Raw genomic sequence first — 116,195 nt, 5'->3', positions numbered from 1 at the left:
CTGTTTCCTTCTCCCTTTCATCTACAGATTTTCCCAATTGCCAGATATCCTGCTTTCCATGAATACTTTATTGAATATAAAAAGTTTGCACTTTTAAAAAGAGTTTGGGAAATACAATAATTACATTTGAATATTATTCCTAATAAATTTGCAACAATGAGTAACAAATGCTATGCTTCATGTAGAAATATATATAATTTAGCTCAATATCCATGAGCCATGTCCTTAGGACTGTGCTGTTAAATACTTTGACTTTGTGCAATGGTGCAAAGGAGTTAGTATTGCCCCTGCAACCCATCTTACATTTCTTCCTTCCAGCCTTCAGTGAAGTTTTTCCAACCACTAACCACCACAGATGTGCACAGCATCTTCCACTGGAGGGTCAGCAGTTATAATTAGAAACTCTTGGATACAGTAAAACTTCAATAAACCATTATCCCATTGTTTAGAATTCCTGAGTGCTCAACATCTGGCTCCAGGGTCCTATTCCTATGCTCCATTTAAACTCACTTGTTCACTGGAAGATTTATGATCTTACTGTGCAACATCTAACAAGGGGGAATGAAAAGTGTGTTGGTATTTTAATAGGAATAATATCCAATAGTCTGGAAATCTGCCAATCCAGCATCACTAAGGCCACATGGGTGCTGGATTATCAGAATTTTACTCAAATATGAGTTGCAGATGCAATCAGTGTGACATGTTATTGCCTGACACATCAATTGAGCAAGATTAACATCAGGCGCAAGCTGTGATTATTTGTCTTATCTTTTTGCTGCTCTAATATTCCTACAATGCATTTTCCCAGTGGATTCAGTGTTGGATATAGGAAATGAATAAGTCATTAAAACCTTCAAAGTCTACTCTTCCATTCAATAAGATATTGATTGATTTGTAATCTAACTTCAAATATTTATGGACCATATTTTCCTTGCCAATAAATTTCAATCATCATAACTTTGATTAACCCTAGGTCTGATAACTTTTTGAGGAAGAAAGTTGCTGGCTTTAATTATCCTTTGTGTGAAAATAGCTCCTAATTTAACTGCTAATTAGCTAGTTCTACATTTAAGGTAATGCCCTCTTTCAATGAATTCTCAGCCAGCAGTAGTAGTTTGTCCATACTTGCCTCTGTGAATTCGTAAAATCCTCAATTAGATCAACCCTTAATCTTATAAATTTGAGGCAGGTCAAGTTTTTGTAATATGCCCTCATAAATCTTTCAATCTTACTGGGATTTTGATGAACTTGTGCTGCATTCTCTTAATGGCCACTATATCCTACCTGAGGTGCAATATCCAAATTTGAACACAATCCACCAGATGGGGTCTTTTCAACATTGTGAATTGGAAACACAGCTTCCTCACTTTTGAATTGCAGCTCCCTTGAGATAAAGGTGAATGTGCCATTTGGGACTTTGGCAAAGTATATGATAAATCAGGAGGTTTTGAAGGCCTTGAGATAAAGGGAACTATTGGAACCACGAGGCAGAAAATACGGTTGTGATGAATAGCAATTTATCCAGCTGCAGTAAGTGGAATTCTCCATAGTTGAGAATGAAGATTGTTATTATTTTTATGTATACAAGTTTGACTTGGGGATAAATTTAACAATATCAAAAATTGTAGTTCATACACAACCTGGAGCTGCAGTGAGGAAAATTGTAAAAGATTTCAAGAGTGTCAAAGAAAGTCTAATTGAATAAGTTGACAAACACTGAAGAAATTCAAAATAGAAACTTGTAAAGTGATGCATTTCAGTAGGAAGATAATACTTGCTGGGTTCTATTTAATGACAATACAAGAAGAGGAAATCATTGAGCTGCTCGAGTACAAACCACTGAAAGCTGTAGGTCAGGATAACAAAGCAATTCATTGTGTGTTAGGGTTCCTGGGCTGTACAATTGAAGGTTTAATTGAAATTTGTCCTGGGCTGCTTGCACTAAGTTTGCAATATTGTAGCAGCTGTGTTGCAATATTGTAGCACCTTCCAAAATTCAGTTCCATTGATTTCAGTGGAGGCTGCTTCCTCTGTTTTAATTGCAATTTTACTTTTGGGTACTCACGGCAGGCAAAAGACAACTTGAAGCATTGGAACTGATGAGACAAGTGTCTTCATTGCACAGTGAATATGGCAAATTTCCTTGCAATGGCCAACACCCCTGGTAAGATGCCCTCTTTACTCCATCCCACTACTCCTGCCCAAATACCCTGTGGTAATGTCCCTCATCCCTGGTTTGTATGTACTGCTTTCAGTTTAGTAAACTTTGGTCACAACATGGGGTCCTCTACAATGGGGAGACCAAATGCAAACCAGGTGAGCTACTTTGTGGAATACTGTAGCTAATGTGCAAGCTTAATCTTGAGCTTTCAGTCTGCCAGTCTAGTTCTCTGTATCACTCCCACTGTAGTCTTTCCATCCTTGGCATATTACACCATTGCAACATAGACTCTCATCTTCCAGCCAGATACATTGTAGTCTTCTGGATTTGATGTCAAGTTCAACAGTTTTTGGATGATGAGCATTCCCAGCCTTTTGTTCTCCAGGTTTCCAGTAGTCCTTCTAATTCTCAAATTTATTTTCAGGTAAGCTTTGCATGCACGCCTCCTCCAGGCATTTGCTCTCTTGCATCACTGGACTTTTAAATCCTTCCTGTCCTCTCTCTACCCCCCCTCCCCCCACCCCCACCCCCACCCTCCTCCCCCTCCCCCTCCCATTGTCATTGTCCAATAGTTCCTGTGTGCTTTCCCATCCTTCATTAGCCTCTTTATCCATTCGGTCATGGCCTTGGTATTTCATAATGTTCTCAGGGGAATTTATTCTTCCAAGGACCTTGTTCTGTACAGCTGCACACTATTTTAACTCTTGCTATGCTATGACTTCCACATCACTAATTTTCCCTTTCATTCATACCTCCCCAAACCACTTTTCTCTATAGAATCAGAGGGTAATACAACACAGAAACTGGCTTTTAAGTCCAACTCGTCCATTGCCAACAAAGGTGTCCATCTAAACCCGTCCCATTTGCCTGTATTTGGCCCATATCCCTCTAAACCTTTCCTAGCCATGTACCTGTTCAAGAGTCTTATTGTTATTGTACCTGCCTCACCCCTTTGTCTGGCAATTCATTCCAATATGTGCATCACCCTCTGCATGAAGAAGTTGCCTCTCTGGTCCCTTTTAAATCTTTCCCATCTCACCTCAATCCTATGCCCCCTAATTTTTTGATTCCCCTTCCCTGGGAAAAAGACCATATTCACTGTATCTATGGCCCTCATGATTTTATACACCTCTATAAGGTCACCTCTTAGTCTCCTATACTCCCATGAATAAAGTCCTAGCCTGCATATCCTCCCCCTATAACACAGGCCCTTGAGTTCTGGCAACATTCCCATAAATCTTCTTTGCATACTTTCTAGCTTAATGACATTTTTAACCTTGATTATCATTAACTAATTTGAGTTCTGATGAAAAATCATCCCAAAACGTTAACTCGGTTTCTCTCAACAAAGATACCGACTGACCTGCTGAGTATTTCCTGAATGTTGAATTTTTATTTCAGTTAGACTTCTACTCTTTACGGATGGATGTTAAACATTTAATTTGCTACTGAAACTGTACATCAGGGGTAAGAAATAGAGATCAACAAGCCACACAAAGGTTTTCATCCATTAAATTTAATGCTGATTGGCTCCCCTAGAATTCTTCGTATGTCCTTTGATAGTTGTACCCCTCCATACATTATACTCTTTGGTGTCAATCAGCAGGTGCTTGTTGTGAAATAATAGACAAATATATTATAATGTTGTTCAAGAACTAATTTGTTTATTGACTAGGTAGGCGATAAACTGAGGAAGCTAAAAATATTGTTAGAACCTGACTTAATATTCCTAAAGTTTCAATTCCTCCATCACGAAGACAACCATTATTTTGATTTGACTCTATATATTGGATCAATGATAAACCAGATACATTTTAAAAAATGAAATGTTCTTGTCGGTAATGCTGGAAGCCAATATTAGTTATACATTTTGAGTTACCTGAGTCAACTCCACAGTGTTAAGTAGGAGTTGCTTGGAGGCCTGACTGAACAGGGAATACAAGTTCCCTCCTCTGATGGATATTGGTGAAACTTTTGCTAAATCATAGCTGTCTTCTGATGCCAGTCCACAAACTTGCAAATTTACTGAATTATGTTATGGTGGGAATTGTTCTGGAACCTTAACCATTAAGCTACTGGATACATGTAATAGAACTACTGGTTAAGAGGTTTGAAGTCAGAAAAGTAGGAAGGAGTTGGGCCTCCAATAATTTTAGGGTTATACAACATTCTGCATTATAGAGGGAAAGATCTGGGGCTGATGTGCTTGCTGATAGTCAGGGCCAAAAGTTGTCAAGATTGTTTCCTAATAGACCCAGTGGAAGAATGAAAATTGTGGTCTAAGAATGTATGACTTCAGTGCACATTATGGAGAAATGGCCTTCTGGAGCTGTAGCACTAGACTCAGTAATTCTAATGCAAAAACAAAAAAAGAATATAGTCAGAAATAGTTACCAAAGCTACTTGTCTGGGCTTTACAGGTACCAAATCCATATGTGCACATTTTTAGCTGGTCACCTTAGTTGCCATATTGGGGTGGATATTCCCATATCTTCTATTATTGGCTCTCAATAGATAGGTCATGACATCAATCAGCATAAAATGTTGATTTGAAGCCAACACTACACCTCACAGAATGTGTTAACCTCACAAAAATGAACACATTCAAGAGTGAGAAGAGTTTCACCCCACTCCCTCATCCAGCGTCATTTAGAGGGATTGTCAACTACTTGTAAGTTAATTGATAATCGAATTTTACTGGCTGTTGCTTTGCGTCAACTTGTATTTCCTAGCTCTGGACTGCTTTAAATAAAGGTGGTCCTCAGCAGGAACAATACACCTAAAAGCACTTTATCGTGCTTCAAGTATTTTGTATTAACCAGGAGATCCCAAACATGGGTTCATTAATTGGGCATTTCTCTTGGAGTGTACCATGAGAGGGAGAGTGAGCAGAGCATATGCAAAGCAAGACAAATTGCTAGAAGTGGCGAGGGAAGAAGAGGCTGCTAAATGTGCTGCTCTGTCCATCCTGTGTCTTTAGGGAGCGATTCTTCAGTGGTGGACAAAGGATGCCATTGAAATTTTCCCTTCAGCAAAGGATGCCCTCATTGAAATTTGCCACCTGCTCCAGCCAACAGTTCAGCCCACAGTGCAGGGCGATGATAGTTTTTTCAGCGGCTGTCAAATTCTCTGAACCCATAAACTTTGGTCTCTCCAGGTTGAGGTGGGAGATGTATGGAAGATTTGACAGTTTACTGCCCACTTTTATAGAAGGCCCTCTCTCCAAGGAGAGCTGAGTGTATTCCCTTCCTTCTTGCTAGCCAGCATCTGGAACGGTGAGGCATAGCTTCATAAGGATCATGGGCTTCCCAGTGGTGCACAGGGCCATTAATGGTGGGCAATTTACAGTTACACATGGGAGATTTTCAACCAGAAGGGATTCCACTCTCTTAGTGGCCTTGTTGAGTGTGGCCATATACAACACATTATTCAGACTTGGAATCACAGAGTACTACAGCACAGAAACAGGCCTTTCGGCCCATCTAATACATGCCACCTGATCTTCTGCCTAGTTCCATCTACCTGCACCTGGACCATATCCATCCAAACCCCTCCTGTCCATGTACCTATCCAAACTTCTCTTAAATTGTGGTGTATGTTTGATAGATAGATTTAAATAGACTCAGTAATTCTATTGCAAAAACATTTGAATATAGTCAGAAATAGTTACCTAAGCTACTGGCCATAATAGACTTGTGGTGTGTTTGTATGTAAATAAAGTACATGTTATGCTACCTAATGATGTAATTGTAAGTATGCTGAGGTAAATGTGGTAGTTAATTATTGGTCTTTTATTCAGAGTTGGCATGGTTTTTAAAGCTTCTGCTGTCTCCTGGGAGCAAGGAGGGTGGATGCGAACTGTTTGTGGGGGCAGGTGTGTGCAGACTGTTTGTGGGGGCAGGGGAAGGGAGGTGGGTTGAGTTCAGACTGAAAGCAGGACAGCTGGATATACACAGAACGCAAGTGGTGGGATTCAGATGGGAAATGGTGCAATGCCTATCCACTCTATAATAACTGCACAGAATGCACTCTGATCACTATGGATGTCAGTGCAACATGGCAACAGTTGTAGAATCATAAGAAGTCACAGCATGGAAATGGCTATTTGGCCAAAACAAGAATTGCCTGTTGTCTTGTAGCTTACTGCTTTTTACATGGAAAAGAACAAGGAGAAGAGGAGGAGAATGAATTGGACAAGGATGAGGAGAAAGACAAGAAAGAGGAGGAAGAGGTTGAAGTGATTGAGGGGCTAAAGGATAGTGAATAAGCTTCAGGCTGGTCTGTGTGTGGTAAACCCAACCAACAGTGCCACCAAAGACACAGTCGTCCTTCCCCATTCACCCATCTTCCCTCATTTGTAAACATACAGCATTACTAAGTAAAATCTTAAATAAAATCAAAATTGCACACTAAATCGAAGTATGTGAAATACCACGTGTGCTTCCCTTACCTGCTCTCTTCCAGTGTGCGCCTGTTGCAGGGTTGCCAACATTGTACCTCAAACATAAGGGATAGGTTGTGGGTGGAGCTTGTGGTTGGGGATGGAGCTTGCTGTCATGGGTGTGGCTTGCTCTGCCTTACTGGGAAGGATTCTGGTAGTTCTCCAAATTGTCAGTTGGAAGGATTTCTCCTAGGATGATTCAATTTGAAATTAAGCGCCAATCTGGCAAAGCTCACTGCTGAATGCAAATCCCTGGGCTCTTCTACCTATCTGCAACAAACAGTGTATAGGACACCCTTGGCTCAGGACACGTCTAGGATTGGATAGATTGGACATGCAGGTCAGGAGCATAATACAGGGAAATGGTTGTTTCTTGATGATATTGTGTAGGAAGCATAGTTCCCGTACAAATATAGGGCCCACCATCTAACACAGCGTCATTGGCAATCCAACTCCTCCAATCTCATCCCTCCCTTCCTCTCCTCTCCATTCCTTCACCAGTCCCCTTCCTTCTTCTGTTACCCTCCCTTCATCTACCTTCCTCCATCAAACTCCCTCTCTCCTTTGTCCTCCCTCCCTGCTTCTCTCCCTCTCCTGCCATGTCCTTCTCCCTCCCTCTACCTGCTTCCAGCAGTTCAATATTATTCATAGACTGCTGGTAAGGCCACAACCCCCACAGGACCACATGTAATTGGTTTCCCCTGCTGTTCCTGCTCCACTATGAGGCACTCATTTCCTGGTGAATTTCTGCTTATTTTGGATTCAGTCAGGAACCGTCAGTTCTTTCTGCAGAATGCAAAATCCTGGGGACTTGCCTAGAAATTGGATTTCTGGTGTGCTAAACAAGTGTTGTATATAGAGCTAATTGTCAATTTTTCCCAGCAATTTTGAAATCATTATTTGTGTAATGATTTCTAGGAAAAGTCAACCACTTTAGAGAAAATCAAGGATTGAAATGCCTGAGGCAACTTCCTGATTGTTGCTAACTGACCGCAAGCTCAGTCTAATATGACCAAAACAGCTTTTACATATGATTGGCAAATGAGTTGAATTTGTCAGCTACTGTGTCTTTCTTTTGGGGCTCAGGATGCACCTTTCATAGGTCTGGTGCCTGCGCTGCAGAAATCACAAGGTGCATCCTGTATCAAGTTTCTATGGGATAAACTGTTTCCCATTGAAATAAAGGAGGCCCTTACAACCAGGGACAGTTCATGACTCTGAACTATCCTTGCGTTCCTCTGCAATCCCATGGTAGTAGCTGCAATACAGCTGGTAAAAGGCCACTAACTTGGTGTGTAGATTGCAGATGGCCTTCAGTAGTTCTGGGTCTAGAAGCTTTGGCTTCCTTCTCAGCTTGGTCACCAGCCACAGTGCTGGCTGACCTCAGGTTATAGTAAGGGCAATGGTAGTGGTGGAAACAGGAATGCTGTCATCCTGAGCGGGGAATATGAGTTTGTGTAGCATGGATCTATTGCTATTACCTAGGGGCATCATCTCAGAAATCCTTGCAGTCTTTTGGAGGGTCGGTTGTTGGGCTTCTCTGAGATAATGAAAGAAATGATGATGGCAATGTGAGCGTGCATGGCAGCAGTCTGAGTGTGCACAATGGTATTCTGATGTACGCAACACCATTTGGAGCATGTGTAACAGCATTCAGAGTGTGACATCCACTGTGGCATTCTGATCATGCACTGGGGCAATCTGAGTGTGTATGATGACTGTCCACGTATGAATGGTGGTAGTCTGAGTTCCGCTGTGGCAACCTGACCTTTAGTGGCCTCTGCTCGTATTGTAATCAAAGCCGAGAAATTGTCCATTACGGCCACAGGGGTGTTTGTAGAGTTGGCCACCACTTCCATTGCTTGAAAAGATGGACTCTAAGCTCTGTGCAAATGCCTGTTCAAGTTGATGCTGCATGACATTGTGCACAGACTTTCTGGTGAGCCCATCATGGATTTCAGGGAACATACCATCCACCTTGTCCTGTAGGCTGCCCCACCAAAGTTCTCATCAGAAAATCAATAAAGACTACAGATGCTGGAAATCTGGAATAAAAACAGAAATTGTTGGAAACACTCAGTAGGTCAGGCAGCATCTATGAAAAGGAAATAGCATTAAATTTTCAAGTCAAATGCCTTTGGTCTGGGTCTTTGACCTGAAAAGTTAATTCTGTTCCTCTTTCCACAGATGCTTCCCAACCTGCTGAATGTTTCCAAAGTGCTCCTCCGAGTTGTCTACGGCAGAACTCATCCTTGGTTGGCTCTGCCCTGCCTATCCTTTTCCTTCCCTGGCTGCGGAACATCCTGATACTTGGTGACTCACCATGTGCAGATCCTGTCTCTGAGATAACCTCTACAGTTTGTGAAGAGTCAGTAATTGAGCTGGTGTCTGCAGATGTTTAAGTAAACAACTCTTGTACCGTTGCCTGGCCAGATTGTAGTTCCCGACTCTCTGGATGTTACAAGTGCAAGGGGAGTTGTCACGGATTGGTGGAGGAACTGTTGAGGGGTTGGTGGCAGGGGTGAGAGGAGGCCAGGGAAAGCTTACCCATTCTTTAGTTTGTGTGCAACAGGAGCCTGAATTGAGAGGGAAATTAGATGACAAAAGAATAATTAGGTATGAAGGTACTATCATCTTCAAGGATTTCTTGCTTGCACAATCTTTGGACTCCATCAAGGCCACACCACGATTGCAAGCATCACTCATCCATGGACAGAGCAAGGTGTTGCAGCCACACTTGTTCCCCACTGTTTAACTGCTGCTACCCTGTATGGGATAAGGAAATGCTTTTGTGATTATTGCACAATGATTTTATCTGATAGGCCTGCCATAGCTGAATAGCTAATAGTGCATAGAAGTTGTGCAATGAAGTTGTGAGACTTGTAGAAGTGCTGTGTGTGAGGGAGTGGTGGAGTATTTGAATGATTGAGATTGTCAGTAGGCAATGACAGAGCTGTGTTGGTGTATCAACTGAAAGATGAAGCTTAGTGGAGACATAGTATTTGAAGATCATTCACTGAGCTTGACTGCTCGTGTAAGGTTATTGAACCTCTTGCAGTGCTGCATCAACGTGTTCAAGGCAAGACTCCTGAAACAGGCCTCCAAAGTGTCTCCTCCCCCTGCCTTTTCAATGAGTCTTTGGAATGTCTCTCAACTCCCTGTGGACGGAGAATACTCCTCCTCTCAGGTCTCCAGTGCAGCAACAGAATGCCTTTTGAGCCTGCCCCCTCCATGAGGTGTCAAGTCTTTGGTTTTCACCCTACAATGTCAACCCCCCCGCTGGAGATAAGATGCACCTCTCCCATATGATTGCAGGCTGAGATTAGTTGGTGCAGGCCAACTTGAAGTGACTCATTCACTTATGAAAACAGGCTCCATTCAGGGCAATAGGGAAGCAACAGTGCATTTGGTGCCAGTTTACATTGAAATCATTGTATTGAGAAAGCAGTATGAATTTGCAGCCAATGGATTGAACAGATACAGGTTAACTTTGCATAGACATCTATGCACCTCTTCTTGAGGACTTCCGCTATCACTCTTCCTGCTTGGGAGTTAAGGTTCATGATTTTGTTTCTTGTTGCACACTAAAACACATGAAAGCTGTTCTATAGTTTATAAGTGAAATAAGTATTGTTCAAGCTCTTAATAGGTAAGAGATCCGAGATTATTATCAATCATACACTTGTTCTGCGCTTTGTATGTTCTTCCACATATATCTTTCATTTCAAGTAATTGAATGTTTTGCCTGAGACAAATATTTGTCAAAAATGCCTACAAGTTAATGATAATTGAGACTATAATCCAAGCAAGCAGTTGGTGTTAGTGGAACTTGAAAAGAATGGTCTGATAATGTTTGCACCATGTAGCAACTACAGTGTAAACAGTCACAATGCAAATAATCATGATTTTTGCCTCAATGTCAAAAGCTCCAGCATCACAATTTTATACTTATACAGCTGTATGTAAGTATGTACAGGCTTGCAACTATGCATACATAGAAGATGGGAATTTCCCCTTTCAGAATTGATGTGAGCAGACAATATAGCTCTGAAACCAGTTCAACAGTGTCTGTTACAACTGAACATGCTTCTCTACTAACAACTCACACAAAAGATTTTAATTAACCTGATGCAATGTTTCACCACATCTTATGGTCAGACACACCTTAATATATTCTGGTGCATTTTACAATAGGGAATGTTTTACACATGCGGTTTCACAGTCCTGTCGTGTGTCAAATCTGTTTGCATTTCCTCCGCAGCCACCATACCAGAATCGTCTGCAGCCCTTTTTGTTGTCAAAGAACCACTTTATGGTGTAATTATGACAAAGCCCTTCCTCCTGCTTCAGTACACACAGATCTGCAAAGAAAATAAACGGGTCATGCTGATGAACAACACAAAATAGGAAAAGCTACAGGGAATCCCTGCCTTAAAGTTCTTTAATGCTGCTTCATCATACAGCAACATATTAACCTGAACCACCTTAAATCACCTAAGAATTACCCCTTACTGCTGAACATGCACTTCAAATATATTTTGAAACTTGCTCCTTTTTGATGAACAAATGGAGCATCTTCACTGATTTAATGCATGGTAATATATTTTACTTTGTGATACTTATGGAGAACTCAATTACTAGATAATTATAGTGAACAATTTAAGGAATGTTAGGTTTTTACACCAGGTGATGCTGAACAAAGAATGACCGATTGTATCCTTCTTCCTGGTGGTGGGGACGTTAATAGTACATCAAATGTTGACCTGGATGTGACGAGATCAATCTTCCAAGACTGAATTGAAGGGGAAGTGGAATCTGATGTTGCAGAACTAGCAGAGGCTGGGTTTAAGGAGTGTGATGGCAGAGGAAGGAATCAGCTCATTTGACCACTACTTAAAAGTGGTTGCCATTTGGTTGAAATGCAAACAGTAGGCTAGAAACTCTCCAGCAAAGTAGCAGTTAAGTGATTGGTCCTGACACTCGAATAATATCAAGGGCATCCATTATTAGGGACACTCACCATCCAAGACATGTCCTCTTTGTGTTACTACCATCTAGGGGCAGGTACAGAGGCCTGAAGACCCACACTCAATGTTTTAGGAACAGCTTCTTCCCCTCCACTATCAGATTTCCGAACGGTCGCTGAACCCATGTACATTACCTTGTCATTCCTCTTTTTGCACTATTTATTTATTTTTGTAACTTATAGTAATTTTTGCCTTGCACTGTACTGCTGCTGCAAAACAACAAATTTCACTGCATATGTCAGTGATAATAAACCTGATTTTGAGGTTCAATAGAACAAACCGTGCATGCTTTGTGCAAAGAGAGGTCTTTACTTGGCTCATTGTGCCATGGAGGAACTAGTGAAGGAAAACAGGTGGTTGATGCAGAAAGGATGCAACCTCATGATTGTACTGTGGCAGGCCTTAGCTTTCCAACTATGAGCTGCCTCAGTGTTCCTGCAGGCCTTTATACACAGTGGAATTTTGCAGCAGCATTGTCAAGTCAACAATGCAGCAGTGTCTGTCCATTAACTGGTAACAATTTCTGCCCCTGGTCTTCTGTTTTCCCCTGAAAATTGCCCTCCAGTCCCAAAAATCTGGGCACCTGAGTTCTATGCCTTACTTTGCTTTCAAATAATGTGTACAGCGCTGGCCAGCAAATGTAGTGGAATAAGCAAGGGGCTCCAACCAGGTCTCGATAAAGCTCAGGTTTTGCCAGCTTTAAAACCTTGTTACAAGTGCTTTGCAAACGCTTGGTGTTACGTTGCTTTTGTTTCTTTATCTTCTTCTACTTTGTATGTTTTATTATTTACTTCAAATGTTTATAGAAACATGTAGGCAATTTATCATTGCTTTATTTAAATGATCAAATCAGAACTGTTTCAGAATCATGCTGAAAGTGTAACTAATCAGATAGACGTGAAAGAGCCAGCAGGGGCAGGAATGGAGGCAGAATCAATGTCAGCGTACTGCATTTTTGTTTAAAGGTATGGTAAAAATATGAAGGAAAATTTACTCCAAAAAAAAGCAGGAAGAAATTTAATACAAAAGTAAAATTCCACAGATAGTGGAAATTTGAATATTATTATGGAACTGAACCACATTGCTGGTAACTAAAGACAAACCTTGTGTTGGCAAGTGAGGCAAATATTGTATGCCACCTTAAGGCAAAGTGCAATTAAACACTCAAGTGATATGCATGATTAAATAATGTCACTAATCTGCAAGTAAAATGAATAACTACAGCTATAGCATGTCTGAAGACATCATTCATTCAAATGTATGCGACAAACAAAGGAAATATGGACACAAGGTACATAAGATATGATACATAGATTTTCCCCTCCCATTTGTTATCTTGATTGATAATAGTGTAATGGAAAGATGATGTCTAAGGATTTGAACCTCGAATGAACATTAATTGTCCAGTCACGCACTTGATGACTTAAAAGTATTAAGTTTCATTTTTATTGTGTGTATCAGTGGTAAATCTCTGTAAGAGATGTTACTGTCAAGGCAGTTTCAGGTCTAGCACACCACTGTGCAAGATATCAAAGTCATAAACTGTTCCTACAGATGTTAAAAGGCATGTAGCCTTTGAATGCTGTGGGCATCACTTGCATGTTTATCACAAACCTGAAGTGTGCCACCTACCAGCTGCTGAAGAAATTATCAACCTGCCATAAACTATAACCTTGGGTTACACAGAATATTTTTGGGAGGTACAGTTACACAGCAACATCTATATAGCTCCAAACTAACTTCTGCTTGGGAATATAATTCCGGAGCTACAACGGTTAAAAACAACCTCAGGTGTTCCAAGCCCTAGCATGGTATGAAGTTTCACCTTTAAAAATCCTTGGGGAGGGGCTGGGGGAAAATAGAAGTCTTTGGTTTTCTGGATTCTATGCAAGTTCATTCAGAATCCAGTTTTAATATTTTGAAGTTGCAATTGCTTCACTCAAGCATGGGGTGGCACTGTGGTGCAGCTAATAGAGCTACTGACTTGCAGCTCCACCAACCCAGTTTCAATCTTGTCCTGTGATGCTGTCTATGTGGACTTTACACATTTCTCCCTGTGAGAGTCTGGGTTTCCTCTGGCAACCCCAATTTCCTCTCACATTACAAAAATGTGCAGATTGGTAGGTTGTTGCCATTTTAATTTGCCCCTACTATTTAGCTGGGTGGTGCAATTTAGTGGGAAAATAAGTTTGGATTAGGGTAGGGTTACTATAAAAGTGGGTTCTTGATGCTCAGTGTGGGTTGCAGGGCCCACTTTTATGCTGTATCTCTCTATGACACTAAAACATCACAGTCTGACATAAAGCCCTCTGCAAATTCATATGAATATGAAGAACTCTCTCAGTAGACAGTGCGCCTTTCCGTATTCATAATTTAGTGCTAGTGTTTGAGAAATACTGATTATACACAAGCTTTTCTTTCTCTTCACCTACCATTATTGTTGATGTAACTTTGGGGATTCTCCGAATCATCCATAACAACCAACCTGGAATGAAGAGCCAATAATTTAGCCACAAAAAAAAAGTTTCCATTAATATTGTTCAACAACTATAAACATCACAGATGTCAGTGAAACATACAGCTGTAAATTAATAGATGGCTCTTCTTGTGCATCTTTTTCTGTCTCCTGAGGCTTTATTCCTTTGCATTCCATTGCAACATCTGGAGGGGGATAGCTGTTGATTCCAGCTGTAAAATAAATAAAAGCTTTAAGTGGACTGCACTATCTCAGTCAAAGAAAAACAACTGGACTATCCATAGTGGTTCCTCCAAATAGACTGTCAAAACCTTGTAGGAAGATAGCACTTCTCCAGGGCTTTCACTGTAGTTAGTTGGGACAATGAGGAACCTCCAGAGAAATTATCCATAAAATATTTTTAAATTTGTTATTGCATCTTTCAAGGATTAAATTAGCCATTAAAGGATAGCACCCATTTGTAATTAATGATTAATTAAATAATCTTGAGAGGCCTTTTGTTTTGCATTAGATAGAATTCTTTTCTGCCATTTTGAAAATGTTAAGCCATTGACTTTTCCAAATTTTTCATGGTATTTTTAAAAAAATTGCAGCGTGATCAATCATGGTGCAACATAGGCAAGGGGATTGAAAGTGAACTTTACTGTGCTTGTGTTAAAGATGCCCAAAGTTTTTCCGGTTTTACATAGGATTGGGTCATTTTACAGACTGGGTGGCTACCTGCAGTAGTCAGGACTTTCATTTTTCATCCTGAAAGACTCTTGGATAATTGGGGCTGACAGGCGACCTTAATTGTCAATGGCAAATGAGAGATATTTAATGGTTTGTCAGAGAAGGTACTTATTTATTCAGAGATGGGTGTAGAACAAGGGAAGGTTGACATTCAATGAGAAGTGACAGCAGAGAATACATTGAAACTTCTTAGAAATTACTGGTTTAATATCTGACAATTCTGGAGGAAGCCAGAGAAGAATCAGCAAAGGAGTAAACTACAAGTTTTCCAAATTTATGAAGGAAAGGGAATTGAGGTAGATGATTGGAGAGACTCTCTGTTTTGAACCAGGAAATGCAAGAGCATTTAATCTCCCTGTTCTTAAATCACTAGTTCTGTGCCTACAGCTAGTCAATAATACCATGACAGGATGGCAGACTGAGACATCCACCAGGTCCAAGGTTGTGACCCACACCAGGCACCAATGCTGTGCCACTTAACTAACTTTGGTGATGCACTGGAACATCTGGATAGGTTAGTTTTATTTTTGTACCACAACCATTGAATGAGGGAAACCTAACTGCCACTATCAGGTAAATTTAGCACCACTTCAAGACCTTTTAAAGACACTTTATTCCACACAAAAACTATAAAGCTGAGTATTGCTTTGGAGTCTGAGTCTGCTAATTTTCAATTATGCCAAGTGCATGAATCTTGTCTATACTTCTGTTCACTAGAGTGGATTGATTTTTGAGTAAGCTATGCCTTCTATCTCCCTGTTCTCCACTCCTTAAGTTTTGATAATTCCATAAAATAAGTAGGAATGTCCAGTGCACTTACTCTGCGTGGGTGAAAAATCTTTGATTACTTGTTGCATTGGGGCTAATTTTATCCATAGAACCATACAGCACAAAACAGGCCCTTTGGCCCACCATGTTGTGCCGTCCATCAAACCACCCTCACACTACCTAACCCCTTCCTCCCGCATATCCTCCCATCCCACACTCCTCCCTATGCCTATCCAACAAGCTCTTGAACCTGTCCAATGTATCTGCCTCCACCACCACCCCAGGCAGTGCATTCCATGCACCAACCACTCTCTGGGTGAAAAACCTCCCCCTGACATCTCCACTGAACCTCCCACCCATAACCTTAAAGCCATGCCCTCTCGTCTTGAGCATTGGTGCCCTGGGAAGGAGGCGCTGACTGTCTATCTATTCCTCTCAATATTTTATATACCTCTATCATGTCTCCTCTCATCCTCCTCCTTTCCAGTGAATAAAGCCCTAGCACCTTAAGCCTCTCCTCATATTCAATACGCTCTAATCCAGGCAGCATCCTGGTAAATCTCCTCTGCACCCTCTCCAACGCCTCCACATCCTTCCTATAATGAGGCGACCAGAACTGAACACAGTACTCTAAGTGTGGCCTAACTAGAGTTTTGTAAAGCTGCATCATCACCTCGCGGCTCTTAAACTCAATCCCGTGATTTATGAAAGCCAACATCCCATTGGCCTTCTTAACTGCTCTTTCCACCTGTGAAGCAACTTTCAATGAACTGTGAATATGAATCTCCAGATCCCTCTGCTCCTCCACACTGCCAAGTACCTTGCCATTTACCCAGTACTCTGCCCTGGAATTTGTCCTTCCAAAGTGTACCACCTCACACTTGTCCGGATTGAACTCCGTCTGCCACTTGTCAGCCCAGCTCTGCATCCTATCAATATCCCTCTGTAAACTCCGACAGCCCTCCACACTATCCACAACACCGCCGATCTTAGTGTCGTCCGCAAACTTACTAACCCAGCCCTCCACCCCCTCATCTAAGTCATCTATAAATATCACAAAAAGTAGAGGTCCCAGAACCGATCCCTGCGAGACACCACTAGTCACTGCCTTCCAATCCGAGGGCACTCCTTCCACCACAACCCTCTGCTTTCTACATGCAAGCCAATTCCTAATCCACACAGTTAAGCTTCCTTGGATCCCTTGGCCTCTGACCTTCTGAAGAAGCCTACCATGAGGAACCTTATCAAACGCCTTACTAAAATCCATGTAAACCACATCCACTGCACTGCCCTCATCAACCTTCCTGGTCACCTCCTCAAAAAAACTCTATCAGGCTTGTGAGGAAAGATCTTCCCTTCACAAAGCCATGCTGGCTGTCCCTAATCAGTCCATGATTCTCTAGGTGTTCATAAATCCTATCCCTTAGAATCCTTTCTAACAGCTTACCCACCACAGACATGAGACTCACCGGTCTATAATTCCCTGGCCTATCCCTATTAACTTTTTTGAACAAGGGGACAACATTCGCCACCCTCCAATCCTCTGGCACCATCCCCGTGGACAACGAGGACTCAAAGATCCTTACCAGCGGTTCAACAATCCTGTCCCTAGCCTCTCGAAGCAGCCTGGGGAAAATCCCATCAGGTCCCGGAGATTTATCTGTCTTAATATTATTTAACAACTTCAACACATCCTCTCTCTTGATATCTACAACCTCGAGAACATTACCCCTACCAGCACTCTCTTCCGCGTCATCAAGACCCCTCTCCCTGGTGAATACCGAAGAGAAGTACTCATTGAGAACTTCTCCCACTTCCGCCGCCTCCAGGCAAATTCTCCCACCTTCGTCCTTAATCGGACCTACCTTTACCCTAGCCATCCTCCTACCCTTCACGTACTTGAAAAAGGCCTTGGGATTTTCCTTAACCCTACTAGCCAACGCCTTTTCATGTCCCCTTCTAGCTCTCCTCAGCCCTTTCTTAAGTTCCTTCTTTTCTTTTAAATTTCTTTTAAATTTTCTTTTAAATAACAAGCTCCTGCTTCACCCAAATATTTTTGAGTTCTCTTCTGCAAGTTAATGGTCTTATTACTAGAGCACACTTCTAAACAAAACATTTTGACTTACTTAGGAGGCTCTACGTAACATGCAAGATCATTGTATTTTCTTGTTGATTTTGGTTGCTTGTTTAGTTTGACTTATTTTCCCTGTAATAACTTCAAAGGATTTATTTTTATTCTCTTAACATTAGAATGAAACAATACTGAATTATCTCTTGTATTAATGCTCAGTTAGTGCAAGGTATAAGCATTCCAAAATATCTAATTTTCATTTTTTTCTGCAAACTTCCTCCAAGGTTACTACTTACTTGCCAGGCTTTTCAGAAAAGCCACTGCAAACTTCTGTGCATATTCTATTTCAGCCTCCAGGCCTTTGTCCAGGTAAACTAAATGTTGCTCAAAAGGGAAACTGACAAACTCTTCCAGAATTGTAGTGTTCGCTACCTCTCCAAGGACCAATGCAAATACTGCAAAGCCTTTACACTTAGCTTCATGTGATACTTCCAGTAACTTCCAATTATCCATATTAGTTTCACCCGAAAATATTGTAAAGATAACCTTGTGAGTCTGCTGATTGGTGATATTCAAGAAGAAATTCTTCAGGCTCCATTCAATAGTGCTGCCAATGCCAGAAGAACCCTTTGGCTGACTGACTATGTCTTGGATGTGTCTCTTCTTTAGTGTTTTTGTATTATAATCCAAAATTGCAAATTCCATTCTGTGTTGGTCTTTCCCATATCTCGGTGTGTAATTTGGAGTGTGTTGTACAATAGCCACACTGGGATGAAGTTCAGAAGCTTTTGGTTCTGCGGACTTTAGAAATGTGTTAAGCATGGAATTTAAGAAATTCTGCACAGTTTCTGAATACATGGATTCCATTTGTTCTGAATCATCAACAACAAAAGCTAAATCCAGGTTCACAGGTAGAGGAGATGGCTGTACGTCTGCCAGACACGTGATGTTTGGTTCACATTCATCTGTAAAAGAAAAATAAATCTCTCAGTTTTGTTTCACTACTTTTCCTTCATGAATTTGTTTAATTTACTTCACTGAAACATTACAAATGATTTAGCTTCACGTTGTGATGTAAATGTTGAGTCATGGCTCAAATTCACCTCTGGAATAAAAAACAAAGTGAAACTCAGAAAGAAAGAGAAACAAGCTACTTCACTTTGGAATCAAGCTGGCCACTAACTTGGTTTCTCAGTGTTGGGTAAAACAATCTACTTCACAACAACATTATGGCTGCCCACTGAATTAATAACTACAATTGGTTACTTTAGTCACACAATTTACATATGACATTATTTTCCTATGCTTTACACACCAAGATCTTGAAGCACTTTACACTGTCACAAACCAGCAACAAAAGAAACACACTGAGCATGATTCAGCGTTAAAAACTATTTTATTAATCACTACTTATGATAATACGTAAAATAAAAGTAAAAATGTTAGTATGTTAGAATTCAAAAATGTTAAACCTCGAACGTTAACCCCAAAACTAAACTCGTCGTGTGTGTGTGACAAAGTCCAAAAATGGTTCTTAAAGTTCAGTTCCGCAAGCCATAAGGTGAAACATGAGCAAGGGCTTCTTCAACAACCACCGTTGTCTGAAGATAAGATGTAGATGTAGAAAAACATAGAGAGAGTACATACGAAATCCAAATGTTCCACGATGGAACCCAAACGACACTTCAGTGTTTACTCGGTAGTGACTTCCTCACCCCGAAAAGCATCCGAACCGTGGTCGTCCACATACAAATACCTGTTTCCTTCTACAGGTCAGCAACAAAGTGAACTCCACCGGATTACTTCCAACTTCCATACATGGATTTCAGTGGCAAACACAGTTATTGTTTCTCATCCATCGATAGAGAAAACAAGCAGGCTGGTGTCTCTCTCCCTTCTCTCTCTCTCCTTCTTCTTCTTCTGACTTCTTCAACAACGTCATTACGTCCTTTATCTTCTATTGACGTAAGCACACCCCACACACACATACACACACACTCTCTATCTTAAAGGGACTTTCACTGAGTCCATAACACCTCCCACCTAAAAAAAAAAATTTTCCCAAGAAAATTTTAACCGCGCATTCAGTTAGTAATGTTAATAATTATCACGCTACACAACTACAGACTATCAGATTAGTATAGATACATGTTTCCCATTTAACATCGGGAAAGACAATCAGCAATCACATTATCTTTGCCTTTAATGTGAGTTATCATGAGATCAAACTCTTGCAAAATTAAACTCCAGTTTAACAGCCTTCTGTTCTTGTTTTTGACTCGGCTCAGAAACACCAATGGGTTATGATCTGTATACACAGTCAATGGTTTCTGAGCGGTGCAAACATATACACTGAAATGTTGCAAGGCTAAAACAAGCGACAGTAATTCTTTCTCTATGGTGGAATAATTCTTTTGATGCTCATTAAATTTCTTTGAAAAGTAAGCTACAGGATGGTCAATATCATCAAGGTCACCCTTCTGCAACAACACAGCTCCTGCAGCTTCATCACTGGCATCTACTGCTAATGAAAATGGCTTTTCAAAGTCAGGTGTTCTGAGCACAGGATGGTAGCATAAAATGGCTTTCAGCTTCTCAAATGCTTCTTGACAAGAATCTGTCCAAACAAACTTTACTCCCTTCTTCTGAAGATTAGTTAGGGGAAGAGCAATATCAGCAAAATTTTTACAAAATTTTCGATAATATCCAACCATTCCCAAAAATCTTCTAACAGTCCTCGTACCTGTGGGAATAGGGAACTCAGATATTGCTTGAACTTTTGCCTGAACAGGAGCTTGCTTGCCTTGACCTACAACATAACCAAGATACGTCACAGTGGCATGGCCAAATTCACTTTTAGCCAAGTTAACTGTAAGGTTAGCCTTGGAAAGTCTTTCAAACAACCTTTCTAATGCAGAGATGTGATCTTCCCAAGTATCATTCCCAGTCACTAAGTCGTCAATGTAGGCATCTGTATGTTTTAACCCATGAATCACTGAATTAATCATTCTTTGAAATGTTGCCGGAGCATTTTTCATTCCAAATGGCAAAACATTGTATTCATACAATCCAGAAGGGGTTACAAAGGCAGAAATCTCCCTTCCTCTATCTGTTAATGGAACACACCAGTACCCTTTTAATAGGTCAATCTTTGTAAGAAATTTTGCCTTTCCCACTCTGTCTATGCAATCATCCACCCTAGGAATAGGGTAAGCATCTGACTTTGTTACAGCATTCACTTTCCTGTAATCTGTGCAAAATCTAACAGTTCCATCAGGTTTAGGTACAATAACACAGGGCGAACTCCAATTTGAAGTAGAATGTCTAATAATATCATTTTCCAACATGTATTTTATTTCCTGATCAACAAGTTTACTTTTTTCCACATTCATTCGATATGGGTGTTGTTTGATTGGTTTTGCATCCCCAACATCAACATCATGGGTAATTATCGATGTTCTGTTTGGAACATCTGGGAACAGATTTTTAAATTTTAAAATTAATTCTCTCATCTGTTGTTTTTGTGAAACTTGTAAATGGTCCAACTTCGTTTCAAGGTTCTCCAGGATATTTTGGTTTTTTAGTTTCGATGGAACAATATTTGGTCTAAATTGGCCTTCCTCAACATCAACATCAGGCATTCTAGAAACAACCTTTTCACCATCCACCAAGGCCACCACTGAATCCCTCTCATAATAAGGTTTTAGCATGTTTACGTGACAGAGTTGTGTTTTCTTGCGTCTATCTGGTGTTTTGATTATATATGTTAGATCAGTCACTCGAGATTCAATAACATAGGGTCCAGAAAAACGAGCTTGCAAGGGATTATTTTGGCTAGGGAAAAATACCAACACCTTTTGCCCCACTGCGAATGTCCTAGGCCGAGCACGTCTATCAAAATATGTCTTCATTCTTATCTGGCTTGTTTTCAGATTCTCTCTCGCTAGCTGGCAGACTCTCTCCAACCGAGTTTTAAATTTTTGGACATAGTCCAACAGACTCAAGTGAACTTCCTCATTAACCCATTGCTCTCTTAACAACTCCAAAGGTCCTCTCACCCTATGTCCAAACACAAGCTCAAACGGACTAAATCCGATTGACTCCTGGATCGATTCTCTAACGGCAAACAAAAGTAAATGGATACCTTCGTCCCAATCCTTGGTGTTTTCAAAGCAATAAGTCTTCAGCATATTTTTGAGAGTAGAATGAAATCTCTCCAGAGCTCCTTGAGATTCTGGGTGATATGCAGATGATACAATCTGCTTTGCTCCCAGCTCATAGACTATTTGTTGAAAAATTTTTGACATAAAATTACTACCTTGATCAGATTGGATTTCTTTTGGCAAACCAAACAAGGTAAAAAATTTTACAAGAGCCTTTGACACCGTCTTGGCCTTAATATTTCTAAGGGGTATTGCCTCTGGAAATCTAGAAGTGGCACACATGATGGTTAACAAATACTGATTTCCAGTCTTAGACTTTGGTAAGGGGCCAACACAGTCCACAATCACCTTCGAAAAGGGTTCACCAAAAGCAGGAATTGGTTTCAAAGGAGCCACAGGGGGTTTTTGATTTGGTTTACCTACCATCTGACATGTGTGGCAGGTTCGACAAAACATCACCACATCTTTTCTCAAACCAGGCCAATAGAATTGTTTCAAGATCTTCCCTACAGTTTTATTCACCCCAAAATGACCACCCAAAGGCATACTGTGGGCCAGGTTTAAAATTTCATTCCTATAAACTTTTGGAACAACAACCTGATGAATAACTTCCCATTCCTCATTAACAGGAACATGAGGAGGTCTCCACTTCCTCATTAACACTCCATTTTTGACATAGTATCCAGTTGGCACTTTTTCAATCTCCTCACATGAGAGTGCTTTTTCGTTCAATTCTGTCAACTCAGGATCCTTTGTCTGTTCCACCATAAAATCCTTCCTCGACAAAGACAAATCTTTAAATTCAGGCTCACTATAAGGATGTTGATCCTCCAGTGAAGACAGAAAAGTCTCAGATAAGGCATCATAATTTTCTTCCTGTTTAGGACTGTCACAAGGAACCACATCAGACTGCACCGGACTGTCTGTCTTGGCTAATTCTCTAGCTCTAGCTCGAGTCACCGCACATGATGGGTAAACATCTGAATCATCCTCAGACTCATCAATCCTTGGTTTGGTTGTTAACCGTACCACAGGATCACTTTCTCCATTTGCAAGGTCATTTCCCAATAACAAAGAAACTCCTTCCACTGGCAAACTAGGTCTTATCCCTATCTCGACTGGTCCTTCTACGAACTTTGACTTTAAAATCACCCTGTGAAAAGGGACAGACATGGTCTCACCTGTAACGCCTCGTACTAGATTTACTTCACCAGTGTCACTTTCTTCACCAAAATTTAAAACACTGTCCAGCAAGAGAGATTGACTAGCCCCAGTATCTCTAAGAATTTTCACTGGCACCTGGGGTGACTCATCATTCAGTGAAACAAAACCCTCTGATACATACGAACGGAATTCTTTTCTCACCTCCTCCAACTTTTCCGCTTTTCCCTCTTGCAAGGACTGATCTTTAACAGCATCTCCTGAACCTTTTTGATTTTTAATTGCCTGAAAACAAGCATTGGGCCCAGCTTCCTTCTTTTTCTTCAAAAGGGCACAATTAGATATCACGTGGCCAGGTTTCCTACAGTAATAACAAGTACGCTCAACAGGTTTCTCCAGCCCTGGCTTCTTTTCATCCTTTCCTTTTTGATTACCTCCTAATTTAATCTCTGGTTTCCCTGGATTGTCTTTGTAACTCTTTTGAAAGGTTTTAGGTTGTCCCCATTTGGATTTATGGGTTAAAGCATAATCATCTGCCAACCTAGCAGTTTCTTGTAAAGTTTCCACTGCCTTTTCATTTAAATATGTTGTTAATTCAGCTGGAACACATCTTTTAAAGTCTTCCACTAGTATCAATTCTGTCAATTTATCAAAATCCCCATCTACATTTTTAGCCAGGCACCATCGTTCAAAACATATTCTCTTTCCATTGGCAAATTCCATATAAGTCTGATCTGCAGATTTCCTCAAGTCTCTGAATTTTTGTCTATAAGCCTCAGGGACCAATTCATAGGCCTTCAAAATAGCTTGTTTTACCTTGGTATAATCAGCTGCATCCTCAACAGACAAAGCAGAATAAGCTTTTTGAGCTTTACCTTTAATCACACTCTGTACCATAAGAGCCCATCCTTTCCTTGGCCAGTTTGAACTCACAGCAACCTTTTCAAAATGTTGGAAATACTGATCAACCTGATCTTCTTCAAACGGAGGGACTAATCGAACCTCCCTGCTGGCTGAAAAACCATCATCAGAATCAGATTCCGAACTCCTACGCTTCATTTGTAACTCATGCTGCCTCTGTTTCTCCTTCTCCTCACTATCCAGCTCCATCCTCTTCAATTCCATCTGCTTCATTGCTAGATCAGCCTCTATCTTCATCTGAGTTAGCTTTTGTTCAGTCTCTAATTTCTTTTGTTCAGCCTCTAATTTCTTTTCCTCTTGTTCGGCCTCTAATTTCTTTTGTTCTCGTTCAGCCTCTATCTTTAACTGGGTTTGTTCTCGTTCAGCCTCTATCTTTAACTGGGTTTGCTCTCGTTCAGCCTCTAATCTCTTTTGTTCTCGTTCAGCTTCTAATTTATTTTGCTCTCGTTCAGCCTCTATCTTTAACTGGGTTTGCTCTCGTTCAGCTTCTATCTTTGCCAGCTGCACCTGTGCCTCAGAAATTGCTATTTCACTGCCAGGAAACTGTTTTAACACTTCCTTCTCAAACACCTTCTTTTCCACATAATGGCCAGCTATCAATCTCTGAATATCTGCCTTTCTCATAGACTGCTTTACTTCTGTAAGGTTTAGCCTTGTAGCAATCTTTATCAAATCATCCTTTTTCGCCACCTCCAATCCCTTTTGGGTTGGTGACTCCAAAAATGCCTTAATATCCATTGCTGCTGGTTTCCACACACACAAGCCAATTAAAAAGAATTTATCAGACCTCCCTCAAAAATCTTTGGATTGAATCTCGAACAAATTTCGTCAATCTGGGGTACAATCCCAGACGACACTCGTTAACCTTGGGAACTATCCCGGACGAGCCCCCAATTTTGTCACAAACCAGCAACAAAAGAAACACACTGAGCATGATTCAGCGTTAAAAACTATTTTATTAATCACTACTTATGATAATACGTAAAATAAAAGTAAAAATGTTAGTATGTTAGAATTCAAAAATGTTAAACCTCGAACGTTAACCCCAAAACTAAACTCGTCGTGTGTGTGTGACAAAGTCCAAAAATGGTTCTTAAAGTTCAGTTCCGCAAGCCATAAGGTGAAACATGAGCAAGGGCTTCTTCAACAACCACCGTTGTCTGAAGATAAGATGTAGATGTAGAAAAACATAGAGAGAGTACATACGAAATCCAAATGTTCCACGATGGAACCCAAACGACACTTCAGTGTTTACTCGGTAGTGACTTCCTCACCCCGAAAAGCATCCGAACCGTGGTCGTCCACATACAAATACCTGTTTCCTTCTACAGGTCAGCAACAAAGTGAACTCCACCGGATTACTTCCAACTTCCATACATGGATTTCAGTGGCAAACACAGTTATTGTTTCTCATCCATCGATAGAGAAAACAAGCAGGCTGGTGTCTCTCTCCCTTCTCTCTCTCTCCTTCTTCTTCTTCTGACTTCTTCAACAACGTCATTACGTCCTTTATCTTCTATTGACGTAAGCACACCCCACACACACATACACACACACTCTCTATCTTAAAGGGACTTTCACTGAGTCCATAACAACACATCCATCCTTTTTGAAAGTTACCAATTATTTATAATGTTTAAACACTTCCTCCATAAACAGCCTTCAAGTAGTTACATTTTAATGGACTGCTTTCCATGGTATTGATTGTTAGCCTGAATACCAGCTTCTCCATGCATGGGACTTCTAATACACATTTAAAGAGGTGGATTGGATTTTTGTTTAACATCATTTCTGAAGGGCAGCATATCCAATTTTGTGGTGCTGCCCTCAATGCGCCATGGGAACACTGTCCTACTTTTAGTTCCTCATCCTTTCGTTGGGTCTGAACGTTTTATATTAACTGATATAAGCAAATTTGGTCAATTGCTGAAACATTGAAACCAGGAGATTCTACCAGATGTTGATTTAGTCGATTTTAACTAAGATAATGGTGGAGATACAACTGCTGATCCAAGAACCCTTAGAATAGTGAGGAGGAAATCATTCAGATTGCTTGCATAGAAGAGGTCGTGTGTGTGGACCAGTTAAGTGAGGCTTCCAATAGGTTCCCATTATTGGGCAGAGTTCCAGAGGGTGAAGAAGAGCTTAAGGAAAAAAAACTAATCCATGGACTTCAAAGAAGATAATGTGCTTATTTCCTTTAGATTTCAGTCTAATGTGAGAATATTATAATCAATCTTTAATCGTGACAGAGACACAAGAAATTCTGCAGATGCTGGAATCTAGAGCAACAGACACAAAGTGTTGGAGGAGCTCAGCAGGTCAGGCAGCATCTATGGAGAGAAATAAACAGTCCATGTTTTGGATTGAGACCCTTCATCAGGACTGGAAAGGAAGAGGGCAGAAGCCAGAATGAAAAGGTGGGGGAGGGGAAGGAGCACAAGCTGGCGGGTGATAGGTGAGATCAGGTGAGGGGGGGGTGGTGGGTGGGTGAGGAGGGGGGAATGAAATGAAATAAAATGATGTGAGAAGCTATGAGGTGATAGGTGGAAGAGGCAATGGATTAGAGAAGAAGGAATCCGATAGGAGGGGACAGTAGACAATGAAATAAAGGGAAGGAAATGGGGAACAAGATGGAGCTGATGGGCAGGTTATGAGGGCGGGGGAGGGGAAAGAGAAGGGTGAGGGGGCCACGGGAATGAGGGAAAACAGAGGGAGGGAGGGGGAAAACAGAGGGGAAGGGTTATTGGAAGTTGGAGAAATTGATGTTGATGCCGTCAGGTTGGAGACTCCCAAGATGGAATAAGAGGTGTTCTTGATAGATGCTGATTGAAACAAACAGTGTTTACAGAATCTCAGCTTATCTTTCACAATTCTAACAATGGCAGTTTCCATTTACTTTTGAACACATTACAACCTTGAGTGAAAGTGATCTCAAATACTCCAACTCTTTGAAGCAATGTACAGTCATTTTAAAATCATACCAAGGCAAAGTGTGCACTGGATGACTCTGCGTAACAATTTCTTGGATTCTTGTTGCTGCCTTGGCAATACAATCACCTTAGCTGATGCTTCAATGTCAACCTTGGTTAAGTGAATGGAAAGAAATGCAAAATTCAGAAGGAAAATATTCATCATTTTGTCGATAGTATACATAAGCAAATTTCATTTACTCCATTAATAGAATGTTAGAGCAGAAGATCATAACTTCCAAGTTACTATGACTAATTATTTAATGCATCAGGTACATACAGTATTCATCTAAACTAAAATAATTACTTAGTAAAGCACACAGAATACTTAGTAAACTAATTAATAAACAATTATACATCAATGCAAGATAATATTTCAGGAAAAACGGATTCTTTGCAGAATGCTAATTCTCTACAGCGATTCCACCATAAACACTGGATGGAGGTCTTAATGCATGCCAAGAAATTGGTTAGTGATTTTAAAGACTTATCAGTCATGAATCATAAACCCACTGCAGCATCTGCCCAGCAAAACAGAAGGTTTATCTTCTGCGCCCTTCATCAGTGGGCTGTGTGTAAAGGATTGTGGAGATGGGGCAGGAATTGGGACCAGAGTGGGGAATTGCAGTGACGTTTATAAGGGAGAGAAGTTGGGAGCTGGGTGGCAGAGTTGGAGATCAGAAAGCGAGGCATGAAAACTGATCTGCAAGTTGAGAGTTCCAGGGGAGAGACGACATTGCAGAATGGTCTGACAAGGAGGAGGAGGTTAGTTGGGAGGGGTCCTATAGGCGAATTTGGGAATGGAGGTCTATAGCTGGTGAGGGAGTATTGTTGGCAGATTGATGTTTAGTCAAAATTCACAAGCTTGAGAAAAGAGGTCACAGAGTGGGATGGTGGCTGGTGGGGGAAGGGGTTTAGTAGCCAGAGGAAGAGCTGGATAAGTAAATTACTTAAAAGGACCCTACTTAAGGTGGGTTCCAAGGTTGCCTTTAAGTTGCACTGAAATCGGACTTTGCCTTTACTTTGGTATCCCATGCAAGTGTGCGGTGTTCTTGTAAGGGTGTCAATCAACATCACTGGGTTTGGCAAGGAACAGAGAAGGTTGAGGGGGTGATTTTTCAGAGGAGCTTAGAGCTTTAAAAGGTTTTGGTTGAGCAAGTATTAGTAAGCTGTCTGAGTAGCAACAAACAGTAACCAGAGGATGCAGAGTTAAAATAATTGACAAATGGGGTATACAGTAAAACGATGATAATCTGCCATCCGATTTGGCATCTAGCTCACCAGGACCCATATTCCTGTGCTCCCCCTAACACACCGGGACCCCGATTTCCACGCTTACTCTAATGCACCAGGGCCTCAATTCCCGCACTCCCTTTTAACTCACTGAGTTCCTGGAGAAACATCTTAAACAAAGTGAATTAAATTTGTTGGAGTGTTAACTTTAATAATATCCAATCGTCTGGAAAATCTGCCAGTTTGGCACAAGTACTGAGCGTATCAGGGTAATGGAGTTTTATTGTAATTGGAAACATTCATTTCTTTCTGCATGTTATGACCTGGAATGCACCACCTGAGAAGGTGATGGGTCTTTGAAGCAGCTTCAATAATAATTTTCAAAAATGAGATTAAAACATGAGAATTCCAAGAGAAGCAGAATGGACTAAAGAAAAAGAAGAATATAAAAGCAAAGAACACAGGGTAAGGGCTCCCTAAGTTACTGTCACCAACATGAAAGACATTAACTCTGATGTTCCAGTTCTTAGTGAAGAGATGGCAATGATTCTAAAAAAATCTGCCATATAGGTTCAGTGGGTCTTGCATCATGGATTTCTTCATTCATGTGGCTTACAGTGTGATACTTTCTATAATGGATTGGTGACATTGGCTTCTCAGCTTGCTCATTCAGTTTAATGACATTAAACACAGCAAAAGGAGTAAGCTACTCAGTCCCTTGGGTGTCCTCTAACATTCAGTTAGCTCCAGTCTGATCTGTCACATAACTCCACAAAACCACCTTCCCTTTTATCCCTTAATACTTTAATTGTTAAAAATATACCTTGGCTTAATGTTAATAATTGAACCAGAATGAATTGTTGTTTACAGCAGTGATTTCCAAAGTCTACCACTAGAATCGTTTACTTGCTACTCTGCTGAAAGGCCTGGCTCTAACTTTAGGCTACACCCTCTACAGTAAAACTCCAATTATCTACTGTCTGACCATTTGCAGATCCCAACGGGTCAGCGTCTGGCTCACCAGGAAGTGTTTGCCATGCTCCCTTCCGATATACCAGGGCCTAGCTCTCACATTCCTTTCCACTCACCTGGGCCCCATTTCCATGTTCCCTTCTGACTTAACGTGACCCTGTTTCCTGCACTTCCTTCCAATTTGCTGGGGCTCTGTTTCCCACTCTCCTATTCAGTTTGCTGGGCCCCCAGTTTCTGTGCTCTCTTTCAACTGGCCAGAGTACCATTTCACACACTCCCTATACATTTACCTGGTTCATTGTGAAAGTTATTGTAATACAATGTAACATCTAAAAAAGTGAAGTAAAAATGGGTTGGGGTATTAATATGGAATAACATCCAATAGTTTAGAACATTTTCTAATCTGGTACCACAAAGTCCTGAGATTGCTGGATTATAGGAGTTCTACCATCATCCTAGACTCCCCAAGCAAACAAGGAAGCAAAAGAGTACTTTCTTCAAATGACATTTTCACATTTTACTGAAAGTAAAAAAAAGATTGGAAGGTATGCAATGGATTGAGTGAAAAGCTGAAACCTCAAACTTATAAAAAATGAAACAATTTATATGTTACATTAAAAATAATGTTTTCAAATATTATTCTGAGGGACTTGCACTTCACATAAAATTAGTTTTTCAGGGCTAGAGGGATCGTTCAGAAGTAATTAACATGGCGCAATATTTAAAAACTCATTCAAAAATGTTTAACATTTTCAACAGATTTTAAACTGAGAATCGACATTAAAAAGTTAAAGTTCACATCAAGTCACTGCTCAAAGACTACTGTGACAAGATTTCTGGATTTCCATAAGTAGTGATGCCAGAAGGCCATAATGGCTATATTAAATATTGACAATGGAGTCTGACATCATTGCAACTGGGAATTCCAGGCCAATGCATTAAGATTTTATATAATTTTCCTTTTAACTATATTTTGATCATGGCATTAATGTCTATTTTACACAAATTAATCCATTTTAGAAAAAGAGGACTGAGGAATTCCATATAAAGCAATTAAAATATAAATGCCAACAACTAAATGTAAGGCAGGTACTGCTAAATCCTATCTACTACATGGAAAGATTGGTCTTTTACATTCCTTCAAGTGTCAAGACTAATTACTGATTCTACACACTATTGAGGAAAGCTACAAATAAGGAAGTAATTTTCTTACCTTAAAAGCCCGCTTCACTTCAGGGATGTCTTTGAATGAAATGATAACTGGCATGATATTTGAAGCACTGAAATGTGTGGCAGCTACAGAAATGGCCTTTGTGTCTTTGGATGCTCCATTAGCGAGAAACACGGCTATTTTCTTCACAAGGACACCATTACGAACTCGCTTAAAAGTATTTCTGGCCACAAACTGCATACTGTTCCCCATATTCCGTTTCTTGCTGGATCGTTCACGACCTATTTCTTCAATTTTTTTCAGAAGTAACTGTTTTTTCCTGAAGTCTGAAAATCGAATGAAAGGCTTTGCTTCATTATGGTAAGTAAGAACAGCTACGCGGGCACCTGTGGGACAGTTGTTTTCAGCGATGTTAATATCCTGCAGGAAATTAATTACAATTTTCTTCATCCTTTCAAATAAAGGAGGAGTGACATCTGAAGATGTGTCCAGAGCGAAGGCCAGCTCCGTGGGATAGGCTGGGCATGCTCCACTTCCTGCAAGAATGAACAAGCAATGAGTCCACAAGAACATCATTTAAATAATACATTTAATCCATGGTTGCGATAATAATCAATGAAGTTTACTTACTTGCTGAACAACAAGCTAGAGGGAACAAAGTAATGAAAAAAATTAATAGAACAGAGGAAGCAAAATTAAAGGCACATGATTAAACTTTCATTCATCTTCATTCATTAACTAATATGAGAGACAGAGTTACACAGCATGGAAAGGGGCCCTTCAGCCCAACTCATCTATGCCGACCAAGGTGTCTTCCTGAGTTAGTCCCATTCGCCTGCATTTGGCCCATATCCCTCTAAACCTTTCCTATCCATGAACCTGCACAAATGTCTTTTAAATGTTGTAATTGTATCTGTCTCTACCACTTCCTCTGGCAGCTCATTCCATATACCCACCACCCTCGGTGTGATAAACCAGCCTCTCAGCTTCCCATTTAAATCTTTCCCCTCATCTTAAACCTATGCCCTCAAGTTTTAGACTCATAGAAATCCAAAAACTGTAAGTTAACTAAACCTTGCCTCTCCATTCACATGAAATGGGCATATAATTCCTGTTCTGGGTTGAACCTGGTGCAAGCTGTTAAGGTTCTTTCCTCAGCACGAGTGCCTGGAAATTGTTCCATCTCCAGAACTGCAGGCTTCCTGCACTTTGAGAGAGCAGGACTCCTGATGCTGAACTTACCCGCAGGGCTTTTGAAGAACAGGGCATCTTCTCCTAGATCTGATGTGCTTCAGTTACTCTGATTGCTGTATAACCAGTGCAGTGAATTCCAGCAATGGTTAAAAGCAGAAAGCACCTCCTCTTTAGGAAGCACAGGCTTGACTTCAGCCAGTGGTCATTTTCAGTGGGAACATAGGGTTCCTGAAATCACTCCCTGTGAGTGTGGGCTGCTGTCAAACTCAGCATGATTGACACTAATTAAATGCACAAATCATTGCATGAGTTGTGCACACGATATCTGTGTGCATGAGGTTCTGCGACAAACTGATGGAGGTCCTCCATGAACCCTAAATTAGTGCATGTTTTCCAAAGCATTTGAAATTCCATCCCATTGCTTCAAGATAGCCTCCACATTGCAACATTTCCACAAAATCTGTTGGTTGGATAGCCAACTGCTCTTAAGAGCATATGTAACTGGACCAACATGTTTGTAGCTTTTAAAAAAGATACTTACGGCAGCTTGCTCGCACGGTCTTTATGAGATCACATGGCTGTAAGGAAATCATGAAATTTAATACACTATAAAAATATTAAGCAAAATATATCAATTAATGTCAACACAACTGTTTATACATATGGTTACCAACCGTGATTGTTCCACCTGGTGGTCCTTTGGGGCCCTAGAATGAATAAAAAGAAAGAGTTTTAGTGTAATACCTGATAATCCACCTATATTTTACAGAACTACAACGTGGAGATCTAATTAATATCAGTCATCTGTGAAAATTTAAAATTTCTGAACAACTAAAGCAAAATTCATGGTATTTAGATTGTTTCATTAGAAAGGCAACCTGGGTGTTCATCCGTGAGAAAAATATTATGTGCTGTAACTTTTAATGATTCTATGAAAAGAGCTGGACTGATGCAAGATACAAATGCAGATTTATGCAGGTAACTAGGCAGACAGATATCTAAGGAAAACTCTGGATTTTGTGTTTTTATGACCAAGGAAATGAAACATAAAAAAGCAACCATAATTCAACAGTGAAAATATGGAAATGGAAATGGATATTCTGTGTTCTTATTTGTTGCTTTTGGGGACCAGTGATAAAGTTTCCTAAGATTTCTCTGAGCTGATGAAGTAATTGAGGCAATGCCTATGTTGGTTCAGATTGCTTTTGCCCTATGCTTTCCAATTATTTTATATACTATATGTGCATTAACTCTGTACAGCTCCTGGGTGACAACTGTGCCTGGGACATCTCTAAATATGTAATGGATACTTTCCCTATAAATACCTCTTATTTCTAGGTAGTGAGGAACAGACAGGCATTATTAGATGAAATAACTCTGTTTTCCTTTAAATTGACCACATATTGTTGATTATATTTTTTTCCTGTTTTCCCCACTCTGTGCTGGAGATGGTATCTGATACCCTAAATTCCAGCAACCCTTTGATAACTGGAGGAATGTCTTCACCGTTGACAATGTCACAGTCAGAGTCACCTGACCACTATTTATATCTCCATCAGGATCACTGTATCACAATCTGAATATAATATATATCCTAGGATATATATTATGGTTGCCATTGGTATAGCTTTGCTGTAACTCTAGCCTATTACAGTGCTTTCATGATTCACAGATAGTGGGAAAAAATGGAGAACAAACTAAGGCAAGGATTAGAAAAAGGAATGAGCAAAAGCTTATTAAATTGGTGGTTGTAAGGAAGCTCTTAAGCAGAGGACTAAGATAGACAAATTTAGTAAGGGAAATGGATATTATGGGACCTGGGCAGCTGAAGGCACCAAATTTTAAAATTTAATTGTTCACTGATTGCTGTTAACTGATTATTTGAAATGTCATTGTAAAGCACATAACTGACGTGCAGGTAATTCAGCTGCATAATCCTTGAGAAAAATAGTATGAACTTTGTACCAACTGACTGCAGAAGACACCATATCAATTGTGTGAAATTTTGGATTGTGTGAATATCTGTCCATTGAGAACTAGTATATTGATAACTTGAAATTAAATTATCAAATATCTCACCACCTTACCTTTTGTCCAGGAATTCCCATCCCTCCTGGCTCACCAAGATCACCAGGATCACCAGCATGACCCTAAAAAGAATGAGCACATCACAGTATTTTAGGGGTAATCTTATCAATGGTTGATTAGCACCAGTTTCATACTTCACACCCTGGATAACAATTCACAAAGGAAATACCTCCAGTTGCTCAAAGCCTACCTCAGGGTTTGTGAGCTTGAGCTGTAACTGGATTCACTGTGGGAACCTGAATGTTCCATAGTGTCCATATTGCAGGAATTGGCTGCATTCCAGGGATCAGGAGAATGATGAGCATCCATCATAGGAGGAAGAAGCAGGCAAGTGCAGGAATACTATGGGGGTGGGGGGGGGGCTGCTAATATTACTGATGGTGTCAATTCCTTAGGTGAAGGCAGTGTTTTGCACATTTTCAGGCAAAAGTGAGGAAAGGAGTGGTCAAAGGGGATTCAGTAGTTAGGGAATTTAGTGATATGAGTGTCACATGTATTGCTTTCATTACTCTAGAGGAAAGGATGTCACTAAACAGTTTTGTGAGGGGTTGAGGTTCTTTGCATAATATTTTAGCAGCCAGTGAGGAAGTGGAAGAATTCTTAAGTAGTAATCTCCGCATTATCCCAATCTTACACACTAATTGACACTGGATCAGCAAAATAAAACAGTGGGATGCCTGGCTGGAGAAATGGTTCAGAAAATATAGCTCCATTCCTGGGCATTGGTAAAAATTCCAGGATGGGTGGGACAAGGTAAACAGGATGGATGACTTGCATTTCAAAAGGGCTTTGACCAAGGTCCCCAATATGTTCTGGATGAGATTTAAGCAAATTTGGCAAGTGAATGTGCAACAGGAAGCAGCATTAGAAAATAAAGATAATGTGCACTGGGACTGGGAGAGGTGAATGGCATTAAAATGAAGAGTAGTGTTGAAATAAGGAAGTTCAGTCCAAGGGGAAGGACCGCTGGCTTGGATTTGTTTGGAAACAATTGGCCTTAGAAATTCAGCCACATTCAGCTGTTCCTCAGTGCTACATATCTGAAAATTGCTTATTTCCCAAGTGAAAAGAGGTTGTAGCCATTTCTGGCTTGAACCTTGCCATTCCAGAAAATGGACTGGTGGCTTCAGTTACAGATTGCCCTTGTGCATCTGATGATATTTCCTTTGGGGAGCTGCTTGGGTAATTAGGTCACCTTGTTCTGAAGAGTGCCTTCTGTTGAGCATTTCCAGAACAACTATGTTTCATAGAGCTGCTGGAACCTGACCCAGGTAGATCCTCTTTGACTCCTTTAAGTATTTACATGCTGTTCTCAGAACCTTACTACATATTTCTTCTTCCCATCTCCAGTCTGACCCTCGAAAATCCCTCACCCTGTCCCCAAACCCATACTCCCAATGAACTACCCACTAAGCAGGGACTTGAACCCCAGTTTCCATCCTTGCAACCCTCATCCCACCTTCAACAATGAGGGGCATAGACAGAATGCACTCAGTCATTTCTCAGGGCTAGGGAATCAAGAACTAGAGGGCATAGGTTTAAGATGAGAGGGGAAAGTTTTAATAGGAACTTGAGGGGCAACTTTTTTTTTACGCAAAAGGGTGGTATCTGTGTGGATTGAGCTGCCAGAGGAAGTGCTTGAGGCAGGTACAGTAACAACTTTTAAAAGACAGTTGGACAGGTACATGGATTGGAAAGATTTAGAAGGTTATGGGCCAAATGCTGGTAAATGGGACTAGCTTGAATGGGGTATCTTGGTCAGCATGGACCAGTTTCCATGCTGTATAACAATGACTTTATAACCTACTGCTTCCGTCACTCAGCTGCACATCTACCACATGTTATCTCAGTTCCATCCAGTGACCTGTCACATGGCCATCAACATCCACTTCTCACAGTTGAATCCAACATCTGCCTCTGTCAACCCACACCATATACCTACCCTCCCCGTCAGCAATCTTTGTTGTATTGCCCAACAACATGTTAGTGTTCCAGGCCACCAAACAAAGTCAATGTAACATGCTCAAAACACCGTATTGCATTATGCTGTCTCCAGTAGCTGTTCCACTTTAAATAATGTATTCCTCACTGATAATGTATTCTATAGGCTCCTGATGAGTCATGTGAAACGTTAACTTAGAATTATTTACTAATTTGCATGTGGTTCCACTATCCCAGGAGGGGCCCCAGATTTGAAAATGCTTGATGCTATAATTTTTGTATTATCATAAGAAACTGCAGAGAGTTGTAGACACAGCCCCCAGCACATCACGGAAACCTGCCTCCCCTATATGGACTCTGTCTATACCTCGCTGCCTTGGTGGAGCAGCCAGCATAATCAAAGACCCCACGCACCCAAGTCATTCTCCCTTCTCCCATCAGGCAGAAGATACAGGAGCCTGAGGGCACATATCACCAGGCTCAAGGACAACTTCTATCCCACTGTGATAAGACTATTGAATGGTTCCCTTATACGATGAGATCAACTCTTGACCTCACAATCTATCTTGTTTGACCTTGCACCTTACTGTCTACCTGCAATACACTTCCCTGTAGCTGTGACACTTTACTCCGTATTCTGTTATTGTTTTTACCCTGTACTACCTCAATGCACTCTGTACTACCTCAATGCACTGTGTAATGAATTGATCTATATGAATGGTATGCAAGACAAGTTTTTCACTGTATCTCAGTGCAAGTGACAATGATAAACCAATACCAATACCAAGATGGTGCATATCCCTTATACCATGCTGTTATCCTATGTAGAATGAAATCATTTCAGAAGTGCCTGCCTGACTAGGACATTGGAGCATAGGCAAAAGAGGCTGGAGCAGGACATGCATTGCTCTGGCCAAAGATGCTGTGGTCATTCTTCATGCCTGGTAAGTAAGGCTATGTCAATGAGTTAGAAAGGATGAACAGAGAGGAGCTGAACAGTTGGTGGCTGCAATGTGTGGCTAGTAAGTATATTTCACTTCTTATGCAGCAGAGATGAGGGAAAGAATGTTACTGATTTCTGCTAATTGTATGTGACAGTGGTACAGCTCCAGGCTACACAGTACCACAGCAAGTACAGCTGCTGACTCACAGTGCCAGAGGCCTGGGTTCAATCCTGATCTCTGGTGCTGGGTGTGTGAAATTTATATGTTCTCTCTGTGACCACCTGGGTTTCCTCTGGGTGCTCTAGTTTCCTCCCACATCCCAAAGATGTGTGGGTCGGTAGGTTAATTGACCACTGTATATGTATGCAAGTGAGTGGTAGAATCTGGGGGGCAGCTGATGGAAATGAGGGGAGAATAAAAATGGAATTAGCATATAATTAGTGTAACTGGGTGCTTGATGGTCAGCATGGTCTCATTGGGGCAAAGGGCCTGTTTTCATGCTGTATAACTCTATGGGTATGGAGTCGGGCACAAGGTATTTGATATAAGGCTCATCAAGGCATGAAGTTGGCTGGTTGCCAGTTTATTGTGCCACTGAAAGGTCCATTAAGAGACACGGTATTCTGTGACTGGATAACTAATCTAGCCTGCTTGCTTGGTCGGTAAGTTATTCTCTTTTATCTTGTTTTTAAATACAGCCGCCTGCTGATGAGATTATAACCTAAAGTTCAATCAGGGTGACCGCAAGATTAACTGGGAGGGTTTAGATTTTGAGAGGTTGATCATTTGTTAATATAATCCCAAAGTGGTGTCCAGGTGACTCACCATTGCCCATCTTATCACCCTTCTTAATGTAGAGCCAGTAGAGTGGAGATCTCATGTGAATCTGCAATGAGGCACACCTTGGCCATACATACAGAGAGGGGGAAGGGGTGTAATGGGGTTTATCTTTAATGCAGACATGCACCTCCTCTGCCCTTTCCGCTTGGTGTTGCTCCTGGAAGGCTTCAAGCAAGGCTTTCTAGAGCATCAATTGTCCAGACACCAAAATCTTCGAGACTTCTGGAGGTCCCATGGCTAAAGCAAGATTTCTACAATGCCACACAACCAGGAGCCCAGAGAAGAATGAGGAGCCAAGGAAAGAGAGAATAACCTTTCAATCAGACAGTTACAATGAGCTGGATAGCCAAAGTCTGGATCATTTTCATAACTGATTTCCTTCTGAGCATTTTTAATAACACCCCATATGTTTCAGTTTGCTTAGATTTCATTGTTACCTCCAATTAAACTGTAATAATCTAATAAATTTTACATTAATAGGTTATCAACCATAAATAGCAATCTTTTTATTAAACACAGCAATAATTCATAAGTTAAAACATCAAATATGGTTTAAGAATTTAATGTTTTTCAGTGAAGTTCCTACCCTGTTCCCTTTCATTCCTTTAGGTCCTTGTTCTCCATTTTCACCTGTTTTTCCACTTTCTCCCTAAAACAACGATAAATGTGGCACAAAGAAGTCATCTTCAGTAATAAATAATCGAAAGGTAAGAAATAAAAGTACATTTGCTCCAAGCAATATAAAAAATATTAAATATACCTTACTGCCAATGATTCCCTGGGGCCCTCTTTCTCCCTACAGGATAATAAAATAATAAGTTTATATTATATTCATATTTCTGTATAGAAATATGGCAATACAGGGCTAGAGAATGGAACATATTTTTGTATTTATATTAAGCAGATCAACCACAATTACAAGCTGGGTTAATGCAGTTTTTCCTCTGTTGTTCTAAAACATTCTGGTGAAGCAGGAGTGGAAGTTAAAGTAGTCCTTAAGGTCAATTGTTTTCCTTTGTGTCTAATGGTTCAGGTGTATACTTCCCATCTAGAAATCTTCAGACTTACCCATCCCACACTTCCCACCCTAGAAAGACCTTCTCCAAACTTACTGAATGCAAACGAATAACTGCTGTTCCAGACGCTTGCCTACTTCCAAACCAAGATGTCTGTCAGAGGCATGCTAATGAAGCCCAACAATTAAAGTCACTGCATCCTGCAGTTAGGTAGGAAACTGACCAAAACCATCTCAGAGATAGTTTCCATGCCTCTTGAAAAGAAGGGATTACTGGAATCACATTAATATTTTCTCCATTCAAAGTAGCTAGAAAATCTATTGCCGGAAATCAGAATAAGGGTAAAATATAAGGGACATTTTGCCTATATTTCACATTTACAGTATATAATAAAGACATGGGGAAAATCCCAGAACGGTTAAAATTGTAATCATCTAGCATCAAATATTTGACAAAAACCTATGTCATGACCTTTCTGATTGAAATAATGGAATTATCAGTTAAAATTAGTGGATACCATTGTTACATTAAAATTCTAGGCAACCAAATTTGCAAATTCTTTTCATGGATGAAGAAGGAAATATATTGAGCTATTTTGTGTGGTTCTGGTTATGAGCATAAAATCTTTGCAGAAAAGAAAATGCATTTGTTATTGATAGATCTTTTATCATCTTTAATCTCATGTATATAATAATGTGTTAATTAGTAATGTGTTAGTTATGTGATTGCTGCCACCATTATTTTGTGAGTGGATTTCTAATGTAGATTTGGTATTATTGTAGCGACTCACCGTTCGAGAAAGCGAACCGGCTCGGCGGTCGGGTCGCGCGTTGTCGGAGAGGCGAGGCCCAAGATGGCGCTGGGCCTTCGTCTTCCCCGAGCGACGGGGAGAACGCGCGCGGGAAAAGTTTGATGACGTAGCGCATATGTCATTTCCGTTTTCGGTGGGCGGGAACCGTTCCTCTTAAAAGGCCCGTGCAAGGTGGGAAAATAAATCAGTTTTTGTTCTGCAACTCATTGACTAGTGTCTTACTTTCACATCGCGGTAGCAGCCGCTATATTGGTGACCCTGAGGGTCCAAATGGATTTTGGACCCACACAATGGATGACAATGCAGCAGCCAACGCAGTGGCACTCAAGCTGCCCACCTTTTGGACACCGGCTCAGCATCTGGTTCGACCAGGCTGAAGCACAATTCCAACTTCGACAGATCACCTCTGACTCCACAAAGTACTACCATGTGGTCAGCTCTCTGGACCAGGAGACAGCCACCCAGGTCGGAAACTTCATCCAGTCTCCTCCGGAGGAAGGCAAGTACCCGGCTTTCAAAGACCTCCTTGTTCGGACCTTCGGCCTCTCCCGCCGTGAGCGCGCCACCTGCCTGCTTCATCTCGACAGCCTGAGGGACAGATCCCCATGGGCCCTGATGAACGAGATGCTGGCCTTGCCTGAGGGACACAAGACCTGCCTGATGTTCGAACAGGCCTTCCTCGAACAACTAGCCGACGACATTCACCTGCTGTTGGCCGACACCAAGTTCAGCAACCCACGTGAGGTAGCCACCCGGGCTGATGTCATGTGGAAGGCCAAATGCGAGAGCGGGTTGTCTGTCGGTCAAATTGCCAGACCATGGACCCAACGCCTACCTAAACCAGTCCCAGCAACCAAGCGACCACACCCCAGAAACACAGACGACTACACTGGCGACCAGCTGTGTTTCTACCATCAGAGGTGGGGCGTGGAGGCCCGTCGATGCCACCCACCCTGCAAGTTTCGGGGAAACGCCAGGGCCAGTCACCACTGATGGCTACGGCGGCTGGCTACCAACACAGCCTCCTATTCGTTTGGGACAAGCAGTCTGGGCGTCGTTTCCTTGTCGATGCTGGAGCAGAGGTCAGTGTTTTGCCCCTGACCAGCTGCGACACTTGTAGCAGGCAACAGGTCCCGCACTCAAAGCCGCAAACAGCACAACGATACGGACTTTCGGTACCCATACAGTTCAATTACAACTCAGCGACAGCCATTTTACCTGGAACTTTACCCTTGCCGCCGTCGCCCAGCCACTCCTGGGAGCCGATTTCCTTCAGGCCCACAGCCTGTTAACTGACCTGCGAGGGAAGCAGCTAGTGCACTCCAGAACTTTCCAAACCTACTCCCTGGGAGAAGCCAGCCTACCAGCCCTGCGCCTGGACTCCATTTCCCTGGCTGGCAACGAGTTCACCAATCTCCTAGCCGAGTTCCCATCAGTTTTGGCACCTGTTTACAAATTCGATGCCCAAACATGGGGTGCGGCATCACATCATTATCACAGGGCCACCCCTTCATTCCCAAGCATGACGACCACCTCCAGACAAGCTCCGCCTGGCAAAGGAAGAGTTCTGCCGCATGGAGGAGCTGGGGATCGTTTGCAGGTCAGACAACCCCTGGGCCTCCCCCTGTACATGGTCCCCAAAGCCACCGGTGGGTGGAGGCCCTGCGGCGACTACCGCAGGCTGAATGATGCCACCACCCCAGACCGCTACCCCATCCCTCACATCCAGGACTTCGCGGCCAACCTACACGGGGCCCACATCTTCTCCAAGGTGGACTTCATCCGGAGATACCACCAAATGACGGTCCACCCTGACGACGTCCCCAAAATTGCGCTTATCATTCCATTCGGCCTCTTTGAATTCCTTTGAATGCCATTCTGCCTTAAGAACGCCGCGCAGACCTTCCAGCGGCTGATGGACGCGGTAGGCTGCGACCTGGACTTCGTGTTCATTTACTTAGATAACATACTAATCCCCAGCCGTGACTGCCAAGAACACCTTTCCCACCTCCGCCAACTGTACTCCCGTCTCAGTGATTTCGGCCTCACGATCAACCTGGCCAAGTGCCAATTCGGCCTCGACCCTATTGACTTCCTCGGCCACAGAATCACCAGCGAGGGAGCAACACCCCTACCCGCCAAGGTAGACACTATCCTCCATTTTGCCCGTCCCAACATGGTCAAAGGCCTGCAAGAATTCCTGGGGATTGTCAACTTTTACCATCGGTTCATCCCTGCAGCAGCCCGTATCCTGCGCCCTTTGTTCTCGCTGATGTCTGGCAAGGGCAAGGATGTCGCCTGGAACAACGAGGCCGCGGTTGCCTTCGTTAAGGCCAAGGACGCCCTGGCAGATGCCGCGAAGCTAGTACACCCTAGGACAGACGTCCCAACCGCCCTCACGGTGGACGCATCCAACACCGCGGTTGGTGGAGTACTGGAACAACTAATCAAAGGCCGTTGGCAATACTTGGCATTTTTCAGCAGGCACCTTAGATCACCTAAGCTGAAATACAGTGCTTTTGATCGGGAACTTCTAGTGCTGTACCTGGTGGTCCGGCATTTCCGGTACTTTTTAGAAGGCTGGTCAGCTCGTCAGCAGTGACATTTGTCCTACATTTCTGAATTCACAATGGATATCCAACATGTCTCCGGAAAGGACAATGTTGTTGCTGATGCGCTTTCCAGACAGACTATCCACAGCCTGTCCCTGGGTGTTGACTACACGGCCCTGGCTGACGCACAGCAAGCCGACGACGAGCTGCCCAGCTACAGAACCGCAGTCTTGGGCCTGCAGCTCCAAGATTTCTTAGTCGGTCCAGGTCAGCAGACCCTCCTTTGCGATGTTGCAACAGGTCAACCACGCCCTATAGTTCCTGCAGCCTTGCAGAAACGCGTTTTCGACTCGGTACACTGGTTGGCGCACCCGTCCATCAGATCAACTGTCCAACTGGTCGCCAGCAAGTTCGTCTGGCACGGCCTGTGCAAACAGGTCAGTGAGTGGGCCAGGATTTGTCCGCACTGCCAGACATCAAAAATCCAACGACACACCAAGGTCCCACCACAGCATTTCGAGTCGACCCATAGAAGGTTCGACCACATCCACGTCGACCTCGTTGGTCCTCTGGTCCTCTGCCAGTTTCAAGAGGAGCCCGGTACCTCCTTACCATGGTGGACCGGTTCACGAGGTGGCCAGAGGCAACCCCTCTATCTGACATCAGGACTGATTCCTGCGCCCGGGCACTGCTCACAACTTGGATCTCACGTTTTGGTGTTCCAGCCCACATCACTTCAGACAGGGGCGCCCAGTTTACCTCCAGCCTATGGTCTGCATTAGCGCACATGCTAGGGACACAGCTGCACACCACCACGGCCTACCACCCTCAATCAAACAGGTTGGTGGAACGTTTCCACCGCCATCTGAAATCAGCCTTGTTTGCCCTCCTGACCCTCCTGATAGGTCCTAACTGGGTGGACGAACTACCTTGGGTCCTGCTCGGCATACGCACTGCCCCCATCAGCTGAACTTGTGTACAGTGCGCCCCAGTCGTCCCAGGGGAGTTCATACCCACCCTTCGGGGCCAAGAGGAACAACCTGTGGCAGTCCTGGAAAGACTGCGCGAGAGGCTCGGCAGCTTGGCACTGATTTCCACTTCGTGGCATGGTCAAGCCCCATCCTGTGAGCCCAAGGAACTACGAGACTGTAAGTTCATTTTCGTTCACAGGGGCACTCCCCAGGCACCGTTGCAACAACCATACGAGGGCCCATTCCAGGTCATCAGGAATAATGGGTCCACCTTTATTTTGGACATTGGGGGCAAGGAAGAAGTCTTCACGACGGACCGCCTCAAACTGGCCCATTTAGATCTACAACAACCGGTCGAGGTCCCAACACCGCGACGCAGAGGCCGACCTCCTAAGCAATGACTCACACAGCCCGCGAACCTTGGGGACCGTATCACTGGTTCTGGGGGGGGAGGGGTTGGTGTAGTGACTCACCATCCGAGCAAGCAAAATGGCTCAGCGGTCGGGTCGCACGTTGTCGGAGCGGCAAGGCCCAAGATGGCGCTGGGTCTTCGTCTTCCCCGAGCAACGGGGAGAACCCATGCACGGGAAAAGTTTGATGACGTAGTGCATACGTCATTTCTGTTTTGAGTGGGCGGGAACCGTTCCTCTTAAAAGGCCAGCGCAAGGCGGGAAAATAAATCAATTTTTGTTCTGCAGCTCATCGACTAGTGTCTTACTTTCGCATCGAGGTAGCAGCTGCTACATTATTGCATTTTTATTAATTTTGGAGCAAAACGTTTATGCACTAATAATATTTCTCACTTCACCATGACTACAGAAGTTAAATTGGAAAAATGGCCGAAACTACATGCAAGATTGTTGGTGGGAACTAATACAGTAGATAAAAATCATGTCCCATCTTTCACAATAATAATTCACAAGTTACAGCCATGGATGCTAAGACACGATGGCAGAAAAAGAAAGATTCATTTCCTTGTTACAAGACTAATGTCCATCAGCAAGACAAATTTATATTGTTACCTTTCTTCCTTTTGAGCCTTGAGGACCAAATCCATCACTGCCATCTTGACCCTGTGTAGTCAGCAAGATAGTGTACATACGCAGTCAAATATTGCTTCATGTTGTGATTTCTTGTAGGAATTTAACATTAACAGAATGAATTCTTTAAGGTTTCTAGAAGTGCCTCACTGCTGATCAATGATGGTTGAAAAATCATCAACAACAGCATTTATATTGTGCTCCTACCATAGAAAAAACATTCAAAGGAACTTCACAGATTCATACTGGCAAGACTTGATAACAAGTCTAAGAAGGAGATCTCACTGCAGATGGCCAAATGTGGCAGGTTTCAATGGACATCTCAGAGAAGGAATGGAAGGTAGAGCAATGCAGAAGTCTGGGGAGGAAATTCCAGAGCTTAAAAATAAAATCAGAAAATGCTGGAAATACTTAATGGGTCAGGCAGCATCTGTGGCAAGAGAAATAGTTAATGTTTTAGGTCTAAGAACTTTGTCAGAATTAGGAGAATGAAAAGCAAAATTATTTTCAGTATCAGAAAAGGTGGAGAGGGATGGGTAAAACAAAGAGAACATCTTTGATAGGGTGAAACCAAATTCTGGCGAAGTTCTGATGCTGCAGTTCTGATGAAGGGCTTTGGACTTGAAATATGAACTATTTCTCTTTCCATCTTTGTTTTTATTTGATATTTCCAGTATCGATGTTTATTTTAAATTTTCATTCAGAGTTTTAGGATCTTGGCAGCTAAAGATGCAACTGTCAGTACTGGAGACACCTGTATTAGATATTTCAGCTGAAGGAATTATAAAGATTGGAAGGGGACAGCACATGCAGAAGAGTTGGAAATAATGAGAATTTTAAAAAGAGACACTAAAGAACCAGAAGCCTGTGAAATACAGGTTTTTACAAGATGTTATGCTTATGGAAACTAGAATGAGAGAAGCCAACCCATCATGTACTGGAATATGTAGATCAAGACATAACATTAGGGATGAGAAAAGATTTGACTGAGGAGGGATAGATCATGACGGGTTTAAATAAGGTAAATAGAGAGAAACTGATCCTTTTAGGAGAGGAGCCAAAGACTAGAAGGTGATCTAGCCCAAAGCAACAAATGAATGGAGTGGTTTTAAGATTTTGTATATGTCAATATCTCAAAAGACTCCAAATGTCTCATATTGATGAGTAAAGTTTATTCCATTGGTTTACACATGGACCTACAGTTTTAAATAATGCCATTTTATAGCACCAAAAAGGATCTGGTTGCCGTTGCAGAATTTGGAATTGTCATACCATAGCTAAAAACAGCTACACCCTGTGATGGATATAAAAATGTGATGGATAAGTACAAAACCTATATGATCATGTCCTTTATATTGTTTTATGGTTATCCTGATTACTCGATTTCTGATTCTTCTCCAAACTCTGCTGGTTCCTTTGGCATTTTCTCTTGAGCCCTAAAATGTTTTTGTCAAACTTTGTCCTTTCTATAACGGAAATTTGACACTTGGTATCTTTTCAACTAAATTTTCTTTTTTTAATCAGAGTTCTTGTTCTATCCATCAGATAATTCAAGTATGTAAATCCTTCATGAATCAGGGACCAAGAAATCATCTTGCTTTGTAATTTGGCGATATTACTGTTGGGCATGAACACAGACTAGGTAATTGGAAAAAGAGTTTATCTTATCACAGATGCTTCCTAACCTGCTGAGTTTTTCCAGTATTTTCAGATTTCCAAAACCTGCAGTTTTTTTAATATTCATTTACTGGAGAATTGGATGTGGATGTCAGCACTCCAAATTTGTATTGCTTTTGATTAGTTTTAACATGGGGATGTTTGTAGTTCAGTACTCAGCAAATGAGCTAGAGAACATGGAAACATTATGACCAGCCAAATATAGTCTGAAAGTGTCAGAATGAGAAAGGACCATAAAGGGGTTGGTGACACCTTTATGCATTGGTCTAAATTGGAATTATGCAATTCAGACCCATGCAATAAGATCTAGGCAGTTGAACACAGATCTTTAACATATGAAACAGAAAAGGATATTTTATGTAAGTTAATTCCTATTAATGGTCACAAGAGTAAAGCAAGCCATCAATTGTTTTCTCATCTTGTTTACAAATTCTTTATTATTTCCACACAGCAAAAATATAATTCAACATGATACCTTGAATATTTACCAAACACAGTAACTAAATTATTCATTAAACTCAGAAAATTAACTGATTAGATGGGTCTCACAGCGGTGGGCACAGCAGATTGGGACCACTGGTTAAGAGAATGGGTTTGTGGGCCACATAGATCTTTAGTCCATGGGCCACTGGTTCGGAAACTATTGCCTAGACATTGCATTTCACCAAGAACACAAGAAAATAGGAGTAAGACCTCAAGCCTGCCCTGCCATTCAATATGATCATGGCTGATCCATGCCAATTCCCTATAACTCTCAATACCTCAATCTTTGAAATATTTATCTAATTCCACCTTAAGTTCATCAGGCTAATTCCTGGGATGAGAGGGTTGTTCTATTAAAAGAGGTTGGAAGCTTTGATGTGAATTCCTTGAAGTTTAGAACAATGAAGTTTACTATTTAAGGCACAGCTTAAGTGTGTCACATAGATCAGCAATACCAAAAGTGCAGTTCTTCTATTCAGAGCAAGTTCATTGGTTTAGACACAGTGCAAGTGAGAGATACTGACCAGGCTCACAATTTTAATGCTGTAAATAAATTAGACATCCAGATCAGGTTTGTTGGTAACCATGCAACCATTTGTGCTGCTGGCTGATTCAAACCAGAGCAGTGATTAGGAATAACTGGCCTTATTGCTCAGGAAGTGGGAAAAGCAAAATCAGTTGAAGCTCTTGCTTATGTCTTTTCAGAGCCTGTTGACACAAAGTGCTCAGAATCATGCAATGGTTTTCATCTCTTCTATGGGACTACATGGCTGCTGGTTGCAGGTGGATGAAAGCATCGTAGGGTTTGGAGAGAAGATGGGAGTCATGATACTTAACATCTTGTATTGAATAGGGTTTCAACTGGTCTTTTCCCAGTCCATCATTTTCATAGGTTCACATATCTGTTTGACATGTCAAAGACTGATAAACACCTGCAGAACTGTGTGTCTCTCCACAGCAACAATTTATGAGATGGAAGAAGCAAGGGCAAACTGGCGGGGGGTGGGTGGGGGGCTGGTGGCGGTGCAGGTGTATGATGAACCTTTTAAAATAGACGGTGAATTTGTAACCTTTCATTTGTGCACTGATAGCTTAAATCCTCTGTGTGAATTGTGAGGCTGTGATATCCAATGAGCCCAATTTGCCTTCCTTTGATTTTAAATAAACAGAAATTCAGAAGGCTACTTACTAAAGCTGGTTATCACCACTCTGGGCCTTCTGACCAACAATCCCACTGAGGGAATCTTCATGCTGGAGCTCAGCCTGACAAAATTTGCTGTGGCTGATTGTGAGACTGGGAGTTTTCCATACCTAATGACTTGTGTCATCTCCCGTTATGAAAGGTAATCAAGTTGCCAAGAAATGGTGGTGGTGGGTGGGGAGGGAATGGATCTGCACTATAACTTAGCCATTCTCAGAGAAATGATGCAAGCTGCAGTCTATAGCTTCTGCTGAAGTTACATTAAAAAATCAGGATAACCACTGTTGACATTCCAGGCGATAAAACTTAATGGAGAGAAATCCTGCCACTTTCATTCTGACTTCTTGCTTGTTTACTGCACCTTTTCATCAGAGAATGAGTATTTTTTGTTTTAAAAAAAAGCACAAACTCACCATTGAGCCACGATGTCCGGGTGGTCCACTTACACCTTTCTCCCCAGGGTTTCCAGGTTCACCCTGTTAAATAATTCCCACTGGTTAATTATGAATATAAAAGAGCCTAATTGCAAATGGCATCTTTCCACTAACTGCAATGTGTTGCTGACTGGATAATCTGTTTAAGTCAAATTAGTGTGGGGTAATAATTGGGTACTGGGATGGAGTTTCTTGCTCTTTGTCAAAAGTAATATTGGAGATATGTTATATTCACCATTAAGGCAAAGCATTTTTAAGTGATGGGTGATTGAAAGCTGTTAATGTTCAGACGGACCCCAGTATCCTTGCAAACAAATCATTGAAAATTAACAGGCAGGTATGCCAAGAAAATAGAAAGACAAAAGGTATGTTTTGTCTGTTCATAGCTGTGCAGCGCAGATATCAAGGCAGAGTCAGGATCTGACCTGCTGGTGGTGTGGAGCCGGGGACAGAATCAGAATCAGACATTATTACTGACTTATATGATGTGGCAGAGACGGATAGTGTAATCTGTTACATTAACTAAATGATGATGAATTTAACACTTGTATTTGAGAATGATTTCTCTGTATACAGGTATGCCTGGGAATACACCAATACAGAAAGTGAAGTAGGTTTAAGGAGGAGGAAGTGTAGGTACTTTTTATGTAAAGCACTCCTGCCTTCCACTTTAAGCCATTTAATTCTCCTTATTTTTTTTGGAACATTCTCACAGATACATTAAAATAAATATTATGAAGTCATTCCACCCAAGTTGAGATATCACACACTGAATTATTTTTTAATCCTGCAGTAATTTTAAGTAACTTTCAGATCAAGCAAAATGCAGAGTTTCCATAAAAGTGTATTTTAAATCTACCACAGATAACATTCACCAAAAGTAAAGCATTCCATTCCATGATACCTTTTTTTGCTGTAATGATAAATAACAGAAAATGCTACTTACGTTTCGTCCTGTAAGTCCCAGGATCCCCTCAATTCCCTGCTCACCTTCGCTTCCAGGTAGACCCTATTGTATGATTGATATGCATAAATTTTGATTAATTAAAGCTGTATGACCAATCCCCTTGTTTCAACCTTCCTTATAATTTGAGAGTCTGGTCACCAGAGTAACAAAGTCCTGAGAAATTATTTGAAAAAAAGAAGTAACATTGATCTGACTACAGTGTTCCTTGCTTGCATTACAAAGCCTAATTTAACATGGATGTTAAATTAATGGAATAGAATTGATAAGGGATCATTACCTGATACAAATTCATAAGGACAGCACAGGCAGCAGTTAGTAGAGCTGCTGCCTTACAGCCCCAGTAACCCAGGTTCAATCCCAACCTTGGGTGCTGTCTTTGTGCAATTTGCACATTCTGCCCGAAACTTGGTTTCTTCTGGGTGCTCCAGATTCCATCCACATCCCAAAGACATGCGAGTTGAAAGGTTAATTGAACACTGTAAATTGGCCCTAATGTGTAGGTGAATCTAGGGGGAGTTGGTTGGAATGTGGGGAGACTAAAATGGGTCTAATGTAAATGGGTGCTTGATAGCTGGCAGGGCCTGTTTCTGTGCTATATGACTTTATGAATGAATTATCATTGGATCTATGGAAAGTGCAATTTCCTCTATGCACAAACAGTCTAGAGGACTTTATGTTGAAAGATGTTTGTGCACCTTTATTGGAAGGATGTGATTGCACTAGAGAGAATGCAGAGGAGATTCACCAGGAAGTTGCCAGGATTGGATGATTTTAGTTAAGGGAAAAGATTGGATAGGCTGGGCTTGTTTTCCCTGGCGCAAAGGAAACTGAGGGGGTCACCTGATAGAAGTATATAAGATTATGCAAAACATAGATAGAGTAGATAGTCAAAATATTATTCCCCCATGGTATCAAAAAGGAGGCAGCATAGGTTTAAGCTGAGAGGAAGGAGTTTTAAAGTGGACCTGAGTGGCTGATATCTGGAACGCACTGTCAGAGGAGGTGGTAAAATCAGATACAATTACTACTTTTAAGTGACATTTGGGCAGACACTTAAGTAGACATAGATGCAGTCCTAATGCAGGCCCATGGGATTAGTGTAGATGGGCAAAAAGGTCGGCATGGACATGGTGGGCTGGTGATCCTGTCTCTGTGCTGCACAGTTCTATGACTCTATGAGTCTATGCGATAAGTTCTCAATCCCAAGGCAACTGGATCCTACTGACACATGCAATACTCTAACTTTCACAACTATACTGTTTCTAACTTGGCCCATAATCTCGCTTGCAATGAGTCAGATAAACAACTACACTTTACAAACCTGACCTAAATCGCATGCATCAAATAGATGCACCGAAATCTACAAACCTGCTGACCTCGGGCTCCTTGTTCTCGTTTTTGCCCCTGTGGCCCAGGGGGACCTGGTTTTCCCTGTAAAAAGAAAGGACACTTTTTGGCAACAGATGTTGATGAGGACAGGTCAATGTTACAATGTAACAGATAATAATTGATTCCTTTATTGTTTATCTGTGGATGTAGAAATAAAATCTTCACCGTTCTAAAAATTATGTTGTCAATTTATTTGCTGATGCTGTCTAGAAATGGTTCCATGGCTCAAAAGATAGTGTAAAGTGGTTATACGCCAAAGCACATTTTCTCCCGCTGCAAAATTCCAAAGCACACGAGGCCTGAGGCCCTAGGCTGGATGAGGGCAGAGGGTTGTGATGGGTAGTGTGGTGGGGACTGGCCATTGCTGGGAACTGGGAAGGTCACTCTTCAATCTGTGATATCAAGTGGGATGCATTGGGTAATATCAGGGCTGATGAGAATATGATTGGGTTCAGTCCAGTGGTGGGGGCCTGAAGTGCATTTACAGCAAAGGAAGGTGATGGGATTGGACTGAGGGGTAAAAGTAAAATTCTAAAAGGCACAATAAGCACAGGAAGATCCATTTACTGGACTCCATAGTCATGGACCCAGGCCTGTTCCCTTTCAGAGTCCCATGTTTAGGCCAAACCTGCCTTCTGAAGGTTTGTTTCTGCTCACTAGACACGCCTATGCAAATGAACCTCATGTGAGTGAAGTCCAAGTGTGCCGCACTCCATTTGAAAACCGTTCCCCTTGTCCAGATGTTTCTGAGCTTAAGTGCACCATGGACTCAGAGGTCCCAGACCAAATATATCCTTCTACATGACTCACACATTGAGCTTTGTGTGCTACACAAAGGAATTTAATCAAAAACATTCTTCATATATATCCTGGTTTAGATTAAATTCTTCCACGTACACACAAGAACATTGTTTTGTGTGAAAACATTTCTAATTCATTATTTTTGCCATCAGGTTGGAACCAAGTTAAATTAAAACCAAGCTTCTCTGAGTTTATGGATGAATGCAGGAAAGAAATGTTTGAACTGTCCAAAATAATTCCTCGCAAGCCAGCAATAACTCTTCAAAAGGAAATTTGAAGAAAAGGTTGCCTCTGTTAGAGCCAACTTTTGAGTGGTTCAGCTAATACCAGTGGGCAGCTAGCCTTTTACATAGAGTTCATCAAGCCATGCGTGCTACAAGCAGTCAAGGAAATTCACCCAGGAAGTGAGACCTCTTTGAAATAAGTCTGTCAGCTAGCATAGTTCCTAGTTCCTAGTAATGACCTATTGACAAGGTTTGCCCCAGGTTCTGATGTTTTTTTTTCTCTTGTTTTGAATGAGAGTAATGACATTGACACTGGACAGTAATGTACACTGGGCGATAACAAATTTGAAGCCCATCATGTATCCTGTCCAAACTTATCTCCTATTGAAATATGTTGAGCTTTTGACTTGCTTTCATGTGTTTGCCCTCCTACCCAATGTCTCTAACAGTTTACTTTGTGGTGTTGACAAAGTACAGGGGTTAGGTTTGACTGTAACAACCTTGATGGTCGAATTGGTTGTTTCGTGAAGAAACAGAATTTTGTCAAATGGGAAAGAATATCCTTGAAGGCAGGACAGCAATAAAACAAGATGAACATGCACGAATCAAAATAATAAAAGAGATTAAATCAAATTAGAGCAGTCATACTGTCAATTTCCATACCACTAAGATTCTTATTAAATGCTCATTGTTACTTGTGCCTACCTGTGGGCCTTGGAATCCTCGATTTCCATTGCGACCTCTCTTACCAGGCTTTCCATTTTGACCCTATACAGAAACAGACAAGTATTATTTGTTGATACAGATCTCTAATTTGGAATAATTTGACCATGCTTTTGAAAAACTGCACTTGATTTTAAGTTTCAATATACTGTAAAACTCTGATAATCCAGCACACACAGAACTTTGGTGGTGCCGGATTAGCAAAATTCCTGGTCTATTTTGTTTTGTATCTTTTAAGATGTTAAGCAGTATGATAATACAAATTCCATTGAACCAGGTAATTTTAAACGAAGCACAGGAAACTGGACCTAGGTCATTTGATAGAGTGTCTTGGAACCAGAGCCCTATTGAAATGAATAGAAGCATGGAAAACTAGGGACATGGTGAGTTGGAAGGGAAAGTGGGAATTGGAGCTCCAGGTTAATGGGAAAGGAATTTGGTAACTGGGGCCTAAGTGAGGGGGAAGGGAGGATGGGAACCTAGACCCAGTGAGTGGAAGAGAACATAGGAACTAGGGCCCTGGTGTTTTGGAAGAGAGTCAGAAAAACATTACCTGGTAAACCAGATGCTGAACCATTAGGATTTCCAAATGATTGGGTAATGGATTAACAGAGCTTTTGGGTAATAGTTATCCTGAAACTTTAAAGCTGAACATTGTACTATCATACTGGTAACAGTTGTTTCAAACTGAGCCCAAACTCACATTAAAGCCTAATGGAATGTCTCTACCAACACTCCCAGCCAGTGAATGTTTTAACAGCTATCAACCAGATTGCAAATTGGAGCATTTTTTGTCAACCAAGCAGTGTATGAAAGGTCAAGCAGATTTTATATCATTAATATTAACATCCATCCATGATGAGTTTCTTGTAATCAATTGGATGTCAGTAAAATACTTGCAAATTTTATGCTCCTGACCTATGTCTGTTTCTCATTCCATTTTTAAGATTACTTTTCATTTGGAACAAAGTGTGATGTTTGGAATGAGACAGTTGGAGTGTGAAAGTGTGCATTACATGGTACAACATGTTTTACAGTATGAGCACCATCCTGAGAGTTCTGCCTGTGAAATTGTTAATAGTTGAGATAAGGGGAAAACTGGACCTCATTATGTGAGACCACACAGTTTTTGCCAAATGGAAAATGTTAAATTGCTGTTTGTAGTACAAACGCCAGGAGGCTGCTAAAGCATTCTCACAGAATGCATGAGGGAAGAAATGATCAATGATTTTCTCATACAAATATTTAACATATTCATAAAACACTGCTATAAGACAGGTGGATCCAAATAAAATAAATAGGCTAACATCTCCTAAAAGCTTACTGGAAGTATATATTTTGGATGTCAGGCTAAACGGGCTGGTGTTTCATTTTTGAGTACGTTGTTATCACTTACATGTGAAAAGTGGTTCATTGGTAATGTACTTAAAGCTTCCACTGTAATCAACTTCCATTAAGAATAACAGAATTTGTTTTTAAGTCTATTATTCTATCACGTATTATGTTTTGTTATCCACTGCTGAAAGAATATGGGATTTTGGATTATCTTATTCAAAATATGACTGATATGCATTAATTATTTCTTAATTAGATATCTAATTAACAATAAACTATAAGATTATATGCAAGTCTAAATTCTTAGTTTATGAGGTTGCCGAGTTCATAGAGATCTACAGCATGGAAGCAGGTCGTTGGCCTACCAGGTCCATGCCAACTTTTTACCCATCTACGTTAATCTCATTTGACTGCATTAGGTTCCTATTCTTCTATGCCTTACCTATTTAAGTACCTGTCTAAATGTCTCTTAACTGTAATGGTTATATCTCATTTCACCACCTCCTCTGACAACATGTTCTAGATATCAACCACTCTCTATGTAAAAAAAACTTACTACTCAATCCCCTTTAAAACATTTTCCTTGTACCTTAAACCTCTGCCCTCATTTTTATCATGGGGGAAAGATTCTAATTATCTACCCCATCTATGTCTATTCTAATTTTATATACCTCAATCAGATCACCCCTCAGCCTCCTTCAATTCAAGGAAAACAAGCCCACTGTAACCAGTCTCTCCCCATAACTAAAGTCCTCCAATCCATGCAACTTCCTGGTGAATTTCCTCTGCACTTTCTCCAGTGCAACCATATCCTTCCTATGGTGTGGCACACAGAACTGCACACAATACTCCAAGTACGGTCTAACCAGTGTTTTCTACAACTGCAACATAATGTCCCAACTTTTATTTTCTATGCTCTGACCTATGGAGGTCAGCATGCCAAATGCATTCTTCACTACCCTATCTAACTATGTTGCCATTTTCTGGGAACTATGTAATTGAACCTTAAGGTCCCTCTGTTCATCAACATCCCTTAGCACCCTACCATTTACTGTACATGTCCTAGCCCTATTTGAGTTCCCAAAATGCATCACTTCGCACTTATTGAGATTCTTATTCAACAAAGTCATAAAGTTATAAGACAAAGACATGGAAATTACTCCATGCATTTACTTGGAATTAAATCAACATTGTAGGTCACCCTTACACTGTTCGCAAAGGTCACACGAATAGTTAGAACTTTAGCTATGTGGTTCACAGAACAGTGCTGCCTAATTTCCCTGTGTGATGCTATTCTGAAGTTATACTAGTTTCTGCTTGGTGTTCCTTATTGGTGTGCTGCAACTTCTTACAACTCTCAGCATGTAAAACAGGATGTACAGTCTGCCTTCACTGCTCTTATAGGGATCCATCTGCCAATGCTCTGCTCAGCTTTCCTACTGATCTATATCCTACTGCGGCCATAGGTAATCTTCCCCACTATCCACACCACCACTGATTTTTGTGTCATCTGCATACTTACTAATTATACCTCCTATATTCACATCCAGGTTGTTAAGAAGGCTCCGGGAAGGCTACGCCTGCACCAGGTGTGTTGAGCTGCAGCTCTTGAGGGTCCGTGTTAGGGAACTGGAGATGCAGCTCGATGACCTTCGTCTGGTCAGGGAGAATGAGGAGGTGATAGAAAGGAGTTATAGGCAGGTGGTCACACCAGGACCACGGGAGTCAGGCAAGTGGGTCACAGGCAGGAGGGGGAAGAGGAAGAGTCAGGTACCTGTGGCTGTACCCCCTGACAATAAGTACTCTTGCTTGAGTACTGTTGGGAGAGACAGCCTACCTGGGAGAAGCAACAGTGGCAGTGTCTCTGGCACAGAGTCCGGCCCTGTGGCTCAGAAGGGTAGGGAAGGAGAGAGGAGGGCACTTGCGATAGGGGACTCTATAGTTAGGTGGGCAGACAAGTGATTCTGTGGACACAGGAAAGAAACTCGGAAGGTAGTTTGCCTCCCAGGTGCCAGGGTCTGGGATGTTTCAGATCGCGTCCAAGATATCCTGAAGGGGGAGGGAGAACAGCCAGAGGTCGTGATACATATTGGTACCAACGACATAGGTAGGGAAAGGAATGAGGTCCTGAAAAAAGACTATAGGAAATTAAGAAGGAAGTTGATAAGCAGGACCTCAAAGGTAGTAATTTCCGGATTACTGCCTGTGCTAAGTGACAGTGGGTATAGGAACAGAATGAGGATGAGGTTAAATGCATGGCTGAGGGATTGGAGTAAGGAGCAGGGATTCAGATTTCTGGATCACTGGGGCCTCTTTTGGGGCAGGTATGACCTGTTCAAAGAGGACGGGTTTCACTTGAATCCCAGGGGGACCAATATCCTGGCAGGGAGGTTTGCTAAGGCTGCTGGGGACAGTTTAAACTAGAATTGTTGGGGGGTGGGATCTGAACTGGAGAGACTGGGGAAGAGGTGTTTGGCTCTCAAATAGAGAAAGCTAGTAGTAGGTACGATAGGCAGGTGATAGAGAAGGGATGTGCTCAGACAGGTTTGAGATGTTTCTATTTTAATGCAAGGAGTATTATGAACAAGGCTGATGAGCTTAGATCAATACTTGCAGCTATGATGTGGTGGCCATTACGGAGACTTGGATGGCTCAGGGACTGGAATGGTTGCTTCAAGTGCCGGGTTTTAGATGTTTCAGAAAGGACAGGGAGGGAGGCAAAAGAGGTGGGGGAGTGGCACTGTTGATCAGAGATAGTGGCTGCGGAAAAGGTGGACTTCATGGAGGGACAGTCTGTGGAGTCTCTGTGGGTGGAGGTTAGGAAGAGGAAGGGGTCAATAACTTTACTGGGTGTTTTTTATAGGCCGCCCAATAGTAACAGGGATATTGAGGAGCAGATAGGGAAGCAGATCCTAGAAAGGTGTGAGAATAACAGAGTTGTTATGATAGGGGATTTTAATTTCCCAAATATCAATTGGCATCTCCAGACAGTGAGGGGTTTAGATGGGGTGGAGTTTGTTAAGTGTGTTCAGGAAGGATTCTTGACACAATATGTAGATAGGCCTACAAGAGGAAAGGCAGTGCTGGATTTGGTATTGGGAAATGAACCTGGTCAGGTGTCAGATCTCTCAGTGGGTGAACATTTTGGTGATAGTGATCATAGTTCTATCTCCTTTACGTTAGCACTGGAGAGAGATAGGAACAGACAGACTAGAAAGGTGTTTACTCGGAGTAAAGGGAATTATGAGGCTCTCAGGCAGGAAATTGGAAGATTAAATTGGGAATAGATGTTCTCAGGGAAAAGTACAGAAGAAATGTGGTAAATATTCAGGGGAAATTTGTGTGGAGTTCTGCAGAGGCATGTTCCAATGAGGCAGGGGAGTCACGAGAGGATACAGGAACCATGGTGTACGAAGGCTGTAATAAATCTAGTCAAAAGGAAAAGAAAAGCTTACAAAAAGTACAGAGAGCTAGGTAATGTTAGAGATCTGGAAGAGTATAAGGCTAATAGGAAGGAGTTTAAGAAGGAGATTAGGAGAGCCAGAAGGGGGCATGAGAAGGCTTGGTGGGAAGGATTAAGGAAAACCCCAGGGCATTCTACAAGTACGTGAAGAGCAAGAGGATAAGATACGAAAGAATAGGGCCTATCAAGTGCAGCAGTGGGAAAGTGTGTATGGATCCGGAAGAAATAGCAGAGGTACTTAATGAATACTTTACGTCAGTATTCACTACAGAAACGATCTGGGGGATTGTAGTGGGGACTTGCAGCGGCCTGAAAAGCTTGAGCATGTAGATATTAGGAAAGAGGAGGTGCTGAAACTTTTGGAAAGCATCAAGTTGGATAAGTCACCGGGACCAGATGAGATGTACCCCAGGCTGCTGTGGGAGGCGAGGGAAGAGATTGCGGAGCCTCTGATGATGATCCTTGCATCGTCGATGGAGACGGGAGAGGTTCCAGAAGACTGGAGGGTTGTGGATGTTGTTCCCTTATTCAAGAAAGGGGAGTAGGGATAGCCCAGGGAATTATAGACCAGTGAGTCTTACCTCAGTGGTTGGTAAGCTGATGGAGAAGATCCTGAGGGGCAGGATTTATGAACATTTGGAGAGGTATAATATGATTAGGAATAGTCAGCATGGCTTTGTCAAGGGCAGGTCCTGCCTTACGAGCATGGTTGAATTTTTTGAGGATGTGACTAAACACATCGATGAAGGGAGAGCAGTAGATGTAGTGTATATGGATTTCAGCAAGGCGTTTGATAAGATACCCCATGCAAGGCTTATTGAGAAAGTAAGGAGGCATGGGATCCAAGGGAACATTGCAGTGTGGATCCAGAACTGGCTGGCTCACAGAAGGCAAAGAGTCATTGTTGAAGGGTTGTATTCTGCGTGAGGTCGGTGACTAGTGGTGTACCTCAGGGATCTGTACTGGGACCCTTGCTCTTTGTGATTTTTATAAACGACCTGGATGAGGAAGTGGAGGGGTGGGTAAGTTTGCGGATGACACAAAGGTTGGGGGTGTTGTGGATAGTTTGGAGGGCTGTCAGAGGTTACAGAGGGACATAGATAGGATGCAAAGTTGGGCTGAGAAGTGGCAGATGCAGTTCAACCCAGGTAAGTGTGAAGTGGTTCATTTTGGTAGGTCAAATATGATGGCAGCGTATAGTCTTAATGGTAGGACTCTTGGCAGTGTGGAGGATCAGAGGGATCTTGGGGTCTGAGTCCATAGGACGCTGAAAGCAGCTGTGCAGGTTGACTCTGTGGTTAAGAAGGCATATGGTGTATTGTCCTTCATCAATCGGGGAATTGAATTTAGGAGCCGAGAGGTATTGTTGCAGCTATATAGGACCCTGGTCAGACCCCACTTGGAGTACTGTGCTCAGTTCTGGTCACCTCACTGCAGGAAGGATGTGGAAGCTATAGAAAGGGTGCAGAGGAGATTTACAAGGATGCTGCCTGGAATGCGGAGCATGCCTTATGAAAGCAGGTTGAGGGAACTCGGCCTTTTCTCCTTGGAGTGACGGAGGATGAGGGGGGACCTGATGGAGGTATATAAGATGATGAAAGGTATTGATCGGGTAGATAGTCAGAGGCCTTTCCCCAGGGCTGAAATGGTGGCCACAAGAGGACATAGGTTTAAGGTGCTGGAGAGTAGGTATAGAGGAGATGTCAGGGATAAGTTTTTTACTCAGAGAGTGGTGAGTGCGTGGAATGGGCTGCTGGAAATGGTGGTGGAGGCGGATACAATAGGGTCTTTTAAGAGACTGTTAGATAGGTACATGGAGCTGAGAAAAATAGAGGGCTATGGGTAAGCCTAGTAATTTCTAGGGTAGGGACATGTTCAACACAGCTTTGTGGGCCGAAGGGCCTGAACTGTGCTGTAGTTTTTCTATTTCTTTCTATATATCACAAACAACACGGCACTGATTCCTGCAGTATGCTACTGATCACAGATTTCCAATCTGAAAAGCATCCTTCCATTCCCACCCTCTGCTTCCTCTCACCAAGCCAATTTTGGAACCAAATGAGCCAGCTCACTTGGATTCCATGTGCCTTAACTTCTAACCAGCCTACCATGCAGGATCTTGTCAAAGGTCTCACTAAAGTCCATAAAAACAATGTCTACTGCCCTGCCTTCGTCTTAGCTCCTTCCTTAAAAATGTCAATCACATTTGTGATCTTCACAAATAAAGTAACATTAGTTACTGGACTAGCAGAAACCTGGACCATGGACTTGGAGACTTGAATTTGAATCCCACCAAGACAACAGTGGTATTTAAATTCGGTTTAATAAATCTGGAATACCAAACCAGTATCAACAATGGTAACTATGATATAGGTCGGTTATAAAACAACATATCTGGTTCCCAGATATCCCGCAGGAATGGAAACCTGCCCTATTTGTGACTCCAGACCTAAAGTTCTTGATATTATCTTCTGAATTAAGCCACATAGTTTAAAGGAGAAATTATATTTAGACATTTACTGCTGGCTTCACCAGTTTCATCCTGCAAAAATAAGTATGGACTTGCTTAATTACAAGCAGTTCCAATTCCAACAGCAGCTGGCTAGTTGAATAAGCATTGCCATAACAACATCAAGCACAGATGTAGCAGCTGAGTAGTGGCACAGAATTGACAATGTGAATTTAAAAAGCTCATGTGTGAATTAAAACTTCATATTTCGATCATATTCTCATTAGTTTTGTTGGTTACTTTGGAAGATAGGAATGTACAGGATCGGAAAAGTTGACTGCACTCTATCAGATTTGATGCACAAAAATCCCAGATAAGGATTGTGCGATATGCACTACAATACATAAAGCAGTGAGAATAATTTGAATGCAAAAAATGATCAAACTCACATCTTTCCCAGATGGGCCTCTGTGACCAGGGAGACCCTAAAACAAATAAAATGTTACAAGTTAAATTACCTGATATATTTAGATGATGGTTTGCCAATCTTAACATTTTTGGAGATTATTTTTCTAATATCCAGTCATCAAAGAACATCACACTTAATGAGAAAGGGAACAGTTTTATATTAATGTTTAATACTTGACTCAGATTCAACTGTTCTAGGGAATGATGAAGTAAAGGAGAATGTCTTGCACAGGAAATAGATCTTGGTGGAGCCTGGTTTTAGACCGTAGAATGAGGTTGAAAGGGTAGTGAGCAGCGAGAGGTTAGAAGAGGGTCATTAAGAACTAAACCACAGATGTGCTATTAATTTTAACTTCTAAAACTCTGGTTCATTCTCTATTTAAGGAGTGTTTATACAATCCAGAGAGAGATAGCTAATGAGTGAAAATCAATAAAACTGCAGCTGCTTATTTGAGAGAACGAATTCTTATTCAACAAAGTCATAAAGTTATAAGACAAAGACATGGAAATTACTCCATGCATTTACTTGGAATTAAATCAACATTGTAGGTCACCCTTACACTGTTTGCAAAGGTCACACAAATAGTTAGAACTTTAGCTGTGTGGTTCACAGAACAGTATTGCCTAATTTCCCTGTGTGATGCTATTCCAAAGTTGATACTAGTTTCTGCTTGGTGTTCCCTATTGGTGTACTGCAACTTCTTACAATTCTCAGCATGTAAAACAGAATGTACAGTCTGCCTTCACTGCTCTTACAACAATAGAGCACAATTTAAGTAACACTCTTCAATCTATGGGGAATGTTGCCACTGAATGACAGGAATCTGCAATAAGATAATGTAAAAGTTCTTCCAATGAGTCAGAGAGACCCAGGTAGGCTTGGTAGAACAGTGCCAACTTGTTCTTTATGCAACAGAATATGCTAGGGCTAAAGCTAACCTTTCCTGGCAAGAAGGTCATCCTAAGAACATGAGTGCAGTTTCTGAATACTTAGACTTTGAAGGAGCCTGCAAAGTGACCAAATTCCTATGTCCTTTCTGCTTGTTCTTGTGGGCTGAAGTGTCCTCTCCTTAAGTCTGGAGTTCGGGTTGTCTCCATAATGCAGCAGACAGTACCAATCTATGAGATATGACAGAGATTGCCATGTTGACCTTTGGGTACTGGGTAGATGCTTAAAAGAACCTTTCCTTATGGCAGCCACTGTATATGTCAGCAGAGAATGCTGCTATCATGGTGAGAATGACACAGGAGTGGGAAAAGTGTGACAGTGGAGAAGCGGATGACGCTATGTCAGCATCTCAATGGTCATGGAGGTAGATGAAGGCTGCAATATTAGGCAGACTCCAATTATTTTGAACAAAACCTCCATATACAGTACTCTCCAAGTCCTTCAGCAACTAGCAGACTAGCAGAGGATGATGCGATTGGAAACTATGCAAGTTCCTCACCATGAACCAGCATGAAGAGGCAGCTACAAGACATCAGGTATGTTTACAGTCGCTTTGTTGCAAACAAGCTCATTTTGCCCTTTCTGTCCTGAAACACTGTTCGAACACCAGTCTGCAGATTGGCACATGAAACAATTCTTAAAAGTTGTTACAGCCTTAAGGAAGGAAATACTGTCAATAGACATATAACACACAACATATCCCTTCTTCAATAATAACATTCAAAGGAAGGGAAAGCAAAGCATCACATAACCGTCTAGTCTCCACGTGCTTTACTCTGATCCATGAGGAAGTCAGCTTTGGGGCATAGTTGTAAAGCTGATGGGAATGTGGGAAGAATAGGTTGCAAGGAAAATTAGTGAGGGAATGAGATTGTCCTGTGAGCTGGCATAGACAGCAGGTTAAATGGCCTCCTTCAATGTCAGAAAGAAATATGGTATATGAAAAGAAGATCATCTTCAGAGCTATCTCAAGACAAGCATGATGAAGTGCAACTTTGACACCAACTCACAGGAGACCATGTGTTGCTGCAAGGAAGACAGCAACTTGAAGCCAGAAAAAAAAACAACAGGAAACAAGACAGTGAGAATGCCAGGAACAACATGTTACAATCCAGATCAACAATCCAGGCCCACCCATTCCATTCAGGAATATATATGTCCCAAGTTTCCATTTCTGGATAAGTCTGTAGGCTTTGTGTCACAGATAAAATATTCACTGGGACATCATCATCCCTGACCCCAATGGATTGTCATTCTTGTTCACCACTTGATCCACCACAACGCGGCTCCACCACTTGGAATACCCGCTCCTTACCTTATCAAAACCCTTCACTGATTTGAACACTTCAATCAAACCTTTCCTCCACTTTAAGGAGAAGAATACCAGTTTCTTCAGTCTCCCCATTGAACTGAATCCCTCATCTCAGTTGCTATTTTAGGAAATCTTCTCCACACTGTCTCAATATCTTAACATTCTTTGTAAAGTGTGGTGTTCAGCATTGAAAGCATTACTCTAACTGAGAAATAACCATTATTTCAGTTTGCATCATGTCAGAGCCCTTTTATTTGACCCCTCCTTCACACTAGTGGTACATACTTTCCCATTGATTGTGCACCATGTTTCTTCTCCCAGAATGTTTCTTCTCGAGGTCCATTCTCTGTTAAATACCCTACAGTATTAAGTAGCCTTCTTGTGAGGCCATTGATCCTAACCATATAGGGCACAACCCATCCATGTTTTGTTCCAGAGTTGCTCCGATAATCTTGTTTTGTGAAGCCTCCATGCTGCAATACTTCTTCAGTCACATGTTAACCTGCTTTAGTTTATTATTCCCAATCTCATGAGCACATGGCATTGGGGGCCATCCAGAGATCACTACATTTGAGGTTCTGCTTTTTAAGTTCCTCTCCAGCTCATTAAAACATCTGAAGGATTTCAAACATTTTCTTTCTTAAGCCACTGAATCCTCCGAAGTTGGATGCGAGAAGCTGGGCTTGTACTTCTTGGAGCAAAGAAGGTTCGGGGAGAGTTGATGGAGACATGCAAGATTATGGCAGTTGTAGATAAAGTGAAGAGAAGCTGGATGGTTCGAGCATCAAGAGACACTGATTCAAAATGATATGAAAGATACAGGGACTGGAGGTGAGGAAAACTTTTTTTATGTTGAGAGTGATTATAATCTGACCTCTGAAAGAGAATTGGATAGGCATTTGAAGGGAAATTATCTGCAGGGGTACAGGGAAAAACAGAGGAATGGGACTCACCAGGAAATTGGCATGAACTCAATGGGCCAAATGACCACAATCTGAGCCACAATTCTATGATACTATATGTCCATAACTACTTCTTATTCCTCTTCCCCCATCATAATGAGCTGAAGGTTAGGTGGTGCATATTACCTCAATTTATATGAGAAATAATTTTGACTTTAGTCAGTATGTATTCAGCAGTGCACATGTCTGTCAAACTTATGAGATCTATTGATGTGAAATAGTACCTAATTGATATCACCCAAATTGCACATAATTAAATTTACTCTTCACTGACAAACCTTCACTTCACCATGAACTCCCCACCCCCAGACCCATGAGTAATGTTAAATAGCTAAAGAATCTGGAGCAAAGTCAACAGCAATAGTGAGGTTATGTACTGTATGAAATAAAGAATTGTATTAACTGCAGTCTTTCAGATTAAAAACAAAGAAAATGTCTTACAGGATTTCCTGCCCTACCACGTTTTCCTGGAGCACCATCCCCTCCTGGATCACCCTGTTTAAAAAAAAGTGTAATTGTTAGTTCATTTACTACTGCAGATCCATTGAGTAAAAGTGAAAGAAACATACCAAGGTTTTGGAAATTATGTTGGATATATTTGTATCAATTGTACAGAAATTACACTTAAACTTCATTGGATAATTGTAAGTTATGCCATCCATGGATCCTGTGGTATGACTTTACTTGGGTCCTAAATATTCATACAGTACACTCATGTTCTAGTGCTTTTTGAATATACTAAATACGTAACTGTAAACTGTGGGATGTTGGAATCGACATTGTCACTTTGGATGGAACAGACAAGTTTTTAAGTTCTTAATTTTCTTAATTGGACAGGCACAAGCATTTTGAAAGTGCTCTTGTGCATCTCCAGGGAGTATTAAAGTACTCCATGTACATTCAATGAATGCCAAAGACCCTTTGGTTTTGAAATGGATGATAGAAAGAGTACAATTAGCACAAAATTGTAGAAGATTGCAATGATATCATTATTAAATAACTATTCTTGTGAACTTCTGCAATTAAAACTGTTCCATTCTTCTGTGAATACATTCAACTTTGTTTTTGAGAGAGATTTAAAAAACAGATTTATTTGTTATCTGTTTAATGAACCTAATCAAAGTCAATGGTAGAAGTAAATGGTGTGGGTAATGTTGTCAGAATGATCTGGGCAGGTAACTGCAGTGTGTACTGTAGATTGTACATGCTGCAGTCTCTGTGAGCTGGTGATGGTGGGAGTGAATGTTTAGTGTCACATAAATGGATTGTGTTGTCCTGGATGGTACTGAGGTTCTTGAGAGTTGTTGACACTGCACTCATCCAGACAAGTGGAGAGTTTTCCATCATATCTTGATTTCCGCTTTGTAGATGGTGAAAAGGCTTTGGGGTATCATGAGGTGAGTCACTCATCACAACATACCCAGCCTTTGACTCGCCCTTGCAGCTATGTACAGTATTAATGTGGCTGGTCCAGTTCAGCTTCTGGTCAGTGGTGACCCTCCAAGGTATTGATGGCAGTGATAGTAATGAAACTGAATATCGAGCGTAGGTGGTTAGATTCTCTCTTGTTAGACATGGTCAGTGCCTTGAATTTTTGTGATGCCAGTGTTGCTTACCACTTCTCAGCCCATGTCTGCATGTCTGGATGTTGTTTAGATCGTGCTGCATGCAGGAATGGACTGCTTCATTTGCTGGTATGGAATTGAGGATTGTGCAATCATCAGTGAACATCCCCACTGCTGACCTTACAAGGGAAGGAAAGTCTTTGATGAAGCAGTTAAAGGTGGTCAGCCCTGGGACACTGCCCTGAGGAACTCCTGCATCAATGTACTAAGGCTGGGATGATTGACATAAGACAACCACAGACATTTTCTTTTGTGTGAGGTTTTCCTCTTGATGAATATTCAGTTTTACCAGTGTGCCTTGATGTCATACTTGGCATCAAAGACATTCATTCTCACCACAGCTTTTTGGTCCATGACCAAGCCTGTGATGAGGTCTGGAGTTGAGTAGTCCTGGTGAAACCCAAACTGGAAGCATTGTTGACAGTGTCATCCATCACTTTACTGTGCCACCATGCCACTCCATGTCTATATCAGTGGAGAGTATTCTGACTGGTTGCATCACTGCCTGGTATGGAGGCTCTCATGTACAGGATCGCAAGAGGCTACAGAGGGTTGTAGACTCAGTCAGCTCCACCATGTGCATAACCTTCCCCACCATTGAGGCCATCTTCAAGAGGTGGTGCCTCAAGAAGGTGGTATCCATCACTAAGGACCCTCGCCATCTGGGACATACCTCCTTCTCATTACTACCATCAGGAGGAGGTACAAGAGCCTGAAGACCCACACTCAATGCTTTAGGAACGGCCTCTTTCCCTCTGAGATTCCTGAATGGTCCATGAACACTATCTCGTTATTCCTCTTTTGCATTTATATTTATTTATTTATTCTTTTTTAAAAACTTATAGTAATTTTTATGTCTGCACTGTACTGCTACCGCAAAACAACAAATTTCACGATATATGATTCTGATTCAATGTTGAGTTATGGAAGAGCAAAAGTTCTTTCACCTTAACTTTGTTCAGAACAGGAGCAACCAATCATACTGGTGTTAAAAATCTTCAATGTTACCACAGATTCTATTTTCCTCCCTGCTTGCTCTGAATGATGTTTGTATCGATGTCAAGATGGATTGTGCTTAATCTCCCTACTCAATAAAATTGATTGCAAAATTAGCATTGACAGAAAAAGGAGTGCAATTTGAAGGCAATACATCCAATGCCAAATAACATACAAAGAAGAGAGGTGCCAGATGACTGGAGAACAGCAAAAGTGGTACCTTTGTTCAAGAAGGGCAGTAGGGATAAGCCAGGTAATTATAGGTCACCAAGTCTAACAACAGTTGTAGGGAAGATATTCAAACAAAATCTGAGGGCCAGGACTAATGTACACTTGGGAAGGTAGGGTTTGATCAGGGATAGTCAGCATAGCTTTTTTGGAAGATCCTATCAAACCAATTTGATTGAGTTTTTCAAAAAAGTAATAAAACATATTGATGAGGGCAGGCTGACTGATAAACCCTACATGAGACTTTGACAAGGCCCACATGGAAGGCTGGTCCAAAAGGTTAGAGCCCATGGGATCCAGGACAAGTTGGCAAATTCGATCAAAAGTCATCTTGATGATAGGAGACAGAGGGTGATGGTGATGCTTGCAGTGACTGGTGTAAAACAGGGATTGTTTCTGGGATCCTCACTGTTCATTATATACATTAATTAATTGGATGGAATGTAGGAAGTATAATTAGTAAATTTGCAAGTGACACAAAAATTGTTGGCATTGTTGATTGTGAGGAGGGTAGTCCTAGGCTACAGAATGACATTAATCAGTTGGTAAGTTGGAAGGAGCAATGGTAAATGGAATGTAATCCTGAAAAGTGCAAGCAGATGCATTTTGGGAGAGCTAATAAGGGTAGAACAAACAGTATGAATTGTCAGATCTTAGGGAATATTGAGGAACAGAGGAACCTTGCTGGATAAGTCCAAGGATCCCTGAAGTTGGCAGCACTGGGCATAGAAGATAAGTGCATGGAGCTCATGTTACAACTTTATAAAACATTAGTTAGACCAGAGCTGAAGTATTCTGTACAATTCTGGTCACCACATTACAGGAAGGATGTTATTGCACTGGAAAGGGTACAAAGGAAATTTACCCAGACTTTGCCTGGGGTGGAAGGCTTCAGTCTATGAGGAGAGATGGGATAGGCTTGTATTGTTTTCATTGGAATGGAGGAGACTGAGGGGCAATCTGAGAGAGATATAGCAAATTATAATGGGCATAGATAGGGTATATAGTAGGAAACTTTTCCCCATAGTAGAGACTTCTATAGAGGGCATAGGTTTAGGGTAGGGGTTTAGCAGTTCAGAGGTGATTTGAGGAAGATATTTTTCACCCAGAAGATGGTTGGAATCTGGAATGCACTGCCTAACTGGCAGTGGAGGCAGAGACTCTCAAAACTGTAGCAAAATATCTGGCTGAATACTTGAATTGCCATTGGCATAGAAGACGACCAACCTAGTGCAGGTAAATAGGATTAGTATAGATGAATACTTGGTGGTCAGCATGGTTGGCATGGATATGGCGGGCCTAAGGGCCTATTTGTTTGCTGTATGACTCTATGATTCTACGAAGAAGAAAGATTGATTTACATCAATCTTTCCAGAAAAAGTAATAAAAAAAATCTTACTTTTTAAATTTGAACCTTTAAAACCAAGTGGAATGGAACATGCAGTTTTAGTTGTTTGCCTTCTGGACTATTGTTAATTGTCAGTTGAAGAGTACCTGTGCTAATAATTACCACAGTAAGTCCCCTGCTGAATTTATTGCACTATTAATGTCTATAGTCAGCATCACTTTGAAAATCACATCAAATTAAGCCTAAAATTGTGTGTTGCAAAGTTAATGATGGAGCAACAGCAAATGACCAGCTGTGGGGAATCCCTTTTAGACTAAGAAGTATAATGGGCTTGTAAGTGCCCCCATTAACCCACTTGGTCTCACCCTATCAGAAGTACTCCCTTTGTTTTACCTATTCCTCCCTCACCCTCACTGTTCCTGAAAACTACATTTGGTTTTTTCTTTCTTCCAGTTCTGACAAAGGGTCTTGGACCTGAAATACTAACTGCTTTCCTTTCCACACTTTCTGCCGTTTCCTTCTGAGTGTTTCTGGCATTTGGTGTTTTTCCGACTTCCAGCATCTGCATTTTTCTTTATTTTATGGGGAGTTTCTACCATGCAGCAAGTGGCTGGATGATTTGCAGGTTAACAATGGCATGCATCGGTCACATACCATCATTTTTTTTCTGCAAAATCTGATGTGATAATTAGTAAATATAAATATATATTTATATATAAATATATAAATATATATATATATTATATATATATATATATGTATGTGTGTGTGTGTGTGTATGTATATATATATATATATATATATATATATATATATATATATATATACACATACACATACATACATATATACATACATACACTGAAATATGAACATAGCTCACCGCCAATCCAATGTCACCTTTTTCACCCTTTGGACCTGGAATTTTATTGTCCTTGCCAAATTCACCCTTCAAAAAATGAAATAAAATCCATTAATTCACCGAAAGCAAGGAATACAGTTTTCAGCAGAATTCTATACTGAAGCATATATTTTCTATAAAACAGTAATTCCAGGAATTAATTTGGATGTATTCTGCATACAATATAAACAAATATAATCTGTCCCTGTAATACATAAGACACATGATGAAGCATGACATTGTTAGTTTAAGTGATAAAGCCTTCATATATACAGGTAGAAGAATTAAAAGGTCACTCAGTGTAATTTAGTATTCATACAAATACAACTATTCAATTTCACAGGCATTCCCTTTATCCTCTCCATCCTTTCTCCTCAGCAACTTAAAAATGCTTGTTTTCTAATATTTCCTGGTTCTGACAAACAGTCATCAACTTGAAATTTTAACCCGGTTGCTCTCTCCACTCATGCTGCCAGACTGCTGAGTTTGTTTCAACATTTTCTGTTTTTATTTGGATTATTTGATACATGTCTAATCTACCAGTTGATATTCACTTCAACAGCAGCTAAAATTTTCCATTAAAATATTTAAGCTTTAATAAGTGTTTAGTGCCACAATGATTATATATTCATCACGTTTAAGCCCCATTCTGAAGCATAAAATTCTCAGGTTTAATGGTAGTATTTCTGTATCTGAGTCAGAGTTATATGGTTCAAACTCCGGTCTGTACACAGGCCCAATGGGAAATTTGCATTCAGCAGATGCACGTGGACTACAACCACCCCTAACTTGCCTGTCCACCATCCTACAATGGCATGAATTGTAGGATGCAATAAAATCCATTTTCCTTATAAAAACTATTGGATGATATGATGATGAGCTAAAATAATAAAAAGGCTGGAAATAGTCAGCAAGTGAGACAGCATTTGTGGAGAGAGAAACAGAGATAGCACTTCAAGTTGATGACCTTTCATTCGAACTGGATGAAGCTTAAAATCATTTGCAGCACCAGTTAAAATGGGAAGTGGAAAGAAAAAGTAACTTCCTCATCAATGAAATTGGGTGTTGATGTAACTGAGTGGAAAGAAAGAGCGAATAAGTGACAAATGGAATAATGGTGAAAGGCCAAAATAGTGGTAACCAAGCAACGATGAAAAATAAGATGAGTCAACAAGAATTGTGAACGTTGTAGCAGAATCATTACCAGCACCCCACCACTCCAGGGAAATGTGCTGATGATCTAAAATTATTAAATGAACTGTTGAAATCGACTAAGCCACCACACCCTTCCCTGTTGGCTGTCCACTTGCATTGTTAGAGATTTAACAATGTTACAATCTAAGTTCTTCCAATTCTGAAGAAAGATCTATGACCCAAATTGTGAACTCTTGTTTCTCACTCTCTCCACAGAAACCTCTGAAGATGATGATATTTTGACAGTCTCGATTTTTATGAGAGTTGCAGCAGCCACAGTACTTTGCTTTTGTTACAGTGTTTATGCTGAAGATTGTCAGATTTTTAATGGGTCTTTGTGTCATTCCAGCACTTTAAATTATTCTCCAAGGAGAAAAATAGCCCAAACATAACTTCAGTTGATGGGAGCCAGGTTTCTGCTACAGATGTAATCAGTAATCCACGCTCAACTTGAGCATCAAAACTGAGGTTTCTTTTCCATCCAAATTTTTGTTTGACTTTTCCATCAAACTCAGCTGCATATTACTGAACATTAAATTTAGGAATATAATTTTATATTAAATGTACATAAATTATTCCCTGAACATAAGAGATAGAAGCAAGAGTGGGCCATGTGCCCCTTAATGCCTCTTCCACCATTTTACTTCAGTGGAATCTTCCTCCACTAACCTTATATCCCTTGGTTCCCTTAATGTCCAAACAAATCAGTTGATTTTTACCGTACTCTTCATCTAAGCCCCCAAAGTCCTTCGTTGCAGTGAGATCCAAAGATTCATTGTTTTCTGGGTGAAGAAATTTCTTCCTGTGCCAATACTGAATGTCTAACCCCTTATTTTTAGATTGTGACTCCTGGTTCTTCGCATCCCAACTAGAGGAAACATTAACATTATATCTACCTGTCAAGTCCCCAAAAAACTTTGAATGATTCATTGTTATGCCTTTTTATTCTTCTAAATTTGAGAATATATTTTAATATTTGAATATTTAAGAGTTTTTCAAAAATGTCTCGTTCCTGTGATTTAAAATGTTTTTTATTTAACTTAAAAAATTTATTTCAAACCCCACAAATGATTGCAGTTAGTGCCAGTTGCCTTTTTTGATTACCTTGATCTGTGGCATAGACTGTGTTGTGGACAGGCCACCTTCATAGAATCACAGAATTACTGAAGCTTTATGACACGGAAGGTGGACATAGAACATAGAACAGAACAACAGAGCAACAGACTCTTTGGTTCATAACATCTGTGCTGACCATCAGGTCAATTTAAACTGCACATCCACCTGCATGTTGTCTATACCCCTCAATTCCTTGCTTCTTCACGTACCTGTCTAAATGCCTCTTAAACATTGCAATCGTATCTGCCTCCACCACCTCCCCTGGCAGCGCAATCCAGGTACTTACCACTCTGTATAAAAACCTTGCCACATAAATCTCCTTTAAACCTTTCCCCTCTCACCTTAATGCTATGACCTCTAGTGTTTGACAGTTCCATTGTGGGAAAAAGACTCTGACTATCTACCCTGTATATACTTCATACGATTTTATCTACCTCAACCAGGCCGCCCCTTCATATCCGAAGCTCCAGAGAAGAACATTTGGACTATTGTGTTCATTCCCAGTTTGCTTTCCAGTAAAATCCCCCCTTCCTGCACTAAACTGTAACACCGCAGTCCAAATACTGTTTAATTGTGCCAGGGTTCCTTGTCTCTACCATCTTATCTGCCAGTGAGGGCCAAACCCTTAACACCCTCTGGGTGAATAATGTTTTCCTCCTTCAAATTCTTCTAGCAGGTATTTTAAACATCTGCACCAGGTTTTGACCACACTGCTAACTCCAACTTATCCTATCTTTCCTTGTAGCTACTATTTTCTAATTCTGGTAGCCTCTTTATGAATCTCCAATGCACCTTCTCCAGTGCAACCACTTCTTTCCTGGATTGCAGTGACCATAATTGTATGCATCACGCCAGCTGTAGCCTAATTCATGCTGTACACAGTTCTATCATAACATCCCCCCTCTTGTATTCTAAGGCTCAGTTACAAAAGGAAAGCACCCCATATTGTCCTGCCATGCAACCTTTAAAGATCAGTGGGTGTAAAAAAAATTAGTAGATGTAAACTGCATTTTATTGGATTTGTTGTTTTTTTCCAACTAGCACAAAAGAATGAAGAAACAAGATTTAACTGAATGTGGTTTGCATCTGAAATTCCTAGATCTTGTGTGCAAGTTTACTAATTTCAGGCAGATTCAAAAATTAAACATCTCAGCAGAAATTCCAGTGCATGTATCAAAGCATCAAATGCTCAAGTATGAAATGAATAAACATCTAATTCAGAGATTTGTTTTAACCAGAGATAGAAGATATGGTTTTACTTACGTGGTCTCCACGTAAACCTGCTTTACCAATTTCACCAGGGTCTCCTTTTTGGCCTTTCCTGCCCTGCAAATTATGAACAATATGTTAAATATCAGAAGAGCGTAGAAATATTTTTGTAGCAATCATATATAATTCATACTATAGGTTGGATCTAATTAATTAATCAAAATGACTGCCTCCTTGAGTTTATTACAGAGACCGAGTAATCCACGATAAGTGCAGTAATCATTATTCTTCATATAAATGATCATCTTTCTTTGATAAACTGACATCACCAAGAAGTGGTGGGTGGAAGATGAAGGTCAGTGAATTCCTTGCATGAAATCCTTGTGAGCTTACAATTCTTTTAGACGCTGGAGCTTCCCTGTGTACAATGTGAGGAATTGGGAATAATGTGTATTTCAAACCTATACATGCATAAAGACACAAAGCCATCTATTTCTGTGTTTTGGTAATACATTTTGCAACGTTCTTGTTGCACAGTTCCCTTGCTTATACTTAATTTAATGCTCCAATATTTTCTGCTTCTTCAACGCTCCAAACAGTTAGAGACAAAATTTTGAGATTTTTGTTTAAGGCTTAAAATTCTACAAATGTATATTTATTCTTATTAATGTAAGTGTCACAAAATAATTGTTCTTTCAATGTTCTTTCTAAGAATACAGAGTCAGTAAAATAGATCAGGACATTTTCAATTGTATGTATTGGGTTTTCAAGTGATCCACTTTCAGTTCAGCTGCTTGCATTTGTTTTCATGAAGGCTGATTGACTGATGGGTATGAACAATGTAATAGGTGCATAATACTTAGGTTGAGTTGGTTATGTATCCACAGAGATTATAGGCAATTTGTCACATAACATTTTGTTGGCCAAGAATAGATTCTGCAATTAAGTTGATCTCATATTTTCAGTCATTTTTATGCTTTAAACGATTTAAAGATTAGCCCACTTCTCCAGAAATAATAGTTTAAGAGATACAATTACTTTCTCCTATTGATTCTGCTAATGTCTTCTTTCAAGCTGACAAATGAAAGAAAATACAGATTTGTTTTATGATAATCTACCTGCATTCTCCAACAACTAAAATTATTAGTTTCTTTTTAATTTAAATTAGTAACAAACATTAGTTGTGTTTTGCCAATTTCTTTCACAAAATTTAGGTCCAGATATCAATCAACATGGGCTGTCTTAGATTATTATTGGTGTTAAATATAGCCAATTGTAGTTTTGCTGATTACCTTTCCCGGCCACATGTAAGCTCAGAGTTTGTGGTCAGTGGCAGAGCAACACTGTTTGCCACTAATATTATGCAAACCAAGCCAGAAAGTTTCAGTGAGTCTCATTTTCCCAACATCATTTGCTATCTGCTGTCAATTACAAGCCTGACCCACTGAGTTCCTCCAGCTTTTTGTGTCTTGCTCCAGATTTCCAGCATCTGCAGTCTCTTGTGTCTCAATTACAGGGGATTTCTGGTCTCCAGGAACAACAATGTCATCAAAAGAGCTGTCCAACCATTCACACTGCAGTATTCTTGCAGCAGGCAAATAAACTAGCAAGTAAAAAGTCCAATTTTAAACAAATGTTTTAAATCTTTCATAGAGACCAAAACTGGAATTGTAACATACACATGAGATCACAATGGTAGCTTTAGAAAATAAAGGAAGAACTAAGAAATTCAGATGTGTAGCACTGACTTCTGTAGGGAGGATCATGCAACAGCACACGCATGACTGTTCAATTGTACAAGCACTGGCAATTCCAATTGGAATCACTGGCAAAATTCTATGAAACCCAGCCATTTAAGTTGCAGATCATGTCATTCTTGAAAGTTATCCAGTGCATTGTGCTTTTAGACATTATAATAAGATAAATCTTATACTCATGTCATCATTATTTATTCAATATTTGTATAGAGTCATAGAGTATTGCAGCACAGAAACAGGCCCTTCTGCCCATCTAGTCCATGCCAGCCTGGTTTTCTGCCTAGTCCCATCTACCTGCACCTGGACCATAGCCCTCCATACCTCTCCCATTCATGTACTAATCCAAACTTCTCTTATATGTTACAATTGAACCCGCATCCACTACTTCCTCTGGCATCTCATTCCACACTCTCACTACCCTCTGAGTGAAGTAGTTCTCCCTCACGTTTCCCTTAAATATTTCACCTTTAACCCTAAATCTATGACCTCTAGTTATAGTTTCACCCTATCTACACCCCTCATAATTTTGCATACTTCTATAAGATTTATTCTCCTGTGCACCAGGGAATAAACCTATCCATGTAACTCAGGCCCTCAAATCCCAGCAAAATCCGGGTAAATTTTCTCTGCACTCTTTCAAGCTTACTGATATCTTTCCAGTAGGTAGGTGGCCAGAACTGCACACAATATTCTAAATTTGGCCTCACCAACGTCTTATACAACTTCAACATAACATCCCAACTCAGTGCCCTAATTTATGAAGGCCAATGTGCCAACAGCTTTCTTTACGACCTTACCTACCTGGGATGCCACTCTCAAAGAATTATGGATCTGTATTCCCAGGTCCCTTTGTTCTACTGCACACCTCAGAGCCCTACCAGTCACTGTGTAAGTCTTACCCTGGTTTGTCCTCCCAAAGTGCATCACCTCACACGTCTGCATTAAATTCTATCTGCCATTTTTCAGCCCATTTTCCCAGCTGGTCCAGATCACTTTGCAAGCTTTGATAGCCTTCCTCACTGTCCACTATAGCCCCAACCATGGTGTCATCCGCAAATTTGCTGATCCAGTTTATGTCATCTAAATCATTAATGTAGATGATAAACAACAACGGACCCAGCACCAATCCCTGTGGCACACCTCTAGACACAGGACTCCAATCAGAGAGACAACTATCTACTACCACTCTCTGGCTTCTCCCACTAAGCCAGCATTGAATCCAATTGACTACTTCATCCTGAATGCCAAGCGACTTAACCTTCTAGAGCAGTTTCCCATGTGGGACTTTGTCAAAGGCCTTGCTAAAGTCCATGTAAACAATGTCCGCTGCCTTCTCTTCATCAACCTTCCTGGTAACCTCCTCGACTGGTTAGACATGTCCTGCCACGAACAAAGCCATGCTGACTAACCCTAATCAGGTCCTGTCTACCCAAATACTTATATATCCTGTCCCTCAGAATACCTTCCAATAATTTACCCATGACTGACATCAGGCTCACCAGCCTATAATTTTCCAGCTTATTCTTAGAGCCTTTCTTAAACAATGGAACAACATTAGCTATCCTCCAGTTCTCCGGCACCTCACCAGTGGCTAAGGACATTTTGAATATCTCTGCCAGGGCCCCTGCAATTTCTGCACTAGCCTCCCACAAGGTCCAAGGGGATACCTTGTCAGGCTTTGGGGATTTATCCACCCTAATTCACCTCAAGGGAGCAAGAACCTCCTCTTTCGTAATCCAGATACAGTTCATGACCTCACTACTCTTTTTCCTCAGTTCTCAGTAAACACAGATGCAAAAAATCCATTTAAAATCTCTCCCATCTCTTTCAGCTCCGCACATAGATGACCACGTTGATCTTCAAGAGGCCTAATTTTGTCCCTTGCTGTCCTTTTGCTCTTGATATAGCTTTAGAAACCCTTTGGATTTTCTTTCACCTTGTCTGCCAGAGCAACATCATGTCCTCTTTTAGTCCTCCTGATTTGTCTCTTAAATGTTCTCTTGCATTTCTTATACTCCTCAAGTGCTTCATTTGATCCTAACTGCCTATACCTGATACGCACCTCCTTCTTTTCCTTTACCAGGGCCTCAATATCCCTCGATAACCAAGGTTCTCTGAACCTGTTAGCTTTGCCTTTTATCCTGACAGGAACATACAGATCCTGTACTCCCAATATTTCACTCTTGAAAGCTTCCCACTTGCCAAGCATCTCTTTGCCGGAAATCAAACTATCCCCAATCCATGCCTGCCAGATCCCTTCTGAGGCCATATAAATTAGCCTTCCTCCAATTTAGAATCTTAGCCCTAGTACCAGTCCTGTCCTTTTCCATAATTATTTTGAAACTAATGAAATTATGATCACTAGATCCAAAGTGTTCCCCCACAATCACTTCTGTCACCTACCCTCTCTCATTCCCTAAGAGGAGATCCAGTGTCGTGCTTTCTCTAGTTGGGACCTCAACATATTGATTAAGGAAACTGTCCTGAACACATTTGACAAACTTGATCCTGTCTAGCCCTTTTATAGTATCGGAGTCCCAGTCAATATGTGGAAAGTTAAAATCACTTACAATCACAACTTTATATTTCCTGCAACTGTCTGCTATCTCTCTACAAATTTGCTCCTCTAAATCCCACTGACTATTGGGAGGTCTATAATATAGTCCCATTAATGTGGTCATCCCTTTTTTATTTCTCAGTTCCACCCAAATTTCCTTGGGAGTCGAGTCTTCCAGTATGTTCTCTCTGAGCACTGCCGTGACATTTTCCCTGATGACTAATGCCACCCCTCCTCCTTTAATACCTCCCCCTCTATCATGTCTAAAACAACGGAACCCCAGAACATTAAGCTGCCAGTCCTGCCCCTCCTGCAACCAAGTCTCACTAATATCTACAACATCATAATTCCACATATGGATCCACGCTCTAAGTTCATCTGCCTTACCTACAATACTCCTTGCACTGAAATAGACAAAACTCAGAACATTAGTTCCACCATGCTCAACCTTTTGGTTTCCACCTTTGCTTGTAGTCTTAACATCTACTTTCCCTCCAGCCTCTCCACTTGCTGCCCTGCCACTCTGGTTCCCACCCCCCTGCAACTCTAGTTTAAACCCTTCCCTACCCCTCGAGCAGCACTAGCAAACCTTCCCACAGGGATATTGGTCCCCCTCCAGTTCAGGTGCAAACTGTCCCATTTGTACAGGTCCCACCTGCTCTGAAAGAGAGCCCAATGATCTAAAAATATGAAACACTCCCTCCTGCACCATCTGCTTAGCCATGTGTTAAAATGCACTGTCTTCCTATTTCTTGCCTCACTAGCATGTGGCACACCCTGGAGGCCCTGTCTTTTAACTTGGCACCTAACTCCCCGAATTCACTTTGCAGGACCTCATCACTTTTCCTGCCTATGTCATTAGTACCGATGTGTACCAGGACCTCTGGCTGCTCGCCCTCCCCCTTAAGAATGCTATGGACTCGATCCGAGACATCTCTGTCCCTGGCACCTGGGAGGCAACATACCATCTGAGAGTCTCGTTCTCGTCCACAGCATTAGGGGTATTATTTTACTGAATGGTATATATTGCTTGATGAAAGATCCTTTCCTATGCAGTTTTTAATCTTGGATAAGAGGCAGGAATTGTCGGCATAAGTGGAACTTACAGGTGGACTTAATAATTTACTTCACTGGAAAGGAATGGTACTGCCTTGAATTTACATCTCTGAACAGATTTATAACTTCATATTTTTGTTGATGAAAAGTTGTTACAAATCATGTGTTTCTCCCAATGCCGCCTCTCAATGTACTTTTTTTCATACAAAGAGGACGCTGTGGTATTCAAACCAATGTTCAATAACCATTAGTGCTGAGTATAGAACTGTATTTTATAGGGGAACAAACATTCCGATGAGGTGCAGCAAATGATTACTTGTTGACAGACTTGCATTATTCTGAATATTAGAAGATGACAGTACCGGATTTCCAGTGATTCCTTTCTCACCAGGAGATCCAGCAACTCCATGGTCTCCCTGTAGGAATATGATATTCTATGAGTACTTGTAACAAATCAAGAAATAGCCTTTTAGTGTAAATCTACTTCAGAAAATTATTACCTGCTCTCCCATTATTCCATCAATGCCATCGATTCCATCAATACCCTGTTACAATAGCAATGTTTTAGAACATTGGTTTTAAAATTAGAACTGTGGGGGAAAATAAAAATTCTACTTGATGAATAATTAAATGTGTTAAATTCCAACTTGGAGCAAACATTCCATGTTTACCTGCTCTCCGGGATGCCCTGGGCTTCCCTGAAAAACAAAGCCTCTTTAATTAAACTGTAAATACAAAAATACAGCCAATTATGTCTGTGGCCTTCCAAAAAGAGAGATTCTTGCCTTTGGGCCTTTGGAACCAGGACATCCTTCAATCCCACGAGTTCCATTTGAACCTGTTGGGCCTCTTTCACCCTGGAAACAATAAAAGGTATCACTTCAATAACAAATAATGCTAAACTTGCAAAATTTTATGTAAAATGTTGATATTTTTCATATTGTCAATGGTTTCTTTAATACAACATTAAATAATTCTCACAGCTTTATTTTAAAAGAATTTCAAATTATTTAATATAGTCTCAATAGTGAAATGGAGAATAAGTATTTAAAGAATAAAACATTCATGAGCAACACAAATACACAGAAGTGAGAAAGTGAATGTTAAGGAATACATTTTCAACAAAAACAAAATATAACGATGATATTGTTTCAGGGAAGAGATCTTTATTTCTTTATGGTATGTGGCAGTGATTTTTATTAAGATATTTCAATTATAACATTATAAAGTATTGTTTGACAGCTCTACAAAACAGAATAAAATGTGTTATTAAATGTGCTTATTAATATACAGGTAAAAATGAGTAAAGTTTAATAAAGCAGAGAAGATGCTATTCTTTATATAGTCATTTGTTGCTGATCAGAAAGGAGTAGGTAAATTTATAATCAGGGAGAACATTTTAGTGTTTCCCAGTTCACCTATGACTTTCATGCTTGTGCCACAGTTGTTTAATAACTTATTGTAAAGAGGAGCTAATTTATTTGGTAATCCAACTGTACTGTGTCAATCAGTGTGTGCGCTTCTACATTTGCAAAGAGAGTGTTGAGTTTCAGTTTATGCAACTATGAAAAAATGCTGAACTTTATTTACTGACAAGTGTCCACCGGTTTCAAAGTAGGGGATAGGGGATGGAACTATTTTCTGAGTAGTTCAAATGTTATTTCACAATACAGTTTTGTATTAGCTATATAACTCCACAGTAGATACTCAGAAAAGAATATATGTCTTGTAAAATTTGAACCCAATGGTGTATTGTAAAGTGATAAAACAGTTGTGTTTTGTCAAATGAAAAACATAGCAGCTTTGTCACCAGGGAACAACTGCTGGAATCAATCGTCTTCCTGTTTTGACATAAGTTTATGTTCTACATGTTGCAAAGGTAGATCATGACAAATAAAAAGGTTATAAACTCTTATTCAACTTAAGCCAAACACTTAGCGAAATTCAGAAAGGGCTGGGTAAACACTCTTCAAACTGCAAGCACTCTTTACCCTGGATGGTCAAAAGGTGTGCTGGCACGATGGAAGCTCCGGTGAATCTCATCGTCAATGTCTGCCTTTACTGAGCTGTGGCTCTTGAGATATGGAACATACTGCCTGAGGGGTTGGTGGAGATAGATACTCTCACAACATTAAGACCTAGGTGGGCACTTGAATTGCCAAAGCATAGAAGGCTACAGACCAAGTGCTGGTAAATGGGATCAGTCCAGATGGGTAATTAATGAGCAGCAATGGACAATGTGGGCTGAAGGACCTGTTTCTGTGCTGTGAGACTTTATAGCTCTGTACATGAAGTCAAATATTTACCTAATCTGATCAATACTGCCTGTGGAGCTCCAGCAGTATTAGTGGGGAGCCATCTGAAGATGCTCACAAAGTTTCTGGGAGTGGGCAAGCATAGCAAGCTCGATGCATCATCTGGGTTTTGGCAGATGAAGCTTGATGAGGCAAGTTCAAGACTGTGTTCGAGGCTGAGACTTGGGAAGAATGAACAGTGAGCAGCTGGGGAATGTCAGTGTCCAGGATTGGAGAGAGAAGGTGAAAGAATATGGTAATTGAGAGGGAATGGAAAGCTAGTCTGTCAGTCACCTTTCACATACCATCATGGTATCCAAAATGTATAACACATAATGTATTTTGATTCTTGGAGACTCTCCCATCCAATTTCTCCTGCATATTTGCTTGCCTCGGGATCAATGCATCTGCTGCTCTGGCCTCCAAGTGGATCTTCACCATCAACAATTCTGCCCCCACAAATGGCTAATCTCTTAATCTCTGGCATTCTCCCCATCTCCTTGTCCTTCGATGCCTCCTTGATGAAACTTTTGACCATCAATACTGATAATCTTAATTTTAATACAATTAATCTTCATACAATCTTAAATTTTTTGACCCAGGGAAAATAAGAGCAGGAGTGGACCACTTAGCCCTTCAAGCCTGCTCTGCCATTGAATACTAATCATGGCCGATCACCTGTCTCAATGCCATATTCCCGCATTCTCAACATAACACGATGGCTTGCATGCCTACAAACTCATCTCTCTTTTCTTAGCTACATTCAGAGACTTGGCATCTACAGCCCTCTATAATAGAGAATTCCACAGGTTTACCACATGCTCAAGAGAAAGGGCGGTGCGGTAGCGTAGCGGTAGCATAGCGGTTAGTGTAACACTATTACAGCACCAGCAATCGGGGTTCAATTCCCACCACTGTCTGTAAGGAGTTTGTATGTTCTCTCTGTGACTGCGTGGGTATCATCCGGGTGCTCTGGTTTCCTCCCACATTCCAAAGGTGTACGGGTTAGTAGGTTTAATGCGTGTAATTGGGTGGTGCGGGCTCGTTGGGCCAGAAGGGCTTGTTACCGTGCTGTATAAATAAAGTTTTTTAAAAAAGAAATTTCTGCTCATCTCAGTCCTAAACCTCTTGCCCTGTAACCTGAGACTTTGACTCCTCATCGAGACCAGCTCTCCTATGTCCAGTCTGTCGCACCCTGTCAGAATTTTGCAAGTTTAAATTAGAGCTCTTCTGATTCTTCTCAACTCTAGTGAATACAAATTTAGCTGATCCAATCTCTCTTCATATGTCAGTTCACCTTCCAAGAGTCAGCCTGAAGAACCTTCATTGAAACCTTGTATGGCAAGTGTATTTTTTGCTAGATAGGGAGAGCAAAACTACGCACAATAATTCAAGTATTGTTTCACCAACATCCTGTATAATTGTAGTCAAATATCCAAGTTGCTGTAGTCAAATCATCTTACTATGAAAACCAAATATACCATTTGCCTCCTTAACTGCTTGCTAAGCATGTTTGCTTTCACTAACTGGTGCACCAGCACACCCAAGTTTCTTTGTACTTCAACACTTCTCTATCGAAAACCATTTAATTAAACATTCTGTGTCAGTGTCACTCTAAGATATCCTTGGCAGATAAGTTAAAGGAGGATCCTAAGAGGTTCTATAAGTATATGAAAAGCGAAAGGGCAACTAGAGAGACAATAGGTCCCCTTAAGGATCAGCGTGATTGTCTACGTGTGGACATACCGGAGATGGGCGAGGTCTTAAATGAACACATTGTCCGTATTTACCGTGGAGAAGGTCATGGAAGGCAGAGAGTTCAGGGAAGAGAACAGTGATGTCCTGAGACAAATTGACATTATGAAAGAAAAGATGTTGGTGACCTTGAGGCACATAAAAATGGATAAGTCCCCAGGCCCTGTCCAATTGTATCCTAAGGACATTGTGGGAAGAAAAGGAGGAAATTGCTAGGGCCTTGCCAGAGATTATTGCATCTTCATTAGCCACAGGTGAAGTATTGGAAGACCAGAGATTGGCAAATGTTGTGCTTTTATTTAAGAAGGGCTGCAAGGACAAGCCAGGGAACTATAGGCCGGTAAGCCTTACATCACTGGTGGCAAAGTTACTGGAGGAGATTCTGAGAGACAGGCTCAATCTGCATTTGAAAAGGCAAGGACTGATTAGGAATAGTCAGCATAGATTTATGCAAGGGAAATCATGTCTCATGAATTTGATAGAGTTTTTATTTGAAGAGGTGACCAAGAGGATGGACGAGGGCAGGGTGGTAGACATTGTCTATGTGGACTTTAGCAAGCCTTTGACAAGGTCCTGTGTGGTAGGTTGGTCCGGAAGGTTAGAGCACATGTAATCCAGGGTGAGCTAGCCAACTGGATACAAAATAGGCGGTGCAAGGAGTCAGAGGGTTGTAGTGGAGGGTTGTTTTTCCAGACTGGAGGCCTGTGACTAGTGCTGTGCTACAGGGATCATGTATATTAATGATATGCATGAGAATGTAGGTGGCATGAATGATAAGTTTGCAGATGACACTAAAATTGGTGGTGCAGTAGACAGTGAAAAAGGTTGTCCAAGGTAATAACAGAATCTAAATCAACCAGGAAAGTGGGCAAAGGAATGATAGATGGAACTTAACTCAGGCAAGTGCAAGGTGATACATTTTGGGAAGTTAAAAACCAGGGCAAGACATATCCAGTAAATGACAGGGGCCTGGAGAGTGTTGTAGAATAGAGAGACCTAGGGGTACAAGTACATAGTTCTTTAAAAGTGACGACATAGGTGGACAGGGTGGTGAAGGCGTATGGCACAGTACAGGAGTTGGGATATTATTTTACTGCTGTACAAGATGGTCGTGAGACCATACCTAGAGTATTATGTGCATTTCTGGTTGCTGTACTCTATCAAGGATACGATTAAGCTAGAGAGGGTGCAGGAAAGATTCACAAGGATGTTGCCAGAACTGGAAGGCTTGAGTTATAAGGACAGACTGGATAGGCTGGGACTGTTTTCCCTGGAGCAAAGGAGGCTGAGTAGTGACCTTATAAAGGTTTGTAAAGTCATGAGGGGCATAGATAAGGTGAATGGTCACATTCTTTTTCCCAGGGTAGGGGAGTCTAAAAGTGGAGGGAATAGATTTAAGGTGAGTGAGGAAAGATTTAAAAGGGACCTGAGGGGCAAGTTTTCCCACACAGAGGGTGGTGGGTATATGGAACAAGCTGCAAGAGCAAGTGGTAGAGGCGGGTACAATTATGATGTTAAAAGACATTTGGAGAGGTACATGTTTAGAACGATATGGGCCAAATGTAGGCAAATGGGACTAGCTGAGGTAGGACCTTGGTCAGCATGGACGAGTTGGGCCAAGGGGCTAGTTTCTGTGCTGTACGACTCCATGAGTCTGGCATCGTAAGGTTAAACTCTCGTAGTGCTTTTGGATACTTACTTATCTCAAAAGTCCTAAATAAATGCAAGTTGTTGTGTAGTCTACTTGACCATCCAAAATTTATTCCATTTTCCTACTACTGTCTCCAACTCAGCTTTTACAATTATTTCAGAGTTAACATGTACAAATAGAACATAGAACATAACAGCACAGTACAGGCCCTTCAGCCCACAATGTTGTGCCGACATTTTATCCTGCTCTAAGATCTATCTAACCCTTCCCTCACACACAGCCCCCCCCTCCCGTTTCTCTATCATTCATATGTCTATCTAAGAGTCTCTAAAATAGACCTTGGAGATACTTGGAGCTGCAGTTAAAGCTGTTCGAAGTTTTCAGCCAAAGATATGTTTTCGTTATTTCTCTGACATCCTTGCATTGGCCTTGTTCCTGTATTTCTGTACATGGCCACAAAGCTTCCAAATTAAATTAGGCTTAATCACAGCAGAGCCTGAACACAACAGGGCTCAAACCCAATTAAAGCAGGTCCATTTCACTATTTGGAAACAGGATAAAATCATACTTCTAGTTGTAAAAGAAATATTGAAGTGCTGACTTACCGGTTCTCCTTCTCCTCCAAGATAACCTGGAAATCCCTTTGCACCTTGAATTCCCTGAAATAACAGTAACACATTTATCAAATGACAACAGATCTGGGCAAGTTAGATGTCTAACTGTTAGCGACAATGAATACATTTTCAAACACGAGTCAGCTATAAACTTTAAGTGCCAAACACAGTCCAAAAAAAAAATCAAAATTAGAATGTTGTGTATCTGTGTCCTGTTACAACTCCAGAATCTTTGACAATGTTCAATATGCCACACTGAGCCAAAGACCCACAATGCAATGAGGTGTGAAAATGAGGCCCTTCATTTGAAGCAGGGATGGGGTGGGGCTGGTAGGGGGTTTTAGGGAAACTATTGGTGGTGGTGAAAATAGAAACCGTGAAACAGATGAGGGCATTTCACTCAGGCCATCTAATCCCTCTAAAAGAAGTCATTAAAAGATTATTGATGTTGTTCATCAGCACCTTTCAGCCAGATGATTGTGGCTCTAGGTCTTCAAACAGGCCCTGGCATATATTCCCTTATTGCCTCCTTGATTGAGTGCACTCTTCTGATAACTGATGTCAGGAGGAGGGTCACCTTAGTCCTGTGACTTATGATTGGGACAATAAATACGATATTGTGAAAGGCATATGCTTTCAAAATACTGCCTTCCTCTTCTTTCTATGCTTCCTCTCTTCCAATATAATAACAGAAAAGGATTTCCATTGGTAATTTCACACTGCTCAAGAGATTCCCATTGTAGAGGGCAAATGTATCAATTATCTCACAGGTCCAAGAGCATTAGAAGCAATCTATAGCAATCCAAACTTAAGGAATATAATTAATATATTTCCATGTACACCTAGTGTAATTAACTGTAATTAAGGAAGTGCTAACAGCTGTCGTTTAACAGGAGTTATGTGAAACAAATAGACATACTGCAGGTGTGAACTTTAGGAAGGGCCAAATTGTTCTTGGAAATTTGGATGCATCATTCTCAAGGTGGAAAATCCTTCAGTTCAAATTTACAGCTCAGAAAACCCTGAGCTTAGGTTATTACATTTTCACCAAGCTTCATTTCAGCTGGATTGTACATCTTTTGCACAGGGACTTACCTGAATCCCTTTTTTTCCCCGTGGCCCTTGGGCACCTGGTTCTCCCAAGCATTTACAGACGACACAACAGCATTCTTTTTCCACAATTGCATTCTAGAATAAACATGCACATGTGTTAATCCTTCATGTGGCATGAGTACAACTTCGCTGCTGGATATCAAACTTAAAGCAACAATTTTTCCATTTAAGATAAATGTTATTCTATTTAAATTATGTAATATTAAATAAAGCCTGAAGAGTGGCATAATCTTCACCATGTGGTGTTATCCCCATCCATGGGTTACTGGACAGCTAAGTGAAAGCATTTGCAGGAGTGTGGAATCAAGTGTGCAATGCACATTATAACAAGTAGGTTATCAAAAATAAAAAAAAGAGAAATGGAAAACTCATTGGAAAGCAGAGCAGAACTTATTTAAGGACAGTACTACTGAAAGAGGAATTAAACAGTCAATGCAAAGCAAAACAAAAACTGTAGGTGTTGGTTCTGGTTCTGAAATAAAAACAGAAGATACTGGAGGGACAAGAGGTCAGGCAACATCTGAAAAGAGGGAAGCAGGAGTTAATGGTTGATGACCTTTCTGATTTCCGATGAACCTTCCTGATAAACCATCAGTGACAGCTCCGAATGAAAGATCACCAGCATGAAACATTAACTCTGTTTCTCTCTCTACAGATATTGCCAGGCCTGTTGAGTTCTTACAGCATCTTATATTTTTATTTCAGCATCCGAAGTTTTCTGCTTTTTTGTTATAATAAGTATGTCATTAGGCAAAAATATCTATACAAGGATTGTCATGGTAAAGACGAATTTCATACAACGAATAATAATCTTTTTCACTAGGCAGTAAATTCATTGTGGTTTAAGAAAAAGTCTACTTTTATATGCACCAGCTAATCTTTTCTCCACTAAAATGAACAGAATTCTGATTTGGCCAGTGTAGAAGTGGAAATGTCATTTCCGAAAGCAAACCAATAGCTGGATAAGTTAAGGTCAATGAAAAATCAGAAATAGCAGCTATATTAGACATTTTTAAAAACTTGCTAAGAATAGTTGTGTTAATCAGGTTTACGTACTATTTGTCTATGCAAAGCATTTGCAATATCCTTCATTTCAACTGATAGTGTTTCCTTGTATCCAAATCCTTTTCCAAATTCAATAGAAGATAAGTCACCAAGATTCTGGGCACCCTCTAGAGCCACAGAGATGAGTGCATGGACTCCTACAATAATAAAATTACTATTTATTAATTATTCAATACATGGTTGAATACAATCAAAGATCTTGATTGAATATTTGGCCCATTTTTAAGTTAAGGAATACACTTCCTTTTTAGAAGAATAATTATGCAATGATCTATTGCTAAGTTTCCCTGAAAGGAATTAAAGTCAAGACAAATTTATACAGAACACAAAGAATGTAAAATCAACTTTAGTTTACAGTCCTGGTATTTGTAGAAGAACTTTCTAACGTTGATGGTCCTTTTGAGGCATTCAGCAAAATATTTTGCAGAAATTAATTTTTAAAAAAGGGTTGTATGGAAATAATAAATAATAGCCTTCTGAACTCACTGCCCACTCTGACACAAGACAAATAGCCACATGGGCCAGATCCTTGAACGCAGCTGGTGTCTCTTGGAGCTGGAACCATGCAGGTGTCACTTGTTTAGAAGAGGAGGAGAAAATTAGAAGAATGAGCCAGGAAGCCGATTAGTAAAAACACTATGATGCTGGAGGAACTCAGCAGGCCAGGCAGCATCCATGGAGAAAAGCAGGCAGTCAACGTTTTGGGTCAGGACCCTTCTTCGGGATTGAAGATAGGAAAAGGGGAAGCCCAATATACTGTGTAGGAGGGAAAAGCAAAGCAGTGATAGGTGGACAAAAGAGGGGAGGCGGGGTGGGCACAGGGTAGTGACAGGTAAATGCAGATAAAAGATAGTGATAGACAGGTGCAGGGGAGGAGGGGAGAGCAGATCCACTGTGGGATGGGTAAAAGGTAAGAAGAAAAAAAAAGGCTAGGAGAGGGAAGAAGAAAAGAAGCATGGGGGGGGGGGTGCTTTTCCTATCTTCAATCCTGAAGAAGGGTCCTGACTCAAAACCTTGACTGCCTGCTTTTCTCCACAGATGCTGCCTGGCCTGCTGAGTTCCTCCAGCATCATAGTGTTTTTCATCTAGATTCCAGCATCTGCAGTCCTTTGTTTCTCCAGCCTATTAGTAAAGTTAGGGTTGAAGTACCACAGTCAATAAATGAGAATACATGTCATATATGGTCAGCTATGAATAGTTTTCATTCTCTGGCCTGGACACTGTCAATAAGAAAATTAAACACTCTGAGGCAGAAATATTATCAGATTAATTTTGGGATATGGGAAAGTGGAGTGGGGTCGGGGGGGGCAACTGTGGAGGGGACAAGGGCTGTTTGAAGTTTGTGTGAAATTCTGAAAGGTCGTTGGTGGGTTGATTTCTCAGGCTGGATTGTGTGGGCGTAGGACATAGGACTAGTTATTTACAATTGAGATTACTGAAATTAAAGTTGTTTTTTTAGTGGGTTTTAAATCTTTGGAATTCCCTTCCACAGAGGGCTGTGGATGCTCAGAAACTGAGCGTATTTAAGGGCTGGGATTGAGGTGCACCAAGGGAATCAAGTGAAGCAGGGGTTGGCAGGAAAGTGGTCTTGAGGATTAGTGAACTGTTGAATGTTGGAGCAGGACCACCAGCTGATCCTTTCCCATTCATCATCAGACAATTTAAAAGGCCATTTCCTGGCCAGCAACCAAGAATGGGCAGGGAAGGAAAACAGTGCTATTTTTATAGGCGCCAAGTAAAAAGCAAAGATTTTAAACAGCCATATGCAGACCCTATTCAACTACAAATCTCTAATCTTCCTTTTACTGGCTTTCATGTTGGGTGAAACTCCCATGGCTTCAGTGAAGGTACAACCAGGTTGATTAGAACCCAGTTCTACCATGTTGAGATTTTCTTGGCTGCTGTGTTCCAAACTTGGAGCTATGACTAGGCCGTTGGAACACAAAACAGCAGCTGGATATCAACAGATGTCAGGAGTAGGGAGGGGTGATGGGAAACGGTTAGGAAATGAAAGCACATTCATATAGAGTTCCCACTTCCATGTTCCCTCTCACCATCACTCCCCATCATGAATCATCACATTTCACTGCCACCACTGTTCTGGAGAGCACTATACTGGAGAGTTGTGGACCATTGAGAGGTTAATTCAGTCATCTTTTATAGAGCGGCAAACCCTTGCTGGAGGCCTCCACGTTCTTGTGATTGATTGCAGTTGGTCAGTTGATACATTGCAGAATACCTCATCACAGCAATCTGCTTTTGCATTAAGCAGTCTCTTCCAACCACTCTGACTCATGGAAATTCTACTTGCAGAAACAAACTACAAGCAGATGCTGGAATTGTGAAATACAATAGAGGATGCTGGAGATATTCAGCAGGTCGGGCAGTATCCACGGAGGGAGAAAGTCTGAGTTTCAGGTCAATGATCCTTTGTGCACAAAATGCATTGCTTTCTCTTACAGGTGCGAGTTTGTGAACTGGTGATGGGATGGGTAATGGTGAGTTCCTCAGAATGAGTTGGCTTCAATGATGAACCATTGTGCGTAACCTCCAAGCCCTGCACACATGAAGGCTTGAGAGAGATAAAAGGCATGGATGAGTATTGACAGGGTAAAAAAAGTAATGGCCTGAAAATTCAATCACATAGTGCTGTTTAGTTTAGTGTTCTGCCATTGATAAAGTATTTCACTTTGAGCAAAGTTTTTCCTGGTCCCAAATCTCTGATCTCTTGATGCCTCAATCTCTGATCACCTGATGGCCCCATTTGCTCCAATCTCCACTCTGTTGATGGCTCCCATCCTTGATTACCCAATGGGCCCAACCCCTGGTCACTTGATGGCCCCAACGGCCTTGATCCCTGATCAGCTGATGATTCTAACCCTTGATCACTTGATGGACCTGCTCCTAATCACCTGATCATCCCAATGGCCCTTATCCATGATCAGCTGATGGCTCTAACCCTGGGTTGCTCAATAGGCCAGATTCCTGATCACTCAGATTGGCCAAACTCTCTGATGGGTGATCTTCACACCTATCCAAGGCCCCAGATGTGCACCAAGTCTCCATTCATCTCTCCTCCCTGTTCTCCTGCACATGGTCTCAGGCTCAGATAGCACCTATTATTGTGTGACAGAACATACAGGCATTGTTCTTCTTGTTATGAGCATTATATTTCAATCACTGTTGATGTCAAGTCAACACGATATGTGTTTGTCCAATGGATAATTGTATCGCTGTTTGGTTGGGTCATGGTCACTTACTACATCTAAGCATATCAAGGATCTAATGATCTTCAGTGCTTCTGCTGCACTTGTGAGATTGCTGGAGGACTGCCTCCGCTTCTTGACATGTCTTTGGCATTCTGTGCTCTGTTCTCCTGAAACCTGGACTTGTGGTAACCTTGAATGAGTGCCATGGCATTTATTCACTTGATGGATGGAAAGCAGTAAGTGAGGTTGAGGATTGGGAAGAAGCACAATATCATGATGATGAGGGTAAATGTCAGTAATTGTAAATGTCAGCAGTGGAGAGGTAAAAAAGTACATAGTCAATAGGGTTTGAAGAGTGAAATATTGTAGTTGCTTATGAAAACAAAGTGAGGAGATAGGCTGATGCGTCACCATACTCAACTTTCCGTTTCTGACCATTAAAACCTTTCTTCCACTTCATCAGAAGCATTGTATCTCACCTCCAACAAATTTCCTGTGAAAATGCAGCTAATCTTCAGAACTAATAAGAAACTGTTCAATCTACGGCAATAAACTCCAAAGGTCAACTGAACTTCGGTCATCACTCTGCATTACACAGACAACATTTGTATTTGCATGCACTTAGAGACCAAGCCCCACGCATTGTCAACCTGTTCACCAAAGAATATCAGAGGATGAGACATTCATGAGACAAAGATCTTTTATCGTGCAAGATCTGCAGAAAATAAAAGATTAAAAACACTATGATGCTGGAGGAACTCAGCAGGCCAGGCAGCATCCACGGAGAAAGGCGGTCAACATTTCGGGTCAGGACCCTGCTTTTCTCCACGGATGCTGTCTGGCCTGATGAGTTCGTCTAGCATCATAATGTTTTTCGTCTAGGTTCCAACATCTGTAGTCCTTTGTTTCTCTGGAAAATAAAGGTTCATTGTAATCATGGACCACCTCTCTTCTGAAAATTCAGACATCACTGATAAAATTCACTATTGCCAACAATGCACCAAATCATCCTCTCAGATTCTTCAGTAAACAAGTTGACAATACATTGATCTTGGTCTCTAAGTGCATGCAAATGTACCAATAGCATTTGCTTGATTGAAGAAAGGGAAAAAGCTTGTGGTCAATGGGCAGCATTGATCCCTGGCATTCTACATACACCTGAGACCCAGACTACCTACAACAAGCATCTCAAGGCACTGGAAAGATGCCACCAAGCTGTCTCGGCAAAATCCTCCAAACCCATTGGGAGTATGTGAACTAACATCAGTGTTTTTTTCCCCAGGCTGTCATACCTAACATCAAGGCCCTAATTACATTAGTCAGTTCCATTGGGCATGGCAGGTCATTGCATGCTCATTATGAACCTCCAATCTCTGTTATGAGAAGGGATTACCATATCTCATAGTTTCCTTGTAAAAAGTTCCAGCGTTCCCACAATTTCCTGGGAATTCTTGGATCACAACACTCAAAGTGAAGAAAAAAATTCAGGATGGTATTGAGTACTTTGAGGCTCTGCATCAGGAATAGACAGAATTGCTTAAGTGATGGAAGAGCATACCATCTCACAAACTACCCACCCACCACCCTATCAGCTACCTCCTGCCCCTCTATAGAAGAGTCTGCGGTTCATACATTGGCCTCATTAGCCAACTCAGAAGCAAATCATCCTTGGTCTCAAGGCACTGCCTAAGTAGACATGGAAGGTGAGGGATAGTTTCTTAAGCTCTTCATGACCTTTGGCAGCACACCCGGGGAGACGTCATTGGAATGGAGCTCAAACTTGATGGCTCAGACTTCATGGCTCTCCTTCATCCTTTATGAATGCCAAAATCTCCAAACTGCATCTTTGCACTGTCCTTTTTAAATCTTAAATAAACTTATTAGACTATCGTATTTGAAAATAATTAGGCTCATTCTTCCAGAGCAGCAGATACACCAGTTTCTTTCAGGATATGATGTCTGTACAATTCTAAGATTCAGGAAATGCTTCTGTCACAGAGGAAAGGGTCTTTTAGACAATTTATAGCTTGTACATCGGCTTAAGTACTGGTTGAATCCTCTGTATGTAGAATACAATTTACACTAAATTAATATTTCTGATATGTGCTCTCAACAGATCAGCCCTCTTAACAGGAGAGTTATTATGTAAAATCACTCATTCTGTATCCACCCAATTAATGGATGGATCGAAGTTTGGAGAGGTGCAGCATAATCTGACCAGAGTAAATATCTTCATTTGTATTTCCAATCTCACTGCAAAAATTTGATACAACTAAAAAAAAAATTCCAGAAAAACATCCTGAACAATAACAGGTTCTATTGTATTTAATGAGAATTAAGCTCACTTTCCAAGGCATTTGCTTCAATATGTCATTTGCTTCAATACGTAATGTCTGGCATACAGGAAACAGCTAAGTTACAGTAAGACGCATCAGAAGATAGCACGATTACTCATTAGTGGAAGGACTGCCAATTATATATATTAATTGTCCATTTACTTTCAGATGTACAGTCTTTACACAGGTTTCAGACATTTTTCTTAAAATAGTTTCCAGAATCTTTGCTTCCTAGCAACAGTTTTCTAAGCCAACACTAACAATATGTCATATTCCTTCTAAACAATATGGTTTATATTTTTCAAGTACTGTACAATAAGAAGTTATAATTTCAAACCTCATTCTTTTTTCAAAAACATGTTATATGATTTATGTACTTTAACTGTCCCAATTCTAGTTATGGTTCCAATATTTCCAAAACAAAATCAAAGTTTTCACAGTACGTCTGTACATGTGACAATAATAAACCAATTTACCAATTAACTTTCCTTTTGGCGGAATGGAAACATTAATATTTCTGCAAAAAATGTAAATTAATGCTAATTACTTAAATTTCCCTGTTTGGTTGTCTTTTTTCACTATTTCACCACAACATGGAAATAGCTTTAATTATTCTTCAATACTCTGTTTAAAATTATAAATATCTTCGAAACTCTTTTTTAACCATCCAATTGCTATGGCCTGAAGCCTGCTGATGTGAACACTGCTACCTGGAGCCAAAACACAATATTCCAAGTTAATGTATTCTCGTGTTTCACATGATCAACACCAAATTCATCATTCTACAGTTTTTTGAATGTGACTTTAAATTTTCATTCAGATAATGCAATAGCACACATTTTCTGAAACATTGTAGAATAACACGGTTGATAACTTATAGTAAAGATGACTAAATAAATCATTTTATCCATGGCAATGTTGATGAACCTAAATCTCTTTTCCTCCTCTCCTCTACTGATCTACAATTTTGTGGTGCCAGCTGAATGGATACGAATAACTTGCATTGGGGAACACCAAGGTGGTGTTTAGCCTGCCCTTGGTCCACATCTATCAAATGGAAAAAGGCTGGGTGACAATAAGGCATAGAGTACTGGCTAATTTTTCACTTGTATAACTTACAAAATTCTTAAATTATTTGATGAACTACCTCCAATCAAACCCAGCACTGATACAAGTTGAACTTTCTAAGCTGTATAGCTCCCGAACTATGCCACGATGCTGTACATTAAAGGTTTAGATTTATAATTGGAATTAAACTCTTGGGTGGTTTTAATCTGCTAGGTGCTTGATTGTGATGTGAAAAATGGAGGCCCAGCAACTGAAAACACTCGAGACCCTTCAACCATTCTGTTCATGCTCAAGGTTTTCCCACTGCATTTTTCAGGACATCACTCAACGTGTGGGCTACTCAAATGTCTGAAACAAATAGGAAATGATTTAAGCATCTAACATCATTTGTAAAGCCCAGAATGCAATTTTCATGAATAAATGGTGGGACACATACATGTATGTTTCTGGAGACCACACCAAAAAAAACCTGACTGTGAAACTTTAAATTAATTCTGGTGAATCCAGGAGAAGCAAGGCTGCCTTTCATTCTCACAGTAATCCTGCCCTACACTCCTTCTAGATCAACTCACCTCGTGCATGGCATGGGAGCTGTCGGATAACACAGTTCGTTGCAGCCCAAATAACCCAGCTAACCAGTGATACGTACATTAACAAGGTCCAGATCTTGGCGTGGTTTGGTATTTACAGCAAGCTAACACCTTGGTGTTTACCAAAGGGTGAAGACATAACAATTCCAATGGTTCTGCACCTATTCTGTGCTGAAGTACAGAATCTGACTGCACACCAGGTAACTCAGATAAAACTTGGATAAAAGTAATATCTGTACCCTTTTCTCTGAGACTTCTGGTTGCTTTTTGAAACACATCTCTGGTGTCATCCAAGCCATCTGTAAATATGAGTATCACCTGTAAAGAGATTGTGTTGAAGATAGTTATTAAGAACTGTTTATTTTTCAATCAACATATTTAGTGAAATTAACACTGATATAAAGTGCAAGTTGCTAAGAGAAGTTGGAGCTGATAATTTCTGAAATGTGGAACAACAGAAGGCTGAATCTAATTGGCCTCACTTATAGGATGGAAAAATGATAGGACAGGCATTAATTTGGTCTACTAATTGTGATATAGGCTTAGCATCACCACTTCCTCACCACTGACTTCAATTGGTCCAGGTCTTTCACAAAGCTAGCCAAGGAACTTCCAAACCGGATGGAAGTCTCCCCAAAATTATACAAGTTAGGAGCATGATAGAATTTTTGAGGTACAAATGGGCAGAGCTGCACCACACCACATTCTGTCCATTTTCAGGAGACAATGAGAATCTGAATCAGTGGTCTTTTCCACTTTTATCCACTGACTCCAATCTCTCTCACTACCCTGTCAACCCCAACCATGCACTGAATTTTCATTTGTTGTATTGCGCAGTGTGAAAACTCACTGATGTGCTGTTCTTCCAGAATTAAACAGCTGTAATTGTCTACCCTATCTACACCCATGTTTAAATTTATCCCTGGTGTACCTTAAAAAGGAAAGTGTGGCCTAGATATGTGTCCCCATCCTTTCTTGATCTCATTCAACCAGTTATTGAGGATTTTGGTCAGTTATTGGTCCACCCATACAATATGTTGACAACATATACCTGTTAAATGACACGGTGAATAGCAGCTGTATGATGGTGTGCTAGAAGGTGGTGACAGTGATAAAAGTTATAGTTTATGAATGAGAAACATTTAGCTGGAATCCTTTCAAATGTACGCTCAGATTGTTGGATTTCTTTAATCATGAGATAAATCCATTGAGATGGGGAAAAATGAATCAATTAACAGCATGAATTTTGTGGGTGCATAACAACCCCACTCAAAATAGATCAAGTGAGGCTGAGCTGGTTTGTATGCCCACCCTTTCTTTGTCCTTCTTAACTGGCTGTTTAGCATACACCCGCTTGCACAAGGTCCCTCTGACCACTTAATAGCTTCCCAGCCTCAAATAAGAATGGAAAACCCAAATATAGTTACACGTAGTTAATATGTCCTGCATCTGTACCAAAGTATTGCCATGTTACAATTCATAAAACCCCACTAAGTTTCAGGGGAAATTTAAAAGAAAGACTTATTGCAGATGAATTATTACCTTTGCTTTTGAAGTTGTTTCACTGAGTTTCTTTCCGAGTGACTCCAAATATGTAACTGTTAAATCAATTTTTCCTGTAGTTTGGATTGCTTTGAGGTTATTAATTATTTCAACACTATAATTTTCAAATTTTGTTTCAAAGATAACCTGGCCAGTTTTACTTTGCATGTAAAATGCCACATTTATTGTGGGCTGGGAGTTAGAAATACAACTGATATCATTCATGGATGTAATTCCCTGCAGAATTTCCTGTAGCTTTAGTTTTAATTTCTGTTGACCAGTAAATATGCTTTGTGATCCGGACCATCCAGGGAGATCAAATCCCACAACAATGTCTATGAAGCAACCTGCAAACCATATAAAATGGAAGCTGTCAGAAACCACAGTTTTGCCCTACTTTTCACAGTCAACCATTCGTAGACAAGTGCAGGCACTCACAGATAATATTAATATGAGTTATAACCTAAAACAATTCTCAATATCACAACAAAAAAACCTAGCATGTTTAATGCTGTTTAAAAATATTTATCAGCAGACAATGTAATTCATTAAATATATTTGCAAAATTACTGATCCCCACCCAGCATGGATAATATTCAAGAAAGTGATTATGCAGTCATAGAGCAACAGTTCATTTCTTGTTTGGGTTAATATTTTATGATGTTGACCTGGTTTCCATTAGCTATGTTGTCCATTTGGGCTTCTTTAACAAGATAAACCCATTGGAGAAGAGTTCACCGACTGCCAGCCTGTCTTTTGCCTGAAAAATAGGGGAATGCCAGTTGAAAGTCCAATAATGAGTAACTGCTGCCATTAATCTCCCTTAATCAATTTTTAGATATGGGGTTAAATGGGTGTTATCCTGTCCAAAATAAGGCAGGCATCACAATAACAATGTTTAAGAGGCATTTAGACAGACACATGAATAGGCAGGGAATTGAGGGATCTAGATCATGTGCAGGCAGTCTGCAATTTAAATTGGCAACATCGCCAACACAGACATCATCTGCTGAAGGGCCTGTTCCTGTGCTGTACTGTTCAATGTTCTATTTTTCTCTGGGTTGTATGACACCTGGTTTGATAGCATAGTAAATCTCAGATTATACCATGGTGCATGTAATGGCAAATACTGGACAATATGGCCAGGGAATCTAGCTGTATATTGCCAGTTTTGTGGCTTTATGGGTATTGATTTGGTTCCAATATTGAATAAAATGCACGCAAACTTGCAATGTAAGTCAATGGCTTGTTTTGGGTACTGAATGGGTTCCAATATGTTGAGTGCAACACAGGTCACAAAGTTCAATATTGTGGGAAGGGCACTGGTGTTTACACCTCTCTCACTATCCAGAAGGAAAAGGAGTAAGCAAAGCATGATGGGAATCAGTGTGTAATGTGATTTAACACCACCATTGCTAGCTTGGACCTCAGTGCTAACGTTAATGCCATGTGTTCCACGTGAACAGTGGATCCAGGGGTTAATAGCTGAATGACCTTAACACTATTTACTTACTTGCAATTTTGTTGTTGGTCAATTTCCAAAGTAGGATAAGGCAAAGGTAAATCTTTTTTTTACAGACTATATGCTGACTTTAGAAGTCCCCAGTGTTGTTGAAGGAAGGTTAATGCATCTTCAAGGCTTCAAAAAAAATCTTTTTACTCAAGAACCTGGGTGATCTGGTTACTATTTACCCAGGATTGCAAAAATGAAAAATGGGCAATCAGAGCAGGGCAACGACACAGGAGACAGGAGGCAGAGCAAGTGGCCCTACCCAGCAAAGGTGCAATTCTCTTTTGTCCCCTTCAGTGAATGGATTGGAGACTTCATATCAGCAAGGAGGTCCTAACAGAGCCAGAGCCCTATCGATGGCACTGGTAAGTTGAAGTGGATACCATTTTCTCAACTCTAGTTTGTCCCAGACTGGAATAGGACAATTGGAACATGCTGCAATTTCCAAAGCACTTCTATTTTAGAGGGTCACAGGAATTCCATCCTCCAGGGGTGCAGAATTCATCCTTCTCCTGTTGCAGAGTGCATTAGGCAAAACGAACGCAAGCATTTCAAGGTGTTCTGGCCTTTGCAGTGCTGCGAGGAGCCATTGACTACACTCACTCATATTGAAGGTGTCGTATTTGAATTCAGAGATGGACCATACCTGTCGGGACCCTAACTGTTGGGCACTAGTAGAGCCGCTGCCTCGCAGTTCCAGTAACGTGGGTTCAGTGCAGACCTCTGACGCAGTCCGTGTGCAGTTTACACATTCTCCGTCACTGTACGAGTTTCCTGGGTGTTCTGATTTCCTCCCATATCCCAAAAACGCACAGGTTGGGAGGTGAGTTGGCTATTCTAAATTGCCCTTAGTGCTAAGTGAGTTGTTGAATCTGAGGGGAGTTGATGAGAATGTGGGAAAAATAAATAATGGGATTAGTGTCATATTAATGTAAATGGCACTTGATGATCATCAACTTGATGGGTTGATGGGCCTATTGCCATGCTGTCTGTCTATGTCTCTTTCACCTCGATTCGGTCACATGGTACTGTGGACCCTCTGCATGTTATGAAAAAAGGATATTGGTTTTGGACAAGGTGCAAAAATATTCTCTGATCACACTACAACAGTGAGATTAAACCTGTCAAGAAAAGGCTGGGCTTCTACTCTCTACAAAAGGGAAGCCTGAAGGATGGCCTGATAAGGTTCTTTAAGGTCACAGATCAGTTCAATAAAGCAAAAAAATAGTGAACGTCCCTACAAGTGGGAAAGCCCAGGATCCATTAACATGAGGTTGTCTCCTGAACTTTCAGCATAATTAGTGAACCAGCAGGAGAGAGAGTAGTTAGAATATAGAATTCCCTACACAAAAAATTGCTCAGGTGATTAGCATAGATCCATTGGGGAAAGTTAAATCTGAGGGAGAGACTGAAGGAGAGTCATGTTGGGTGGGATGAATCTTATGGAGCTGCTGAGCCAAATAGCTCATTGCTTTGCTCTGAATAGGATCAATCAGGGATGAGATGGTCCAGAAGTGATAATCAACATTGTAATGGTGGACAGAGATCCTTCAGCTTGCACAAGAAGAGTACTTTTTTTGAAGTTTTACTGTTTTGGAGAAAATATCTTGTTGTTTTTCTGCTAAGTCACTAACTGTAATGGCCATTCATTTTATTCAGCCAGGAAATCAAAATCAATTAGGCTTCAGATCCAACAAATCAAATGGACTCTGGGACAATCTGAAATAAAATGCTTGTTCTGCAGAAATTGCACATTGCCCTTTATGCATCATTTTCACATGTTTTAAGGATCTTAAAGCATTTTGTAGCCAATGGCTTAGTTTTGAAGTGTATTCATCATTGTTAGGAAATGTTATATTGCACAAAATAAATCTGAACTGCTTGACGCACTCTTGTAAAATGACCATTGAAAATTTGTTAAGTGTACTTCTAGCCAAAATCAACAACTGAAAACTGTCACAATAAATGTTAATAGAAAGATCTGCAAAGTATCTAAAGCTGAAACCTGAAGATTATTGAAAGTGTGCCATTTGGTGAAGTTTAAGATACACACACGAATATGAAGGGAATGGAGAGAGATGGATGATACACAGGAAGAAGACTTTCAATATAAATTGGCATTAAGATTGGCACAACATTCTGGGATGAATGGCCTGTCCAATGTTGTACTATTCTATGTAATTATCTATTATGTGTCTACTTCAGTTGTGATTTTTTATAAGGAAGATGCAATCCAAAAAATCATGAGATAGCAGAAAACAAGTGTGTCCTCCAAGGTCAAGGCCCACACAAATATTGAATAAATTTGGTTCAGATCATACCATTCTGGAAGTGGATATGCATTATTTGATATTTTTAAAAGGGTAATTTTATGAGTACCATCTCTGCAGTTATACCATTATACTCACCTGATATATTTCATAACATTGTGATCTTCAACAATGTACTTAACAATTTTAAATTAGAATACCTGCATGGTTTATTTTCCATCTGCAATTTTAAAGAGTTCTGAATGGATCTAAATTTTGCATATCCAGGCTTTTTTTTCTGCTGAGTAATTAATAAATGAACTTGGATAGATAAGGGCAACAGTTCAACACAAAAGCTCTGAGAAGTAACATTCACTCTTGTTATTGCCAAATGTACCAAAAGGGAAGACGAGGTTTGAGAGGTTTAATAGCCATATGTTAAAGAGAACAAGTTAATCATGAAATCAAACCCAAAACTCGCCTTGTGTAATAGAATCTTTTGATGGAATTTCCAAAACTTGTCTATATTTTGTAGTGCAAATTCTCTTTAGGATGTCTTTTTCAAAACCTTCCAAATTCTCAGTTAAGATAGCAAAATGTTCTGGAGGAGATGATGCAATATTTGCAAGTTCTAGGAAACTGACACTTTTGGTGCCTAGTGCATATACATAAACACCAGCACTTTGGAGCTCAGCAGCTGGTACAGCCACGCTATCTGTTGAATCTTCTGCAGTGATCACAATTATAATTTGAGGAATTCCTTGCTCTTTTCTACTTCCAGATCTTTCTGTAAGGTAATAATGTCTTACAAAATCCATGGCAGCCCCTGTATTTGTAACTCCTCCATTGTAAATCATTTCTGTTAGGTATTGGATGATGTCTGCCTTGTTTGAAAAGGTATTGAGGAAGAAATCTGATTTTGTAATGTTACTATACCGGGCCAAACCAATCTGTATTCTTTCAGCACCTACATCCAAGGCTGCAATAACCTTAATCAGAAAATTGCGGATCTTTTGGAAGTCACTATTTCCAATCGTGCTAGATTCACTCACTAGGAATATAATGTCAGCCAACCATGGATAGGTACACTCTGTAGAAAACAGACAATAACATTTAAAGTTCTTCAGTTCTTTTGATATTAAGTATATAATCCATTGTAAACCAATTGACATGGTGATATTGGATTGAGTGGGTTTCATTTGAACAAGTCAAGTACAGCTCTCAAAACAAATGGATAAAATGGACAGTAAATTCTTTTCTACAATTAAACAGTCAAGCACCATACATATTCTTCATTTCCAATTTTTGCCTTACCACTTGAATTTGTTTTTATTTTTCTTAACTAAAATAACTAGCATAAACCCAATACCACTCTTGCTCTGTTCTTCAATGCTGAAGTGAGCTTGAAATCCAAAGTAAACAAACTTTAAGAGCACCAATATCTTTTTTATTGGATTAAATATATGCTTAATGGTCATATAAAAGCACCTTTCATCCAATTTTATTTTCACCACATGTTAGGATACAAATGTTAATAATTTTGACTACCAAACTTAAACTTATTTTACCAGGTAGACCATACCGCAGTACTGTTAATATTGCAAAGAAAATGCATGCCTTTCATGGCACTTTTCTCTCATTGTCATGTCATAGACATTATTTTTCAAAGACTTGTGGTCATTCTGATTATTCTTAAGCCCATTATCTTTTTAAGTAGCTCAATATTTTCTAAGTTGTTCATTATTTTCTAAGTAGCATATATTCTTCATTGTGAACCTTTATGAGTGCTAATTTGATTTTACTGGAGCAAAAATTAACATTGAGCAATTTACATAGCAAATAAAATTATTACTGATTCAGAAAGAATTTAAAAATAATTTTACATCTGACAAATATAGTGAAGGAGAAGTATTTTGACTTTACCTGATGCTGGTTTTACTTCTTGGCGTTTAATGATATTGTGCATGTTTTTTATTGTTTCAATTACATCTGAAGTTAAATTTGTAATACGAGTAACGTCATTGATTCTGTAAACAAATGGATGACTTCCACGATAGGCAATATTTTGTAGTTCTCTTAAGTCTGACTTCTTTACTCCAATAGCAATAGCTGTCACGTCGTTTTTTTTCAAAGATGTGGAATAGCTTTCAACATTATCTTCTGATGGTGCAGATGTAACTATTATTGCAATCTGAGGAATCTTTTCATCCTTTCGACTTCCAGCAGATCGTGTGAAGAAGCTTTTAAGCAGAAATTCCAAAGCAATGCCTGTATATAGAGAAGCTCCGCCCTTGTACTGAAACCTTTTCTTTATGTAGTTCAGCACATCTCTTTTGGTTCGAAACTTATTAAACACAAACTCTATGCGTTGAACATCACTGTACTGAGCAAGGCCAATTCTGTACACATCCATTTGTATATTCAGCTTGTTGATAGTTTTTAAAAGAAAAGTACGTACATGTTTAAATCCTTGGATTCCCATATTTTGAGATCCATCAATCAGAAAAACAATATCAGCAGCAGGTTCATGAAGAACTGGCAATTTAGAAAATATTGTTAATTTCAAGAAGGAAACATGAACATTAATATATTATCCCCATTGTTATTGAATGATTTCAGGCTTCCAATTCCCCATAAACTAATGATTTCACACACGGCACGGTAGCATAGCGGTTAGCACGATGCTATTACAGCGCCAGCAATCGGGGTTCGATTCCCGTCGCTGTCTGTAAGGAGTTTGTACGTTCTCCCTTGTCTGCGTGGGTTTCCTCCGGGTGCTCCAGTTTCCTCCCACATTGCAAAGATGTACGGGTAGGTTAATTTGGGTTTAAAATGGGTGGCGCGGACTCGTTGGGCTGGAAGGGCCTGTTACCACGCTGTAAATAAAATTTAAAATTTTTAAAAATTTTAAAAATTTAAAGAAGTGTAAACTGAGCCCTGCAGTTGAAGTGTGCAGGCTACAAAAAACAAAGAAACTGCTGTGATCTCAGCCCCTTAGTTAAAACCAGAAAATGAATTCAGTTGAGCAGCTAAATACGCCTTTCTCTCTTCCACAGTACAAGTTCCCCTAGCTCAGACAGTGGGTACCATTTATCTCTAACTTCAAGCTAACAGCCAGCTTAAACTGACTACTTTCACCCTCTGAAGAAACCTGCACTTGTTCTACTTCAGAGAGTGGATCTTCAGGTTCCTGGACTTTACTGGTCTGCACCTACTCTGGACAACACCACAAGACCCAACTGCTTCACATTTGATCTGCTGACCGGCAGCTTAAATTTTAAAGAAATTTTGTCCAGCCCTCAGCTCATTGCCCTCACCACCTCTTTACCCATTGAGACAATGTGCCCCACTGCCTCTACTAGTTGTTCAGCTTCAGCCACAGTCTGACTTCTGACCTGATATTTACTCCTTTAGGTGGAAGGATTTTAACCAATGCATCTGGACTTTATGGTGGCCTTAGCTGCAGATTCTGCACCCCTCCAGCTCTTCCAGTTGTTCAATACTTTACCCTTCAAATAGCTTTTTTATTCACTACCTTATCACACCAGTCTCTGAACCTGAACATCACCTTGCCAATGCTCCATACTGATACCATACCATCTGCATAAACTTTATCCCACCACTTCCATCACTAGGTCTAGACTCCTCCTCTTGTCACCTCTCTATTCCCCATTTTCTATGAGAAAACTTATATTCTAACTTTCTTTGAGATCAGGCCTATGGAATGCGTTCTGTCTTGTCACATGCACATCTTGGCTGCAATCTCAAACCTGAGCAGATCATGTCCCCTGGTTTCACTCTACTTTTCTCCTCCTAGAGCACTCTCCCATTTATTGCTCCTTCTTTCTGAGCAGTAACTGAAGCTGCCCCTTTTTCCTGACTCACCAGCAAGAGCCAAATTTGCCAATCACTTTCTTTTCCAACTCACCCAGTGCTGAATACATATACAGTATTCATATTTTCATATGACATTGAAGGATGCTATTCAACCCACCAAATCTATTCTGGCTCACAGAGCAGCCCCATTCCCCAATTAATTTTCTGTGTAACCTATTCTCCCTACTTTATCATAAACTCTCCCACCAGCCCCCCCACCCCCAGTTCTACCAATCACCTACACACTGGGAGCAATTCACAATGGCCAATCAATCAACCGATCCCTAATGCTTGGGATGTGGAGGGAAACCAAATCAGCCATGCAGTCACAGGGAGAATGTGTAAACTCTACACAAACAACACTGGAGGTCAGGACTGTACCCTGACCCCAAACTTTATATCAGATAATTGTAATCAAATATTTCTAAATTCATTGTTTTGTACACGTTTGTATAATAACATCACACCTTGTGTACTTCCATGTAGGCTTATAATTTAGTGTGCTAAGGAAAATTAACTCACACATAGACGCACTTAAATACCTTGTTCCTGAGAGGTGGTAATACATGTTGTTGTCAGAAGGAATAATGACACTGATGCTTCAAACAGCCCCATGGTGGTGAGAGTTCCAAAAGTTGTCCTACTGAAACCATGAAGAATAGCAAAGATTTATCTCTTTTTTTTTAAGTTTGTTGCTGAACTTTTATTTTTGCATATCAAAATCTTGAAACTACCGAACTAATTTTTTTAAGTTCAGCTTGTGTTTCTTTTTAAACAGAATAAACGATATAACTCTGGTTAAATTTTTTAAAAAATCACTGAATTGTTTAGCAGCAAGAACCAGTTTGTCTAGGAACAACAAATATAAATATTGATTACCTAATGTTGAGTCATGTGAGGTTATCATATATATTGACTGAGTATTTCTAAAGCACTGGGTAAAATCCTTACCTCCATAAATCATGTGTGTTTAAACATTTAGAAATAATCACATGCAAAGAAATGTCTATCCCCAAAATTTTTTAAATGCTCAGAAAATATTCAAGTAACAGCCAAATTGCAATCAAATGTAAAGCTTTACTTTACATTTGCTAATCCACATCAGGTAGAATTGGTAAATCTCTCAGAGACTTAATGGTCTGAATGGCCTCCTTCTACCACCCTCTTCTCCATCTCGCTACTACCCTCCTCAAAAATGTGGAACTACCTATCTTTTAATGTATACAGTTTTGTTAATTTGAATTTGGAATATATGCTCAGAACTATTATTGCATAAACATCTGAAGTCAGTGATAGCTTGGAGAGAGTCATCCATATTTTCTTACCATATGGGAGGACATTCAACCCATTAAGTCTACACCAGTTCACAGAGCAATCCCATTCCCCAAGAGGTTTTCTTTGAAATCTATTCTCACCATTGTTAAACATGTTGAATTGAGACTGAGACTGACATTAAGTCTGATATTGCAACTGATGGCAACATGTTAACAAGCATTTAGTTCTCCTCTTCAGAGCTCAGAGATTAAACAAAGCCAAAGAAAAGTAGTAAGGTTTCACACAAAAGGAATACGGGAGAGTATTCACTTCCTAGTTCAGGGAAAAGAGAGAGGAGATATCTTTCTTAGACAAGGTCTTTTTGCTATCACAGATCTACATGAGACTGGATTTGCAAAAACTCAATTTGATCTGGAGTGAAGCACTTCTTATTAATCCCTCTTGCTGCTTTATTAAGTACCATAACTCAAGGTAAAGATAATCATTGTCATTTTTTAAGCATACTGAACTGTGAGGAAAATACTAAATGACTTTAAGGAGATGTAGTTGGTGGTGAAATAAATGGATAAGTGGCAGATGAAATTTGCTGCTTAAAAATATGAAGCATTACATTTCAGTAGGGAGAATGATAAGAGACAATATAAACTGAAGAACAAAATTCTAAAAGGCAACAAGGACAAACAGATCTGGGGGTATCTATGCATGGTTCATTAAAAATGGCTAAACAGTATGAGAAAGTGATTGTAAAGTATACAGGATCCTGGACATTATAACTAGAGCCATAGAACAAGGAAGTCATTATGGAAAAATTGGTTCAGCTGCAAGTGGAGTATTGTGTCTAAGGACACAATACTCCGCTACTTAGGACAGAGGTAAAGACTTACAAGAGGATAATATGGAGAATTAACATAATAATTCCAAAGATGGGGGACTTCAATTACAAGGATAGATGGGAGAAGCTGGTGACATTCTCCTTGGAACAGAGAAGGTATGAGGAATTATGATATTTAAAATCATGAAGGCTATCGACAGAATTAAAAGAATTGGCATAAAAGCAAAAGTGACATGAGGATTTTCTTTTTTACATTTCATGTAGTTAGAACATAGAAATAGGAGCAGGAGTAGGCCATCTGTCCCTTCGGACCTGTTCCAGCTTTCACTAAGATAATCACTGATCTTCTACCTCAGTGCCATTTTCCTGCACTATCCCCAAATCCCTTAAGTCCCTTAACAACCAAAAATATATCAATCTGTTTTGAATGAATTCAATGACAGAGCCACCTAAAGATTCACCATCCACTGTGTGATGAAATTTATCCTCATCCTAATTAGCCTGCCACTTTATTCTGAAACTGTGATCCCTGGTTCTAGATGCTCCAGCGAGAGGAAACATTAAACCTGCATTCAGTTTACAAGCACTGAAAATTGTAACATTCCATGAGATTTTCTCATTCTAAAATCTAGAGTCTCCTCATCTAACAAATCCAACATTCCTGGAACTAGTTTTGTGAACCTTCACTGCCTTTCCTCTACGACAAGGGCATTCTTTCTTAGATTCTCAAATTCTCTCAATAATAAAGGCCAATATGCCATTTGTTATCCCAATCAATTGCTGCACCTGGGTATTGGCTCTCAGTGACTTGTGTATGACAACACCTAGGTCCCTTTGAATCTCAACATTACCCAACCTTTTACCAGTTAACAAATGATCTTCTTTTCTTTTTTATAGTGTGGATAACTTCATTATTTTTTATATATTATACTACGTCTGCCATGTTCTTGGCCACTTCCTCTATTCCCTTGAAGCTTCTCAACATTCTTCTCCCTACTCATGATTCCACCTGGTTTTAGATCATCAGAAAACTTGGAAATTTGGCACTTGGTCTCCTTTGATGTAGATTGTGAGTAGTGGGGGCCCAATCCCCACAGTACCCCATTGGTCACAGCCTGCCAACCAGAGAACATCCTTTCATTCCCACTACACTTTCTGTCTGATAACCAATTCTCAATTCATGCTAGGGGCTAGAATGCACTGGAGAGATAGTGGTGGAGGCAGATACCGTTGTAGCACTCAAAGAGAGCTAGACAAGTACCTGGAAGTAAAGAATTTGCAGTGATAAAGGGAGAGGGCAAGTGAGCAGGACTGGCTGGGGTTCTCTTGCAAAGAACTGAACTGAATTGCTTCTTCCTGTGCTGTTACCATTCTGTGATTCCATCCAGTGACAGTTCCAGTAAAGCCTGAACTAGGGTTGAGGGGTGATTATGCGACCATTGAGGAAGGTTTTGGGGCATTTTAACTCCCAACTCTCATTTTAAAAAAATCTGCTGAGTCTGCTGTCCATTTTTTTAAAATTTCCTTTAAGGATCTGAGTTCACTGACTAGGCCAGCATTTATTGCTTATCTTTTGATCAATTGGATTAAGCTGGCAAACAACCATGACAGGAAGTTGATGACCTTTGGTGAGAGTTCCAGACTTTCGGGCAAGTCCTGTGGGGGTAGGTATTCATGAGCGGTGGGTTCTGTGTTTGTTTATGGCACCTGGAGGAGCACTGGTAATTCATCTGGACAACATTGAAGTCACCTCTGACAAATACACATATTTCCAGCCTTCTTCTAGATCTGCTTCAGTGTATGGCATGTTTGCCTTCATCAGTCAGAGCACTGAGTATAAAAGTTGGCAAATCATGATATATCTGCATAAAACTTTAGTTAGGACACATTTGGAGTACTGTGTGCTGTTCTGGTGACCACACTACAGAAAGGATGTGGAAGTCTTAGACAGAACAGAGGAGGTTCACCAGGATGCTGCCTGGATTGGAGTGTATTAGCTATAAGAGTAGGTTGGACAAACTTGGATTGATTTCTCTAGTCTAATTTCTTAAAAGTATATAAAATTATGAGAGGCATAGATAAGGTAAATAGTCAGTGTCTTTATCCCCAGGGTGGAAATTTCAAACACTAGAGAGAAATACTAAGGTGAGAGGGGGCAAGTTTAAAGGAGGATTGCAAGACAGGATTTTTTTTTATAAATAGAAAGTGTGGTAGGTACCTAGAATTCACTGCCAGGGGAGATGGTAGAAGCAGATATGGTGGCAATGTTTAAGAGGCATTTAGACAGATACAGGAACAGGCAGATAATAGAGGGATACAGACCAAGTGCAGGCAGATGTGATTAGTAAGATTGGCATCATGGACAGTGCAGACATGGTGGGCCAAAGGGCCTGTTCCTGTGCTGTACTGTTCTATGAAACAGTACAGTACAGGAACAGGCCCTTCGGCCCACGATGCTGTGACAAACTGATTAAACTAGTAATTAAATGCCTAACTAAACTAATCCCTTCTGCCTACACAATATCCATATCCCTCCATTCTCTGCATATCCATGTGCCTATCTAAGAGCCTCTTAAATGCCTATCATATTTACCACTACCATCCCTGTTCATTCCAGGCACCCATCACTGTGTAGAAAATCTTGCCCCACGCATCTCCTTTGAACATTTCCCGTCTCACCTTAAATGAATGCCCTCTAATGCCTCACATAATTTTATAAACCTCTAACAGATCTTCCCTCAGCCTCCACCCTTCCAAAGAGAAGGACCCAAGTTTGTCCAACCTCTCCTTATAGCACATGCCCTCCAATCCAGGCAGCATCCTGGTGAACCTCCTCCGCACCCTCTCCAAAGCATCCACATTCTTCCTATAATGGGACAACCAGAATTGGATGCAATACTCCAGATGCAGCCTAACTAGAGTTTTGTAAAGTTGCAATATAACTTCCTGACTTCTAAAGTCAATGCCTCAACTAATAAAGGCAAGCATGCCATATGCCTTCTTTACCACCCTATCAACCTGTGCAGCCACTTTTGGGGAGCTGTGAACTTGGACCCCAAGATCCCTCTGCTCATCAACACTGTTAAGGGTCCTGCCATTAACTGTGTACAGTCCCTTTACTTTTGATTTCCCAAAGTGCAACACCTCACACTTGGCCAGATCAAACCATCTGCCATTTCTCTGCCCATATCTGCAACTGATCTATATCCTGCTGTATCCTTTGGCAATCTTCTACACTATCCACAATGCCACCAATCTTTGTATTGTCTGCATACTTACTTACCTACCCATCCATCTTTTCATCCAAGTCATTTATATACAAGTCGTGTCTTACTAACTTGATTGAGTTTTGCAGTGATGGAAGTGATTGATGAAGGTAGAGCTGTGGACATTGTCTACATGGAATTTAGTAAGACATTTGACAAGGTCCCTCATGGGAGGCTCATCCAGAAGATTAATGTACATAGGATCCACAGTGAATTGACTGTTTGTAATCAGAATTGCCTTGCCCATAGAAGAGGTAGTAGTCAATGAGACTTATTCTGGCTGGAGGTCTGTGACTAGTGGTGTAGGCAACACCCACAGCTCTACCTTCATCAATCGTCTTCTTCACCTCCTCAAAAAACTTAACCAAGTTAGTAAGACACAACTTGCCCTGCACAAAGCCATACTGACTGTCATAGTGTCATACAGCATGGAAACAGCCCCTTCGACCCAACTGTTCCACGCCAACCACAGCATCCTCCCTGTTAGGCCCAATTCTCCACATTTGGCCCATAACCCTCCAAGCCCCTCCCCTCCATGTACCTATCCAAATGTCTCTTAAATGTTATAATTGTACCCGCCTCGACCACTTCCTCTGGCAGCTCATCCAGGGTATTCACTACCCTCTGTGTAAAGTAGTTAACTCTCAGCTCTCTTAAATCTCTCCCCTCTTATCTTGTTCCTGTTCCCTCTTGTGTTGGACTCCCCAACCCTGGGGAAAAGACCATGACCATCCACCTTATCCACATCCCTCGTGGTTTTATAAACCCATGAGGTCACCCCTCTTACTCCTATGCTCCAAGGAATAAAGATCCAGCAAGACTATCCTCTCCCTGTAACTCAGCACCTCTAGCCCAGGTAGCATCCTTGTAAATCTCTTCAGCACCGTCTCCAGCTTGACAGTGTCTTTCCTATAAAAGGGTGACCAAAACTGTACACAATACTTCAAGTGTGGCCTCACCAATGCCTTATATAACTGCAACCTAATGTCCATACTCCTAAAGTCCTAAATAACGAAGGCCAGCATGCTAACTGCCTTCTTCACCACCCTGTCTACTTGCGTAGCCACTTTCAGCAAACTGTGCCCTTGTGCTCCTAGGTCCATCTGTTCCACAACACTCAGTGCCCTGCCATTCATTGTACAAGTCCTACCCTGGTTTGATGTCCAAAATGCATCACCTCACACTTATCTAAGTTGAAATCCATTTGCCATTCCTCAGCCCATTTCCCTAACTGATCAAGGTCTCTTTGCAATTCATTGTAACCTGTTCTACTATCAACAAGATCCTCTAAATTAGTATCATCAGCAAACTTGTTAATCATGCAATGTACATTCATATCCAAATCACTTACATACATAATGAATAACAGATGTTCCAACACTGACCCCTGGGGCACCCCACAAATCACAGGACTCCAGTCAGAGAATCAACCTTCAACCATCACCCTCTGCTTCCTATCATCGAGCCAATTCTGAATCCACCTCGCCAGCTCCCCCTGAATCCCATGCAACCTAACCTTCCAGATCAGCCTGCCATGCAAGACCTTGTCAAAGGCCTTACTAAAGTCCATACAGACAACATCCACTGCCCTACCTTCATCTGTCCCATTATTTACTGTTTCAAAAAACTCCAAACAATTCCAAAAAACATGACCTTCCACACGCAAAACCGTGTAGACTATTCCTAATTAGACTTTGACTATCCAAGTGATGGTAGATCTTGTCCCTCAGAATTCCCTCCTGTGACTTCCCTACAACTGAAGTCAGGCTCACTGGCCTGTCCTTGCCATCCTTCTTGAACAATGGAACAACGTTAGCCATCCTCCAGTCTTCTGGAACTTCGCCAGTGGCTAATGATGAAGCAAATATCTCTACAAGGGCCTCCGTGATTTCTTCTCTGACCTCCCATAAGGTCTGGGGGTGCATTTGGTCAGACCCTGGGGATCTGCCCACCTTAATGCACTTCAATGCTGCAAATACCTCTTTCCTTGTAATAAGCATGTAATCCAAGACCTCACTACTTATTACCCTCATTTCTTTGGTATCCATGATATTCTCCTTAATAAACACAGGAGAAATAGATATTAAAAATCTCAGCCATCCCCTGCAGCTCCACACATAGGCAGCCCTGATGGTCTTTAAGAGGACCTAGTTTCTCCCTAGTCACCCTTTTACAGTTAATATAACTGAAGAACCTCTTGGGATTATCTTTAACTCTGCCTGCCAAATCCATCTCTTACCCTTGTTTTGCCCTCCTGATATCCCTCTTAAGCCTGATGTTAAACTTTTTATATTCATTGAGGGATTCATTTGTACCCAGCTGCCTAAACGCGATGTAAGCGTCCTTCTTTTTCCTGACCAGAGCCTTGATTCCTCTCACCAGCCAGGGTTCCCTGAACTAGGTATGTCTACCCTTCACCCTAACAGGAACGTGCTGCCTCTGGACTCTTGATATGACCTTTTTAAAAACCTCCAACTTGCCAACTGTTTCTTTGCCTTTAAATAGAGTCACCCAGTCAACCCCAGCTATTTCCTGCTTAACGTCCTCAGGATTGGCCCAGCTCCAGTTCAGGACTTTAACCTGTGGATCCGTTCTATCCTTTTCCATAACTATTTAAAAACTAACAGAATTGTGGTCACTGGACCCAAGGTGCTTCCCTACTGCCACTTCCATTACTTGGCCCACCTCTTTCCCTAAGAGGAGGTCCAGTTTTGCTCCTTCCCAAGTAGGTTCCTCTATATATTGCATGTGGAAACTATCTTGAACACACTGCACAAATTCCACCCCATCCAGGCCCTTTGCACTTGGGGTGGCCCAGTCTATCACGGGAAAATTGAAATCTCCCACTAGCACTACCTGACTATTCTCACAACTGCGTGCAAGTTCTCGACACATCTGCTCCTCAAGTTCCCGCTGACCATTGAGGGGTTTATAATATAGCCCTACCAAGGTGACCACCCCCTTCTTATTTCCAAGTTCTACCCAAATGGCCTCATTAGATGATCCTTCAAGAATATTCTCTCTAAGCACTGCTGTTGTGTCCTCCCTCATCAAAAAGTGACACCCCCTCCACTCTTACCTCTCCCTTTGTCATGCCTAAAGCATCAGTATCCCAGAACACTGAGCTGCCAGTCCTGCCCTTCTCTCAGCCATGTTTCTGTTATGGCCACAATATCCCAGTCCCTAGAGGCAATCCATGCCCTCAGTTCATCTGCCTTACCTGTTAAGTTACATGTGTTGAAATAAATGCAATTTAAAGCAGTGGTCCTATCTGCCCTTTTACTGTAAACATGGCTACCTTGCTTGCTGAGCTTACACACTTTGGTTGCTGCATGTACCCATCTTCTCACTGACTTTGGTCTCTCAACTCCCTCCCCCTGCCAATCTAGTTTAAACACTCCCTGGTAGCTCAAGCAAATTTCCCTACTAGGGTATTGGTCCCCCTCTGGTTCAAGTACAATTGTCTGTCTCATACAGGTCACCTCTACCCCAGAAGAGATCCCAGTGATCCAAGAACCCAAATCCCTGCCCCCTACTCCACCTCTTCAGCCATGCGTTCATCTAGCCTATCTTTCTATTCCTGGACTCACGCAACTAACTCGCTATACTCACCCTCCAGGACCTCATCCCTTGCTCTGCCTGTGTCATTTATACTGTGTACAGCAACCCCTGGCTGGTCGCCCTCCCCCTTGATAATTTTCTGCAGCCACTCAGAGACACCCTTGACCCTGGCACCTGGGAGGCAACACACCATCCTGGCGTCTCTTCTGCGGCCACAGAATCTCCTCTCTGTCCCCCTCACTGTCCAGTCTCTTGTCACTATCACCCTGTCTGACTGTACTTTTTTCATCTGAGCCTCAGAGCCAGAGACCTGACTACTGCTGCTAGCCCCTGAAAGAACTTTTCTCTCAACAGTATCCAAAGAGGTATACCTGTTAGTGAAGGGAATGGCCACAGGGGAACCCTGCACTGACTGTCTACTGCCCTTACTTCTCCTGGTGGTCACCCATCTATCTGTAGCCTGCACTTTGAGTGTGACCACCTCACTAAAATGCTCATCTATGATATCCTCAGCCTCTCAGATGATCCTGAGTACATCCAACTGCACCTCCATTTCCTTGACCTGTCCTGTCAGGAGCTGCAGCTGGGTGCACTTCTTACAGATATAGTCATCAAGGAGACAGTGAGGTTCCCTGACTTCGCACATCTTGCAGGAGGAACATTCCACTGCTCTAACTACCATCCTGTCTACACTGAATCAAGGACTAAGGATCAACAAAAAAAATAACCTTACTTGTGCCTTCTCACTGAAGCCTTTGCAAAGAGCAGCTCTCACTCCCAACACCTGGAGCATGTACTCCACCCCTTCATGCCAAAGCCTCAGCTCTCCAGTCATACACTGCCCACTCTCACAATGGCTGTTCTGCTTGACCCCAACTTCTTTTTTATTGATTACTGTTAATTAGCTAATTAGCCAATCAACTAATAACTAACAATGTGCAAATCTGCCTCTTTTAGGCTCCCATTAAGTGAAACTCACCAGCAAGTCCCAAGACGTAGCTTTTATTTTAAATCTAATTAGGCCATAGTTTTCCAAATGCTCATAATTCCTATCCCTAGGAATCCTCTCGAATAGCTTCCATACCACTGATGTGAGACACACCAGTCTATAGTTTCCAGGATTATCCCTATTTCCCTTCTTGAATAATGGAACAACATTAGCTACTCACCAGTCCTCTGGGACCTCACCTGTGGCTAGAGAGGACATGAAGATCTTGGTCAAGGTCCCAGCGATCTCATCTCTTGGCTCTTTCCGTATCCTGGGGTATATCCCATCCAGTACTGGGGACTTATCCACCTCAGTATTCTTTAAGACACCCAACACTACCTCCTTCTTTATCTCAAAATGCCCTAGCACGTTAACACACTCCGCACTGATCTCTATATCCTCCATGTCCTTCTCCCTGATAAATACTGATGCAAAGTGCTCATTTAGGGACTCTCCCACATCCTCCACCTCCAAGCACATTCCCTCCTTTAGCCTTGAGTGGTCCTACCCACTCCCTAGTTATCCTCTTGCTCTTGATGGATGCAGAGAATGTTTTAGGATTCTCTTTAATCCTACTTGTCAAGGAATTTTCATGGCCCCTCCTGGCTCTCCTAATTCCCTTCTTTTCTTTTCTGGCTTCTTTATAATCCTCATGGGCTTCATTTAATTTTAGCTTCCTAAAGCTTACATAAGCTTCTTTTTTGTTCTTGACTAAGTTCACCACCTCTCTTGACATCATGGTTCCCTTACTTTTCCATGCGTGTCCTTCCTTCATACTGGAACATACCTGTCTTGCACTCTGTGCCATTGGTCTTTACATGTCAGATGTGGACTTGCCCAAAAACAGCTGTTCCCAATTAACACTCCCTAATTCCTGCCTAATGCTCCCGCAATTTGCCCTGCACCAATTTAATACTCTCTTGCAAGGTCCATACTTATCTTTATCTATAGCTATCTTAAAACTCAGGAAGTTGTGGTCACTGTTCCCTAACTGTTCTCCTACTGAAAGGTCTGTCACCTGGCCAAGCTCATTCCCCAACACCAGGTCCAGTACGACCCCTCCTCTTGTTGGACTATCGACATACTGACTTAAGAAAACCTCCTGGATGCACCTAATAAATTCTGCCATGCCTAAACCTCTTGTACTAAGGAGATCTCAGTCTATATTAGGGAAGTTGAAGTTACCTATGACAACAACAACACCTGTTGTTTCCCTAATTTGCCTGCATATCTGCACCTCAATGTGCTGGTGGCTACTAATATGTTCTATGCTTTCTATTTAGATCTGGTAATCTAAAACTAGGACTGGGCATCAAGCTCAGCTACCATTCATTAAAATGCCAACTTCTTAATATAGGTAAGTGACAAAGGGAGTTGATAGGTATGTGAGGGAGAACAAGTTGCAGGGGTACAAGAAAATAAAGTGGGGTGTGGAAATGGGATTAATGAGATTGCTCTGCTGGGAGCCAGCATGGGTCCAGTGGGCCAATTGACCTCTTTCAGCATCATAATAAGTAAGTATTGCTTTAGCTTTCTACATGTTCAAGTCAAGCAGGTAAACCCAGGCTACTTTATGCCAGACTGATGCAAATTTCTCTGGATAACATATCATCACTCCTTCTACATATATTTTCTAAGTGAGGGAGTGGAAGAAAACCTGACTTAATACATTACTATTGAAACATTGCCTGCATCCTAGCTGAGGCAGAATTCACATACACCAGAAGGCTGCTACATTACTATGATAAAACAATGGGCTGGATCTTGTTGGAGCAGATGGACTGCCCAGAATCACTACCCACAGTCCCTGGACTCCTGCACCTATCCAAGACAGGTTGGGTGCTCTCCTTCCACTATTCCTCAGCACTCTTGGGGGCAGCAATGAGGTCCAAACAGTGGCTAAGTCACAGGTAGCAGTAATGCAAAATACAACCCCTGAGGGCAAGCAAGACTGGGGTGGAACTTTGCCTCATGGCAAAGTTCTCACTGATATTAAGGGTGTTTAATGCCAGGTCTCCTTGCAAATGAAGGATACAACTGGAATAGAGGGAGTGCAGTGTGCACCAGATTGATATCTGAGATGAGGCGTTGTCCTCTGAGAAGAGGTTAACCTGATTGGGCATATATACGCTCTAGAATTCTGAAGAATGAGGTATTCTCATTGAAACATGCAAAATTCTTACAGGGCTTGTCAGGGTAAAGGCAGAATTGATGTTTCCCTTGGCTGGGTTGTGTTGAATCACAGGTCCATTTCTCAAAATAAAAGGGTCATTCATTCAGATATGGGATGAGAAGAAATTTCTTCACCAATAGGCGGTGAATCTTTCTGGAAAACTAGGGCTGTGGAGGCTCACACACTGAGTATATCCAGGACTGAAATCTACATACTTTTTAACATTAAGGAAATAAAAGGATATGAGGTTAGTCGGAGAAATTGACACAGAGGTAAAAGATCAGCCATGAACTTATTAAATGATGGTGCAGGCACAAGGGGCCAAATGACCTACTCCAGATTTTATTATTTATGTTCTTATGTCTTTTGCATTATACACCAGATCCCTGGAGTTGCTGGGACAACAATAACTCAAACTTTAATTTCCTGCCACATTGGTTGTCTGTGTTATGTCATTGCATCAAATATTTGCTCAGGTCATTCCACTACAGCTTTGATTACTACTTTGAAGATTTAATCAATAAAAATTACTTTGTTGTTTTTGATGTTAATCCATAACTCACAAAAGAATTGTACACTCCACACTTGGCTGAATGAATTTGTCACCTTTTAGTGGCTCAATACTAATTTTAAAATAATGGGAAATGATGAGTTTGATAATCCACTGGGTTTATTTCTCCTTCCGATGACCAAATTGTACATTTAAACGTTACACATCTTTCAGCAATGATATCTGATTGCTTAAATTCAAGATTCCAATTACTTTCAAACATGGGGATTTTTAAACATTTCCTGCAGCAAATGAAAATACAGTCTTGCTTTATACCACAGTACAAATACTCAACTTGTTCATTTTAGACAAAGATATATAATTTATATTATAACTAAAAATTGTAAAAATGTCACTAAGTATTCATAGTGCCAGTACATACTTATATGATATCTGAAAAGTTAAAATGCATATGTAACCTAATAATTTATTTTGGTTTAGTCTGGGCAACAAATCTCATACTTACATATTTTAAGATATTGTAGTATCCTATCTTCACTATTATTTTTGTAAATATAACTGAAATGGACCATCAGCCTTCTGAAGGATTCCTTTCTTTCTAATTACATGTTTTATCTTTTGCTTTGACTTACCAGCCAGGTGTAAATTACAAGTTCGTTAGCTTTGTAGAATGGAATTCTAACTTGAAAATAAGTTTTAAAACATTATGGCAAAATAGTCATCTGACCAAAACCATGCAAGCAATCTGTTAACTTAAGCATAAAAATTAGCTTTCTATTACAAGATAAATATAATACCATCAGAAATGTGAGAGATATATAAATCAAAAGATCAATTCATGCTTCAATCAGACAAAAGTAACTTCAGATTTAAAATGCAACACACAAATAATCAACACAGAAACATCATAGCAGCTGTGGTATTCCCCTAAACTGATAGCAATCTAGTATTGATCCAAAAGGCAATATTTAACAATATGATTTACAAGAAAGATTAATTTTCGAATGAAAACAAGTTTTTGTGACCTGATTTTATACTGGATGGAATCTTTCGATTTAATTAATTAATTAATTCCTTGTGATACAAAGGCTTCATACAAGTATCAGTCTTTCTAAAGCACAACTTAATGCCCTGCACATGTGGTATCCAAAATATTTGCTATGATAAAAGCTATACTCTTAGTTATAAAATTGGCAGAGATAGGTCTGTGTTTATACATTATACTGAAAGTCAACTATGGTAACATTTTTAATTGAAAAAACATTACTTACTGCATAAGACGATTTATATCTACCCTGTTCAGAGCAGATTCTGAAACTCCAAGCTAATACTCCAGGTTCGCATTAAAAAAAACCCTTGGAGGCTCCTCCTTACTCTCCCATTTCCAATATTAGCAACTATCAGTGGCACAGCTTCAGGGTGATTAACCCTTCACATGCAGTCTAATTTTAAAAACATCCAAATTACTACGTGAGGTAATTTGGTAGTGTCAAGTGCAGCTAACAGTCAAAGTAACTTTACAAATCAAAATTAAGTTTTGAGGCACCAGCATGTCAATTGATTTACTTATGTATCTTTTTTAATTTGCCCTTTAGGGGAAAAAATTAAAAACAGTTACTGGTATTGATATTGGTTTATTATTGTAACATGCGCTGAGATACAGTGAAAAGCTTAGCATTGCAAACCATCCATACAGATAATTTCAAAAACATATTTTGAAGTAGTTCAAGGGGAAAGCAGTAATAGAAGAATATTGTGCTACAGTTACAGCTACAGAGAAAGTGCAGTGCAGATAGACAATAAGGTGCAAGGGCCATGATGAGATGTATTGTGAGGTCAAGAGTTCATCTTCAATGTACAAGAGATCTGTTCAAGAGTCTTATGACAGAGGGATAGAAGCTGTGCTTGAGCCTGGTGGTACATGTTTTTAAGTTTTTGTATCTTCTGCCTGATGGAAGTGAGGAGAAAAGAGAATGTCTGGGGTGGGAGGGGTCTTTGATTATGTTGGCTGCTTTTCCAAGGCAGCGAGAAGAGTAGACAGAATCCATGGAGTGGAGGCTGGTTTTCATGATGGACTGAACTGAGTCCACAACTTTTTGCAACTTCTTGCGACCTTGGGCAGAGAAGTTGCCATACCAAGAGTGCATCGATAAAAATTGGTGTGGTTCAATAGGAACATAACAAATTTCCTTGGCCTTCTAAGGAAGCAGAGGCTCTGATGTGCTTT

At 40.8% G+C, this 116,195-nt stretch overlaps 2 protein-coding genes across 2 annotated transcripts; both read right to left on the bottom strand.

Moving 5' to 3' along the window:
- Positions 1-10,067: 10,067 nt before the first annotated feature.
- LOC127570352 (collagen alpha-6(VI) chain-like) lies at positions 10,068-30,803 on the bottom strand. The gene is made up of 6 exons (XM_052015820.1): positions 30,312-30,803; positions 26,906-27,005; positions 17,973-18,641; positions 14,209-14,317; positions 14,062-14,114; positions 10,068-10,963 (listed from the first exon to the last, which is right to left on the bottom strand). The coding sequence occupies exons 1-6, from the start codon at positions 30,717-30,719 to the stop codon at positions 10,788-10,790; spliced, it is 1,515 nt and encodes a 504-aa protein (XP_051871780.1). The 5' UTR covers positions 30,720-30,803; the 3' UTR covers positions 10,068-10,787.
- Positions 30,804-30,891: 88 nt separating this feature from the next.
- On the bottom strand, positions 30,892-115,285 carry LOC127570985 (collagen alpha-3(VI) chain-like). The gene is made up of 27 exons (XM_052016956.1): positions 115,240-115,285; positions 101,905-102,005; positions 99,410-100,021; positions 93,728-94,074; positions 92,425-92,503; positions 84,974-85,119; positions 83,900-83,992; positions 82,796-82,849; positions 77,276-77,347; positions 77,162-77,188; positions 76,991-77,035; positions 76,853-76,906; positions 71,175-71,237; positions 67,584-67,649; positions 62,945-62,998; positions 59,262-59,297; positions 51,548-51,610; positions 49,797-49,859; positions 48,408-48,470; positions 47,441-47,503; positions 43,649-43,699; positions 38,037-38,072; positions 37,863-37,925; positions 33,551-33,613; positions 32,138-32,170; positions 32,005-32,041; positions 30,892-30,914 (listed from the first exon to the last, which is right to left on the bottom strand). The coding sequence occupies exons 1-27, from the start codon at positions 115,242-115,244 to the stop codon at positions 30,892-30,894; spliced, it is 2,412 nt and encodes an 803-aa protein (XP_051872916.1). The 5' UTR covers positions 115,245-115,285.
- Positions 115,286-116,195: the final 910 nt, after the last annotated feature.

Source organism: Pristis pectinata, chromosome 5 (genome assembly GCF_009764475.1).
Source record: "Pristis pectinata isolate sPriPec2 chromosome 5, sPriPec2.1.pri, whole genome shotgun sequence".
Taxonomy (NCBI): domain Eukaryota; kingdom Metazoa; phylum Chordata; class Chondrichthyes; order Rhinopristiformes; family Pristidae; genus Pristis; species Pristis pectinata.
The sequence above is the reverse complement of the archived record's forward strand: the minus strand, read 5'-3'. Positions and strand labels throughout refer to the sequence as shown.

Bases quoted from the DNA above. Each gene is read 5' to 3' on its own strand.
- LOC127570352 (XM_052015820.1), bottom strand. From the start codon at position 30,719: ATGAAGAAAATTGTAATTAATTTCCTGCAGGATATTAACATCGCTGAA. The intron at 14,318-17,972 runs GTAAGTAGTAAC...TTTATTTTACAG, and splicing joins TTTTCTGAAAAGCCTGGCAA to CTGGAATCAACAGCTATCCC. The intron at 10,964-14,061 runs GTAGGTGAAGAG...TTTTCTTTGCAG, and splicing joins AAGTTACATCAACAATAATG to ATCTGTGTGTACTGAAGCAG.
- LOC127570985 (XM_052016956.1), bottom strand. The intron at 85,120-92,424 runs GTACAGATATTA...TTATTATTGTAG, and splicing joins CAGAAGTCTCAGAGAAAAGG to GAGTCCATGCACTCATCTCT. The intron at 32,042-32,137 runs GTTGGTAACCAT...ATTTCCTTACAG, and splicing joins CACCAGGTGGAACAATCACG to CCATGTGATCTCATAAAGAC.